Raw genomic sequence first — 136,429 nt, 5'->3', positions numbered from 1 at the left:
GCAACCAGGCAGGTCTGCCCCCTGGGGTACACTGGGAGACTGGACCATTGCAGGGAATACCCATTCACACGCACCACAGCAATTTTGAGTGAGCACCTTTGCTCGCCTGTATTTACCTGTCTTAAGTGGGACTGAACTGGAGCACCCGGCAAAGACCCGTGTCGTCCTGAAGAGAACATGCAAACTCCACACAGAAAACACTCCGGACCGGCGTTCGACCCAGGGCCCTCTGCTGAGAGGTAACAGGGCTAACCACCACACCCCATTCTGCCCTTTATAGCCTTGTACCTATTTAAATAAAGGAAAGAGTTAATAAACCAATTCATCAGACACGGGGGTCTTCCCTGCCAGCATGGGGTGTCCTGTCTTCAGTCCAGTTTACTCCTTAATGTCTGGCTTCATTGCAGCCGTTTAAACGGCTTTGCCTAGTTTTGAAGGTATCGGAATATCAAAAATCAAGGAATATAAAACCACCTGAAGCGCAGCCCTGCAGGGTCAGGACCCTGTTGCATAGGCTTGTTGCAGGATATTTCCAAACGAGCCAGACAGAAGGCAGACTGAAATTCTGCAACTTCGCTTCTACACATTTTGCCCTTGCATTGTAACAGACAAGGGTTTCTTTAGGGAAACAGTGTTGAACTGTGTGTAATGATTCTCTCCTGAATTACCGGGGATCAAACGATTGTGGCTCGGGGTCCCAGTGAGTATTTCTACATGATGAGATCCCACAGGTCCAACCCCCTTCTCCTCCAGATCCTACAGCCCCCACAAGAAGGCTCCAAAGGGCTCTGGGATTAGAGCAGTAGATTCCAAAAGGCTGAACAAGCTCATCAGGAGAGCAAGCTCTGTCACTGGGTCTGACCTGGACTCCTTGGAGGTAGTGGCTGAGAGGAGAATGATGTCCAAACTAGAGGCCATCATGGACAACTTCTCCCATCCCCTCTATGACAGGCTTGCAGGAATGAAGAGCACGTTCAGCAATAGACTGATTCATCCACGGAGCGACAGGGAGCGCTACAGGAGGTCATTCTTGCCGTCTGCCATAAGACTGTACAACCCATCCACCTTGCGTCTGGGCAGAGGCAACATCGACAGTGACCTGTTTCTGGACTAAACGCATCTACACATCTACTGCTACATCTGTTCTCTTTCTTTTTCTTTTTCTTTTTCCCGTTTACAACCACTTTTTGTGCAATATACGCCAGGGACCTGTGCAATACATTTATATTTATATCTATAGTTACATCTATATTTATATTCATATGTGTGATACGATTTTCTGTGTACTGTTCTGTTCTAGTTTGTTCTTGTGTGTCCGGACTGTGAGTAACTCTTGTATTGTATTGTATGTATTGTACCATTATTATATAATTCGTTACACTGTGGCTGTGTTGTGTGTGTTAAGCTGCTGTTGCACTGCAATTTCCCTCACGGGATCAATAAAGTAATCTATCAATCAAAGGTTCTAAATCAAGCAGGCATTTATTCCTTTCCCTTGTACCTGTCAAGTAGCCAGATGTTCCTCTCGTTAATCTGCCCACACGTAGGGCTGCACTGGGCCATGCGCTCGGCATTCAGACGGATCTGTCGTCCCACCTCCTCGGAGCGGGGAGCACCAGACAGCGCTGGAACCCCGGGCTCTGCTAGTCTCAGCGTGGCTCTGCCACCACCCAAGCTCCTCCATAGCAGACACCATGTATATTGCTTTCATGTCAAAGGAACTGCACCTTGGGAGACAATGGGGCAGAAAGCATGGGAAGTCATTCATTATCTCCCTCTCAGGCAGTGCAGCCCGTGACATTATAACAGCCCCAGGGGGCCGCCTTGCATGCCCATGCTGGGACTTCATGAAAGTGTCCTGTAGCAGGCGATTACCATGAAGTGCCCGGCCCCTGCGCCCTGTACTACACTGTTTCCATCAATCACGGCACACAGGGACGGCCCGCCCCTCTCACCCCTCGGCAGGCAGGCCTTTCATATGGATCGGCGCAAGCTGTCGCACCGTGTGACACCCAGGTCATCCATTTGACAGGAACGCCAGCTCCTGCCGCGGGCTGTGAGGCCCAACAAAAGATCCACGGCTCTTGGATCTCAGGAATGACGCTTTCGCATGACAAAGGCCAGCAGGCCTGCTCCTGGAATCGCCCCGCGGCCTGCAGGAGTGGGACGGCACTCCTGCTCCTGCGAGGCCACCAGAGGCTGCTGGGCTCGTCGGTTTGTTTGGGTCGGTGGAGCTGCTGTTTTATAGTATAGGGTATAGACTCCGCCGCCTGATGTCACCCTCGACCGGTTTGAGCTACCGCTCTGCGTTTGACGTGATGTGGGTGCCTTTCCCACCAGAAGGAGAGAACAAAAAGGGCGATAGGACCTCAACTGCGAAACGCAGGAGGAACGAGGCGACGCTGAGCACCAGGAGACGAGAGCAGAGAGACCCTTACAGGAGTCAGACCTGACTTGTCCACCTCAGCTGACAATCCACGTGCCATCGCCAAGATCATCTGAGGACGCCAGACATCGCCACTGGAAACATTTCTCATTCTCAGTATATGTACCCACCAGAGGAGAGCTGGAAAAAGCCAAGTGATTAGCTAGCCGATCCGATCTCAGAGTGAATAGGCAGCCATCTCGATAAAGTTTATAGTTTGCGACAGTATGGGATGAGATGTTAAGCATTTCCACAGCCTGTGTTCAGCATATGTTGTACCATGCATTTCGTTGTTTCGTTTCCCCAGAAAAACTGAAATTTCACAGATACCTTCATCATTTTCATGGTGAAGGATTGTTTCTTACGTATCTTTTATATCGCACAACGATAGTCTCAAAATCATTGCAGTAAATAACACTTAGTAACCTTATGCCTGTATTTTCTGTGTAATCCAGTGGGTACTCCAAGCCCAGATGACCTCACATGTGTAAGATGACGATGAAGATTGTTATTATTATTATTATTATTATTATTATCGTTATTATTACTGGAGAGATTCATTCTTTGTAACAGAATGTTTCTGTATACTGCTGTCTAATAACAACTGTATGATCTGGCAAAGAGATACTTGCAGAATTTGAGATATTGTTTGGAATCGCAGCTATTGCCCTTTTAGAAGTATTTGGTGGTTATTATTGTGAAGGCCGGGGTGCCCCACAGCCAGGCCAGCCCCTGTGCAGACTGCTGCTGGGGCTGCGGGGGGGGGGGGGGTGTTTCCGTCACTGGTTGATGGAGAGGCGCACCCCTGCCGCCAGACACCTCCAAGTGGCGTCCTCCCACCCTGCCCCTGGTCCCGGCCCCCCCGTAGCCAGGCCTGGGGGGCCCGGACAGCAGCCGCGGGGTGCACAGATGAGTGACGGGGCTGCCTGACGGACGAGGGCCCTGTCCCGTCTCCGGGTCCGTGTCACTCCTGGCGGCAGCGAGGGTGAGAAGTCAGTAAATCAGTAAATCAGTCCCCAGGTGGCAGGTTACAGGACAAGGCCTTCAGGGAAGGAGTGTAGTCCAACACCACCAGGCTGAGCTCCGGGATGTTTTCATTTCTGTTTGGGATAGTCCCCTCCTTTGCTCCTGTCCTGGGCGGTGCGGCGGCTCTGTGGCTCAGGATCCGCGCCTGTGGCTGGAAGGTTGCCGGTTTGTATCCTGCAGCCAGCACTAGGAATCCTACTATGTTGGGCCCCTGAGCGAGGCCCTTAACCCCAACTGCTCCAGGGGCGCCATATAAATGGCTGACCCTGCGATCTGTCCCCCAGCTTCTCTCCCTGTCTGTGTGTCTCATGGAGAGCAAGTTGGGGTCTGTGAAAAGACAAATTCCTAATACAAGACATTGTATATGGCCAATAAAGTGATCTTATCTGATTAAGATAAGAATAATAGTCCCAGCTGCCTGATTAGTTATACATTGTTTGGATTCACGTGGCTTCTTGGATACTGTAAAATATGACACTATAAAGGGTTGTGGCAACGGCACAGAGGATTCTAGGATGTGATTTACCACCAATCGGTGAGATTCACACCGTCTGCTGTTGCAATAAAGCCCAATCCATCATACAGGACCCCAGCCATCCTGGACTCCAGCCCAGCTCCGACCCTACTGCAGACTGCAGTGCCTCACACTCAATGCACGTCTGCACTCTGCACTTTTTGCATTGTCTACCATGTTTTTTTGTTATCTACTACTGCATATTTATTGCTCTGGTCGTTATAGTTTATTCTAATTGTGGTGTCGTCTGCTGTACTGTGTAGGCAGATTGGCAGAAATCAGAATTCCAGTGCCCGTGTGCATATGGCAGTAAACTCCTCTACTGTATTGCGGATTTGTAAGCACATCGCTATTACTGAAGTGTAACGAATTGACAAGTTGTATTCATCCTTCGGCAATGTCCTCTTTCTCTGACACTGTATCCTTCCACGGATCGGGTTTTGTAGTCCTACATTTCCCGCACTCAACACCTTCGGCTAGAAATCTTTCCATGCTCTTTACAAGTCACTTCATGTGCAATTTCTGATTTATATCTTTTTTTTTCCCTCCCGGATACCTAGGCGTTGCTCTGGAAATGTCCGTGTTCTCTGCCTTTGAAAAATCTGCCCCTCTTGGAGGCGCCCATGGCCAGCTACGGAGCAGTTGCCGTAATTAATGTGCGGTACAACCGAGGTCGTTCTGCGTTTACATGTTTCACCTGTGCCTGACTAAGTGCAGAAAGACAGTGCAGTAACGGTAAGGAGAAAGGAGCTTCTGCAGTCTTCCTCGACTGATACACGTGTCACACTGATTGGAAATACGGGCAAACTACGCATTTGAATCGCCTATTATTTAGCGATGTTCCTTTGTTGGCAACCAGTCTGCACTGATAAAGAACAGAGCGAGCTGAGCTGAATAAAAACAGCCACAAGAGACGTGGCTTGAGCAGTGAAGCCCATGGTCGGAGTTCTCCTTGACACCCAGACGTGCTTTGAACTTCAATCTGCCCCAGGCGCTGAGATGAACAGCCCTGCTCTTTGCCCTGACAAGCAGTCAGTGACACTGGCCTGACATGTCCTGACCTGTCACCCATAAAAACTCTACCCTCCTGGTGTCTTCCCAACCCACTCCACTGGACGATTCTTCAACGGCAGGCTCCTCGGTTTCTTTAATGACCAATTAACAAGGATTGGGAGCCTCGCTTCCCCAGCTGGGGCGTCAAGTATTAGCAGAACTAACAGCGCCACCTACTGTAAAAAGAGTGCTTCACTATCAGCCTCGAGAAGGACTGTATCACACATATCTGTATATAAATGTGAGTAAATACTAGTTTTAGATATAAATACCTAATTCTGCACTTCACCGAGAAGTTAAAAAAAGTTATTGGTTTTGCCACGTCAACAATAACATCGTTTCTACTAAACTTGATCGCTTTAAACTGATGAGGAAATGTCTGCCGTATAATTAAACTTCAGCCAGCCGAAACTTTGTGTTTTCTCTCTTCTCTTTTCAGCATGGGATAAACGTATTACTTGTTCCGTTACATATATTTCAATTTATCTGGGCTTTTGTCAAATTTTCAATGAATTAACTTTCTGTTTTATGTTCTCGCTCTATTATAGTGAGGTTAGTGTCCCCCAGGAGACAATGTACTTTTTACAACACGGTCCCAGTTTTTGGATCACTTTCAGACATTTCGTGGCAGTGCAGAGATGAAATCCGAGTCAGGCAGATTTCTAAGCATTTCTAACAAATGTTTCAGCCAAAAAAAAATTAAACTTTTAAGCAAAAGATAATGTTTCCGCCCGGTTTCGAACCGGGGACCTTTCGCGTGTGAGGCGAACGTGATAACCACTACACTACGGAAACTTGGTGGCAAAGAGCTCATCAGTTTCGTTTACTAACATTTACTTATCCTTAAACATTCTCGAATCAGTATTAGCGTTTCCGTCCATGAGGGCTTCACTCAAGATACAGACAGTTCTCGGAGCGAAAAATACTTTTAAAACAGGGTTTGTGCCAGAAATATGTAAGGTGTTCATCTTTCCACGAAAAAAAAGAAAGTTTTTGGGGTCCCTGTGACCAAAAATATCGCTAAAATTGGGAGGCCAAATATTTGCGCGTCTTCTCTCTCATTGGAAGAAGTCAGATAAAACTACTTTCCACGAAACGGTGTATAACGAACTTTTCAGAGACCCACTACACCCAAGCGAACCTTTTCTTAATCAAAAGTGACTTTACCGTTAATAGACATGACTGTGTGATCATGAGTGTTGCATAGAAACGAGGGGGGGAATTTAAACACAGTTCATTGATACTTTAAAGATATTAACCAGAAAAAGGCAGCTTCTAAGGGCACTCAAAGTAGCTGAGTTTCCGTAGTGTAGTGGTTATCACGTTCGCCTCACACGCGAAAGGTCCCCGGTTCGAAACCGGGCGGAAACAGCTTTTTTTTTTAAAATTTGAATATGAAGTAACTGTTTACTTTTTAAATAACAAGAGTATTAATCATGTATCTGATGTATGAATTAAATTCGGGATCATAATTTCGGGGGTGGTAAAAAGTTTCGTTGTGTGCGGGTGAAACGTGCCTAAATGACATGAAGACGACTAAGTGTTCCCCCCAGGGTCGCGGTGGTTTCCGTAGTGTAGTGGTTATCACGTTCGCCTAACACGCGAAAGGTCCTCGGTTCGAAACCGGGCGGAAACACGACTTTTTGCTTAAAAGTTCTTGCAGAAAATACCTTTTTAAAATACCTTTTTGAACTGCATGGCGAAATACTGTACCTCTGACCCTGGTGAAAGTGGTCCTTCGTCAAAATATGTGTATATGAAACATAAACATTCCAGTGCACGGCTGTTGTTTTTGAATGACGGGAAAATGTAGTCTGTTTAAAATTATTTATTCCTGTTAATTTTCGCCAAGAATAGAGAACACCGTATCTAAAAAGCTTGTCAGGATAAATTGCAGGGCGCACAGAGGATTCGTTCCATGAAATTAAAACGACGTTCAACGGATACAAGCTGTACATTTCAATGGATGCCTCTATGGATGCCTCAGTGCTTATATAAGACCTAGAGACACACAATACAGCGGGCGAGAAAATGTGTTTCCGCCCGGTTTCGAACCGAGGACCTTTCGCGTGTTAGGCGAACGTGATAACCACTACACTACGGAAACCTGCTTTTCAACACCTTCATTAATTATAAAGTACCATTGGTTTGGTAGTCCTTGCCTTTTGAAAGTTTTAAACCTCTGTGTAATAACGTGACTCGGGCATTGCCAGATGCGTGATCGGTAGTGCCGGATTCTTCACCTGCAGGGAGCCCACAAGACGGGGCGTATCATACGTTTTTTGTTAAGCACCACTTCTAAAACAGTGGCGTATTTGTTATTTTTGAACGCGGTGTTGAAAGGTTACACTTAGGGTCCGCGTGTTGAATGGTATTTATCTGATTAAAAAACAGGGAACTCCGCTTTCGTTATAATTGATTCTGTATCATGATTGATTCTGAATTATGTATCAATGTATTATTCATTTTCCTATCATCAATGTTACTATATTTGCTACTTTTACTGGTATCTACATCTCCGAATGAATTCATGCCTCGTAAATAAAATAGTTTACTTAACATTACGAGTGTATTATCAGTGAATAGTGTTGGTTATTTTAGCGACAGAGTGCTGTTTTGGCAAGTCTCCAGCTTAGTAAAGCCTGTAAAGAAACTTTGGACTTTTCAAAGGAGTGAAGTATTTTTGGACTGATTAATGCGCTACAGAAACTTTGAATAGACTTTTTCTATTAAAAATGTAGTCTATTTAAATTAAGAGTTTTAAAGGTTGAAAGCAAAAAATATTTGGCAATACAAAATACAAAAAAGGAGACAGAATATTGAAACAGATACAGAAATAGACACTTGTAGGTTTAGAAAATTGGACATAGGCCCTTTGTCTGCGTCACGTCGCATAAACCGGCAGTTACCATGTGAGCGCTGGGAGGCTGTCATGTGACCGAGAGGGGCGGCCCGGCTCGGCGGAGAGTCTTCCTAGGTACTGCGCATGACTGTGACGTAGCCGGGAAGAAGTTTGCAGTCCGTGGTAAGTCTCAGATTGACGTCACACGCGGAGAGGTTTGACGGGCAGTGGTAGTGATTGATATTCCAGGAGTTTGTAGAAACAAAAAGTCTCGCAAAAGTGTTGACCATGGCGCTCTACAGCAAGGAAGAGACATTAGCGATGCGCAAGAAGTTGATTGGGTGAGTGCATAAAGAGGCTGTCCATCTATCTGTCTTGCATGCTAGCATTTGCCTGAGCGAAATATTCCCAGACTCCGACGTTAATTCCAAAGGTTGGAAAATGCTCTTCTATAAAAGTTCATATCTGAACGACGGCGATGCACAGCGCGTGCTTTTAAGTAACGCCCTGCCTGAAAAAAAAAACAGGTTAAAAATCCCTCAGAATGTCACACTTGAAGAAGGCTCCACGACCAAAATGTAAGATTTTCTTTCTTCTTTTTTCCAGCATGGAATAAACCTATTACTTGTTCCTCAGATGATGTAGTACTGATCAGGGTGTAGGTTGTGCTCTTGTAATAGTGTTCAGTCTGCGGAGTCTCACTGTCACTTCCTCCCAGCTCGTCCTGCCGGCTGTTCTTCTCCGAGGAGCCGGTGAAGATTGTGAAAGCCCAGGGACAGTACTTGTACGATGAAAAGGGAAGGCGCTACCTGGACTGTATCAGTAATGTCCATCACGGTAAGGCAGCGGTGAAACCACTGTTCAAGTGGACCGTCGAAAGCATCTAGCCGTAACTGCATGGAAACTAGTGCGGAATTCTGCCTTTAAAAATCCTTTCGTTGATGATTAATTCACTTAAAGTGTTGGGAATCTTTGAAACATTTTCAAATGGTGCTTTCATTTACAGAAATGCGTCATGTCACCATTGAGAATGCTAGTTAAAACATTTATTTTCAGTAGCTGAAATGTCCATTAACATAAATGGTTATCCCAGCGAGCGTGCCGATTTATTTAAACTGAGCATCCAGGAGAGTCCAGCGCTGACGTCATTCTGCCTCTGCCGGTAACCCTGGCAGGCCACCTCACAGCTGTTTATACATAAAAACACCCTAAACGTGCACATCCACGCAGGAAAACAATGGATTATGCTGGAAATTGTTAATGTAATATCCTGCCAATCCCATGCCTTTATAAAACAGATATCTAAGCACCGCACAGATGATCGTTTTTCAAATGATTTGCAATCATTTGTGTATGTGCAGAATTTTGCATGATTGCTTGGGTTGCTTAGTTGTCATCCTCTTACAAAAGTCACTAACAGTAGTGCTGACAGTCACACAAACAGCAGCCGTATCAGTCTGCATCTCACAACTGGCAGCCCACTGAACCTAAGCAGGTGTGAGCCTGGCTAGTACCTGGATGGGAGACCTCATGGGGAAAAACTAAGGTTGCTGCTGGAAGAGGTGATACCCCTGCGGTCCATGTGGGTCCAAATGCCCCACTATAGTGATGGGGACACTGCAAACAGGTGCTGTCTTTCAGATGAGATATAAAACTGAGGTCCTGACTCTCTGTGGTCATTGAAAATCCCAGGGTGTTTCTCGAAAAGAGTAGGGGTGTAACCCTGGTGTCCTGGCCAGATTTCCCATTGGCCCCTACTCTATGAAGTGGCTTCATTACTCTGCTCTCCTCCCCACTGATAGCTGATGTTTGGTGAGTGTTCTGGTGCACTATGGCTGCTGTTGCATCATCCAGGTGGGGCTGCACACTGGTGGAGTCCCCCTTACCTGTAAAGCGCTTTGAGTGGAGTGTATATTATATTATTATTATACGCTTGGAGCCAAAGTAATTTTAGTATTGCTATAACGAATTAAGAATTCAATTCAATTTATTTTTATTTAGCCCCTTTCACGACAAGGTTGCTCCAAGGCACTTAACAAATCTGTGTGTGACAATACATGATGTATTTAAGAAGATTAAATAAAAAAGTAATTCAGATTAAGAAGAGGTTTATATATCCTTTCGTTTGTTGGTTTTTTCTTTGTAATAGTTGAGTCTGTTGACAGCTGGGCATTATTTTTTTTTTATCGTAAACGTCTGACCGGCTTCGGCGCCTCAGAAGGGGGGCTCGGGGGGTCCGGGCGGACTCTGACCGCGCTGTCCCTGGCTCTCTCGCAGTGGGGCACTGCCACCCCGCGGTCGCCCAGGCGGCGGCCGCGCAGATGCAGCTGCAGAACACGAACACTCGGTTCCTCCACGATAGCCTGGTCCAGTACGCGGCGAGGCTTTCAGAGACGCTGCCGGAAAAGCTCCAAGTCTTCTACTTTGTCAACTCTGGGTAAGACAGGCGGCGGCAGACCAGAGGGGTGATTGAACTGTGTGAAGGAGGCTCGCTTCGGTGTCTGTTCAGTGTGACTGTGTCGGGGTACCGTCTGTGTAAAAAAAAGGAAACGCACTTTCCTGAAAACAGGGGACTCAAACTCATTTACTTCTGTGTTCTGCCCAGCCTGTCTTCTCAGTTACATGGCTGGTCTGATAATTTCGTGAACCGCGTTAATTCTTTCAGTGTCGTTCAGTGAAGTCAGTGTGTTGAGTAATTGTTAAGGACCATGAGAAAACTACTGCATATGTCTAAGAAAGTGATTGTTGAAATGACCTCTCAGATTGGAACAGAAATCCTAAGACATCAGACCCCCTCCTCTTTGTCGGACAGCCCCGGCTCAGACCCTGTCAGATATACAGAAGCCTGCCCCCTAGTGGGGAATCTGTGCTTGTGACACTCCTCTGACAGTCATGAAGGTGTGCGGAGGACACCTGTGGACACCTCTGGGACTTAGTAGCATCACGGTGTAACACCCGCACATCCTGGATGAAGTCGGAAAGCTTTCTTGCTCCCCTTCCCGGCAGCTCCTACAAGTTCTGGGGATCCAAGCAGTCGCAGCGCAGTCCAGCGGGGGTTTGAGATGAGTTTAGTTGTAACAAAAACGGCTGCTTCCGGAGAACACTGAAGGAGACGCACACGAGGTGTTTTTCCCACAGTGCCACAGTGTTACAGGGGTTTATATAGTCCCAGTCCAGCCATTTTCTTACCATGAACGGGGTTTGAGAGTCCGCATTCTCCTGATGGTCCCAAGGCTGTTCTTGATGATGTTGTCCCGCCTTTCAGCTGTTTCTGTGGTGTCACGTACAACAGCAGATGTCGGTTTTAAAGGTCTCTAAAAAACCCAGGTCAGGAGACCAGGTCAATGACCCACAGCCAGAGCCAGATATCTACAATTCATTTGTTTGTTTTTTTTAAATGATGTTTGCATTCTAAAACCGATCGGGTTTTACCTTAGTGTTTCGTCCCACATGACGTGGGGCAGTCTTCTCAGAAGGCACTGAGAGCTCTTTTAAGTGAACCCGGACGTCTGTGACTGGTTAATGTGCTGTTCCAGGCGCTGTAAAATGTCTTCCTCTCTATCCTCCCGCAGCTCTGAAGCCAATGACCTAGCCCTGCGCCTGGCTCGGCAGTATAGCCAGCATGAGGACGTCCTGGTGCTGGATCAGTAGGTTTCCCGTCTTCTGCTGTTGTCCGCCTCGAGCTCAGTTGCAGCATTCAAGTTCAAGTTCAAGTTTATTGTCCTTATCCTCACACACAGGTGTATGGCATAACGAAATGCTATTTAGCTAGCTCTCAGATGGTAAGCAGTACAAGAAAAACAACAACAATACAATTGTATATGAAAAGAAAGACAGAGACAACGGGCAATGTGGAAAACAACAGCAGGCAATGTGCAGAACAACAACAGGTAACAGGCAATGTGCAGAACAACATCAGTTGTGCAAAATCATACATCAACAGAATGAAATAAAGGATAGAAAATTATGGGAAGGGAGCCATAATAGTACATTCACATGTAGTACCTGGAGTTTATTTCATACAGCTCTTGTTACGCCTGCCGCATTAGCTCCACCAATTACCAATGCGCGTTCCACACATGCTGGAGACTCACTGGGGCCATCCTCTACGAGATCAGGCCGGGCCTATCAGGCCAATCAGGGAACCTCGCACAGTATTTAAGCCCTGAGGAACCATTCCTCAGGGCTCAGACACTGAGTCACTAACCCTGCTTTGAGTTTGTCTCAGTTTCAGGTTCTCAGAAGTATTTCTTAATTTCTTCAGTGTTTCTTAATCCTCAGTTTCCAGTTCCTCAGTCGTCATTGCCACTAGTCATCTCTTCCTCACCTCAGACCTCAGCCTCTGCTCTGCCTGCTTCAGCTGGCAGCTGCTGCCTCAGCTGTTCCCTCAGTCTCAGCTCTGTTTGTCCGCTTCAGCGCTGTCCTCCAATAAATTCTCTCGATTGCTGCATATCTTGGCTCATTGACTCTAATTTTCGCCGAGCCCGTCTCAACACCTCGTCGGGCCCGGCATAACAGCTCTGTGAAGATCTAAAAATCTGTCTTTAAACATTGGGCACACAAGGAATCCCTAAAGCATGCGGTCATTACGATCTTATTTTTTATGTCAAATGGGTGTACAGACATGTTTTTATACCGTTCGGAAATAACTGGTGACCTGCGCTTATACCCCTGTTGTCACATCACGGCACATAGAGTTTTGTTGTGCGGGACTGTGCTCGTGAAACGGAGAGATGAAGTAAGAACTTTGCCCGAGCCCTGCAGGTCTTCTGCGAGCTGTGTCTTCGTTTACAGTGCGGCGGGAGCCACAGCTTTTAGAATTTAGAAAACCGGCAGACCTGACTTGTTTTCTTTATTGCTCTGTCCTGGCCAGAAAAGTGCCAAAATACACATATGTTACAAATGAAATGGGATCGGAACATGCACACTGTGTATTGTTAAGAAAACTTAATGAATGAAATTGCTGTGAGCAATAGGTATCTATAATAGTGGAAAAAATGCTTTATCTCGTCTAAATGTTGATGATTTATGTCTTATAATGTCTCGGTTAAGACATTTGAGCAGGTACTGTAACTTTTAATGCTGTTAATCCATATTGTGTACTTCATGATTTTTCAAAGCGCTTACCACGGACATCTGACTTCTCTGATCGACATCAGTCCCTACAAGTTCCGGAAACTGGGAGGACAGAAGGAGTGGGTTCATGTGGTACGCAGGGAATTGTACTTCTTCTTATATTAATAATATTATTCTATTCTGGAGTACGAGATGTCTTCTTTGCATCTTTCCAGTTAGCTACTGAAATTACCAGGAGATGATAACCTGTGTAAACTACTCTGATCATAGTACACACTGTGTCTAGGTAAGATATGTATTATGTCAATTAATAATAATTCCTTACGCCTATATAGGCCTTTTTTCTGGACACTCCACACACAGCACTTTACTGGTAATGGGAATTCCCCTCCACTGCCACCAGTGTGCGACCCCACCTAGATGATGTTGCAGTAGCCATAGTGCACCAGTGTGGGGAGGAGAGCAGAGTGATGAAGCCAGTTCAGAGATGGGATTTATTAGGAGGGTAAAGGGTAGGGGAAAATTTGGCCAGGACACCAGGGTTACACCCCTACTCTTTTCAAGAAATGCCCTGGGATTTTTAATGATCACAGAGAGTCAGGACCTCAGTTTTACATCTCATTGAAAGGACAGTGCCTTTTTACAATATAGTGTCCCATTTCACTGGGGTATTGGGACCCACACAGACCAGAGAGTGAGCACCCCCTACTGGCACTACCAACACCACTTCCAGCAGCAAGCTTAGCTTTCCCAGGAGTCTCCCATCCAGGTACTGACCAGGCTCACACCTGCTGAGCTTCAGAAGAAGCCTGTTTGAGAAGTGCGTTTTCCTGAAAGTCAGTTCTCCACCTGTCTCCCAGGCCCCGCTGCCCGATACCTACAGAGGGCTGTACAGGAAGGAGCACGAGGACGCGGCACAGGCCTACGCCGACGAGGTGAAGTGTGCGATAGATGAAGCACATAAGAAAGGCCGGAAGGTAAGAGGTGATCGCCACTCAATTGCTCGCTTAACACTGTGTCAACAGCTCCAACAGCTGTGAGGTTGCTTTTGCATTGGTGGCAGTAACGACGCATGGCTCTGTACAGACATTTTCTGGTTTTTATTGTGGTTTTGTTGTCCTATGGATGAGTTGTTAAACTACTACTGTCATGATGTTTATTATTATATTTATTTCTGACTATTCTAACAATTTGAATAGAGGCCAGGCATTCTGTTGCTGATGCTGTTCCTGCCTTGCTTGCAGTCAGTCTCATGCCGACACATGGCAACTTTCAGGTGGTACTTGAAAGTAAGAGCGTTTATTGTCTCTGAACAGCACATGGGTGGTGTTTTCCTCTAGGGATGGAAGGATATATTTTTTTATGGTTAACAGTCCCAGTCCTGCACGTTCTTGTTCCAGACCAGCCCTCAGCTACACAATCAGACCCTTCATGGACTTAATAAGATTCATTTGAACTATTTCCAGCTCTGAATCAAGTTGGAGCTTCAACTGTTGGATTTTGTAAGTGAAATAAAACCCTGAACTTCTGACTACAAACAAAATGCAAGTGTTCAAGCGAAGCGGCTTCTTGGATCAATGAGTTAGTGCAGGTGGGCTGGGATGCAGCCCAGCAGGTGTGGAGCCACAGGACCAGGACCAGGACTGGGAACCACAGCCTTAGATAAAGCTACACAAGGCGACATGTGCTGTATTTCCTCTAGAATTAGATATGGATATTCTGGGTTTTTTTTCTCATGCCTATCGTGACAGAAGTCCTGTCTACTGTATAATCCACGGGTGTCCAGTTGTGATCCTAGAGGGCCTGTGTCTATGTGTCTTTACTCCTGTGAAGCAGGAGTGCCCAGGTCCTCCCCTGAGCCCTTAACTGGCTGAGTGAACCCGTGGTCTGTTGACTTAGACATTTTAAAGCCTCTCCTTGTTCTTAAGAAGCTGGAGATTTAAAGAGGCTAGTGTATAAACCACGCTGGCCAGGAGCCCTGGAAGAGTGGAGTTAAACTCTCCCCTGATTTACTGGGTCATGACTGAAGCTTATCAAGAGCGGAGTTGGAGTGAAAACCTCCGGATAAATCTCTCCTTCGGCTCAGGATCAAGCAAAGCTCCGTGGCTAAAAGAAATTTTAAAAATCTGAATATTTCCATCTAATTCTAGGGCTTGAATGGCATGTCTTGTTTCCTGTGCTAACACTGTCAGGGTTGTGTTTCTGGACTGTAACTGCAGGTCCAAGAGTGAAGCTGAGCTGCAGCCGTTGCTCAAAGTGCGCCCAGTAGAGGCGGTGCAGTTCACTAGAAGAGCCTGCAGGGTCCTTTACTTCTGTGATTGTTTGTTCTCGCGCAGATTGCTGCCTTTTTCGCCGAGTCGCTGCCGAGTGTCGGAGGGCAGATCGTTTTGCCACCTGGCTACTTTCAAAAGGTGGCGGAGTACGTATCGCTTTTGCACTACCGCAGCGCAACTCGATCTCATGTCGCGGTGATTCTTTAATATTTCTCTGGCCATAAAGATGTCTCTGTTACAGCCCAGAGCTGGAGGGAGAGTAAACCTTTCGAGACAAATCGGATATTCCCGTCTCTTGCTGTCTGTTGATTGCGCTCAAGTACTGTTAAGGAATGTACGTAGCTCATCTGTGGAATGATAAATGTAAATTATGTCCAGCAGCATGAGAAAGGTTACATACAATCAGAGGCCATATCACCCATCTGACCTGTTTGGTAGTTAGTAGATCATTGGTCTTGGGATCCTGGCTGATCATTTCTCGAAAAAAGCCAAGGGTATCAGCTCCAGTACCATGTCTGAGTGGCTTGTTCCACGCTCCCGCCACCCTTTGCACAAAGCAGCACATCCTGTTTTCATGTTTAAACGCACTTCCACGCAGCTCCGCTTTTGTTCCAAATTCGTCGACAAATTCCTCACTTGTCTGCTCTTTTCAGGAGCTTCTGTCCTGTTAGCTTGTCTGTGCTGGAAATTACTTTAAGCCATGGAGAGTATCTGCCTGATATTCTCTGGCCAGATCGCAGAGCAGCAATATCTTTATTTTTATATGATGTTATATAAACGTGACTATATGTACTGAGCATTAATAGGATCTTGTCAGCTTTAGACACATAGTTTCGAAGAATACAGTGCATGAATTGTGGTAATCAATTAAATGTTTTGGTGTCTTTTGTTACGTCAGTTGATCCATGACTGATCAGATTTGTGACTGTTGCATAAGCATAGTAAGATGGGTGATTAGAGCATTGAAACTGGTCCATGTCAGACCCAGTGAACATGAAGAAAGGGAAATGCAGAAAGGTGCCAGCGTGCCCTGCCTGTCAGGGGAGCAATGCCTTGGTGCCAGTGCTGTGTCGGAGGCCGGAAGAGGTCAGTGCACTGTCTCTCTCTGTCTGGCGTGCTCACGCTGGCCAGCTGTTACAGCTCAGCGAATCACTGAGGCGCCGTGATCCGGAAGACCACGGGTAGCAACAACTGGCCAAGACTGACGTGCTCGATCTTTGGGATTGCTTTCACGCTGCCAGTTCTAGTGCAGCAGAAACACCAGATCCAGTTAACCAGGTCAGCAGTGAGCAGGACGCAGGGCTCTCCACGGTGATTTGAGCCAACAGGAGCAGGTGCTGTGAGGTAGCAGCGGCGGAGCCAAGTTCCCTCTAGTGATGAATCAAGGCTTTGTGTCGACCTCCTTAATGAATGTGAGCAGGTACAGCGCAGATACGCAGAACGATCCGTTAAGTCCAAGTGTGAAGATCTCTGCAGGAGTGTGCAGTTACACTCCACGTGCAGTGATGGATGTCCACCTGGCCACACAACGCTACACTGATCATTTCTAGGAACTGTCTTGCTGCCCTTCCTGCGCGCTCATCGTGATGAGACGCTACGTGCAACAGCAGCTTTCCTGCAAGAACAGAACGACCACTATGTTGTGCGCTAGCCTGTCACGTAAGGCAGAGACCCCCTGTTAATCAGCTCTGGTGCTGAAAAGTGTCCAGCAGCATAATGGCCTTACCTTTGTCATGTCTGCTCAATAAAATGTCACTTTGCTCTTAACTTTGAGTTAAGCAGTTTACTTATTAACAATGATTTATACAGCTGTAAGCGAGAAGTTAGAGTGACATCACTTTAATGACACAAAGATAAACTTACAAAGATCTTATCCATATTTTTTTAATATTAATGTAGTTAACATTTTATTGAAATTCAATAATTAAGACACCGCTGGAACCCCAGAGGGGCAGGTGCTATTTAAACAATTCTACTGTGGACCACAGAGGAAAGCATAGTGCTACATACAGGGCTTTCTCACACATTAAGGATTAGTACAGGAATCACCAGCCCTAGATCCCTGTGAGTTTTTTATTGATTATATCTTCACACATCTGATAGTATTCACCACATATTGGCATGCTAGTTTGCAGCTCGAGATTTTTCCCACAGTAGTTAAAGTTAAAAACTGAATGATTTGTGTATCTACTCTGTCTTACTGTATTCTTAAATAATTCGTCTCCTCTCCACCAGATTTCCAGTCTTCTGGTCTGCTCTCCCTCTGTCGCATCTTACAACCAATTAAGCAAAGATCGTTTAGAGTTTTGTATCTGTAGCCAGACTCAACCCTGTCAGGGTTCTGAGGAACCCCAGAATCAAATCGCATGACCTTTGACCCTGTTACCTACCGAGAGTGGGCCCACAGACGGTGTTGTGAAGCGCTGGTCTGAGGGGCTGTGGCGACCGTGATGCGTCCTTGTGCTTCCAGGTACGTAAGGGCCGCTGGGGCTGTCTTCGTGGCCGACGAGGTCCAGGTTGGCTTCGGCCGGGTGGGGAGACACTTCTGGGGGTTCCAGCTCCAGGGAGAAGACTTCGTCCCCGATATCGTCACCATGGGCAAGCCCATCGGCAACGGGCACCCTCTGTCCTGCGTGGCGACCACCCAGGAGATCGCAGACGCCTTCACTGCCAACGGGGTGGAGTACTTCAACACCGTGAGTAGGGCACGCCTGGCACCCGTCCCACGCGCCCCAGCTTACCTGGGTGAAGGCACTCCTTAGGGTGCCCAAGGAGGGTCCTGTGCAGGCAGCTTCCTGTTTATCTTCAGATCGTGAAAGCCAGTACGATGGCTTCCATTTCAGCTAGGTGAGATTTTTGGTTTAATTAAGCAAACTACCGAGGGGTTGGGAGGTGGAAATGGTAGGTAGTAGATGTCCCCCCCTCGTTTGCAACCGCTGTTAGGCGAGGCCTCAGGAGCCCGTGTGTTGAGCCTGGTCAGGTGTGTTGATCCCGGAGTGCACCCCCAGATGCCCTGCTTCTCTAGCTTGGGAACACTTCTAAATGACAGGTATATCAAGCAAGTAACTAGGGCATGACGGTCACTGAGAAATGAAGGGTATTCATCAGAATGTTGTTCCAGATGATCTCAAATCAGCTGATTTATTGAGTCTTTTACAACAGATTTAATGGTTACTTACTGTAAAAAACCTGTCTGATCTGGGTTCTCCAGAACATGATCAAAGACCCTCAATTTCCAGAATGCAGATACGTTCATCCCAAAGGGGTGGAATCGATTAGCAGAAACGTCTGTGAGAGGACTCTGTGATGCTGTGTGGTCTGCTTTGTCCAGATGGGCACTACTCCATTCTGAAATGCCCGGCAGGGGTGTAGAACGAACATCACGTTCTGCTGAATAGTCTTCCACACAATCGAGCTGTGGTCGGGAAATTCGGGGTGCCCGTTTCTGAGCTGCTGTTCAGCACGCGCTCCTGTTCCGTTTCCAGTTCGGTGGGAACCCAGTCTCCTGCGCGATCGGCCTGGCGGTCTTGGATGTCATGGAGAAGGAGGACCTGCGTGGGAATGCCACACGGGTGGGAGAATACTTCATGAAACTGATGAACGATCTCAAACGCAAACACCCGATAATCGGAGACGTTCGGTATGTAGGCGTCGCAGTGGGGCTGTATGGCATTCTCGTTAAATCCCCTGAACCGTCGTGTTTTTCCTGTTAAGGAGACGCCCTTTTTGCTCTGCCTTTGAACAGCCCCTTCAGGTGGCATGTTAGTGTTTGTACGGTCTGTTACAGAAACCCACATTGCGATCTTCAATATATCGGTAGTTTTTCAGAACAACATAAAGGCATACAAATGAGAAAAAATGGGACACAATCGAAGTGTGATTTTGTGGGAAATGACAACAATCTGACCATTCTGTCCTTTTTTTCCATGAAATATAATCTGGCCGGACTAATGCCTACTAAAAAGTAGGATTCAAAGCTACCCTGGCCTCCGGAAGTCCTTTCAAAATCATTTTTTGGCTGCTATTAGATGGGCCAACACAAGATATCATGCATGCAGATGGATAGTAACTCAGGAATCATAACTATGCAGAGCAGCTGGGAGCTCAGTGACAGGAGTCCCACCAGTCTCCTCCAAAAGCACATCAGTCACATACAACCGAAAGTCTCCTATTATGGAGCTCAACTCCTTAAACACATACTGTAGGTAAGCAGCAAGTATACCCTGTAAGAATGTATCTGTGACAAAGAGAGCCAGCAGCAATCTTCATCTGGAACCAGCAGTATGGTGTCAAGTATGTTCTGTGTTAAACTGGTCTGCTGCTGGGCTAAAGTTAAAGGAAAGTAAAACTCATACTGGTTATCGTAACCGCAGCTCTTAATCCATTTAAGATTAGTGCTTATCTGGTAAGAGCTGTCGTTTCATTCTCTGCTGCTTAGGGGTTCCCTCGTCTTAAAAACTGAAGGTGAAAGTTTTCAAGACAGCGCAAGTATGCCCTACAGCAATGAGTGATGAGTACCTGCTCTGTTACAGGGGTGTTGGCCTGTTTGTGGGAATTGACCTGGTTAAAGATCGAAACCTGAGGACCCCAGCCAAGGAGGAAGCAGATTTCATACTGAAGAGGTGAGAGGAAGGGAAGGTGTGCAGACTGAAAGCCGAAACCTCTTTATCTCATCCACTTTTACAGACGTCAGAAGTGACCCTTTCCTATGCGTTCGACCAAGTTACCATTCATGATATCCATCGACGCATTTTAGAATTAGAATAATTAAACACCAAACATAGCATACACTTAAAAATACAGTACACATTGTAGAATTACGTCTGAACAAATTGATACTGTAGTGTACAGTTCTTAACCCTACACTCTAATGTTCAGTAATTAACTACAATTTAATGTTAGAACTCCAGTGTGGGTTTTCAGCGAAAAGGCGTGAGATCATGCACAGAGGAGCGCAGGAACTAAGCGAGACCGAGCGTGTGACAGTGCCCTGACGCCTGACTCTCTTTATGCAACACGAGTACTTTATTACAGGACTCGTGCCAGGTGGTGGTACCTGCTAGGCTCGTTTTGCAATGCGTCAGTTTTCCACAAAGAAGGAAAGCCCTCTTCTGTCTGTATTGACTGTCTATGCTTACCAGTTTATACTGAGCGGACTTAGTAGCTTTCTGTTCTCGAGTTGCTCAAGTTCCCAGAATGAGCCAAGTGCAATTCCAGGTTGAAGGGCGAATACATCTTCATGAGCAGCGACGGGCCTGGGGAGAACGTGCTCAAGTTCAAGCCCCCCATGTGCTTCAGCATGGACGACGCCAAGCTGGTGGCGGACAAAATAGACCAGATTCTTTCAGGTAAGGTGGCCCGGCTTCACGGCCGCCCCGAACCAGTACAGGGAAGCTCCCTGGGAGTTCGGTACGACACAGGAAGACCTGTCAGCTGTACCACACAAACAGGATCTGGCCTAAAACATGCCTACCTTTGGAGATGTATATTCTGTACAGAAAATGGAAAGCTAACGTTTTATGTTTTGGTTCGGAAAAGCCTCTGTGAAAGAATGAAGTAACTACCTGACCGGCCGATGTTACAGCACTTGATAAAGATCCCAAAAAGAAATATAAACACAACAAAAAAGACCTGTAAGAGCTGTTAGCAATGTAGCCCCCCCCAGCCAAGACAGCTCTGCATATGAAATCGGTTCCTTTCAACCACCGTGGGCTGTACTCGGGTCCTCCAGCTTGAGATAGCCTGAGACCAGTTACACAAGAAAGGCCATCTCACAAGGCTGGGCCTGAACTGGAAAATTAAGTTGCAGTGGAACAGACAACAGTTCGGTTTTAAAGCTGTTGTTCATGCAATATACTTCACGGATTGCTATTAATTACCATTTTTTTCAGATCTGAAAGAAAATTCCCGTGTTTAAGAATATGGCGACAAGCCCAGACACTTCAGGTTTGTATGTGTTAATGTTAGCGTTTGATCTCATAAGGTTAGTTTACTCTTAGCTGTTCCTCATTAGGTATGTTAGTTGTATTTCTGTACTGGTTACAAATCTGAGTTTGCTACCCCGCTTCAACGCTGGACGGCTCCAGTGCCATGAAATGTACTTACTGTATGCATTCTGTGCATTTTCCATATAAACCGATCAATTTACAGTGCCTAGAAACACGCACCTAGTCAACGTGAAAATTTAGGTAGTTGTGATTGCCTGAAAAACATTTGCCTGTATAGGACCAATATTGCTAAAATAGCTCTAACAAATTTTAAATATGAAAATCTAAAGCCTTTGAATAAAAGTCAGGCTACTTTGACTTTAGTATTATCTTGAATCAAATGAGTTGTGTATGAAGTAATACTAGCTTTTCTTTTTTTTCCCCCAGGTTTTATGCCAGACCCCCACCACAATGCACATTTGAATGGACTTTGAACATGGATTAGCTCAAATGAAACCAAAAGTTGAGTTTCCATTGGTGACTGAAGATCATTTTATTCTTCCCTTAAGCAAAATACTGTTGGCCATAATGAACAGTTTATTGTAATAAACAAGATCCTGATTCTTGGAGCCTGGTGGTCTGAAAGTCGATCATACATGTGAGGTGTGTGTGGTGGGAGTTTCAATGAAAACTGTCTGAAAATATTGCATCCATAATTTTGCAAGGTTCAAGTATGTTTATAATTGTCCCTTAAAAATGAAATCCTTGGACTTAAGAAGTTGAGGTACAATGCAATAACTGTACACTCCATTAATGATCATGTTGGACAAATTCAGTGGTGCATTTGCTTAATTCACTTTATTCCATCAGTTAAAATTAAAACTACAAAGCTTAACATTAGCAGGTTGTCAACAAAGAAACTCAGATAATGGCTACATTGGGAATTAAGAAAATTGCTTAAGACTCCAGTCAAATATAGCCCACATACCAAGTAGTAAGAATGGAAAAAAAAAACTTCATATAAAAACTTTCAAGACATGGTTAAAAATAGTCTTTCAGGGAGAAGGCTAAGGGAAGTCAAGTCAGCTGCAGTTCGAGGCATAGAGGGTTATTAAAGTCCCTGAATTTTAAATAGAAAAATCACAGCACTTCAAGTAGTTGCCCACGGAATAAGATGTGAGAAATGGCAGATCAAGAGAGTTCAGCGAGGCCCCATTCAGGTTGCCTCTCTTTACACTACGCAGACTTCCATGAGAAGGAATACTGAATGTATCAAGTGCCAAGCTAGATTCTACTTCATACACTGTAGGTGGAGAGTTCGTAGAACAGAGGTTTTCAAAACTCCGCTCCTCAAAATGCAGTTCACCCCCCACCCAACCCCAACACAAATAAATCCCACCCCCATTTAACAAGATTTAGATTTCTAACCTTTAGAGAAGTATTTCTGTGCCAGGATCCATGTGGCAGCATACAGCAGTAAATGCATGTTAACTTCCTCTAAAACATGGATTCCACACCCACAGGACTGTACAAATGGAGCACATTTCACTAGGTCTTTTTAAACTAACTACTTCCTGAAGAGGTGCTATAAAGTAAAATGCAAAAGCTGTGGTTTTAATCCATACATTCACCACACATTTGACCAAAAGGAAGGAGGAGGAAGTCCCCCACATATTCAAAGGTTTTCCTACATGTAAGTGCTTTCATGCAGCAAACTTCTCACCAAGGATGTTCAGCCTGCTTAACCAAACCCATACTGCAGTGTTCCAACAGGGAGCAGGAACTTACACTGACCCACAGACCACACTAGGACATTCACTAGCATTACAAATACAACCAAGATAGCAAGTTTTAACAGTAACCACAACAAGCATTAAGCATTAAAAAAAAGGATCCACACAAATAATATAAACCAAAGTTTATTTCTAACAATTTGCCCAAGACACTAGAGGAATGAGTTTCCAGTGGGGGGTAAAGGGAGTACCCTCTTACATAATCAGCAAGCTCCAGGATGAATGGTTGTATAATTTACACTATCAAAGCCACTTAATTGCAGACAACTTGGTAAAACTCCTTAAAAGCCCAAAAGGTTTATAAATGCTGGTTGTCCTTATCTACTAGCCAACTGCTACACATTCACTACACAAGCTTACAATGAAATCGTTCCTTAATCCCTTTTAGAAATCCTACCCACCCCTCCCCCAGGTCAGTAGCCATGCAACTTGCATCAAGACACTCAGCACAATTTAAACAGTAAAAGTAAATTTAGAAACACCAAAATTACTCAAAACTGTTTATTTCAAAAGCTCTGATAGCTTTGATCGCATTGTGGTAAATCCAGTAGACATGTAAAATACAACCATACAATACAATAGATTCAAAAAAGGTACCAAAAAGTACAGTAAAAATAACACTTCCATCTCTGGAAATGTGTATGGACACAAAACAATATAAAATAAAAAGTGGAAAAGTGACATTTGCTTCCCCCAATTCCTCACTTGTTCTGTACAAATGGAGCATGAGTCTTTAAACCAGCCAACTCCAAAGGAAAGTCAGGCCCCATACTTTCTGCAGCAGCACGAAGGGGACTCCGGATCTTGAATTATTTTAGTCCTTAAAAAGGAAAAAGGGAGAGGACACATTGCAAAACTGCCCTCATGCAAAGTACTGGCTCAAGAGAAAGAACAGCAGTTATTTTCTTGCGTTACAATGAGCTAATGATCTAGTGACTATTCAAGGCATAAACCTCAGGCTTCTGAAAACTGAGCTCTCCCACCCCCCCCCCAACAAGCTCTGCCCCACAACCACCTTCTCAACCCTTATTGATCAAGTAGTGTTGATAGAGATGCATCTTTTAATATACCACTGAGCACTCAAGTGTGCTTGGAGACCGTGTGGCACATATCAGCACTCCCCCCTCCCCCCCACCGATAACTGGACTGGTGTTTCGCCAATTTATCTGATTAGCAGCATAATTTTATTTGGGGGGGGGGGGGGGGGGGGGGAAATCCAGTCCGCAAAATCCCCCAACAGATTACATGATCCAGATTGACAGATAACACTCTTATAGAGTGCCAAGCTTGCACATTTACAGCCCATCACTCCATCGTCACACCACCAAACATCGTGCTATAATGCATACCTGCACTACATGTGATCAGTATGGCTTGTAGCTACTCTGGTGGCCTCCACGTCTTGGAGTTTTCCCATAGCTTGTATTGCCCTGGTCTGGAGAACGAAAGAGAAAGGGGCTGAGTGCTGTTGTGCAAAGACAACCTGAAACAACTTGAAATGCAGGGCTCACTGACTAATACTTACTGTAATCATAGCCCCCCTGCCCATAGCCATAGTATCCGGTGTAATCATAGTTGCCATAGCCTCCATAGCCACCATAGCCCTGCTGTCCACCATAACCATAGCCCTGGTTGCCATAGCCCTGATTCCAATAGTTATTGTAGCCCTGGTTCCAGTTCTGGTTTTGACCTAGAAAGGCAAGCCAAAAACCTGTCACAGAGTGCACCATAAGGAATGCCGATCTGAAGTAAGATTTGCCGAAAGTGAATTCTGAAAAGGAGGGCTTGCAGATTTGTACTTACCACCACGGTTCCCCCTGCCTCTCCCTCCATAGCCACCCCCGCGGCCCCCAAACTGTTGCTGCTGGTACACCTCCTTTGGTTGGGCTATTTTGATTTCACACTGTAACCCAAAAAAAAAAAAACAAACAAACAGAAAATAGTTAGTCCACACAATGGATCTCAACTGTTCCACTTTAGACCTGCTTTGACAATTCAAAAAGCATCAAGATTAATCAAGAAAACTAAATCCACATTTTTAAAGCACAGAATCACTTAATAAACCAGAATGCCTGGCACAATTACTCAGATCCTAAGCATGCTTAAACAAGACCAAGCTTTAAAAACAATCCCCAACCCCAGACCCATAAAAGCAAAGAAAAATGAAAATATACATACAAGGTCATCTTTTCCGTTTGTTACCTTGCTTCCGCTGACATTATGGTACTTCTTTTCAAGAACTTTTTTGACGGGGGACTCTTCCTTGAATGTTATGAAGACAAAACCTCTCCTTTTGTTGGTCTTTGGGTCCATTGGAAGCTCAATGGATTCAATCTGCAGCGAAAGACGCAGGGTGTCAGCATGAAACGGCACAAGCCCAGAAGCCATTCAAGGAAAAACTAAAATGCCCCCCCCCCAAAACCAAGACATTACAAACCTCTCCAAAGGTTCCAAAGTATTCCCTGATCTTTTCCTCCGTCGTCTCTGGGTTCAGACCACCAACAAAGATCTTCTTCACAGGCTCCTTCTTCATGGCCATGGCTTTCTTTGGGTCGATCTGTCGCCCGTCTAACCGGTGTTCCTTCTGCTCCAGAACCTGGAGGGAGATCGCACCCACATTCGAAAATTAAACTCCTGCCCATGTTATCCCATGTCCCCATGCTTACAGCGTTAACCAACACGCAGGAGTAAGAAGACTCACTTTTTCCACGCTCGCTGCCTCTTTGAAGAGGATAAACCCAAACCCTCTAGATCTTCCTGTGTTGGGATCCATTTTGATAGTGCAGTCTGTTACTTCGCCGAACTTGGAGAAGTAGTCCTTAAGGTCTTTTTTGCTGGTGTCCCAACTGAGTCCACCTACAAACATTTTCCTAAAAAAAAAATAGCAGGGAGGGAGTGGTTAAAAAAAAGCTTTCAAGATCCAGGGGCATCCACATGCAGCACACAGATCCATGTCAATTCAATCTAGGAACACGCATGTAAAGAGGATGTCGCGAGTTAATAGCATTTCCTATTACCCCCACCGACGCTTGCGTTCAGATGAGCAGGCCACAGCCTGAAAACCGCCTGGCTGTATCCTTTGCGCGTAAAAAAAAATAATAAGCCGGCACCTCATTTTAACATCGAAAAGGCGGCTATCGCGCAAAGAGGCGCAACAGCCCTCGGCATTAATTCCAGCAGCCGGCCCATCCCCCCATCCAGCAGCACATGGCGCCAACAAAGAGCGCAAGAACAAAGGCGCTTTCCCCGGTAACCTTTAGGCACCGCTCCGCGACACGACCCCGTCATTTCAGGTCCCCATTCGAGGGAATTTCAGCAAAATCTCTCACCCTGCGTCCTCCTCGCTCTTGCTGGCGTTGATCTGGCCGCCTTCCGACGCGCCGTTCTGGGAATCGCCCTCCGCCGTGGACTCGGCGGCTGCAGCCGCCTGCTCCGCCGGCTCGGCCCCGTTCAGGTCCTCCTCGCCCTCATGGCCGTTCTCGGAGGTCTCCATGAACTGCTGCTCGGTGTCGGACATGGTGGTGTGGTCCTGGTCGTTATCTAGTGGAGACGAGCAGCACAACGCGGACGGTGAGAGACTGTGTGTGTGTGTTTGCGCGGCTGTGAGCGGCCACTTCCTCCGGAGAGCGCAGCTGGGCGCGCTTCGGAGCCTTACACAACCCGGACAATACCGCCGCGTACCCCCCTCGCATACACCTCAAGCTACTACTCACACGGACCTCGGCGCCCCGCCACCTCGTATAAAACCTACAAAATTACGAAACATTAAGAAATCCCTGACAAGGAAGGCTAAAAATAAACGAAGGCCGACTCCAGATTCAAGCCTTTCTTCGCCCCCCCTCCCGCTTTAACAATGCAACTACTTCCCAGTACCGCTTCTTACATAATAGGCCGCGGTAGCTGTAGCTTTCGTTAATGCGACTTAAAAAATAGGCCCGCCAGCGACTAAAAGAGAAAATATTGATCGATCCGCTGCAAGATTATTTTTAAAGTCCTACGCCAGTTCAACAACGCAAACCGAAACCACCTAAAAAGCAGAAAAACACCCCCCCGCCGCCTCTTACTGCTCAAACAATCGGAGACAGAGATTGTTCTTCAAGATGGACTCTCCCTCACAAAGCCAACTCGTGGCAGGTTTTATAGCACCGGATAAGAGGTCCCTTTCAATAAAGAAGAGCGTGATTGGGCCCCGAGAGCCGTCCATCACAATGATCGCCGCCCTCTATTGGCCAAACCTGTTCTAATGCCCTCCCACCACGTCCTTTCCGCCTACGGCGTGCTACTCTCGGGCTCTTCGTGCGTAGTAGTCTAGAGGTACTCGGCAAACGTTGATTTTATAGGTATATAACGTTAGAATAGTTAGTGAGATCAATAATATCAATCGGCTTTGTCACACGAGAGTAGTAATCTTAAAAAACGTCAAGTTTTACCGTTTTTTTCTTGCAACCTGGAAACTGTAACCATGTAAATAAGCGAGTAGCTCCACACCAGGTTTCAGGCTGGTGCGCTGTCTGTTTGATGTAGTTACCCAGGAGGGTTGCATAATACAGCACCAGAAAACAGGAGGAACGAGGGGTGGAGCCAATAGAACCGCCGTTAGGGAAGTATTTCTAAACATCTGGCACTTTAGTTTAGCTGTGTACTTTGTTAAAAAGATTAAATAAAAGAATTTATCATGTTTTAGACTCCCACCTCTCGCCACTCCCGGCTGCGCACAGGATATTTTGACTAGGACATTTTCTATAGTTGATCTATCCTGGCGACTGCGTAGGACAACAATTCTCCATATTTCTTTAAATAATATGTATAATAAATCTTACATCAAGTTCAAGTGTAATCTTCCAGGGAGAGCCTGTTCCTGAGCTCGTGGCTGTACAAGAAAGTTGCGTTTTCACAGCGGACTGAACTTGTCCCCTCTCCTTTGCTGGGTGAACCGCTTCACATACATTTGCTCCAGCATGCAAGGTCATCCAGTTTCCCGGTCCCGTGTGAAACTGGCAGTCCAGAGGCACCCGCGCCTTTCACCAGCATTGTTTAAAATGCTCATGTACTGAGGTGATGGAAATCGGAGTGTGATTCATATTTACAGCCCCAGAATAAACCACTATCCATTGTTCATTTTTAGTCGCTTCTTGAAATGATCGGTGTACAATTAAAACATCATAACACACTAAAAAACAGAATATTAAAATATTCCGGTATTTCACTAACAAAAGCTTGTACTAACATATTTTGTATGATAAGCCTTTTTTCCTATATAGCATAATTAATAAGTCACCTAGTTACAAAATAGACTTCTATATTTTACAAGGTTTAGGCCAAAAAAAAAACACTTTTCATAGCAGTCAGGAAGGTGCACACAGTCACCTTAAATGAAAGTTAAAGCACAACTATATACCTTTCACAATCCATTCTAGTCATTATTGTTTTCTCATTGTATATTTAACACCACTTAGCATTCCCAACATACCAGGAAAACATACTATCTTGGAAAACACAACATTTACAGAGGCTTTCATATCAACGTATTGTAAAACATCTCATGTACAGGGATAGCACCACTATGAATATTGTACCAATGTAAAACCAAAGAAAAAGTTTCACTCTAAAGAGCCATTCAGAGGAAATGTTTGGAATGAGAAAATCAATTCATAGTCTCCACAGTTAATTTTAATTTGCTTATTATGGTTAATGATTCCATGAAATTAGACATAAGACTGCATATACTTTAAATCCACTCATATGGTCGATATACACTCCAATAACATAATTAGAAACAATATGGAACAGGATCTCCAGATTACAAATAAGAGAATACGTAAGGATTAGTACATTAAATGATAAAAAAAAATCTTGCAGCACTGCAAGGAATGTCCATTTGATGTCCTTTGACACGTACATCAGTAGCACAGTATTACGCGTATCAAGTAAAATTGCAGGTCTTAATCCGTCTTGAGAGCAAGACAACAGCAGACAAATAAAACTTATGCTTATCTCACACCCACAAATGGAAATCTTATCACATTCATTTATTAAATTAATTAATTATACACCATTGCAAAAAATACTAAATATAGCAGGAAGGTTCTTTTCTGTCTTAAGCTTAGAATTTCACCAAGAGAACTGAGTCTTTTAACATATGGTTGGTCTTTTATGGACAGCCGACATCATTTTATTATGCAGCTTTACAAGGTAAGCAAGCATATCGTCACCTTATCAATTCATAACGTGATTCAAGCGTTTTAACAGGCGGACTGCTTCAGTGGGAAGAACCACAAATGCACACACTGTCGCACTTCACTACAGTGATTGCTGATCAGCTTTATTACTCATATACACTACAGTATCTCTCGGTACGGGACAACAAGCATACTTAAGAAGGACATATTCAGATTTAAATCTCATGCCCCCTCAAATCACAAAGTGTTCCTCTTTAAAGGCTTAATTCCAAATAAAGAAAATATGTAAAGATTCTCTCAGATCTGGATAAAAAAGGCCAATTAAGGGAAATAAGTCTCTTGATTATCCTGTTTACAGTTTTTTTTTATTTTTAATACACACAATTTCTGCACATGGAGACACACCCTTGTTATCATGGGTGTAACTTCCTCCTCCCAGAAAGCAGTCGTTGGGCCCCGTTAGAGGGGTGATTGAATTACTATTAGAATTTAAATTCTTACGAGATCAGTCCCTAAAGCTTTTGCCAAATGCATCCATTTTCTGACCCCCTAATCACAATCAGCTGCAGTGCTAAAAGTCCAGACTCATCTTCAATAAACAGTACAACTTTCACGCATTCCTCGCGGCCTTTGTAATCAAAGGCCGTATGCTTTTCCGCCATTTTTACAAGTTCAGAGACGGCAGGCGTTTATCTGAATAATGAATGTCAATTATTTTAAAGATCCCTGCTTAAAAAAAAACAGAAACAATTGTTTCTAATATAAAAGGCATTTTAATAACTACACACAACTGTTTTACGCTGAAAATATTAGCAACAATAGAAACTGTCAGTTTCTAGTTCACATTAATTCTAATACATTTAAGAACCAAATGTACAAAACAGAAATCTACTGACAAATATTTGGCAAGCAATACTTTTTTGAAAAATCATTTATTGTCCCTAGCTTAGCAACAAGGAAAAAAGGTGTTACTGCATTGCACTGACTGCTTTCTATCTTTACTTGCTGGTCTTGTGGTCGGTGGTGAATTACTCCTCCTTTACCTCTTCAGTCATCACTCCGTCTTGAACTTTAGGCGTATTGGGATTATTTTCTATAAGCCAATCAGCAAGCCAGGTCTTTGAAAACATAAATACAAACATAATATAACCAGAAGCACTACCTTAATGACAATCCTACTACAATTAATTTTGCATGTATTTGAATAACGTGGTATTAGTCATGACAGCAGAGCGAGGCTCGGATTAATTAGAACTGTGACCCATCCACTAATCAAACAAAACATCAAGGTTTGTACACTGCGATTGAAATTTCAATTCCACATAGTTTTATTTGATCTCATCTAGTTCCTTTTTAATTTCTTTGATGCTTCTTTAAGACGATAGTTTAAAAGCGCTTTGTAGAACACATTATTTTTGCAAAAACTACAGAATTGTCTATGGCTCCCTTTTGCAGACATTTCTTTTGCTTTTGGCTTTTAGTTTCATTACACTAAATTTGTTACATTTTCTGTGATTTGCTACATGGCAAATGTGAATGCTGTTTGTTGGTAAGAAAAAAAATGCAGTATGAGATGAATTCTCAATTCACTGGTAACTGCAACTGCATAATTACAGGTCCAAACAAATCATTTCTAGTCCCTGCAAGACGTGAGCAATACTGCGCAATATTTCAACTTACAAAGGGATCTGCTGGCTTTCTCTTACAGAGTTCTGTCAGTCCTGAAAGCAGTGTGGGGTTTACAAATCTGCTTAGGTAATCCTTAGCTGCATTTCCCAATGGGATGGGCTCAATAATAGCTAGAAATAAGATAAAACAGTATGGATAGTTTTGTTAGTAATAATGAACAGACCAGCCTGATATTTGATTTGCCTTATTTTGTACACAGTAATCCAGTAGATATTATTTTTTGAAAATTTTGTAAATAAGAACTGTATAATTATATAACTCACGTTCAGGCATTTGGTACTTTGGGTAATATAATTGTTATCAAAAGGAAATGTAAGTCACAGTGAAAATGTTAGTTTGTGAATAACATACATTTTGCTTTCCTTAAACACAAGGGTACACATGATGCTTTTCGGAGTTGAATCCTTGGGAGATGAACTTCAAACGAGACACTTACAGCCGGGGAACATGAACTGTATTTCTCTCTCCGCTGCGGAAAAGCTCTCACTGCCGTGCACTGCGTTCCTCAAGTCGGATGTTCCATAGATGGCCCTTAAACTGGAAAATGTACAAGAGACACACACACAGACACACAGACACACAGACACACAGACACACAGACACACAGACGAGCGATGATCATTTTGGAAGCAAAAGCACGACAATACCACAGGACAGCTGTGTGAGGTCACCAAACTCCACCGTCCCGTTTTCGAAAGATTTCCGCGAAGCCCCGCCTTACCTCTCTGGGTGGGTCTCTTTGGCTTTTGTACTATTCGCAGGTCCCATCAGCTGCTTCAGATGAGCGATGGCCTGGTCCCTGGCTAGCACCATGGCGGTGACGGGCCCAGAGCTCATGAAGGCAGTTAGACTGGGGAAAAACAGTTTGCCGTACTGCTCTGCATAGAAGTCACTGCACTGCTCTGGGCTCAGGTGGACCTTCCTTTTCTGCAAAAGTAAAAACAGGTCCCATGCTAGGAGCAAACGAGCATTCAGCTCCATCAGTGATGTAATCCTTTTCAGTTATTTGTATCTTCAGCATATACAGTATGCATATTCCAGTCACCCATTATATTCATAAAAAAAGAAAAGCAGGTTTCTAAACTCAATGGTCTCTTAAGTAGGGAGATTGGATATATTTACATGTGTAAAATCATAGGAAAACCTCCTTTAACCTACTGTATTGTAATTATAATACTTTGAAAGTGCTGTTCTGGCTTGATTGGGTTAAGATAAACTAGGACCATAATTTGTCTGCCAAAATGTTTACGTTCAGATGCTTCTAGAATACTTTCAGAACTGTAAGTGAATACATTTCCTCAAGCTGAAACAATATTAGCAGCACTAAAGGCTTGTGTATTCTGCTCAGTAGCAGTAATCATAAATATAGACTCTACTGGTCATTTAGCTATGCATTTCCAACATTACACCTTACTTAAAAGTTGCGAAACGTTAACTCATCAATAATTCAACAACGGTCCATCCTAGCAATTTTGAGGAGATGTCTTTTTAGTGTATTTTTACGCAGAACAGGTGGACTCTTGAGAGGAGGCACAGACCTGTAAAATGGCAAAGCCGGACTTCAGAATGATGTTCTCGATTTCATCCGCTCGGTCGGCGACATCGGGTTTGATTAAAGCCAACGTCCTCTCGACGTATATCCGCGGAGCAGGCATGTCCTCCTCCATGGCCACAAGGTCTTACTCTAACGAGGCGCAAGCAGCAACATATCAGATCGGGGATGTTTTGTGGAAACATCATTCTACTTAAAAAAAAATAACAGTTGCGTATGTGTTTAAGAGCACAGAAAGCGCCAGCAGTCCTCAAGGAAACTGCATGTTTGAAATGACCATGATCTGCAATTTAGCCTGTCTACCAGATCTTGAAGATGTGGGGCGGGGATTAGACATCGGAACAAACTAATGTGTATCTAGTCGGAGTCGCAGCTGAGCTGCGCCGTCCTAACTCCTGAAAGAGTTGATCGCTTTCATCTGTTAATGCACGCATTGCTAGTAATTTACTTTGCACATTTCTTTCCCAATAATACACTTAACTTCTCGCGTTGCTACTACCACTACAATTTAAACACTCAAAATAATCCCTGCAAGGTGAAGTTTAGAAAGTTTAACCACTTACCGGTGAGCTAAATCCTTGAATGAATACAACCTAAAAATGGTTACACACCTCTACAACACCTGTCTTTTAATTGATTTGTTAAATGCCATCAACGTTTTGAAGCTCCCTTTACGAGATTGCTGCGTGAAAGCTAATTTCGCTGTGCGTTACCTTGGAGCCGACTTCGGTTGCTGGGAAACAGCAATCTACGGCAACAGCTTCGGGCCAAACTACCTCCAGCGAAGCCCTAACTGGCCGTGCTGGACGGGCTATACATTGCAGATGATATTCGAGCGTTTTTTTTTTCTCTTACGAACTTAATTCTATCATTTATTGGGTGACTTTCTACAGTAGTTATGCAAAGGTAAGAGCTCAGCAAAGTTTATAATGAGCTAGTCATTTATTAAGTTCACAGCTGGAAAAAGGGGTGTTAAACCATCAAGAGAAACTCGTTTGAAGATGGAAAGTCCCAGCCAGTTAGCACGACGTCAACAGCCCATAATGTTAGCTTGCTATTCCCTTATCTGCAGTCCCGAACGGTGCCTGAGACCGAGGTACCAGCTGACGCTTTTGTTTCTGGCGTGTTGTGCTCTTGGTGGTGTGCTGCCTTCTGTTTCCTTGCTTGCCACACAAACCCGACTGCATTTCCATTTCTCTTTTGTTTTACACGTTTGCAGAATCCGAAAAACCCTTCTCCTTGTGTAACAGTGGCTTCTGCCCAGGAGCCACCTCCGTAATGCTTAGTGAGCACGTATGTCCAGTAATGTTCATTCCAAGAGGGGAAACCCTATCCTAAAAAGAGCCGTCGGGACCTCCATTTTAAACGAAAGCCGACTCCGAGGACAAGACAAGAAACGTTTTAACTTTCCACAACCGCTTATTAATAAACACTCGCTGTTAGCATTCCGAGAGCATTGCTGAGCATGTAGGATTTTATACCCTTTGCCAGTAGGACACTGCAATGTTTCCTGCTAGATAATGACTATCTTAGTAACCCCTGCCCCCCTAACCTAAAAAATCAGAAGGCTTCTTGTATTCCTAGTAAGGGTTCCAACAACCGAGGAGTGGAAATACCCCTTAACAGGACTCCAGTCCATTACAGAGGAACACAGCCCTGCCCATGTGCAACTTCTCAAACAACCACAAGGTGTTATCCATCTACTGTACCTGGTGCCACATTGTCAGGTAGCAGCTGTGTATTTTAAACTCTTTCCACACCCTATAGGAGCAACACATGCAGAGCAGGTCAGGGAGAGAAGACGCTGTGCTTCTCCCATTGAAAAAGCTTTGGGTGGGAGCCCATCTTTAACACCCCTGCTCTTACAAACAGGGCTCCAACCCAGCCAGGCGGTCAGGACCTGCAGCTCCACACCCAGCAGCACAGCGTCCTTGCTCCTCCCACTGGGGCACTGGTACTCATGGTGCGCTGTGTGACCAAGGCGTCTCGCTTCTCCAGTGAAGACCAACTGCAAGCAATGCGCCAGATTTGTCACCTGAAGGGTGGGTAGGTTGAAACCAATTTCAACTGGGACCTTCATCACAAAGCGGGTCAGTTCCACAAACTGTATGACATGATTAAAACAGCTGCTTCTGCCTTTAAGGAAATACTCTAGAAAAGGACTGTCCATCCCTTGAAAGCATCTAGTTTCAATGAGGGACACAGCAGGCTACACAATCTTGAGGTGTTCATTAGTCGAGCTGTGAACTGTCTAAACTCTTGGCTTATCTGCCCCTGTTTAACAGCTGTTCTATTAGCAGTAGATACTGGTGATCAAGACCTAGAAAACCTGTTCTGCAGCTGTCCAGAACTGACCCACCTCTGCTTCAAGCAGTTGGGCAAGCTTGTGCACCGAGACTCCTTCGTGTCAAAAACATGCTGTGTCAAGAGAAAACTCAAAAAATGTTTTCTTGGGGGGGTAAAACAGTAGCAGAAAACAAAAAAAAGGTTTTTAAAGCATCTAAGCCATGAAATTAGATCTCAATTCCCATGAAGATCGACATTTTCTGTTTGTCGAAGCCAACATCAAGGTCAGATTAATCCTGTTTCAAGTACATTTTTTCCTGTACGAAAATAAGATGTGTACCCTTTTGATCTATTTTCACTTCTCACTAACTTCAGAGGACAACATTTGCCAATCGAAAAAATAACTTGGGTGCCCTAGGATCTGAATGGATCAAATGCTTGGTGTTGCAAGATACAAAGGGTTCAGAAAAAAATAAAGCAATCCCCCAAAATGTCAACAGATTTTATTAAAGGATGACAGTTCTTTGCAGTTCTCTCCATTTTCTTAGAAAACATTTATCGGGTTCCGATGGTGACCTGCCACACTCTGATCAGGTTGTCAGTGTAGCCAGCAAAGAGAGTCTGCAAAGACAGAAAGAAAACCCTTTAAATATCTTGGACATCCATTTGTACTTTTAGTTCTGCACCGATATGAAATGTATGCCACAGGTTAAGATGGCGCGGCCAGATCTGCAACAGCAGGCTGCAGAGCGTCAGTGAAAAGAGAGCAGTGCCTCATATTTTCACAGCACCGTTTACACTCTCAGCCCCCTCAGATTTGCAGGACTTGTCAGCAATGCAGTTCAGAGCACTACCGTGACTGGTGAAAATCACAGGGGGGTGATCCATGAACAGCAGCAATAACTCTCCTCCCCCCCCAACTCCTGATAAAGGACTCTAGACCTGCTCTAGTAATAAGTTGCATTAAAACACCGGTCAGTTTAGAAACGCACAAGTATCACAGCACCAGATCTGGTGAGTAAGCACCTCCTATTCCCTTTAGGCAGCTCTCTCAACATCGCCAGTTCAGAAACTCTCCTTTTAATGTGTGCGATAAAAACATTTAAAAATAAATTCCGATGAGAAAATCTGCCACTGTGACAAACCAGTCCCAATTCAGGCGAGAGTGCCGAGGTGAAGGGAGGTGGCAGACTCCTCAACAACCGAGTCTGAAATCGAGGTTGAATCTCACAACGAACCTCAATCTTCTCAACCGTCCTGATGCCTAAATCTGGAATCGAAACACTAAAAAAAAGTGTATTTGCAAAGGTGTTGAAACGTAAAGGCAATGTTGGGAAACGCTAGCCTAGGGCAGAGTATATTCCTCCTCTACATCAATTTATGAATGCGTGTACGCTGGAACAGCACAAGAGCACTCCTCTCTCTGCCTGTGCCGAGCTGTGAAAAGCACAAGAGCACAGTACCTGTCCATCAGCAGACCAGGCCAGGGAGGTGCACTGTGGGGGCTCAGCCTTGCTGCTGGTGCTGATCACCTCCTGCCTAAGCTCGTCCACAATGATCTTGCCTTCCAGGTCCTGGAAAAGGAACACAGTCATGTAGGTCAGGTCCCCAGGACACATCCACCCAAAGTGCACAGAGTACAAAGGCATGGGTCCACCTTTTCAACAGAGTGATCCATACGTCCTCACGGCCTCCAATTTTATATTCAAGATGCATTATTCAATGACGCTTAATCAAAGAGATGGGTTCAATTTAAAGGATTACAACCCGTGTCCTTCCCACACACACAATCTTGACAGGCTTTTCATTTTCTTTTATCTGTCCGTGAAATGTAGACTTAAGAAATTTGAAAAATGACTGGGAATGATTCGTTTTATCATCAGACAGCCACTTATTTCAGGTAAAGCTGCAACAATCCAAAGTCTATTCCAATAAATGGGTACAAATAAGTAACCAATTGAACATGTATGTCTCTGCCAACTAAATTCCCATTTGCTTTTAACATGCATGATATTTGGAATAAAAAGTACACAGTTGAGGGAGCCAAACATTGCAGGTCCTGTGCCTGAGACCCATTTTTGCAGACTCCAAACACAAAGAACTCTGCTCAGAAACAGCCTCTTTATCATCAAGGAACTGCAGATGGCATTTACAAGTCTCATCACAGCTTCTGTTCTCTGTGTTTGGCCTGCTGTTCAATATGGCAGCGGACAGAAATCGCTTCACTAAAGCTTTTGTTCACTTCACTGGATTCCCACACAAGCTTTGAAAAGAAAGACTTTTTCCTCCTCTACCGGGACATTTACCAAGCAAATTCCACTTACAACGACAGAGATGAACCTTATCCCACACCGACGAGAAAAGACAAATGAAAGCTCTTAGGCATCGAGACGTTATTAACACACAGCTCTAAACCCTGGTTAAACAAGAACACGTTTCCAGGTTTCTACACACCACTGTAGGCACTGTGTGCAGCATGAATACAGAATCCTTCCAGGATGATTGCAGCGGTCAGCCCAAAGAAAGGCCAGCGATATCCGAGGCTCTTCCCCACTCCAGTGCGTGCTCAAGCCTTACCCAGATCTTGATGCTGGGCCCAGTGGCGGCGCACAGCCAGTATCTGTTGGGGCTGAAGCACAGAGCGTTGATGGTGTCTCCGCCATCCAGGGTGTACAGGTGCTTGCCCTCGTTCAGGTCCCACAGCATCGCCTGCCCGTCCTGCAGTGCCCAGGTGTGAGAGGAAAGGTTAGGACAGGCGGACAGCGCAGGCTGGATCTGCGCAGATCTTTCATCAACCAGCCTGAGGGGCTCAAGTTTAACTTACTAAATCTAAAAAACCCTTAAACCTAAAAAAAAAAATCAATAAAGGATGCATGCTTCTTGGTGTTCTATTTTAAACCATCTGATTAACTCTTCCAAGTGGTTGCATAATAAAAAACTAAAGAATGCAGTCAAATGAAGTAAATGTACCCAAACTCAGAAACGTGCTCAGAAACAGCCTCTTTATCATCACCAAATGAGACAGATGGCAGTGAATGTTTCATCACAGCATGAAGACAAAACAGACTTTCATCTAGGAAACAATCTTTCCCCTGCCACGCTCACAAACGCCCTGCACTTGCCTTACATAAAACACTTGTGCACCAAGTTCTTCGGGTAACATCTGTTAAATGAAGCACAGCCTGGTTTACAGGAGTAAATCACACTGCTTTCAAAGCCTAAGAGGGGCTGAAGCAATACGCTTTTACAAGAAACCACTGCATTAACACCACCAGAACGTGACATGTACTTGCACAGTCTGCAGGGTTGACTTCAGGGTTGTCCAGTTCCAAAAACTAGAGCATGGACATATTTTCACTCCCACCCCCCCCCCCCCCTTCCAGCTGCAGGGGTGTCGTTTTGAGCTGCTGGGATTTCAGTTACCTTTCCCCCAGAGGCGCACAGAGAGCCATCTGGAGAGACAGTGACGGTATTCAGGTAGCCCGTGTGTCCGATGTGGTTGGTCTTCAGCTTGCAGTTAGCCAGGTTCCAAACCTAGAAATACATTTTTTAAACACTCAGATTCCACTCACAGGTATTTCTGCCGTTTCCAGTCTGCAGTGAGCTGAACACTTGACTAAGACTGCTGATGTTCTATAGGCACATCCCATCATAATTGCAGGACTTGTCGTCACAACCTCAGAGTTCGGACGATAGGACCATGAACTGTGTAATCATTGGGATGTACATATAAACAAAGCCTATTGAGCCCCCCCCCAAAATAAATGTGCTGTAATAGTAATTTAAATGATCAGTTTCTGAGTAAAGCTATTCCCCATGTCTTGACCAAGTATAATAGAAATGTGCTCGCCCTGAACAAGATGGCAGAAAATAAAAGACAAACTGCGGTAATAGGTAAAATTATATAATTGAATCCAAAAGACTGTTAAAATTCCAAAAGGAACACCTTTTTAAAGATTAATTATTGCAGAAAGAAGACATTGCTGCTCTGGAATGAGTGCAGGTACTCTGCTGTGCCCAGAGGAACCTTGTACAGTGACAAAGTTGGAATCCTGAGAAGATTAATAGGGGACCCATTTCTCAAAATCAAAAATGTGCAAGTGGAAACTATATTTAAGAGGCACATTTTGCACAGAGGACTATGGGAGTTTGGGACAAGTTCCCCTGAAGAGCCATTAGCCATCCAACAAGGTAGACGTGTCGCCTATAGACTGCAATCACTCCAACAGTCTGCAGTTTACTCAGGTCAGATGTAGGGTCCTAGTCTGGAAGCCCGTTTCCACAGCTGGTCGACGAGTACCTTGACCATCTTGTCCCAGCCACAGGAGACGATGATGGGGTTACTGCTGTTGGGGGAGAAGCGCACGCAGGAGACCCATTCAGTGTGGCTTTCATCCTACAACACAGAGCATCAAAACGCAAGGGGTCAGTCAACCTCAATACCCGCCACTGCTCTTCTGCTGCCCTCCGCCATTTCACTGGAGCAAGTAAAGCTTTATTGCAGGCTGAAAAGAAAAGGGACAACGTTTCCGCCGTGGAGCCCTCTGACCTGGAGAAGGCTCCACAGCCGAAAGGTCAAGTCCCTTTGCTTTCTCAGCCTGGAATAAACCTTTACACGTTCCTGTGCAGCCTACGCATGCGGACACAGCTACCGACTTGAACTTCTCCTTCATGACTGTGAATTCCACTACATCAAGGCTAAAAAACATCAAGGCCTCGCCATTTTATAGGAACAGTCCCCACAAAACAGTGCAAAGCAGCATTCAAGTTGAGAAACACTAAAGCCTGAAGCCCGTTTCCGATTTCCACAACGTCCCGTCATAATTGCAGGACTTGTCGCCACAGCCCCGAGGCTCGGACGATAGGACCGTGAGATGTGTAATCACTGGGACACGTGTGGACACCCCCCTGCACACAGTGACGGGGCAGGGGCGAAGGCGAGCGCGCGCGCGCGCACACTGGCCGAGGTGTGGGAAGGAAGAGCAGCGAGAGCGCCCCAGCGGGTCACGTCAAGCCTCCTGACCTGGATGGTGTACTTGCAGACTCCCAGGGTGTTCCACAGCTTGATGGTCTTGTCGCGCGACCCGGACACGATCTGCCGGTTGTCGGCGGAGAAGGCCACGCTCAGGACGTCCTTGGTGTGCCCCACGAAGCGACGGGTAGTCGTGCCTCTGCAGATACACGCAAATTCTCCGTTTACAGCCGGCTTTCCCGTTTACAGCTGATGTGCAATATATGCTGGGGATCTGTGCAATATATATTTATAATGTGCAATACATTTTCTTGTGTACTGTACCTTCTGGTTTGTTTGGTATCTTCTGTACTGGGTGCAATTCTGTATACTCCCATTTTCAACTGCACTTCTCACTGACTGTACTAACAATAATACAACAATACAGTATCATTTCGTTACACTGTGCTGTGTTGACTGTGCCAGGCTGCTGTTGCACTGCAATTTCCCTCACAGGATTATTAAAGTATCTATCTAAACACACACGAGGTTCCCAGTCCTAGTGAGACAAACACCCACTGGTTTCCATTCCAGCCAGTGACACAATCAAACCCTTTGTTGACTATATAATAATAATAATAATAATAATAATAATAATAATAATAATTTGAACTGTTTATTCCCAGCTCTTAAACATGTTGGGAGCTTTAACTGTTATTTCGGAAGTGAAATAAAACCCCAAACTCGTGATGGAAAAACAAAACGCAAATATTCAAACAAAGCAGCTTCTTAGATCAATTCAGGCTTCAATTATATAGTGTCCTGGCCACACGTCCCATCCTCCTAAAAATCCCCATCTATGAACTGGCTTCACTCTGCTCTCCTTCCCACTGAGAGCTGGTGTGTAGCAAGAGAACTGGCGCTGCATCATTCAGGTACACATTGGTGTTAGCAGGGGGATTCACCATTACCTGTAGAGCACTTTGAGTGTTGTGTCCAGGAAAGCACTGTACAAGTGTAAGGAATGAATTATCGAATGAAGGTGGGATAGGATGGAAACCCACAGGTGTTTGGGTCACGAGGACTAGGGACCACTGGCTTAATGGGGACAAACACGCAGCCAGCCAGTCACTGAGCGTGTGGAGACAATTGCAGGGAAGGGTGTCCGCGCTCACTCACGTTGTCAGGTCCCAGAGGCGCAGGGTGCCGTCCCAGGATCCCGACAGAGCGAACTGGCCGTCGGAGGAGATGACCACGTCGCTGACGAAGTGCGAGTGGCCGCGCAGGGCTCTCTGGGGGATGCCGTAGTTGGTCTCATCGCGGGTGAGCTTCCACATGATGATGGACTTGTCTGGAGGCCCAAGCACAATCAAACAGGTACTCAGGGGAGGGAAGAAAGAAGGCCCGGTTGCCCACTGGGCACTGCACTGGTTTAAAATAAACCTTTTCATCCCTCATCTACTACTGACTACTGCTCAAGCTTCACCTCCCATCATGCGCCTCTGCAGAAGCAGGACATGTGGAACGGATACAGCCCAGCAGTGTACAAACTGCACTGGGTGTTGTCCACACGCTGAACAAACAGCAGTTATTTCTTCAAAATAAACACCAGTGCCTTAACAGAACGTGTTATTTCTAAGGACCGAACCCAACTTTAAGCAACGCATATCCCGGGTCAAATTAGATCCAAGCTTAAATTGTGCCTCCCAACTTCTTTTTCCTCTCCGCACAGCAGAACATCAACAGCCCAGCGATCATCTCGCTGAGGAAGCACGTTACTGTCTACCGAAAACTACACGGCCATCAGCTCCGCTACCGAGCACTCGTCTCACACGTCGAGCCGGACAAAAAGCGCTTCAGCACCACTGGCCAGACCGGGAAACGCGCCCGGCGCCGCAGCGACCTTTCGGTACAGCGCTAAGATCTGCGAGATGCTGCACTACAGCGCAGCCGGCCTACAAGCGCGTAGTGAACCGCTTTCACAACTCTGCCCTTCATCAGCAGAAACAAAAAAACTCCAGCCTGTGCCTCACGACTTTCTGAAACACACGTGTCTGCCCTCTCTGACACTCGTACCTTCTCTCGGGTCCGGGCGTCACGGTTTAATGTTGCATTGCTTTAAAAAAACGATCGTGTATTTACTAAACGGCACACGGAAATAATTTAAGCACTTTCCTAAATCTGCTCTCATGTTCACGCATTATAACACATTTTATGCTGTAAATCACTCTACCACGTAGACCACCGGAACAGCCAAGGGAATGATGGCGGCGGCCGGGTTACCTCTGGAAGCAGACAGAATCATATCGGGAAACTGCGGGGTAGTGGCAATCTGGGTGACCCAACCATTATGACCCTTCAGGGTCCCCCTTACAGTCATCTGCTCGGTCATTTTGGCGAAGATACACGGTGCCTTTCAGGGAGGATGGACTCAGATTGAGATCGGAGGCTACCGCCGCCCTGCTCCTCTCGCTTACAGGCACAGGAAAGAGGAAGACTCGACCCGGAAGCAGAACTAAAAAAGAGCAGGCGAGGGTCCGCGGTGCATTCTGGATACAGAGCTGCCGGGCGGCTGGAGCAGGGCTCGGCGCTGAGACTGTTTGCCTTGCAGTCGTCCTCGCCTGTGGCGAGTTGGAAATAATTTGAGCTGTAAATGTTTTTGTGTCGGTTTCACCCTTCCCGTTTAAAGATCTAGTGATGTTCTGTAGTTCTCTTCAAAACCTAAACAGTCAGTATTAAAGTCAGTGCAGCAGTGGTAGTGGGTTTTATTTTTTTAATTAAAAACATTTCAAACTCCTTAAATTGAACATTACAATGCTAAATTCTAACTAAATGGGAAAACTATTTAAATGGTGTTTGATATTTTTCTCTAAAAAAAAAAATTGTTCCCGCCCGGTTTCGAACCGGGGACCTTTCGCGTGTGAGGCGAACGTGATAACCACTACACTACGGAAACTTAATGCTGTTGTGCTCGATATCAGTAGTAGATCACACTATTAGTACAATTAATATCTTTACGTGATAAGGTTTGATATATATGGAAAGTTTTTTTAATCATTCATTTCCGAAAAAACAATTACAGTATATTTTTAAATCTTTGTCAAAGGCATATTTATGAATTTTCTCAGATTTAACCTTCTCATCCACGGGACACTGAACCATTTTCTTATCATGGCACTTTGAAAAGCGAAAAAAAAAACTATATCTTCTTGGGAATATATAAATTACAGAATTATCCTCAATCTTCCAAGACGTAAAAGTTGTGCAATACAATTCAATGCAATTGCGTGTAAGTGGTATATAACAACATTACACTTCAGCAACGGTACTTAACAATTATGCTTCTGGGGAAACGAGAACATTTTATAACGGCACTATTAAAAAAACATTAAAAACAAAACAGGTTTATATTTGAAATTCATATATTTGACAACGGAGCAACATACTCTACTGAGCACATTTCACTGCTATTCAAGGTACTGGAGTTCGAACTGAACCTCGAAATACGGTTGAAATTCAATTTTAGAAGTGCCTTCCGCAAGGCTTCTCAGCAAAACAAAACAAAAACGTGTTTCCGCCCGGTTTCGAACCGAGGACCTTTCGCGTGTTAGGCGAACGTGATAACCACTACACTACGGAAACCTACACGGCTCCTACTCCAACCCTTTGCGCTACTGCCTTTATAGTTAATTTCTGAGCTGTTCAAATTTCTGTGCGGTTCAAACTTCCATTCAGCCCCGAAAATCTATGCCACAGCGGAAATTATGATGCCGGATTAAATTCATATTTCACACGCACGATTAATGTATTTCTTATTTAATAGGAAAGTTACTTCACATTCAGTAGGGGGGGAAAAATATTTATTATTATTAAAAAATTATTTAAATGGTGTTTGATATTTTTCTCTGAAAAAAAAATAATTGTTCCCGCCCGGTTTCGAACCGGGGACCTTTCGCGTGTGAGGCGAACGTGATAACCACTACACTACGGAAACTCAGCTGTCGCAAGCGCGATGCCCGACAGGCTAAAGCTGTGTCTAGGGTCTGTATTAAATACCCCTTTATCGCCCCTGCCCTCGGTCCGTGGTTTGGACTTCGTTCGGATTATTACATTGAACACGACATTTTTTAAATAAGAAAACTACTGCTGGAGAGTTGCAAATCCGGAACATAACTCCCATTTGTTTTAATAACAAGCTTTTATCTACATAAGCATGCTGCTCGCTTTTGCACATAGACGAATATGTAAAACCCTGTGACGCGTATCCCACTAGGGCGCAGACTAATCCATGCGATGGCTAAAGAATGTGGTATTATAATAATAATAATAATAATAATAATTGCTTACACGTATGTAGCGCTTTTCTGGACACTCCACTCAAAGCGCTTTACAGGTAATAGGGACTCCCCTCCACCACCACCACCAATGTATAGGTACAGTAACACGTACAGAGTACGTTTCTGCTTAATGCATGAATCGTTTTGCAAATATACATGTTAAATTTAATGTGCTTTAATTCTGCGAAATAAATGATTGTTGTCTCATTTTCACATCAGCGTTTCTTGGCCCGATATTTTCATATTAGCTGTAAACTGAGCTAGTTAGTTCCATCCAATTCAGGGTCGCGGGGAACGGTTGCCCATCCCAGCAAGCGACGGACAGAATATGGGGTACACCCTGGCCAGGACGCCAGTCCATCACAGGGCGCACACACACTCGGACCAGGGCTTTTATTACTTCTTTACTAACTAAACCGAAGTCCGAAGTGTCGCTCTAATCCAGGAGCATCAGCGGTACACCATCTGCCTCGATGGAGGTTTTGCCCGCTGAGACAGCTTCCTGCTTCCTGTTTGGCGCTCCACAAACCAACTATCTGCATAGATATGTGGCATCTATATCTCAGTATGTTCATTATCTTTATTCACATCGTAGCTCCTTTTACACTATCTGTAAAGAGTTCTCTTCTTTCTGATTTAATAAGGTTAAATAAGAAACCTTATTTAAACGGTTATTTAATAACCGTTTAGTCTGAAATGTCTTGTATATCCTTAAATAAGCACGTGTAAGATGACTTGTAGCACCGTGTTTACAGCTTAGCATGACCGTGTTTTAGTGCTGGGGCCCTGGGGTCCATTTTTTTCTGCGGAGTTATACACTCTCCATGCATACATTTTAGACTCAAGATTTTGACATTTAAAAAACTCTGTGAAAAGTTACCATATTGGGATCAGACTTTTCTGGGGGGTCCTGTTAATTCTGTTCTCGTCATTACATCCCAGCTGTTTGAAAAGATAGACAAAGTAAGTCACGTCTGAGAGTACTGTTTTCACAGATGGAGTTAAGAAGCTATTATTGACTATTCAAACCACGATCATTTCAGCCTCTTGATTCTAAACCACAATCCTCCAGTGTACAAGAGGAAAATTGAAATAATCAGTTAACACAACAGCACCTTTTCTACCTATCGTCCTGATTTTACCACTCGGTAACCTGCTTGTTCCCATCTCAGCACAAGGCTATAGCATCGACCACAAATGGATCCTATTTGTATGTTATGCAAACCATGACCATCTCTGTACCCTCTAAGGAGCTTTAAACTGCATTTTTACCTTTAGGAGCAGTCACTGGGAGAGGACAGAGATAGTGTGGAGACTCCAGTGCTCCCAGTTCCTGGAGTGTGTTGGACACTGGTGTTGCTGGGTCACTGGGAGAGGATAGAGACAGTGTGGAGACTCCAGTGCTCCCAGTTCCTGCAGTGTGTTGGACACATGTGCTGCTGACATCTAACTTCTTTCACCCATGAAACAGTGCCATCCTATGAGCAGTCACGTTCTGTTTAAAAATAGTGAGTATTTTTTATTTAAACAAAAATGTGTTTCAAACACACGGACAAGGGTGAATCTTCGGCAGGGTTCTGTACAGTATGTGTAACACCAGGAGATCTGATGGCAGTCTCACCAAGGGCAGCGTGGCCAGTCTTGCAGCTACACCTTTCTGACTTCAGCCAAGCTCGGTAAAGAGTGCTGAAACAGGGGGTTCTGGACCCTGGAATATTTAGGTTCTGGGCCTGTGACCAGTCTGGTTCTGGGACTGTGGCCTGTCAGGGTTCTGGACCTGTGGCCTGTCAGGCTGCTGGGACTGTGGCCTGTCAGGTTCACAGATTCGCTGGGGCGGGCGAGAGCAGGAGCTGGAGAGAGGCAGTATTGCTCTCCCAGAAGCTCCTGGTGAGATGATGCTGTTCTTCTACCTCTTGACAGCTCCGGCTCTGCAGGAAGAAATCTGCAGCCTGGCACCTGTGTGTGCAAAGTGTGAACACCGGGTGGCGCTGTTTGTAGCCCCCGCTAGCTGTCAGATTGCTAAATTCTACCTTTACCACTGACTCACACTGGTGTTTTTTTTTTGCACACGGCTTGTGCTGATGTGCTGATTTGTATTTAAGTTGTATGTTATTTAACTTTGTTGTTGCTGCAGCTGTTTTGTGTTTTTGTTTCGGTGTTTTCTATTGCATACAGGCAAATAAGCATTTCATTGCACTTGTGTCCTCCCACATGTGATATGAATTGAACACACGGTCTTTAGCTATTCATAACTCCTTACATTAGCCAGAAATTGTGCTCTCTAAACAATGTGGAACGTGTCTGTGGCAGATGGGAGAAAACCCTCAGGATCACATGTGGAACATGCAAACTCCACACAAAAGGATTGCCAGTCCAGAATCAAACCCAGGGCCTGGGGCTGGGAGGCAGCAGCACTGATCACCACACCAGACCACACATCTGCAAAACTTTATTCTCAGCAAATATAGTACAGAATACAGAGTAAGTGAAACTACACCCACAAAGTACAAATAATAAATTAAGGTATGCCTTAATTTATCCTAATTTATTAAGGTTACTTTATTAAGTTAAGGTAACAGAAAATAAGATTTTTTTTATGTGGTACCTTAGGCCTGAGCAGATTATTTAGTGTGAAACACAGCTCCTGGAGAATCTGGTGTTTTCGTTTTTTTAGTCAAGCTGTTACTCATCTAATTCACACCATCACTGTTAATACATTCAACCAGGTAGGTGCTTTGGGGGTAATTGTACTTTTGTTGAAGTGCATTTTTTCAGCCTGGCAACTTAAGAAAAATCCTTTATATGTCTAATTAGGGAACTGATTGGACAAAAAACCTGAAGTCACCAGGTACCCCAACAACAGAGTGTGACACCCCTGATTTAAAGGTTGTGTGCGTAGCCAGCCAGACAGAAACCTTGACAGACAGAATCGATACTTCAACAACCCAGTGGAAAATCCAGTGTTCAAGCAACTACAATATATTAAATGCCAGTCCAAGAAAACATTTAAACACAAACACATTACCTAGAGTTCTTGAAGTGAGTGTATCAGAGAGGGGAGTGTTTCAGAGTGTGCAGTCCTTGTTTCATTAAAGTAGTAGGGGTCTTTCAGAGTTCTGATCTGATTTGACCTCTGGGCCCTGTGTCTCATGTCTCTGATTCGACCTCTGGGCCTTGTGTCTCACAGCTCTGATTTGACCTCTGGGCCCTGTGTCTCACATCTCTAATTCGACCTCTGGGCCCTGTGTCTCACAGCTCTGATTTGACCTCTGGGTCTGGTGTCTCACAGCTCTGATTCATGTCTCTGATTCGACCTCTGGGCCCTGTGTCTCACATCTCTAATTCGACCTCTAGGCCCTGTGTCTCACAGCTCTGATTCGACCTCTGGGCCCTGTGTCTCACAGCTCTGATTTGACCTCTGGGCCCTGTGTCTCACAGCTCTGATTCATGTCTCTGATTCGACCTCTGGGCCCTGTGTCTCATGTCTCTGATTCGACCTCTGGGCCCTGCGCCTCATGTCCTGAATCCCATCTTTTTCTGTCTCTCTCCGAGGAAATCAGCCACAGCCACACTGTCCTGTGATCGTCTGTCCCCGGCTGGCGTCTCCAGACTCAGCGGAGTTTTCTCCACTGTTCAGACATGCTGGGCCCAGTCCCTGCTGTGAATGGATGTGGCTCTCTCGCAGCCTGGCGCTCGGAGCCTGGCAGGACCACTCCGGGTTCCCCTCCGCACAGCCTGGCGCCTGGACACAGGGGATCAGTCTCAGAGAGTGAACAAACCCAGCCCTGTTGAAGCTGATACTGTTGTGTCTTTCAAGAAACAGATGGTTGAGATTTTTGGATCAATTATCTACTAAAGATCAAACAGGCTGAATGGGCTCAATGCCCTCCTTTCATTTGTGACCTTATGCTCTTATGAAATGAGCTCTTACAGTATATAGAATAAGCACCTACATATAAATGCTACAGTACATGGGCTATTATCGTACACATACAGTACTGGCTCAAGATATAAATATTATTTCCCATGTAGTAATGGTGACTCCTTGAGATGCGCGCAGTGTAAAGGATTGTTCAATTGCTTATTACATTGCATATTACTGCTAAAAGACAATTCGAGAATGGTATATTCCATAGGAGTGACCCATCCTGTCCAAGCAGGAAAGAATGGCCCAGCACATGGTATGGCTTTTAATTCATGAGCGTGGGAAAGTAATAGCAAACTTGATCCTTTCCTTATATTTTTGACTGTAGGAAAGAAGGCTGACTGGTGTATACTTCTTTGCAAGAGGCATGCTTGTTGGTACTGTACATGTGATTCTGGTGCATCACAGGCAGACCTGGTCAATGTGTCAATTCAGACAGCCTCAGGGGTCTACAGGTGGTGGCGGGCAGGTGAGAGTTCAGACTGTGCTGTGGGCTGGGCAGCTGCCACACACCTGTCTGTGAACACCTAGCGAAGCTGATGCTGTAACACACTTGTGTCTCAGCTGCTGTAGATGAACAGGCTTGTTCTTGTGTGTTCTGTGTTGTGAGGAGAGCATGAGGAGTGCACTGTGAAGAGTTAGTGAGGAGTGTGAGAGCAGTGCACTGTGAGGAGTGAGTGGGGAGTGTGAGAGCAGTGCGCTGTGAGGAGTGTGAGAGCAGTGTGCTGTGAGGAGTGAGTGGGGAGTGCGCTGTGAGGAGTGAGTGGGGAGTGTGAGAGCAGTGTGCTGTGAGGAGTGTGAGAGCAGTGCGCTGTGAGGAGTGAGTGGGGAGTGTGAGAGCAGTGTGCTGTGAGGAGTGTGAGAGCAGTGCGCTGTGAGGAGTGAGTGGGGAGTGCGCTGTGAGGAGTGTGAGAGCAGTGCGCTGTGAGGAGTGAGTGGGGAGTGCGCTGTGAGGAGTGAGTGGGGAGTGCGCTGTGAGGAGTGTGAGAGCAGTGCGCTGTGAGGAGTGAGTGGGGAGTGTGAGAGCAGTGCGCTGTGAGGAGTGAGTGGGGAGTGCGCTGTGAGGAGTGAGTGGGGAGTGTGAGAGCAGTGCACTGTGAGGAGTGAGTGGGGAGTGCGCTGTGAGGAGTGTGAGAGCAGTGCGCTGTGAGGAGTGAGTGGGGAGTGCGCTGTGAGGAGTGAGTGGGGGGTGTGAGAGCAGTGCGCTGTGAGGAGTGAGTGGGGAGTGTGAGAGCAGTGCGCTGTGAGGAGTGAGTGGGGAGTGTGAGAGCAGTGCGCTGTGAGGAGTGAGTGGGGAGTGTGAGAGCAGTGCGCTGTGAGGAGTGAGTGGGGAGTGCGCTGTGAGGAGTGAGTGGGGAGTGTGAGAGCAGTGCACTGTGAGGAGTGAGTGGGGAGTGCGCTGTGAGGAGTGTGAGAGCAGTGCGCTGTGAGGAGTGAGTGGGGAGTGTGAGAGCAGTGCGCTGTGAGGAGTGTGAGAGCAGTGCGCTGTGAGGAGTGAGTGGGGAGTGCGCTGTGAGGAGTGAGTGGGGAGTGCGCTGTGAGGAGTGTGAGAGCAGTGCGCTGTGAGGAGTGAGTGGGGAGTGTGAGAGCAGTGCGCTGTGAGGAGTGAGTGGGGAGTGCGCTGTGAGGAGTGTGAGAGCAGTGCGCTGTGAGGAGTGAGTGGGGAGTGCGCTGTGAGGAGTGTGAGAGCAGTGCGCTTTGAGGAGTGAGTGGGGAGTGTGAGAGCAGTGCGCTGTGAGGAGTGAGTGGGGAGTGCGCTGTGAGGAGTGTGAGAGCAGTGCGCTGTGAGGAGTGAGTGGGGAGTGTGAGAGCAGTGCGCTGTGAGGAGTGAGTGGGGAGTGCGCTGTGAGGAGTGTGAGAGCAGTGCGCTGTGAGGAGTGAGTGGGGAGTGTGAGAGCAGTGTGCTGTGAGGAGTGAGTGGGGAGTGCGCTGTGAGGAGTGAGTGGGGAGTGCGCTGTGAGGAGTGTGAGAGCAGTGCGCTGTGAGGAGTGAGTGGGGAGTGTGAGAGCAGTGCGCTGTGAGGAGTGAGTGGGGAGTGCGCTGTGAGGAGTGTGAGAGCAGTGCGCTGTGAGGAGTGAGTGGGGAGTGCGCTGTGAGGAGTGTGAGAGCAGTGCGCTTTGAGGAGTGAGTGGGGAGTGTGAGAGCAGTGCGCTGTGAGGAGTGAGTGGGGAGTGCGCTGTGAGGAGTGTGAGAGCAGTGCGCTGTGAGGAGTGAGTGGGGAGTGTGAGAGCAGTGCGCTGTGAGGAGTGAGTGGGGAGTGCGCTGTGAGGAGTGTGAGAGCAGTGCGCTGTGAGGAGTGAGTGGGGAGTGTGAGAGCAGTGTGCTGTGAGGAGTGTGAGAGCAGTGCGCTGTGAGGAGTGAGTGGGGAGTGTGAGAGCAGTGCGCTGTGAGGAGTGAGTGGGGAGTGCGCTGTGAGGAGTGTGAGAGCAGTGCGCTGTGAGGAGTGTGAGAGCAGTGCGCTGTGAGGAGTGAGTGGGGAGTGCGCTGTGAGGAGTGAGGGGGGAGTGCGCTGTGAGGAGTGCTCACCGCCAGCCCCTGCTGGTTTCCTCCCGCTCCTCCGAGAGCTCCTCGCTCCGCGACGCCAGGAGGGGCCGGAGTGCCGGGCTGCTGGGCGCCGCGCCTCTACGGGAGGGACCCCGAGCTGCAACACACAGAGCAGGGGGAGGGTGTCGCGGAGAGGAGTGCGGAAACACGGGGAAAACGGCGAGGATAAGGACTGGAAAGAAAACAGGGGGCGTGTCCAAGGCAAACTAGTCCAAGGGAGTCCGTGAGAATATCCAGAGTGAAGCCAAAGTCCAAAACCAGGTGATCCATCCCGACAAAGACAAACGGAGTTAAAAGCCGGAGTGGGTTCCGGCGAAGGGTCGGGGTAATTAAAGGGGGGTAACGGGGCCAGTCGCTCCCAGCCCCCGGACTCAGATGGTCAGGACGCCGGGCAAAAGGCCTGCCTTCGGACAACCCGGAAAACAGGTGTTACGATCCCTGCCTCTCGACAACGAAAGAGGCAGAAGAAGGCGTAGCCTTAATTCATCAGTCCACCTATCAGTGTATACTTTCACCACCACACCTCCGTCTCATCTGGTATTTAAGCATTAGTCTTTCCCTACCCCCTCGCTCAGTATTGGTTTCCCTTTCGAGCTACTTAGTTGCGCTACGGCTTCTACCTCCTCATACTGTTCTGGTTCCGACTTTGGTTTATCCCCTTTTACTACGTCTTTTGGATTACGGCTCGGCTTCGGTTGCTTCTTCCTAGTTTGGTTCTCTGGCTTCCCCTGGTCTCTCGGCTCTCTCCTTCGGCTACGGTATTTGGATCACGACTTGTCTCTATTGGCTCCCGCAAGTGGGTTCACTACTTGGTTTCGGTTTCACTGGCCGAATCCTTAACAACAGGCAAGCCTTGTGGTGTCCATCTTCCAATACTGAGCTGCAATGGTGGGAGCGTCTGGCTTTTAAAGAGGAGACTGGTGCAGGAGGCAGGTGCAGGAGGTCAGGTAAAATGCGAAAGAGCCGGAGTCCCCTTGAGGGAGAGGGATTAGGATCGTGAGAGAGGGGTGATCGGCACAGCTCCGCCCTGGACACCCCGACACACACAGGGCGGCGGAGCGCTGCGCAGACATCTCGGGAAATCTGGGCAGCGGCTTGCTCTCACGTGCGCTGGCGCTGCCTGGCAGCACCGTTTCCTGAGCCCCTCCACTCTGACAGCTGCGCTCCTTGGTTTTCTCAAGCCCAGGCGGCAGTGACCCGCGCTTGGAAGTAGCTCATTTTTCAGACACAGCTGTCATCTGCACGTTGTGACTTTCCCCTGAAGCACAGCACCACGTCTAGGGCCTTCTAGAGGTGCCTCAGCCCTTCTGGCGACTCTCACAGAGAGGACTTCTTCTGCTGCTGAAGCCTCCTGATCTGGTAGGGGACAGCTGTGCACACAGAACCCAACCCCACAGCGCAGACGGGCAGGGATGCGATGGTCCTGTCCCGGGCTCACAGAGCAGAGAGCACTGAGCTGCCTCTGTCTGTGTGTAAGGGGCTGGGGCAGCCCTCTCGGGCTGGGTACTGAAAAGAGCATTAAAGCAAAGGTGCAAACTTCTGAGGACTAATCAGGCACCTAAGGGCCACTTCAGTCCTGGATGATGGATTTACTGAGCCCAGTGAGGACTGAGGTCTGGAAGTGGAAGTGTGTAAGAGGGGCGGAGTCTGAGAGGCGGGGTCTGTTGGAGCTGTGTAAGAGGGGCGGAGTCTGAGAGGCGGGGTCTGTTGGAGCTGTGTAAGAGGGGCGGAGTCTGAGAGGCGGGGTCTGTTGGAGCTGTGTAAGAGGGGCGGAGTCTGAGAGGCGGGGTCTGTTGGAGCTGTGTAAGAGGGGCGGAGTCTGAGAGGCAGGGTTTGTTGGAGCTGTGTAAGGGGGCGGAGTCTGAGAGGCAGGGCCTGTTGGAGCTGTGTAAGAGGGGCGGAGTCTGAGAGGCAGGGCCTGTTGAAGCTGTGTAAGAGGGGCGGAGTCTGAGAGGCAGGGCCTGTTGGAGCTGTGTAAGAGGGGCGGAGTCTGAGAGGCAGGGTTTGTTGGAGCTGTGTAAGAGGGGCGGAGTCTGAGAGGCGGGGTCTGTTGGAGCTGTGTAAGAGGGGCGGAGTCTGAGAGGCAGGGCCTGTTGGAGCTGTGTAAGAGGGGCGGAGTCTGAGAGGCAGGGTCTATTGGCGTATAAGGGGCGGGGCCTGAGGGGCGGAGGTGTGAGGGGTGTGGCATGATTTGGTGTTGCTCCAGGGACGGGGTCCTTACCTGTCCCTGCTGGCGAAGGCGTTGCCGTTCCTCTCCTGGAGCGTGAGGCCACTCTCCTCCGTCAGGCCCTCCTTGCAGCCTGGACTGTGACTTTGCAAGTTGCCCCACAGCGGGTCTGCCTGGCCATGTGGCGGTTGGGACACAGCGGGGGCCGGAGCCACCCGCCGGCAGCGCAGCAGGCGGCCATAGGCGTTGCGGAAGTCGCGGTTCAAGGCGGCGTACAGGATGGGGTTGATGGCGGAGTTGACATAGCCCAGCCAGAGCACAATGGTGTAGGCGGTCTTGGGCACGCCGCCCTCCCGCAGCCCCATGATGGTGAACAAGGTGAAGTAGGGGAACCAGCAGATGATGAAGGCCCCCAGGACGGCCGCCAGCGTGACGGTGGCCTTGTGCTCGCGGATGGCGGGCGGGGGGCCGTGCGCCGCGAGGGGGGAGGAGGCGGCGGCAGCGGCGGCGCAGCAGGAAGTGGCGTTGTTGATGCGCTTGGCCTGCTCCCGCGCGATCTTGAAGATGCGGTAGTAGGTGGCGCACATGACCGCCAGGGGCAGGTAGAAGGTGCCGAAAGCGTCCACCAGCACGTAGCCGCGGTTCAGCTCGAAGCGGCATTCGTCCTGCGGGTCGCCCAGGCCCTTGTTCTGCACGCTGAAGTCGGGCGTGTTCCAGCCCAGGTGGATGGGCAGGAAGGACACCATGAGCGACACGGCCCAGATCAGGGCGATGACGGCAGCCACGCGGCCCGGCGTGACCAGGGCAGAGTAGCGCAGCGGCGCGGTGACGGCGAAGTAGCGGTCCAGGCTGATGATGAAGAGGTTGAGGATGGAGGCGGTGCACAGCATGACGTCCAGGCTGATGTAGATGTTGCAGAAGGTGGCGCCGAAGGGCCAGTCGCCGTTCAGCTCCTGCACGGCGGAGAAGGGCTGCACCAGCAGCCCCAGCAGCAGGTCGGTCACGGCCAGCGACACGATGAAGCAGTTGGTGACGCTGCGCAGCTTGCGGCTCACGCCCACCGCCAGGAACACCACCACGTTGCCACAGACGGTCAGGCCGATGATCGCCGCCAGCACCACGGACAGCAGCAGCGTGGAGAGCATGGAGTGGCCAGGAGGGGGCGCCCCAGAGCAGCTGCTGTTGTGGCTACAGTCCATACTCCCCCGACCGCGCCGCTGGCACAGACATGGGGCTGCTGGCGCTCCTGGACCCGGAACGGCCTGAGAAGACCAGCAGGCCTCCACAAGGCCTGAAAACTCACCAGGACTTGCAGGTGTGGAGGAAGTTGGAGGTTCGGGGAGGGGGGGGGCAGAGCGTTTGTCAGGTTGCTGCAGAGGCGACAGACCTGCTCCTGGGAGACAGGGGGCGCTCTTGTCAGCCTCCCAGCTCCTGCAGACTCCCACACGGCTGCCGGACCTGTTGATAATAAAAGAGGCATACAGTAGGTGTCGTGCTGGGCTGACAGGATGGGAGAGGAACGTGGAAGCAAAGAAGGAAGAAGGACACAGGGCATGCTGTGATGTTAATATGGTGTGTTACTATTATTGTCACTATCCAGCCATCTGCCAATACAGGGTCACGGGGGAGCCAGAGTCTATCCCAGAAGGCAACAGGCACAAGGCAGGGTGCTCCTGGACTGGGGGAAGAAGCTGGAGCACCTGGAGGAAACCCACACAAACAGTAGGATAACATACACACTCCACACAGACAGAACTCCAGGAACCCAGAGCCACAGTGCTGCAAGACAGCAATGCCAACCACTGCGCCACCGTGCTGCCTATATTACTCTTATTATTACAAACTTTTAAAAAAAAATATTTTAATAATTAACTTTTCCATTTTGAAATTTTAATAATTAAAATAAATTCAAAATGACTTTTGGACAGAAATGGAAAGTACTGGACATGCAACTGAGTATAAAGGCACAAGACACACTTCTTTACACAAAGGGGGGTGGGAGCATGGGTTAGGGTTAGGGAGCGCCCAACAAGCAGCCCACCAATGTTATTGCACCCGATACCCTGGCTTTTTTCAGGAAAACAGAGCAAACAGCAAGCCTCCTCTTGCCTGTGACCAGTATTGTGTGCTGAACACAGCCTCCTCCCCCTCCTCCGCTGAAAGTCACTTCCGGTGGGCAAGCAGTCAGGCTCCCACCCTCTCTCAGCTCCTTACAGCACCTGCAGACCTGCCTGCTTGGGGGGTCAGACTGTTTGTTCTGGCAAAAGTCAACACATTTAAAACCCCCTGGAGCTGTTTTCACCAGCCTGTTCCTGTCCTGCAAGGAGACTGTCACAGTGCAAACAGATCTTGGCTGAAGCAGAAGGAAAAAGTAATCCTCTGATTTATTTGCTCAGTTAATCAGCCGAAACAAGTCCCACATTAATGGAAACTTTGGCATCACCTCAGCGACACCGATTACTAATAATATGACTTTCAAATCATTTTTTTAAATCCAATCGTTCCTTCTTCAGTGACAAGGGTTTCAAGTCTTTAAAAACCTTAAAACCTGGTTGTTGAAAGGTGACCCCAAAAGCGTGCAGGAGTAGGGCGAGATAGAGAGAGGGTGAGCCAAGAGCTGAGCCCAACAAAGAGCCCTCTGAGCCAGCTGGTCCTGGGGCTCACTGGCCCGAGCCACACCAACACCAGCCAGCCTCAGGACAGCACTGCTGGAGCATCACAACTCAACCACATCACAGCACAGATCAAACAATATCTCACACACTGGGACACACACACACAGTCTCAGCATAAACTGGAATGCTACAGAATCCTAAACAGAAAATACACACTAGCCAAATATCTAACTAAGATAAATAACAGCAAACAGAAACAGAACCTGACGAAGTACAGGCTCAGTGACCACAGCCTGGACATAGAAACTGGACGACACACACAGACCTGGCTGCCCAGAGAGGACAGGCTGTGCTCCCACTGCCAGCGGGGAGAAATAGAGACAGAGGTGCACCTCCTACTGAACTGCGACAAATATTCTGATTTTAGGGAAATTTTACACAGCTAATCCTGGAATCCCAAAATCCCACACCTGCCAGAATCACAACAGGTCCCAGTCCTACTGGGAGAGGAAGGAGGGAACTCAGCCCAGTATGTGATCTCCTGTCACAGCCTGAGGAACAGTGAGTCTGTCTCCCAATAATGCTCCATATGTCTATATATAAATATTTAATGATTGTGTCTTTATTGTAATTGTCTGTAAATGTAGACTTGTTTTTGTTTCATTTTATTTGTATTTGTGTTGCAACACTGATTTTACTCATCGGTCATGCCAATAAAGCACCTTGAATTGAATCGAATTGAGAAGACCGATCTGTCACCCATGCATGGCTGTGTGGAACTAATCTCTCCCCGTCCGCGTGCAGCATGCTGAACGGTAAGAGGAGCGGGCTGCTTTTGCTTTGGTCTGAATTAGAAAGGCAAACAGAAAGAAGCTTGTTCAATTCTTCCAGGAGATCAAGAGCAGATAAGATAGCAGAAGTAACGCCCCTGTAACACTTTCCACAGCAGTACTCACAAGAGGACACATTCTTACCAAGGTCAGGAAACAGCAGCACAGCAAGCTGGAGACTGTTCACCCTAGCTGTATTCCCATCAACTATATCTCCTTCACCTGTAATCACTGCACCTGTAATCACTGCACCCATATGCCTTCACCTGTAATAACTGCACCCATCTCCTCACCTGTAATCACTGCACCTGTATCCCCTTCACCTTTAATCACTGCACCTGTATCTCCTCACCTGTAATCACTGCACCTGTATCTCCTTCACCTGTAATCACTGCACCTGTATCCCCTTCACCTGTAATCACCGCACCTGTATCCCCTTCACCTGTAATCACTGCACCTGTATCTCCTTCACCTGTAATCACTGCACCTGTATCCCTTCACCTGTAACTACTGCACCTGTATCTCCTTCACCTGTAATCACTGCACCTGTATCTCCTCACCTGTAATCACTGCACCTGTATCCCCTTCACCTGTAATCACTGCACCTGTATCCCTTCACCTGTAACTACTGCACCTGTATCTCCTCACCTGTAATCACTGCACCTGTATCCCCTTCACCTGTAATCACTGCACCTGTATCTCCTCACCTGTAATCACTGCACCTGTATCCCTTCACCTGTAATCACTGCACCTGTATCTCCTCACCTGTAATCACTGCACCTATATCCCCTTCACTTGTAATCACTGCACCTGTATCCCTTCACCTGTAACTACTGCACCTGTATCTCCTTCACCTGTAATCACTGCACCTGTATCCCTTCACCTGTAATCACTGCACCTGTATCTCCTCACCTGTAATCACTGCACCTGTATCCCTTCACCTGTAATCACTGCACCTGTATCTCCTTCACCTGTAATCACTGCACCTGTATCCCTTCACCTGTAACTACTGCACCTGTATCCCCTTCACCTTTAATCACTGCACCTGTATCCCCTTCACCTGTAATCACTGCACCTGTATCTCCTCACCTGTAATCACTGCACCTATATTTCCTTCACCTTTAATCACTGCACCTGTATCCTCTTCACCTGTAATCACTGCACCTGTATCCCCTCATCTGTAATCACTGCACCTGTATCCCTTCACCTGTAACTACTGCACCTGTATCTCCTCACCTGTAATCAACGCACCTGTATCCCCTTCACCTGTAATCACTGCACCTGTATCTCCTCACCTGTAATCACTGCACCTGTATCCCTTCACCTGTAATCACTGCACCTGTATCCTCTTCACCTGTAACTACTGCATCTGTATCTCCTCAACTGTAATCACTGCACCTGTATCCCCTTCACCTGTAAGGATGAGTGAGGATGACAGTGTGAAGGGGTGACAGGGGCTCTCTGTGAAGGGGTGGGGATGACAGAGACAGTGTGAAGGGGTGACAGGGGCTGTGTGAAGGGGTGAGGATGACAGTGTGAAAAGTGATGCACTGTGCCATGCAGACTACATTAATTTTCTGCCTCTGTTGTTGGCCCATAATGCTTCAGAAATCCTTGTTGCCCATTAATGAGGACCTTTGGTGCAGTAAATTGCTTTCTCTAAGGAAGCAATGAGCAGAAATTACAGAAGCAGAGAATAAGGGAAATAACAGTTTCCCTGGTTTATGTTCCACAATGTGACCTCTTCTGACTGACCTAGACTGAGCTATTTCAGGGCTTAGAGGAAGAGAACAAATAATAGTGATTCTACAAAAAGGAGTAATTGCAATAGTCTCACCAGTGTGCTGACCAGTGTTCTCACCAGTATGCTCACCAGTGTGCTGACCAGTGTTCTCACCAGTAAGCTTACCAGTGTGCTGACCAGTATTCTCACCAGTAAGCTCACCAGTGTGCCGACCTGTGTGTTCACTACCGCTCATCTGTGTGCTGACCAATATGCTCACCAGTGTTCAGAGAGTTCTCAACTATGTTCACCTGCCATCTTTCCTGTCTGTCCCAGGAGTGTGAATGCAGTGTGGTCACTTTGTATTCCTCAAGCTATGTTTGGGCTGGTCAGTGGGGCTGTGTTCAGGGCGATCTGTAGGACTGTGAGTACAGTCAGTAGGGCTGTGTTCAGGATGATCAGTAGGGCTGTAAGTACAGTCAGTAGGGTGTGTATAGGTGTGTGTTGATGTATATCAGTATACGTGTCAGTGTGTGTGTTGGTGTGTGTCAGTGTCAGTGTGTGTTGGAGTGTGTTGGTGTGAGTCAGTGGGTATTGGTGTGTGTCAATGTGTGTTGGTATGTGAGTGTGTGTTTTTGTGTGTCAGTGTATGTTGTATGTATCAGTGTGTGCATCAGTGTGCGTCAGTGTGTATCAGTGTGTGCTGGTAAGTAGCTGGTAAGTAGCAGTGTATGCATCAGTGTGTGTTGGTGTGTGTTGTTATGCAGCAGTGTGTGCATTAGTGTATGCTGGTATATATCAGTGTGTGCATTAGTGTATGTTGGTATATACCAGTGTGTGCTGGTGTGTATGTGTGCTGGTGTGTATCAGTGTGTGTATCAGCGTGTGTTGCTATTTATCAGTGTGTGCTGGTGTGTGTCAGTGTGTGTTGGTGTGTGTTGTTGTGCATCAGTGTGTGTATTAGTGTATGCTGGTATATATCAGTGTGTGCTGGTGTGTATCAGTGTGTGCGTCAGTGTCTGTTGTTGTGTATCGGTGTGTGTATCAGTGTCTGTTGGTATTTATCATCGTTGGTGTGTGCTGGTATGTATCAGTGTGTGTTGGTGTGTCAGTATGTTTGTGTGTTGTATGTATCAGTGTGTGTGAGAGTGTTGGTATGTATCAGTGTGTATGTCAGTTTGTGTTGGTGTGTGTCAGTGTATGTTTGTGTGTGTCAGTATGTGTTGGTATATATCAGTGTGTGCTGGAGTGTGTCAGTGTGTGTTGGTTTGTATCAGTGTGTGTGTCAAAGTGTGTTAGTATATATCAGCGTGTGCTGGTCTTTGTCAGTGTGTGTTGGTGTGCACGTCTGTGTACATGTGTCTGTGTGCTTCTCTTACAGAGGGCTCCAGTGTCTTTTGAGACTGTGCATACTTACTGATTGTGCGTTTGAGCGGGTTTCTTTGTGGACTGTGTGAGTCTGCGAGAGGAGGACAAAAGCGAAGTTGGAATGAGCCGCCCCCACACACAGACCCATTCAGCAGTTTCCCTTGTTGCTGTGACTCGTTACTCACAGCTCTGCCTCACTCCATGACAGACAGAAACTTCTGCTTTCAGGAAAAACATGCTCGTGTCTGAAAGCAGAATGTGCCCTCTGAAGAACAAACTGAAAAACGCTCCCTTTTTTCAGTCTCCGCTCCCTGGACTCTCTCTCCTTCTGCCTCCTACCCCTCCTTTCCACATCCCTGGTCACCACACAGCATATTCACTCAGCACAAACTCACCGACAATCTGCCCCTCCTGTGTCCAGCAGTGTGGCTGTCCTGTGTCCTCCCAGTAGCCAGTGATTTCTCACTCCTGTGTCTAGCAGACTGTCCCTCCTGTAACCAGTGGTTTCCTGTATCCAGGGGTTTCTCACTCCTGTGTCCTATAGCTTGTACCTCCTGTGTCTAGAAGACTGTCCCACCTGTGTTCAGCAGTGTGTTTCCCTCTGTATCCAGTGGCGTGTCCCTCCTGTGTTCAGTGGTGTCTCTCTCCTGTGTTCAGCAGTGTGCCCCTCCTGCGTCTAGTGGTGTCTCACTCCTGTGTCTAGTGGTGTCTCACTCCTGTGTCCAGCAGAGTCTCACTCCTGTTCCCAGTGGTGTATCCCTCTCCTGTGTCCAGTGGAGTCTCCCCCCATGTGTCTTGTGGAGTCTCACTCCTGTGTCCAGCGGGGTGTCCCTCCTGTGTCCAGTGGAGTCTCAATGTTGTGTCCAGTGGGGTGTCCCTCCTGTGTCCAGTGGAGTCTCAATGCTGTGTGTAGCAGGGTGTCCCTCCTGTGTCCAGCGGAGTCTCAATGCTGTGTCCAGCAGCTTGTCCCTCCCTCCAGCAGCATGTGAGGCTCGAGCAGTCCTGGCCTGCTGGCTGTCCTCAGAGCTGCCTGCCCCTCATGGACCCCGGTCCGGCAGGTCCACGGCGCTCTCCCCTCGTCAAGAGCACACTGGCACAGCGCTGGCTGAAGGACACTTTCCTCGCAGTGGCTGAAATGCGTGGAGCTCGGAGAGAAAGTGTGTGTGAGAGTGTGTGTCTCGCAGGCCCAGCCCTCCCCCTCCGCTCAGTCCCTCCCTTCAGCCCGAGTCGCGATCACTTCTTGATCAGAGCGTCTGCAGGGAAACCCACTGGGAGGAAGAGCAGGAAGAGGAAAGGAGCCAGAGAGGACAGGCTCAGTGACCACAGCCTGGCCATAGAAACTGGACACAGACAGACCTGACTGTCCAGAGTGGACAGGCTCAGTGACCACAGCCTGGCCATAGAAACTGGACACAGACAGACCTGGCTGCCCAGAGAGGACAGGCTCAGTGACCTCAGCCTGGCCATAGAAACTGGACACAGACAGACCTGACTGTCCAGAGAGGACAGGCTCAGTGACCACAGCCTGGCCATAGAAACTGGACACAGACAGACCTGACTGTCCAGAGAGGACAGGCTCAGTGACCACAGCCTGGCCATAGAAACTGGACACAGACAGACCTGACTGTCCAGAGAGGACAGGCTCAGTGACCACAGCCTGGACGTAGAAACTGGACACAGACAGACCTGACTGTCCAGAGAGGACAGGCTGTGCTCCCACTGCCAGCAGGGAGAAACAGAGACAGAGGTGCACTTCCTACTGCACTGTGAGAAATATTCAGGGATTAAACAAACATTATTTCCTAAAATAACATATCTAATCCCAGAAATTCCTCTCCTGACAGAATCAGAACAGCTTCCGATCCTACTGGGAGAGGAAACTCAAGAGAGCTGCAGCCCAGCGTGTGATCTCCTGGCACAGCCCAGGGAACACACAGAAATGTTGTATGTGAAGTATCTAAAATGTTCAATAACATTTTTATGGTGTGGAAATCTTGAGTACTGTAAATGTCTGAAAATGATCTGCTGATTGTTTATGCTTTTGCACTGCTAATTTATCAGCAGTGGCAATAAAGCTCGTTGCATTTGAATTAACCTCGCATAAAAACAGGTGGTTTGTTGCTTTTCTTGTAAAAGTCTGTAAATGGTTACTAATTGTCTCTGCTATGGCAACACTGTAATTCATCGGTCGTGCCAGTAAAGCTCTTTGGATCTGAATTGGCCCACGATGGAGGACGGAGGGAGGAGGGGTGGGCGAGAGAGCTGCAGAACAGCCCCAGAGAGGCGCTTCGCCGCAGGAAGGGGTTAAAGATTTCCGCGCTGTCTGTTCCCTGCGAGCGACGTGAAGGAGTTTCATTTATTGCGTTTTCCAAGCGCTAATTGCAGAATGCATTACCCTGTCTCTGTACGCTTCCCATGCAATTATTCCTAATTTACTTCTCACCCGGATCATCTCAACAGAGCTCTGCAAATCCACTCGAGGAGCCCTGCAATTAAAATGGATATGCATTCCATTCAGCTGGTACTGAAGCCACGCACAGAATATGTTACAAGTGTCCTGAAAGGGTTGGCGGCGTGCGTGCGTGCGACATCGTGTTTTCCCGGTGCTTGAGCGTCGCTAGGCGCCGCTGAGTGCCTGCGCTTTCTCTGCGGGTCCGGAGGCGAGGCGCTCACTGGCGGACTGGTTCTCTGTCCGGTCCTGCACATGTTCCCAGAGCCAGCAGCTTAACGGACCGGCCCTGAACCATGCACCTCAGAGACTCCCAGCACAACAACTGCTACAGTACAGAACAGCACCCAGGTACAGCCCAGTACCTCACAACACCCCAACACTACCCAGCCCAGTACAGTACAGGACCCCAACACTGCCCAGTCCAGTACAACACCCCAACACTGCCCAGCACAGTACAGTACAGCACCCAGGTATAGCCCAGTACCTCCAACACCCCAACACTACCCAGCCCAGTACAGTACAGGACCCCAACACTGCCCAGTCCAGTACAACACCCCAACACTGCCCAGCCCAGTACAGTACAGCACCCAGGTACAGCCCAGTACCTCCAACACCCCAACACTACCCAGTCCAGTACAGTACAGCACCCCAACACTGCCCAGCCCAGTACAGTACAGCACCCAGGTACAGCCCAGTACCTCCCAACACTGCCCAGTCCAGTACAGCACAGAATCCCAACGCTGCCCAGCCCAGTACAGTACAGCACCCAGGTACAGCCCAGTACCTCCCAACACTGCCCAGTCCAGTACAATACAGAACCCCAACATTGCCCAATCCAGTACAGTACAGCACCCCAACACTGCCCAGCCCAGTACAGTACAGAACCCCAACATTGCCCAGCCCAGTACAGTACAGCACCCCAACACTGCCCAGCCCAGTACAACACCCCAACACTGCCAAGCCCAGAACAGTACAGCACCCAGGTACAGCCCAGTACCTCCCAACACCCCAACACTGCCCAGTCCAGTACAGTACAGAACCCCTACGTTGCCCAGCCCAGTACAGTACAGCACTCCAACAGAGCTCACTCACACACAGAGCTCAAAGAGACACTAGAGCTCACACACGTACACACATAGAGCTCAGAGGAGAGGACAGTGTACCCCCTTACTGGAGTCACCTGAGCACAGTTCGCTGTACCCCAACTCCTGGCGTTACCAGACCCCTGTCAATTGGAAGGAAATGGCTTCCTGGCATGTTATCTTGTCACAGGGTATCAGATTGATAAGGAGTTATCTCCGCTTTGTCACAGAAGCTCTCAGCCACAGAAAACCACACCTTCCCAGCATCCTCTGCTATGCCCCATCGGTGGAACAGATACCTGCGGTCAAATGAGTCTTCTGAGTATGCATGGCCCTGCGCTGTGTTGTATTACATACTAATGTAGAGCAGCAGGCACATATGCTTTTGTATTGCAGAATATTAAATTAGTTTCTAGATACTGAGAGTGCACTAGCTATGTAATTTAATTTGCTAAATGTATAAACCTTGAATTTTGCTGTGAAATTGTGGTACACTTAGTGATACTCTAGTATATTACAGCCCTGTAAAGTTCTATTATACTGCCCTGAATTCAGATGAGCTCTATTGTACTGCCCTGAGTTCAGCTGAGCACTATTATACTGCCCTGAATTCAGCTGAGCTCTGTTGTACTGTTCTGAATTCAGCTGAGCTCTTTTGTACTGCCCTGAATTCAGCTGAGCTCTATTCTACTGCCCAAAATTGGGCAGAACTGTATTTGTCACAGCAAGGTATTTGTTACAACTCCGAATCAGGCTGGGATGTCTTGAGCTCTTGGGTCCTGTACCATTTCTGTTGGAATCCCTGTAGATGCTCCCAGCTGCTCCGTCTTGCTCACAGTCTTGAGTGAGGAGAGTTTTCTTCCCCAGACCTCTGGCTGTAAATATTTACATTTCCTGGGCTTCGGTCCCAAACAGTGTTGGCCTTGTCCCTCAGTCAGCAGGCATTCCTGCTGCAGCTCTGCAGGCCTGGGAGGACCAGGCTGGGCAGGGCTTAGTGAGAGGACAGAGCAAGAGATCCGGCTCAGAAACTGGTGCTGACTGTGTTGTCGTGTGCTTTTCTGAGCATGTATTTCTGAGCACATGTGCATTTCTATAAGTATGTGAGCTCTGGTGTGTGAATCAGCACAGTGTCCTCTCCTCTGAGCTCAGTGTGTGTAAGTGTGTGAGCTCTAGTGGCTCTCTGAGCTCTGTGTGTGTAGGTGTGTGAACTCTAGTGTGTGAATCAGCACAGTGTCCTCTCCTCTGAGCTCAGTGTGTGTGTGAGCTCTAAAGTTTCTCTGAGCTCTGTGTGTGTAGGTGTGTGAGCTCTAGTGTGTGAATCAGCACAGTGACCTCTCCTCTGAGCTCAGTGTGTGTGTGAGCTCTAGTGTCTCTCTGAGCTCTGTGTGTGTAAGTGTGTGAGCTCTAGTGTGAATCAGCACAGTGTCCTCTCCTCTGAGCTCAGTGTGTGAGATGTGAGAAGCCCACTTTAGTCCACAGCCTACACATCAGGTGACCATAAGGGTTCAGAAGAACTGGACACCCTGAACCACGATGAGATTTTGAAGTAGTTGTGAGACCTAAAGTAATTAACAATGAAAATAAGTGCCGAACAGTCTTTTTTGGTAATGAATGCATCATCATGATATTATCAGTTTCATGAAAACCGGACACTGTGACCTAAGTTCTAGCATCGATTCATATCTGGCTTGTAATACAAGCAGTTCACCCAAATGTCAGCTATCTGAAATGCATTGTGCTGTCTGATGATGAAATCACTTGTGAAGACAACTTGCATGTTTTATAAGTTGTCGCAATCACTGATATAATATCAACACCATTCCTGAGTTGGGTGGGACTTAAGTGCAGCAGTTGCAGTGCATCTTGGATACGGATACTAATTAGGTCTGTGACCAATCACAATGGTCCAGGAAATGGAATGGTCATATGACTTCTCCTTCCTGATTTTTGCCCTCAAGGTCAAAGATCACAGCCACAGACACCTGTTTTGTCCATTTTTGAATTTCACAGGAGGTCAGGATATCCCTGCTGCTTTCTTAATCTAAGATGCTGTGTTTGCCTTTCTGCGGTTTCACAGAGACATGTGACTGCTGTATTCTCAGGTGAGGGGGATTTTCAGCAGCTGGCCTGGCCGAGGAATGAGCAAAACTGGCCAGCAGTGTTATTCAACCCTGGACAGAGCACATATACCGAGCGGTACACTGTACCTGGATCAAGCTCAGAGGAAAATGATCCCAGCTGCTTGTGGAGTAGGTGCGCTCACATGTAAGATGACAGGCGGGGGGGGCTATTCGAACTGTCCAGCTGGTTTGGTTGTCTGTAGTTATTCGATCTGAGCTGGGAAGGAGCCGGGATATCAGCTTCAACAACGTGGCTGGGCGGCTTGTTCCACGCTCTCACCATCTTTCATTTCAAGAAGCCCCTCCTGTCCTGACTGGAGGATCTTATCCAGCTGTTTCTTGAAAGAGCTCCAGGGTATCGGCTACAGCAACATGGCTGGGAGGCTCGTTCCACACTCCCGTTCTCAGTTCCAAATGCACTTTTCTGTGGTGTCGCCTGCTCTGGTTTGTGACCTCTTCTTATGTTATCGTGCCTCTCTGTAGCCTCTTGCCAGATGAGATGTTGCTGGCCATGAACACGCCAGACAACGTGCCTGCGTGCTTCGTCCCAAAGGGCGGAAAGTGTTTCCCTGTGGTTAAGTGAGGTACAAGCTTCCTTCCTGGGTGTTTCTCTCCTGACCAGGCCTGGCGCTCGACAGGGGAAGTCGCCTCAGCACCTGGGTGCAGTCAGCTCTCTCACAAATGAGGTGGCCTAGGGCTCCTGTCCCTTGAGTAGGCCAAAGATTGCTCAATCAATCAAAATGACGCCAGTCACACTGAATCACTTTCCAAAATCTGGCAAGTTTTCTTTTCCCCAAACCATTCTTGCATAAACCTGCAGGGCGGCGCTGTTGAGAGGCCCAGTCGGTGCAGACGTACAGCTCGGACTGCTCCCACATGTGTGCCAAAGTCCCACCCTTCAGTGGAAAAGTACCCTGGACACAGATATCTGAAACCCCAGAGGTGTGGCAGGTGTGGTGTGTCCACTGCAGGAGCCCAGGGCTCTGCTGCCTCTACAGCCTGCCTCTCGTGTACCAGGCCTGTCAGTGGGCTTTACGAACAGATGCATGAGTGTCTGTGCCAGTCCTCCCAGCTCAATCCTGCTCCTCCCAGTGGGCAGATAGAGTCCCCATGGAGCCAGGACTCAGAGGATCCGGTGGGAGACTCGGAGATGGTGCAGGAGTGGTGTGTGATCTCTCAGTGCCTGGCTGCTGTCTGTCTGTAGCTCTCGTCCCTTCTCAATGCAGAGGGGAAGACATTGGTCACAGGCAAGTCCAGGGCCTGGGTTTCAGAGGGTCAGGGCAGGTTTCTCACAGCCTGTGAGGGCAGGCCTCGATACTCTTATCCCGACCGTGAAAGAGGCCCCAGCGTGCTGTCAGTGGGTCTGTGGGCACTGGTGTTTGGCATCACCTCTTCTGTGTTAAGAGATCTATGTTAGAGTGCGCACATTGCTCAGTCAGAGTGACAGAGCACCCTCTGGTGGTGAACCCTTGCCACTGCGCCCTCCCCAGCCCTGTGTGCTGTGATGCAAGGAGCTGCTATGCTGTGTCTGGTCACTTCACACCCATTTTACACCTTCTGCTTGTAGCGGAGCTGGCTGCAGCGCAGTGATGTCACCGCCCTACCTGCGCATAACAGCGGACTCAGCCACCTGGGCTGAGGGAGGTCTCCTTTAGCTCAGCCGGCTGGTTCTCTGTTGCGTGATGCCGGAGACCCGGGTTCGTGCCCAGGTAGTGAGGGATGAACCGGCAGGGCGGAGTGGTGAGGGCATGAGCCTGTGCAGAACCGCGACGGTCACATGCTAACTCAGTGAGGCAGGGGTCCTGGCTCCCCCCTCTTACACTGCCAAGCCAGGGGATTAAACTTCATTGTGAGTAAAAACCATGAGCCTATGACCTCTCTCTCGTCACCTTGGCTCATTGCTGGGTCCTCAGCGATCCAAGCAAGGGCTCAGTTCACCTATCAGTCTTCAAAATAACATATCTGGCACCTGCTTTTATCCAGAGACTGAAGTTTTGCTCGCATTCTGATGGCTGGGCCCTGGACTGGAGAGATGTGAGTGAAGTGCCCCACTCGGGGGGAAGACAGCTGTGCCACATTTGGGATTCGAACCCACCGCCCCTGCATGTATAAATCCAGGGCCCTGACCACACCAAAGCAGATTCACTGGGAAACGAAAGCAATTCCTCAATGCAGTCTCAAAAACCATACAGGTGAGAAAAACAGTGCTGGGGTGGGGGGGGGCTCTCTGTTCTGAGGATCGGGGTGAATCGATCCGCTGTGAAGGCCCTACGGAGGGTGCAGGGAGAGAGACGCAGTGTGTGAGTGTGTGAGGTGGTGGTGGTGGGGGGGGGCAGGGCAGCGATGCAGAGAGACAGACAGAAAGGGAAGGAAGGAGAGGGGGAGGGACCGCGCTTGCAGAAAACACAGAAGTGAGGCTGTGAGAGGCGGAACGGAAACTTGTCAGAGAGAGGGAGCGAGAGAACGAGAGAGGAGAGAGAGGAGGGAGAGGGAGCTCACCAGCATGGCGCCGTGGAGCACCGACACCAGGCAGAGGCTCGGCGTAGGTAAGGCGATCTGGACCGCCGGGGCCAGGTGGGCTTGGCGCCCCCTCGCTCTGACCTCGCGGGTCCGGATCGGATCACAAGACGGGTCCAGGAAGTCCGGCGGCGCTGCCAGACTTCCTTCTCAACAGGATGTGGGCAGGTGTGGGCCAACGGCCCCCGAGGCAGGCTGAGATCGCCCGAGCAGAGAGCCGCCAGCACAGAGCGAGCAGGGGGGCTGCGGGGCAGGAGGGCTGGGGCAGGTTGCGAGGCCTCAGGGCAGATAAGACAAGCTGGAGAAGGGGGGCAGTAATGGCTGTGTCCAGGGCAGAAGGGCTGGGATCAGTCAATCCATCAATCAGTCAATGAGTTCTTTCTGATCACTTTTGGACTGTGAAACTTGAAGAGTGCAGAAGCAGTTGTTTTTGTCAGGTTCCATTTTTGATATGTGTGCCTTTTTGCAAGCATCCAGTGGTCGTCTTCCCTGGAGAAGCAGTCTTGAATGTCTTAAAGCTTGCAGGTGTGTTGCGTTCGCATCAGGAGTGATGCACACAGAGACACACAGAGACCCAGAGACACAGTGCTGCACAGAGACAAAAAGACACAGACATAGAAACACTCAGACAAACAGCGCCGCATAGACACAGTGACACAGAGACACACAAAAAACACTGCGCTGCACAGACAGACACAGAGCTGCACAGAGACACGGAGACACACAGACAGTGCTGCACAGAGACACAGAGACACAGCGCAGCACAGAGACACAACGCTACACAGAGACACAGCGCTACACAGAGACATAGCACTGCACAGAGACACACAGAGACACAGCGCTACACAGAGATACACAGAGACACTGCGCTACACAGAGACACAGCTCTGCACGGATGATACAGCTGGTAATCAGGGGTGCAAATGAGGAGAAAGAGTGGGATTGTTGTGGGAGAAGAGAACAGTTCCAGGGGAATCGAGGTGGGAGAGAGGAGTCTCCAGTATCGGAGTGGTATTAGGGGCACAGAAGGGAACAGTTCCAGGGAAATCCGGGCAGGAGAGTAGTTTTATCAGTCTAGAAGATGCTCCAGACCAGACTACAGCTGGCAGACGGAAGCTGTTTCCTGAAGATAGGGCAGTCTGCATCGCAGTCTGTCACTGTTCCAGTACAGCGCTCAGAGGCTCTGGCCCCAGACGGCACTGACTCCAGCACTCACTGTGGACCAGCAGGCCCGGGACCAGCAGCCTTAGCATCTGTAAACAGTTTCATCGGGAATCCAGCCGGGTCACAAGGGATCTGCTTTAGCATGGCTGGCACGGTGTTTAGTGTGGTTCTGTAATAACTGTGCTTTTACCATGGTCTCACTGAGCTTTACTGCACTGTACTGTTCTTTTACCATGATCTCACTGAGCTTTACTGCACTGCACCGTGCTTTTACCCTGATCTCACTGGGCTTACTGCACTGTACTGTTCTTTTACAATGATCTCACTGAGCTTTACTGCATTGTACTGTTCTTTTACCATGTTCTTACTGAGCTTTACTGCACTGTGCTGTTCTTTTACCATGTTCTCGCTGAGCTTTGATGCACTGTACTAAGCTTTTAACCTGATCTAACTGAACTTTACTGCACTATATTGTGTTTTTACTGTGTTTTCACTGGGTTTTGCTGCACTATACTGTGTTTTTACCATGATCTCACAGGGTTTTACTGCACTGTACTGTGCTGTACCATGATCTCACTGCTTTACTATTTACTATTGCTTTGCTATTGTACTGTACATTCATGGTATACTGCAGTGAAGTTTTACTAGGGTACTGTTCTGCATGTGAATAGGTACACAGCACACACCCTCACAAACTGCAGGTCTGCTGAGCACAGGAAGTGACACCGGAAGTCAGGCAGTGAAGGAGAAAAACAACACACAGCACACAGACTATACTGTATAAAAACAGCACACTGACACTGATCTGACACACACTGCACACTGTCTATATACAGTATACCCAATACACAGACTGTACTGTATAAAGACAGCACACTGACACTGATCTGACACACATTGCACACTGTCTATATACAGTATACCCAATACACAGACTGTACTGTATAAAGACAGAACACTGACACACACTGCACAGTCTCTGTACAGTACAATCAGCACAGACTGTATATAGACAGCACACTGACACTGATCTGACACACACTGCACACTGTCTCTATACAGTATACCCAGCACACAGACTGTACTGTATAAAGACAGCACACTGACACACACTGCACACTGTCTCTATACAGTATACCCAGCACACAGACTGTACTGTATAAAGACAGCACACTGACACACACTGCACACTGTCTCTATACAGTATACCCAGCACACAGACTACTGTATAAAGACAGCACACTGACACACACTGCACACTGTCTCTATACAGTATACCCAGCACACAGACTGTACTGTATAAAGACAGCACACTGACACACACTGCACACTGTCTCTATACAGTATACCCAGCATACAGACTGTACTGTATAAAGACAGCACACTGACACACACTGCACACTGTCTCTATACAGTATACCCAGCACACAGACTACTGTATAAAGACAGCACACTGACACACACTGCACACTGTCTCTATACAGTATACCCAGCACACAGACTGTACTGTATAAAGACAGCACACTGACACACACTGCACACTGTCTCTATACAGTATACCCAGCACACAGACTACTGTATAAAGACAGCACACTGACACACACTGCACACTGTCTCTATACAGTATACCCAGCACACAGACTGTACTGTATAAAGACAGCACACTGACACACACTGCACACTGTCTCTATACAGTATACCCAGCATACAGACTGTACTGTATAAAGACAGCACACTGACACACACTGCACACTGTCTCTATACAGTATACCCAGCACACAGACTACTGTATAAAGACAGCACACTGACACACACTGCACACTGTCTCTATACAGTATACCCAGCACACAGACTACTGTATAAAGACAGCACACTGACACCCTGTGTCCATTGTTTCAGCCACGTATAACTTCACTGGACGAGGGGAGAAGCAGCTGTCTCTGCAGATCGGGGACACTGTGCACATCCAGCAGTCATGCGAGGGTGAGTGTGCCCAGGGTGTGAGAGTGTGTGAGACGGTGAGTGTGCCCAGGGGGTGAGGGTGTGTGTGAGAGGGTGAGTGTGCTCAGCGGCTGGTGGGATGTGTGTGAGAGGGTGAGAGTGTGTGAGAGGGTGAGTGTGCTCAGCGGCTGGTGGGATGTGTGTGAGAGGGTGAGAGTGTGTGAGAGGGTGAGTGCGCTTAGCGGCTGGTGGGATGTGTGTGAGAGGGTGAGAGTGTGTGAGAGGGTGAGTGTGCTCAGCGGTGGGTGGGATGTGTGTGAGAAGGTGAGAGTGTGTGAGAGGGTGAGTGCGCTTAGCAGCTGGTGGGATGTGTGTGAGAGGGTGAGAGTGTGTGAGAGGGTGACTGTGCCTAGCGACCGGTGGGATGTGTGTGAGAGGGTGAGAGTGTGTGAGAGGGTGAGTGTGCCCAGCGACCGGTGGGATGTGTTTTCTTCTCCCACCCTGCAGCCTGACTGATTCTGCCCTCTGTGTTGTCCCAGGCTGGTTCATGGGCTACCTGACCCGGGACAGATCCCAGCAGGTAAGACTCCTCACACTCCCAGCTGAGATTGCCCAGTGTGTGTGCATTGTTATTAACTAATTAATGTGCAGCATGTTGTGAGTTCTAGTTTAGACTATGTAGAGTAACCAAAATCATTTCATGCATTGGTTTTTAGATGAAGTAGAACTAAAAGTCTTCTGGAAAGAGGTCCGGATCAGAGCATGTTTGGTTGTTTATTTTAAAATACACACCTGTCTGGTTTCAGCTAGTCTCCTCCAACACCTTTTGCACCACCTCACAGCACTCTCAACATGTGATGTGTGATGTGTCTGTAGCAAAGTATCACATCTCAGCTGTATTTCATCATCTGTAGGGCTGCACAGAACCTCACAGAGAGATGGTGGTCAGCACTGTTCTCTCACAGCTCTGAGACCCAGCATGGCTGGTTGGGGATCCTTCTGTGTGGAGTTTGCATGCTCTTTCCGTGTCTGTGAAGCTGTTTTCAAGCTGTTCTGGTTTCCTCACAACATGCTGGCTGGTGTAACTGGTATCTCCTAAGTATTTTCTGGGTATTGAAACTCAGTAGCTGGAAGGCCAAGTAGCTGGATTTTGGTTCAGTTTGAGTAGTCAATTAACAATTAACCGAAATATATCCTTAATGTGACATATAAAAGATTTCTCTTTTACAGTTACTTATACAGTAGATCACCTTCAGGTCTGGTTAGAAGTATTGACGACTGGGCAGTTAGTTAGATAATCAGACAGCTGTGTAACTCAGTTGTTAGCTCAGGCTGACCTCCAGGAAGTGAGCTACGCTGCCCTGCTCTGCTGTCTGCACCCTGCGATGGACCCTATCCCATCCCACACCTGTGCTTCCGGACTAGGTTCCAGGTTGCTGAGACCCTCCCTGAGGACACTGCTCCAGGTTTGGTCAGAGTCTAATCCAGGTGTGCAACAGCTGGGCTCACTTCAGTCATCAGTGAGAGGAGGGGGACAGCCTGTACTTTTCAGGGGAGCCAGCAGGGGGCAGCCCATGCCCATTACGGCTGGTGTGAATACCGAGAGAGAGCAGTCACGCTGGGTGGAAGACGTGTGCCCATGTCATCCCTCGGGCAAACTCCCTATTAAACCCCTGGCAGACGCTTCCTGAGCGCCGCCCTGCAGGTGGTACAGCTGCATCTTCTCAGAAGCCTGTAGCAGGTTAACAGGTCGGGGTCCAGATTAAACGAAAAGTTGGACGCACTCGTTTCCGGCCCCCCTGAGACAAGCCCCCGAGAGAGGTTGGAGACGTCTCAGCTTGCAGAGAGGGGAACCGATTAGCCATCCCAGCATGCACCTGGCTCTCCCGGGTCTGACCGGGTTTTGGGGACAGAGGGGAGGCAGGGGGGAAGCTCTTGTTCGTTCGGGGAGAAACGGCCTGGGCGCCAGAGAGGCGACGCCTTCGGAGCCGGCGTGGCTGGACTCTGAAACGGAAGTGTGCTGCGCCGCACCGCACTGGGCAGGGGTGTGTCTCTGCACGTGGTGGAGGCACCAGCTATTTTCAGTCGGGCCCCAGCTTGCCATGTTCCTTATTTCCGCTCATCTCGTCGGCCGGCTCGCCAGTGTCGCAGACGCAGCGGATATGAGCCGAGTCAAAGTGAAAATAAAAGGGGCTCTCTGTTTCGTGGCCTCAGGACTTTCTGTTTCCTATAGCGCTCAGCGCCCTGTCTGCCCAGAGTGGGAGACAGGAGAGGGCTCTGCTGGGGCTCTGCTGGGTCAGGGTGGGCAGAGCAGTGCCTCAGAGCCAGCCTCCAGCCCAGGGGAGAGTGGGCAGCCAGCAGTGTGGCTGAGGGGGGGAGGTCTCTATTCACTGCTTACCTGTATGATCTAGGATAGATTTGAAAGTTCTTTTATGTGTTTTTAAAGCTCTAAACGGCCTAGCACCTGTGTACTTTGCTGAATGACTGTCTTGATATGTTCCTATATGTGACCTGAGATCTGCAAATTCTGGCCTTCTGCAACTACCACGTGTGAAAAACAGAAATAGTGCAGAGGCAGCTTTTTGTGTTTGTGCTTCTAAATGACAGAACACACAACCACGGTTTATTAGGCAGTCGAGCTCGGTACATGGTTTTAAAAAACATTTGAAAACATATCTTTTTCATTGAGCTGTTAGTTAAATTAGTTCTTTGTTTTTTGTGTTTGTCTTTCTATTTTATTGATTTTTCTTTTATTGTTCTTATTTTATTACAACTTTCTTAATTTTCTTTTTCTTCTTCAAGCATAAATCAACATTTTATTGCTTTACTGTATTACTGTGTTTTCCTTTAAGACTGAAGGTATCTTAATTTTAAGATTTTATATTTATACTTGGTTTGTAAAGCACTTTGAGCTGCTATTTGTATGAAAGGTGCTCTATAAATAAAGTTTATTATTATTTATTATTGTTATCTGCTGCAGTGTGCAATTTCCCCTGATCCTCTAGGGTGAGACTCCCCAGGAGTTAGAGGTCAGTGGCAGGCAGCAGGGAGGCTGGGAGACTCAGCTCCCAGACTGCTGGTCTGTGACAACACTGTCCCACAGAGTGAGTCTCCAGCTGGAGGTCAGGGGTCAAGGGGCAGCAAGTCTGAGCAGTGCAGATCTCAGACTGCTGGGGTGTGACAGCACTGTCCTGTCCCACATAGTGAGCCTCCAGCCCAGGGGTCAGGTGAGGGACTCTGAGGTTGGTGTCCAGGACGCTGGGTAACCCTGTCCTCTCTCTCCACAGGGTGTGTTCCCTGCCAGCTACATCCATCTGAAGGAGGTGATCATTGAGAAGCGGGGGTGAGCATCATCGAGAAACACAGCCTGGGGCTGCACGGGTCATGACTTAATCATGTGTCCAGAGTGACAGGATGGCTATTACATACTTTTCAGTGTATAGTAACTGATAACCTGCCAGTAAATAAGCCCCCTGCACCCCCTGACACATCCTAACTAAAAACACAACTAAAATCCAGCCTGGACTCTGCCCTTTATCCTGTAACCTTTACCCTTTAACCCCTCACCCTTATCCCTGTTGTTTGGCTTGGTGGGCAATGCTGTTGCTTTACCCTAAAGCTCTTCTCCGCCTGTAGGGGGCAGGAGGTTGTAACCTCTGCAGAGATGCCCCTGGTCCAGGAGGTGACCACCACCCTGCGCGAATGGGGCAGCATCTGGAAACAGCTGTATGTGGTAAGGGTTTCTCTCCTCGTCTGGACATCTCAGTAGTGGCCTGCATCATCGCCAAGTGATAAAGCAGCTTCTGCTTGCAATGAGAGAGCACTGTCTACGCGGATTCTCATCAGGGACTTCATCAAGTTCCTGGGACCTCAGCTGTGATGGTGACAGACAGGAAGTGACAGCGGTATGGACCCATGTCTGACCTCTAACCCCTGACCCTTGACCCCTGTCTCCATGCCTCCCCAGGCCAATAAGAAGGAGAAGGTGAAGCAGGTGCGGCGGTTGCTATGGGAACTGGTGGAGTGGCGCTCCCAGCTGCTGTCCGGCACGCTGCCCAAGGACGAGTTCAAGGAGCTCAAGCAGAAGGTCACCTCCAAGATCGACTACGGCAACAAGTACGCCCCGCTCCTGTCTCACCCCCACACTCCTGTCTCACCCCCACTCTACTGTCTCACCCCAAAACTCCTGTTTCACCCCCACTCTACTGTCTCACTCCCTCACTCCTGTCTCACCCCACTCTACTGTCTCACCCCAAAACTCCTGTCTCCCTCCTGTTCCCCTGTTTCTCTGTTCCTCTCTGCCTCTTCCTCTGTCTCAGCAGTGCAGCAGGTGAGGTGTTTCCTGTTGTTCCCGACTCTCTCTGTCCACCAGGATCCTGGACCTGGACCTGGTCGTGCGAGATGAGGACGGGAACATCCTGGACCCAGATCGCACGAGTGTCATCAGCCTGTTCCGCGCCCACGAGGAGGCCACAGCCAAGATCAATGAACGCATCAAGGAGGAGATGGTACCAGAGCGCCACCTACAGGCCACAGGGCCCACTGCACTGAGACTCTGATTCTGAGGCTCACTGAGGCACACTGACACACTGACACACACTGACACACTGAAGCACTGAGGCTCACTGACACACTGAAGCACCTAATACAGGAACAAAACACAAAAACTAGTTTCACTTTTCATGGAGACCTTATTTCTGTCTTTCTCTCTCCCTCTCTCTCTTTCTCACTCCCAGTCCAACATTCAGGCAGATCACTCAGGAATCTCCGCACGGATCCAGTCCTCTCCCACACACAGCCTGTACGTCTTCGTCCGGAACTTTGTGTGCCGGATTGGGGAGGACTCGGAGCTCTTCATGTCCCTGTATGACCCCCAGAAACTGGCCATCATCAGGTCAGCACGCTGTCCTGTCTGTCTGTGTGACTGTCTGTCTGTCAGTGGGGCCTGTGTGTGCGTGTGTGTGGCCTGTGTGTGTGTGTCTGTGTGTTGGTGTGTCTGTGTGCCAGTGTCAGGGATCTGTCTGTCTGTCAGTGTGGCCTGTGTGTGTGTGTCTGTGTGTTGGTGTGTCTGTGTGCCAGTATCAGGGATCTGTCTGTCTGTCAGGGGGCTTGTCTCCCTACACGTGTCTGTTTCTCGGTGTCTCTCTCACCACGACCCTCTGTCTCCTCCACACCTCTCGGCAGTGAGAACTACCTGGTGCGCTGGGGCAGCCGCGGCTTCCCCAAAGAGATCGACATGCTGAACAACCTGAAGGTCGTCTTTACTGTGAGTCAACACCAGGGGGCGACACACACACATGCACCCCACAGACCCCTCCTCACACACACTCCCCAGCGAGAGTGAGAGAGTGAGACAGGTGTGGCGCTGTCTCTGTCAGGACCTGGGGAACAAGGACCTGAACCGAGAGAAGATCTACCTCATCTGCCAGATCGTCAGGGTGGGCCGCATGGAGCTGAAGGACAGCAACACCAAGAAGTGCACCCAGGGGCTGAGGAGACCCTTCGGGGTGGCAGGTGAGAGGGGCAGTGGGCAGCAGGGCAGGGGGGTGACTAACCTGGGGGTGTTGACTGTGGGGTAAGAAGATGGGGTTGTTGACTGTGGGATAATAACCTGGGGTTGTTGATGACTGTGGGATAATAGCTTGGGGTTGATGACTGTGGGGTAATAAGATGGGGTTGTTGTTGACTGTGGGGTAATAAGACGGGGTTGTTGATGACTGTGGGATAATAACCTGGGGTTGTTGTTGACTGTGGGGTAATAAGATGGGGGTGTTGACTGGGGGGTAATAAGATGGGGTTGTTGTTGACTGTGGGGTAATACCCTGGGGGTGTTGATAATGGCTCCCCCCTGTGTCTGTCTCCCTGGCAGTGATGGACATCAGTGACATCATCAAGGGGAAGGCAGAGAGTGACGAGGAGAAGCAGTACTTCATCCCCTTCCACCCGTAGGTCCCCCTCCTCCCCGCTGGCACGCAGACAGTCCACGCTCCCGCCCTCCGACTGACGCACACTCGTGTCTCCCTGTCACCCCGTCTCTCTCCCTGCAGGGTTGTGGCTGAGAGTGACTTCCTCCACACTCTGCTGAACAAGGTCACAGCATCGCGAGGGGACAGTGGAGGACAAGGTACAGGACTGACCCCCATCAGCTCCCTTTATCGTCTCTCTCCCTGTCCTCACCCCTTTCTCTCTCCCTGTCCTCGCCCCTTTCTCTCCCTGTTCTCACCCCTCTCTCTCTGTCCTCACCCTCCTCTCTCTCTCTGTCCTCACCCTCTCTCCCTGTCCCACTCTGCAGGCCTGTGGGTGACGATGAAAGCTCTGGTGGGCGATATTGTCCAGATCCGGAAGGATTATCCTCATCTGGTGGACCGGACCACAGTGGTGGCTCGGAAGCTGGGCTTCCCGGAGATCATCATGCCAGGAGACGTGCGGAACGACATCTACATCACGCTGCAGGGCGGCGACTTCGACAAGTACAACAAGACCACGCAGAAGAACGTGGAGGTCATCATGTGGGTGTGTGACGAGGAAGGCAAGGTCGTTCCGGTGAGCGCCGTCCGACTTGTCAACACACCCAGGATCAGTGATCAGTGAGGAAGGCATTGTGTCATCGAGGCAGTAGGAGTATCACTGTGGCAGAGTGCGGTGAGCTTGTGAGAGACAGCATCAGCGAGTGTGTGAGGCAGTTAGTGAGTGTGTGAGGAGGTCAGCGAGTTTGTTGAGCAGTCAGTGAGTGTGTGAGGCAGTCAGTGAGTGTGTGAGGAGGTCAGTGAGTTTGTTGAGCAGTCAGTGAGTGTGTGAGGCAGTCAGTGAGTGTGTGAGGAGGTCAGTGAGTTTGTTGAGCAGTCAGTGAGTGTGTGAGGAGGTCAGTGAGTTTGTTGAGCAGTCAGTGAGTGTGTGAGGCAGTCAGTGAGTGTGTGAGGAGGTCAGTGAGTTTGTTGAGCAGTCAGTGAGTGTGTGAGGAGGACAGTAAGTGTGCGAGGTGGTCAGTGAGTGTGTGAGGAGGTCAGTGAGTGTGTAAGGAGGACTGTAAGTGTGCAAGGTGGTCAGTCAGCACAACAGTCATTCCTTCAGGGTCTCTCACGGTGCTCCTCTCTGTGTCACTGCAGAATGCGATCTGTCTGGGAGCAGGAGACCGGCCTGTGAACGAGTACAGGTCTGTCATTTACTACCAGGTCAAACAGCCTCGCTGGATGGAAATCTTCAAGGTGGGAGAGAAATTCTTGTTCTTCTCCAGACCTCGGTGTGCACTGCAGACTGGGACTGACCCTGTGATTCTCTCCTCCACCCACCAGGTGGCGATACCCTTGGAGGAGATGCAGAGGATCCACCTGCGTTTCATGTTCCGTCACCGATCCTCCCAGGAGTGTGAGTTCTGAGCTCTGCATTACTCTCCCTCTTCCCTCTTCCTCTCTTGGTCCCTCTGCTCTCTCCATCTCAGTGTCACTCACCCAAATTCCCATACTAAATCACCTCATCTCTCTCTCCTGGTGAAGGGTCAGGTGCGGAGTGAGACGTCACTCTCATGAGCTCTCCATCTCCCTCCTGGTGAAGGGTCAGGTGTGGAGTGAGACGTCACTCTCATGAGCTCTCCATCTCCCTCCTGGTGAAGGGTCAGGTGCAGAGTGAGACGTCACTCTCGTGAGCTCTCCATTTCTCTCTCCTGGTGAAGGGTCAGGTGCAGAGTGAGACGTCACTCTCGTGAGCTCTCCATCTCTCTCTCCTGGTGAAGGGTCAGGTGTGGAGTGAGACGTCACTCTCGTGAGCTCTCCATCTCTCTCTCCTGGAGAAGGGTCAGGTGTGGAGTGAGACGTCACTCTCGTGAGCTCTCCATCTCTCTCTCCTGGTGAAGGGTCAGGTGCAGAGTGAGACGTCACTCTCGTGAGCTCTCCATCTCTCTCTCCTGGTGAAGGGTCAGGTGTGGAGTGAGACGTCACTCTCATGAGCTCCCCATCTCTCTCCTAGCGAAGGACAAGAGTGAGAAGAACTTCGCCATGGCGTTTGTCCGGCTCATGAAGGAAGATGGCACCGTGCTGCAGGACGGCCTGCACGACCTCGTGGTCTTCAAGGTCAGCGGAGGTCACGACCCCTGACTCCGAAGCGAGCGGGACTCGAGTGAAGAAACCGCCTGACCCTCTGTCTCCCCACAGGGCGACAGTAAGCGAATGGAGGACGTCGGCTGCTATCTCCAGATGCCTTCCACACGCCACCAGACTGAGCACAAGGGGGCAGGGCTGAGCCGCAGCTCCAGCAGTGCAGGGGGGCTGTCCATAAGTTCACGGGACACCTTCACCATCTCCACACTGGTGTGCTCTACAAAGCTGACACAGAACGGTCAGTCCCTCTCAGTGCAGTGGACTGTAGTGTCCAGTCAGTGTGTCTGTATGAACCCCTCTCTCTCAGTGCAGTGTTAATGGACTGGAGTGTCCAGTCAGTGTGTCTATATTAACCTGTCTCTCTCAGTGCAGTGTTAATGTACTGGAGTGTCCAGTCAGTCAGTGTGTCTGTATTAACCCCTCTCTCGCAGTGCAGTGTTAATGTACTGTAGTGTCCAGTCAGTGTGTCTGTATTAACCCCTCTCTCTCAGTGCAGTGTTAATGTACTGTAGTGTCCAGTCAGTGTGTCTGTATTAACCCCTCTCTCTCAGTGCAGTGTTAATGTACTGTAGTGTCAGTTCAGTTAAGTCTGTATTATCCCCTTCTCTCGCAGTGCAGTGTTAATGTACTGTAGTGTACCAGTCAAGTTCTGTATTTAACCCCTCTCTCTCAGTGCAGTGTTAATGTACTGTAGTGTCTCAGTCAGTGTGTCTGTATTAACCCCTCTCTCTCAGTGCAGTGTTAATGTACTGTAGTGTCCAGTCAGTCAGTGTGTCTGTATTAACCTCTCTTTCTCTCAGTGCAGTGTTAATGGACTGTAGTGTCCAGTCAGTCAGTGTGTCTGTATTAACCTCTCTTTCTCTCAGTGCAGTGTTAATGTACTGTAGTGTCCAGTCAGTCAGTGTGTCTGTATTAACCTCTCTTTCTCTCAGTGCAGTGTTAATGGACTGTAGTGTCCAGTCAGTCAGTGTGTCTGTATTAACCTCTCTTTCTCTCAGTGCAGTGTTAATGGACTGTAGTGTCCAGTCAGTCAGTGTGTCTGTATTAACCTCTCTTTCTCTCAGTGCAGTGTTAATGTACTGTAGTGTCCAGTCAGTCAGTGTGTCTGTATTAACCTCTCTTTCTCTCAGTGCAGTGTTAATGTACTGTAGTGTCCAGTCAGTCAGTGTGTCTGTATTAACCTCTCTTTCTCCAGTGCAGTGTTAATGTACTGTAGTGTCCAGTCAGTCAGTGTGTCTGTATTAACCCCTCTCTCTCAGTGCAGTGTTAATGGACTGTAGTGTCCAGTCAGTCAGTGTGTCTGTATTAACCTCTCTTTCTCTCAGTGCAGTGTTAATGACTGTAGTGTCCAGTCAGTCAGTGTGTCTGTATTAACCCTCTCTTTCTCTCAGTGCAGTGTTAATGGACTGTAGTGTCCAGTCAGTCAGTGTGTCTGTATTAACCTCTCTTTCTCTCAGTGCAGTGTTAATGTACTGTAGTGTCCAGTCAGTCAGTGTGTCTGTATTAACCTCTCTTTCTCTCAGTGCAGTGTTAATGGACTGTAGTGTCCAGTCAGTCAGTGTGTCTGTATTAACCTTCTCTTTCTCCTCAGTGCAGTGTTAATGGACTGTAGTGTCCAGTCAGTCAGTGTGTCTGTATTAACCTCTCTTTCTCTCAGTGCAGTGTTAATGTACTGTAGTGTCCAGTCAGTCAGTGTGTCTGTATTAACCTCTCTTTCTCTCAGTGCAGTGTTAATGGACTGTAGTGTCCAGTCAGTCAGTGTGTCTGTATTAACCTCTCTTTCTCTCAGTGCAGTGTTAATGGACTGTAGTGTCCAGTCAGTCAGTGTGTCTGTATTAACCTCTCTTTCTCTCAGTGCAGTGTTAATGGACTGTAGTGTCCAGTCAGTCAGTGTGTCTGTATTAACCTCTCTTTCTCTCAGTGCAGTGTTAATGGACTGTAGTGTCCAGTCAGTCAGTGTGTCTGTATTAACCTCTCTTTCTCTCAGTGCAGTGTTAATGTACTGTAGTGTCCAGTCAGTCAGTGTGTCTGTATTAACCCTCTCTTTCTCTCAGTGCAGTGTTAATGGACTGTAGTGTCCAGTCAGTCAGTGTGTCTGTATTAACCTCTCTTTCTCTCAGTGCAGTGTTAATGGACTGTAGTGTCCAGTCAGTCAGTGTGTCTGTATTACCTCTCTTTCTCTCAGTGCAGTGTTAATGGACTGTAGTGTCCAGTCAGTCAGTGTGTCTGTATTAACCTCTCTTTCTCTCAGTGCAGTGTTAATGGACTGTAGTGTCCAGTCAGTCAGTGTGTCTGTATTAACCTCTCTTTCTCTCAGTGCAGTGTTAATGACTGTAGTGTCCAGTCAGTCAGTGTGTCTGTATTAACCCTCTCTTTCTCTCAGTGCAGTGTTAATGGACTGTAGTGTCCAGTCAGTCAGTGTGTCTGTATTAACCTCTCTTTCTCTCAGTGCAGTGTTAATGTACTGTAGTGTCCAGTCAGTCAGTGTGTCTGTATTAACCCTCTTTCTCTCAGTGCAGTGTTAATGGACTGTAGTGTCCAGTCAGTCAGTGTGTCTGTATTAACCTCTCTTTCTCTCAGTGCAGTGTTAATGGACTGTAGTGTCCAGTCAGTCAGTGTGTCTGTATTAACCTCTCTTTCCTCAGTGCAGTGTTAATGGACTGTAGTGTCCAGTCAGTCAGTGTGTCTGTATTAACCTCTCTTTCTCTCAGTGCAGTGTTAATGGACTGTAGTGTCCAGTCAGTCAGTGTGTCTGTATTAACCTCTCTTTCTCTCAGTGCAGTGTTAATGGACTGTAGTGTCCAGTCAGTCAGTGTGTCTGTATTAACCTCTCTTTCTCTCAGTGCAGTGTTAATGGACTGTAGTGTCCAGTCAGTCAGTGTGTCTGTATTAACCTCTCTTTCTCTCAGTGCAGTGTTAATGTACTGTAGTGTCCAGTCAGTCAGTGTGTCTGTATTAACCTCTCTTTCTCTCAGTGCAGTGTTAATGGACTGTAGTGTCCAGTCAGTCAGTGTGTCTGTATTAACCTCTCTTTCTCTCAGTGCAGTGTTAATGTACTGTAGTGTCCAGTCAGTCAGTGTGTCTGTATTAACCTCTTTTTCTCAGTGCAGTGTTAATGGACTGTAGTGTCCAGTCAGTCAGTGTGTCTGTATTAACCTCTCTTTCTCTCAGTGCAGTGTTAATGGACTGTAGTGTCCAGTCAGTCAGTGTGTCTGTATTAACCTCTCTTTCTCTCAGTGCAGTGTTAATGACTGTAGTGTCCAGTCAGTCAGTGTGTCTGTATTAACCTCTCTTTCTCTCAGTGCAGTGTTAATGTACTGTAGTGTCCAGTCAGTCAGTGTGTCTGTATTAACCTCTCTTTCTCTCAGTGCAGTGTTAATGGACTGTAGTGTCCAGTCAGTCAGTGTGTCTGTATTAACCTCTCTTTCTCTCAGTGCAGTGTTAATGACTGTAGTGTCCAGTCAGTCAGTGTGTCTGTATTAACCTCTCTTTCTCTCAGTGCAGTGTTAATGGACTGTAGTGTCCAGTCAGTCAGTGTGTCTGTATTAACCTCTCTTTCTCTCAGTGCAGTGTTAATGGACTGTAGTGTCCAGTCAGTCAGTGTGTCTGTATTAACCTCTCTTTCTCTCAGTGCAGTGTTAATGGACTGTAGTGTCCAGTCAGTCAGTGTGTCTGTATTAACCTCTCTTTCTCTCAGTGCAGTGTTAATGGACTGTAGTGTCCAGTCAGTCAGTGTGTCTGTATTAACCTCTCTTTCTCTCAGTGCAGTGTTAATGTACTGTAGTGTCCAGTCAGTCAGTGTGTCTGTATTAACCTCTCTTTCTCTCAGTGCAGTGTTAATGGACTGTAGTGTCCAGTCAGTCAGTGTGTCTGTATTAACCTCTCTTTCTCTCAGTGCAGTGTTATGGACTGTAGTGTCCAGTCAGTCAGTGTGTCTGTATTAACCTCTCTTTCTCTCAGTGCAGTGTTAATGGACTGTAGTGTCCAGTCAGTCAGTGTGTCTGTATTAACCTCTCTTTCTCTCAGTGCAGTGTTAATGTACTGTAGTGTCCAGTCAGTCAGTGTGTCTGTATTAACCTCTCTTTCTCTCAGTGCAGTGTTAATGGACTGTAGTGTCCAGTCAGTCAGTGTGTCTGTATTAACCTCTCTTTCTCTCAGTGCAGTGTTAATGGACTGTAGTGTCCAGTCAGTCAGTGTGTCTGTATTAAACCTCTCTTTCTCTCAGTGCAGTGTTAATGGACTGTAGTGTCCAGTCAGTGTGTCTGTATTAACCTCTCTTTCTCTCAGTGCAGTGTTAATGGACTGTAGTGTCCAGTCAGTCAGTGTGTCTGTATTAACCTCTCTTTCTCTCAGTGCAGTGTTAATGGACTGTAGTGTCCAGTCAGTCAGTGTGTCTGTATTAACCTCTCTTTCTCTCAGTGCAGTGTTAATGGACTGTAGTGTCCAGTCAGTGTGTCTGTATTAACCTCTCTTTCTCTCAGTGCAGTGTTAATGGACTGTAGTGTCCAGTCAGTCAGTGTGTCTGTATTAACCTCTCTTTCTCTCAGTGCAGTGTTAATGGACTGTAGTGTCCAGTCAGTCAGTGTGTCTGTATTAACCCCTCTCTCTCAGTGCAGTGTTAATGTACTGTAGTGTCCAGTCAGTCAGTGTGTCTGTATTAACCCCTCTCTCTCAGTGCAGTGTTAATGGACTGTAGTGTCCAGTCAGTCAGTGTGTCTGTATTAACCTCTCTTTCTCTCAGTGCAGTGTTAATGGACTGTAGTGTCCAGTCAGTCAGTGTGTCTGTATTAACCTCTCTTTCTCTCAGTGCAGTGTTAATGTACTGTAGTGTCCAGTCAGTCAGTGTGTCTGTATTAACCCCTCTCTCTCAGTGCAGTGTTAATGGACTGTAGTGTCCAGTCAGTCAGTGTGTCTGTATTAACCTCTCTTTCTCTCAGTGCAGTGTTAATGGACTGTAGTGTCCAGTCAGTGTGTCTGTATTAACCTCTCTTTCTCTCAGTGCAGTGTTAATGGACTGTAGTGTCCAGTCAGTCAGTGTGTCTGTATTAACCTCTCTTTCTCTCAGTGCAGTGTTAATGGACTGTAGTGTCCAGTCAGTCAGTGTGTCTGTATTAACCTCTCTTTCTCTCAGTGCAGTGTTAATGTACTGTAGTGTCCAGTCAGTCAGTGTGTCTGTATTAACCTCTCTTTCTCTCAGTGCAGTGTTAATGGACTGTAGTGTCCAGTCAGTCAGTGTGTCTGTATTAACCCCTCTCTCTCAGTGCAGTGTTAATGTACTGTAGTGTCCAGTCAGTCAGTGTGTCTGTATTAACCCCTCTCTCTCAGTGCAGTGTTAATGGACTGTAGTGTCCAGTCAGTCAGTGTGTCTGTATTAACCTCTCTTTCTCTCAGTGCAGTGTTAATGTACTGTAGTGTCCAGTCAGTCAGTGTGTCTGTATTAACCTCTCTTTCTCTCAGTGCAGTGTTAATGGACTGGAGTGTCCAGTCAGTCAGTGTGTCTGTATTAACCTCTCTTTCTCTCAGTGCAGTGTTAATGGACTGTAGTGTCCAGTCAGTCAGTGTGTCTGTATTAACCCCTCTTTCTCTCAGTGCAGTGTTAATGGACTGTAGTGTCCAGTCAGTCAGTGTGTCTGTATTAACCTCTCTTTCTCTCAGTGCAGTGTTAATGGACTGTAGTGTCCAGTCAGTCAGTGTGTCTGTATTAACCTCTCTTTCTCTCAGTGCAGTGTTAATGGACTGTAGTGTCCAGTCAGTCAGTGTGTCTGTATTAACCTCTCTTTCTCTCAGTGCAGTGTTAATGGACTGTAGTGTCCAGTCAGTCAGTGTGTCTGTATTAACCTCTCTTTCTCTCAGTGCAGTGTTAATGGACTGTAGTGTCCAGTCAGTCAGTGTGTCTGTATTAACCTCTCTTTCTCTCAGTGCAGTGTTAATGGACTGTAGTGTCCAGTCAGTCAGTGTGTCTGTATTAACCTCTCTTTCTCTCAGTGCAGTGTTAATGGACTGTAGTGTCCAGTCAGTCAGTGTGTCTGTATTAACCTCTCTTTCTCTCAGTGCAGTGTTAATGGACTGTAGTGTCCAGTCAGTGTGTCTGTATTAACCTCTCTTTCTCTCAGTGCAGTGTTAATGGACTGTAGTGTCCAGTCAGTCAGTGTGTCTGTATTAACCTCTCTTTCTCTCAGTGCAGTGTTAATGGACTGTAGTGTCCAGTCAGTCAGTGTGTCTGTATTAACCTCTCTTTCTCTCAGTGCAGTGTTAATGGACTGTAGTGTCCAGTCAGTCAGTGTGTCTGTATTAACCTCTCTTTCTCTCAGTGCAGTGTTAATGGACTGTAGTGTCCAGTCAGTGTGTCTGTATTAACCTCTCTTTCTCTCAGTGCAGTGTTAATGGACTGTAGTGTCCAGTCAGTCAGTGTGTCTGTATTAACCTCTCTTTCTCTCAGTGCAGTGTTAATGGACTGTAGTGTCCAGTCAGTCAGTGTGTCTGTATTAACCCCTCTCTCTCAGTGCAGTGTTAATGTACTGTAGTGTCCAGTCAGTCAGTGTGTCTGTATTAACCCCTCTCTCTCAGTGCAGTGTTAATGGACTGTAGTGTCCAGTCAGTCAGTGTGTCTGTATTAACCTCTCTTTCTCTCAGTGCAGTGTTAATGGACTGTAGTGTCCAGTCAGTCAGTGTGTCTGTATTAACCTCTCTTTCTCTCAGTGCAGTGTTAATGTACTGTAGTGTCCAGTCAGTCAGTGTGTCTGTATTAACCCCTCTCTCTCAGTGCAGTGTTAATGGACTGTAGTGTCCAGTCAGTCAGTGTGTCTGTATTAACCTCTCTTTCTCTCAGTGCAGTGTTAATGGACTGTAGTGTCCAGTCAGTGTGTCTGTATTAACCTCTCTTTCTCTCAGTGCAGTGTTAATGGACTGTAGTGTCCAGTCAGTCAGTGTGTCTGTATTAACCTCTCTTTCTCTCAGTGCAGTGTTAATGGACTGTAGTGTCCAGTCAGTCAGTGTGTCTGTATTAACCTCTCTTTCTCTCAGTGCAGTGTTAATGTACTGTAGTGTCCAGTCAGTCAGTGTGTCTGTATTAACCTCTCTTTCTCTCAGTGCAGTGTTAATGGACTGTAGTGTCCAGTCAGTCAGTGTGTCTGTATTAACCCCTCTCTCTCAGTGCAGTGTTAATGTACTGTAGTGTCCAGTCAGTCAGTGTGTCTGTATTAACCCCTCTCTCTCAGTGCAGTGTTAATGGACTGTAGTGTCCAGTCAGTCAGTGTGTCTGTATTAACCTCTCTTTCTCTCAGTGCAGTGTTAATGTACTGTAGTGTCCAGTCAGTCAGTGTGTCTGTATTAACCTCTCTTTCTCTCAGTGCAGTGTTAATGGACTGGAGTGTCCAGTCAGTCAGTGTGTCTGTATTAACCTCTCTTTCTCTCAGTGCAGTGTTAATGGACTGTAGTGTCCAGTCAGTCAGTGTGTCTGTATTAACCCCTCTTTCTCTCAGTGCAGTGTTAATGGACTGTAGTGTCCAGTCAGTCAGTGTGTCTGTATTAACCTCTCTTTCTCTCAGTGCAGTGTTAATGGACTGTAGTGTCCAGTCAGTCAGTGTGTCTGTATTAACCTCTCTTTCTCTCAGTGCAGTGTTAATGGACTGTAGTGTCCAGTCAGTCAGTGTGTCTGTATTAACCTCTCTTTCTCTCAGTGCAGTGTTAATGGACTGTAGTGTCCAGTCAGTCAGTGTGTCTGTATTAACCTCTCTTTCTCTCAGTGCAGTGTTAATGGACTGTAGTGTCCAGTCAGTCAGTGTGTCTGTATTAACCTCTCTTTCTCTCAGTGCAGTGTTAATGGACTGGAGTGTCCAGTCAGTCAGTGTGTCTGTATTAACCCCTCTCTCTCAGTGCAGTGTTAATGGACTGTAGTGTCCAGTCAGTCAGTGTGTCTGTATTAACCTCTCTTTCTCTCAGTGCAGTGTTAATGGACTGTAGTGTCCAGTCAGTCAGTGTGTCTGTATTAACCTCTCTTTCTCTCAGTGCAGTGTTAATGTACTGTAGTGTCCAGTCAGTCAGTGTGTCTGTATTAACCTCTCTTTCTCTCAGTGCAGTGTTAATGGACTGTAGTGTCCAGTCAGTCAGTGTGTCTGTATTAACCTCTCTTTCTCTCAGTGCAGTGTTAATGGACTGTAGTGTCCAGTCAGTCAGTGTGTCTGTATTAACCTCTCTTTCTCTCAGTGCAGTGTTAATGGACTGGAGTGTCCAGTCAGTCAGTGTGTCTGTATTAACCCCTCTCTCTCAGTGCAGTGTTAATGGACTGTAGTGTCCAGTCAGTCAGTGTGTCTGTATTAACCTCTCTTTCTCTCAGTGCAGTGTTAATGGACTGTAGTGTCCAGTCAGTCAGTGTGTCTGTATTAACCTCTCTTTCTCTCAGTGCAGTGTTAATGGACTGTAGTGTCCAGTCAGTCAGTGTGTCTGTATTAACCTCTCTTTCTCTCAGTGCAGTGTTAATGGACTGTAGTGTCCAGTCAGTCAGTGTGTCTGTATTAACCTCTCTTTCTCTCAGTGCAGTGTTAATGGACTGTAGTGTCCAGTCAGTCAGTGTGTCTGTATTAACCTCTCTTTCTCTCAGTGCAGTGTTAATGTACTGTAGTGTCCAGTCAGTCAGTGTGTCTGTATTAACCTCTCTTTCTCTCAGTGCAGTGTTAATGGACTGTAGTGTCCAGTCAGTCAGTGTGTCTGTATTAACCTCTCTTTCTCTCAGTGCAGTGTTAATGGACTGTAGTGTCCAGTCAGTCAGTGTGTCTGTATTAACCTCTCTTTCTCTCAGTGCAGTGTTAATGGACTGGAGTGTCCAGTCAGTCAGTGTGTCTGTATTAACCCCTCTCTCTCAGTGCAGTGTTAATGGACTGTAGTGTCCAGTCAGTCAGTGTGTCTGTATTAACCTCTCTTTCTCTCAGTGCAGTGTTAATGGACTGTAGTGTCCAGTCAGTCAGTGTGTCTGTATTAACCTCTCTTTCTCTCAGTGCAGTGTTAATGGACTGTAGTGTCCAGTCAGTCAGTGTGTCTGTATTAACCTCTCTTTCTCTCAGTGCAGTGTTAATGGACTGTAGTGTCCAGTCAGTCAGTGTGTCTGTATTAACCTCTCTTTCTCTCAGTGCAGTGTTAATGGACTGTAGTGTCCAGTCAGTCAGTGTGTCTGTATTAACCTCTCTTTCTCTCAGTGCAGTGTTAATGGACTGTAGTGTCCAGTCAGTCAGTGTGTCTGTATTAACCCCTCTCTCTCAGTGCAGTGTTAATGGACTGTAGTGTCCAGTCAGTCAGTGTGTCTGTATTAACCTCTCTTTCTCTCAGTGCAGTGTTAATGGACTGTAGTGTCCAGTCAGTCAGTGTGTCTGTATTAACCTCTCTTTCTCTCAGTGCAGTGTTAATGGACTGTAGTGTCCAGTCAGTCAGTGTGTCTGTATTAACCTCTCTTTCTCTCAGTGCAGTGTTAATGGACTGTAGTGTCCAGTCAGTCAGTGTGTCTGTATTAACCTCTCTTTCTCTCAGTGCAGTGTTAATGGACTGTAGTGTCCAGTCAGTCAGTGTGTCTGTATTAACCCCTCTCTCTCAGTGCAGTGTTAATGGACTGTAGTGTCCAGTCAGTGTGTCTGTATTAACCTCTCTTTCTCTCAGTGCAGTGTTAATGGACTGTAGTGTCCAGTCAGTCAGTGTGTCTGTATTAACCTCTCTTTCTCTCAGTGCAGTGTTAATGGACTGTAGTGTCCAGTCAGTCAGTGTGTCTGTATTAACCTCTCTTTCTCTCAGTGCAGTGTTAATGGACTGTAGTGTCCAGTCAGTCAGTGTGTCAGTATTAACCTCTCTTTCTCTCAGTGCAGTGTTAATGGACTGTAGTGTCCAGTCAGTCAGTGTGTCTGTATTAACCTCTCTTTCTCTCAGTGCAGTGTTAATGTACTGTAGTGTCCAGTCAGTCAGTGTGTCTGTATTAACCTCTCTTTCTCTCAGTGCAGTGTTAATGGACTGTAGTGTCCAGTCAGTCAGTGTGTCTGTATTAACCTCTCTTTCTCTCAGTGCAGTGTTAATGTACTGTAGTGTCCAGTCAGTGTGTCTGTATTAACCTCTCTTTCTCTCAGTGCAGTGTTAATGGACTGTAGTGTCCAGTCAGTCAGTGTGTCTGTATTAACCTCTCTTTCTCTCAGTGCAGTGTTAATGTACTGTAGTGTCCAGTCAGTCAGTGTGTCTGTATTAACCTCTCTTTCTCTCAGTGCAGTGTTAATGGACTGTAGTGTCCAGTCAGTCAGTGTGTCTGTATTAACCTCTCTTTCTCTCAGTGCAGTGTTAATGTACTGTAGTGTCCAGTCAGTGTGTCTGTATTAACCTCTCTTTCTCTCAGTGCAGTGTTAATGTACTGTAGTGTCCAGTCAGTCAGTGTGTCTGTATTAACCTCTCTTTCTCTCAGTGCAGTGTTAATGGACTGTAGTGTCCAGTCAGTCAGTGTGTCTGTATTAACCTCTCTTTCTCTCAGTGCAGTGTTAATGGACTGGAGTGTCCAGTCAGTCAGTGTGTCTGTATTAACCCCTCTTTCTCTCAGTGGGTCTGTTGGGGTTGTTGAAATGGAGGACCAGACCAGAGCTGCTGAAAGAGAACCTGGAGAAACTGAAGATCATTGATGGGGAGGAAGTGGTCAAGGTGGGAGACCGTCTGTCTCTGTGTGTGATCACATCCCTTCACCTGTCCCTGTCTGTCTGTGTGCTCAAGCTCCTGTTTCTCTATCATAATAATAATAATTATAATAATAACAACAAGAAGATGATGGCAGTGCTCATCACACCCCTGTGCTCCTCTGTCTCTGTGCAGTTCCTGCAGGACACGCTGGACGCCCTGTTCAATATCATGATGGAGCACTCGCAGACCGACGATTACGACATTCTGGTTTTTGACGCCCTGGTGAGTCTGTGTTCCTTTCTCGCTGCAGCACAGTGGTCTGTGAATCACAGGTCCTTTCTGTTCCTGCCAGTGTGGCTGCCCATGGTGATTGACGTCACAGAGCTACTTGCCAGTGATGTCATTGCTGTGATGTCATTGCTCTGTCCCAATATGTCAGCTGACTGACGGTGTACTCCTTTCAGATCTACATCATTGGGCTCATTGCAGACAGGAAGTTCCAGCACTTCAACACTGTCCTGGAGGCCTACATCAAACAGCACTTCAGCGCAACACTGGCCTACAAGTCAGTCTGTGTGTCTTTTCACAAGTCAAAACACAGAGCATTGCAAGCCAGCCTGTCTGTGTGTCTTTTACATGTCAAACAGTTCAAAGAGCTTTTTTTGCCCGGACCGATGAATTAGAGTGCTGCCAAAGCAGATACAATAAGCACAACATTTAAAGACATTTAAATATGGAGCATTATTGAGGGACAGGATCACTGTTTGCTCCTCAGGCTGTGACAGGAGATCACACGCTGGGCTGCAGCTCTATTGAGTTTCTTCTCCCAGTAGGATCAGAAGCTGTTCTGATTCTGGCAGGTGTGGGAATTCTGGGAATAGATTTGTTAGACACTAAACTTTCCCCTGCTCCTCTCCTCTGTTTCTGTCTCTGTCGGTCACACTCCCAGTTAATGCTGTCTGGCTGAGGCTGTAATTCCCCTGACAGACACCAGAGGGCAGTGTAGGAGAGCAGATTGCCCCTGCAGGCCACTGTGCTGGGTCAGGTGCAATAGAGCTGTTTAACAAGTTAATGGACATAATTGAGGAGATAAAGTCTCACTAATTAATTCATGAAAACCAAGCGGCAGGCAGTTCCCAGTTGACTGTCTGGAGTATTTTAATGTTTCACTACTTCTCCTCTCTCCCTTTATATCCTTCCTGATCTCCTCTCTCTGTGCGTATCTCTTCCAAATTCCCTCACGGCCTCCTTTCTCCCAGGAAGCTGATGTCAGTGCTGAAGACCTACCTGGACACCTCGAGCCGCGGGGAGCAGTGCGAGCCCATCCTGCGCACGCTCAAGGCGCTGGAGTACGTCTTCAAGTTCATCGTGCGCTCCCGCATGCTGTACTCACAGTGAGTGTGCCATCTGCACTACCGCTCAACACAAAGCAACACATAGCGACACGGCACGCTAAAGAGTGTAGTACAGAGCACAGCGCAATCCAGTACAGTTAGTATAGAGCACAGCGCAATACATGGTACAGTTAGAATAGAGTACTGCGCAATCCAGTACAGTTAGTATAGAGCACAGCGCAATCCAGTACAGTTAGTGTAGAATACAGCACAATACACAGTACAGTTAGTATAGAGTACAGCACAATACACGCTTCAGTTAGTATAGAGTACTGGACAATTCAGTACAGTTAGTATATAGAGTACAGTGCAATATATGGTACAGTTAATATAGTGTACAGTGCAATACAGTACAGTTAGTATAGTGTACAGCACAATCCAGTACACTTAGTATAGAGTACAGCACAATGCACTACACAGTTAGTACAGAGTACAGGACAATATAGTACAGTTAGTATAGAGTACAGTGCAATACACAGTACAGTTAGTATAGAGTACTGTATTGTCTTTCACATCCTGTAGCGTCCCAGTGGGTGATGTAGTGTTGTGTGTTCCAGTGGGTGACATAGTGTTGTGTGTGTTGTGTGTCCCAGGGGGTAAGGTAGTGTTGTTTGGCTTGTCTTATGCTTTGATTGACTTTGATCCATGATGTTCTAGCTGTGCTGTCCTGAGGTTGGTTGGTGTCAGTGAGCTTCAGGACCAGCTGTCTGAGGGGGCTCTTCTCTGGGCTCAGCAGGGTCTTGTGGTGGTAGGAGCTCTGGTCAGTGTGTTTCAGGTGTAACTGATATTGTATTGCTCTGTCCTGTATATTGATCAGCAGTGGGTATTGGCTTAATTCAGACCTGTACTCATTGTTAGGAGTTTTTCCTGCACATGGAGGATGTTTCTACAGATCTCCATGTGCAGAGTTTCTGTGGGATGTTTGTCCCATTGAGTGTACTCCTGGTCTGTGAGGGGACCCCACACTTCACTGCCTTATAGGGCCGTGGGTTGGATCACACTCTCGAATACTGGTAGCCTCTCTTTCTCTGACTCGCAGACGCCTGACATTCCGCCACACGCAGGCGCACAACCCCCCCGCGTCAGGCCCCCAGTGAGTGAGCCCGTCTCCGAGCTCCGCGTGACGGCAGGGTGTTAGTCACGCTGGAGCGAGTGGCTCTGCGCTGCAGCACCTCGTGGATATTTATGGCACGGCGGATGAGCGGAGATATAAAAAGACATCCGTGCCTGAGCTCTGCGAAGGTCTGCTAGACACAGCGTCCTGCATGGCCCACATTGACTTTGAGCCAATCATCTCCTCCCCCAGTCTGTGCGTAGTGCTGTCTGACCCAGGCAGGTCCCCAGGGTCCAACCAGGCCAGAACTGGGCCTTTCCTGGCTGGAGACTTAGAGGAAAATCACGCCATTGGCGATCTGCCCTCTGGGCTGGAGATTCAAGAATACTACCCCCGCTGGTGACTGCGGGTACTGCAGCTGTAGGTCACAGCGAGCGCAATGCAGGAGTAGAAATAAAGAATGATGTGATAAAACGAAGGGAACCCAGCCTTTTGATCCCAGCTCTTCTCCCACTGACCCCCTCCCTGTTGTGTGGCGAGAAAAGCAATATTTGAGCCCCCTGTTGGCAAGCCCAGAGCCAGAAGTGTCACCTGACCTCCCACAGCTCCAGGCTCACAGAAAGGCTCATGGGAATGGCTACTGGCAGGAGGACAACATCCAGCCTATTGGTCATTACCGGCTGAATGATCCGAGGATCTTCCAGCCGTTTCTTGAAAGAAGCCGCCAGGATGTCAGCTTCAACATCACTAGCTTAGCTTGTTCCACACTCCCACCGCCCTGTGTGTAAAAGAGCTGTTCCCGTCCCGATGGGAGGATCTCATCCAGCTGTCTCTTGAAAAGAAGCCCGGGCGCAGGTTTTAACAATGTGGCTGGGCAGCTTGTTCCACACTCCCACCACCCCTTGTGTAAAGAAGTGCCTCCTCTTTCACAGTTTCAAATGCTCTTCCCTGTAGTTTCCGCTGGTGTCCCCTCAGTATCATGTTCAGAACCTGTTGGTTCTTAAGAAACCCGCTTGGCTGACTGCCGGTGCCTTTGAAGATTGTGAACGCTTGTATCAGGTCACCTTGCAATCATCTTTGTTCGAGATGGAAAATTGAGGCTCCTTTCACCCTGTACACCCCTGGGGTGCAACTATAGTCACATTTCTATTGAGTCACTGCCTGTCATTTCAACACAGTTCAGAAGCTCGTCTTCCAGGAGCTGGCTGCACTGTGTCTGGATGTGTCCCACGGCCTCTTACTGCTCTGTACAGGTTTTACTGCCCCATGAGCCTGAGTGTGAGCAGGTAGTGTGAACGTAAGAGAGTGTGAGCGCCCGTACGTGTGGGTGTAAGTGTCAGTGTGAGCGTGAGAGTGTCAACGTGTTTGTGTTAGTGTCAGTGTCTCCCACCCCCCGGGCCTCAGCTATCTGCAGCTCCAGGCTGGGACACTGTGTCCCTGACACTCGCTGGGCGGCGCTGTGCTCTGATACTCAGTGGGGTACAGTTACAGAGGCCTTGGGGTCTCTACCCCCTGTTACCTTTCCCCACTGTGTGTTGGGGGAAAAAAAGAGAAGAGGTGATCAGAGTTGATTAAGCACAGCTGTTGCTAATGGGCCTCCTGTGCGTGGGCAGTACAAGGGTGTGGCAGGCAGGAGTGAGCTGTCTGTGTGAGACCAGGTGTGTGTAGGGGGTCTAGGCGGTTTCTCAAACTAAAAGAGAGAAGGAGAGAAGCAGTTGGGTTTTTTTGGTTGTGGAAGGGAATATCATTGGGGAGAACAAAGATAGTTTGTTTTCTTTCTTCTTTGTCTAAGTTGAGGTCAAGTCTCCAAGCGCAGGAGTCGTGCGTTTTGGGGGTACAAGGAGGCCGGAGGGCCTGCAGTTGATGTCGTGGTGCTCGAGAACCAGCCAGGAAAAGCCCATCTGTAGTGACCCGCAAAACCCCAGGGTGTCACACAGGAGATCAGAGGACATTGAGGAGACGGTCTGTGCTCCGGACACCCCCAGATCCTCTGCTGCTCCCCCTCAGCCCCCAGAACCCCATGCTGAGAGAGGGGGGCTGTTAGACTGAGGACCAGCCTGCTGAAGGAGAACAAGATTGTCTCTGTGTGTATGAGCTCACTGATGCTCTCCCTGTCCCTATGTCCCGGTGTCCGTGAGTCAGGCTCTACGAGGGGAGGGAGCAGACGGAGTTCGAGGAGTCTCTGAGGCGGCTCTTTGAGTCCATCAACAACCTGATGAAGAGCGAGTACACCACCACACTGCTGCAGCAGGTCAGCGCTGTCCCTGTTACTTACCCCAGTCTCATCACGCCACTTAATTACCCCAGCTCACTGCCCCAGTCTCATCACGCCTCTTAATTACCCCAGCTCACTGCCCCAGTCTCATCACGCCTCTTAATTACCCCAGCTCACTGCCCCAGTCTCATCACGCCTCTTAATTACCCCAGCTCACTGCCCCAGTCTCAACACGCCTCTTAATTACCCCAGCTCACTGCCCCAGTCACATCACGCCTCTTAATTACCCCAGCTCACTGCCCCAGTCTCATCACGCCTCTTAATTACCCCAGCTCACCGCCCCAGTCTCATCATGCCTCTTAATTACCCCAGCTCACCACCCCAGTCTCATCACGCCTCTTAATTACCCCAGCTCACCCTGTGTTAATGACTCTCTGTGTCCAGGTTGCTGCTCTGAAGTACTTGCCTACGGTTCTGCATGACGTGGAAACTGTGTTCGATGGCAAACTACTGAGGTACAAACCATCTCACCATCTCACTACCTCACTGTACTGTTTCATCTCACAGCGCTGGACACAGAAACTGGACACAGACAGACCTGACTGTCCAGAGAGGACAGGCTCAGTGACCACAGCCTGGCCATAGAAACTGGACACAGACAGACCTGGCTGCCCAGAGAGGACAGGCTCAGTGACCACAGCCTGGCCATAGAAACTGGACACAGACAGACCTGACTGTCCAGAGAGGACAGGCTCAGTGACCACAGCCTGGCCATAGAAACTGGACACAGACAGACCTGACTGTCCAGAGAGGACAGGCTCAGTGACCACAGCCTGGCCATAGAAACTGGACACAGACAGACCTGACTGTCCGGAGAGGACAGGCTCAGTGACCACAGCCTGGCCATAGAAACTGAACACAGACAGACCTGACTGTCCAGAGAGGACAGGCTCAGTGACCACAGCCTGGCCATAGAAACTGAACACAGACAGACCTGACTGTCCAGAGAGGACAGGCTCAGTGACCACAGCCTGGCCATAGAAACTGGACACAGACATACCTGACTGTCCGGAGATGACAGGCTCAGTGACCACAGCCTGGTTATAGAAACTGGACACAGACAGACCTGACTGTCCAGAGAGGACAGGCTCAGTGACCACAGCCTGGTTATAGAAACTGGACACAGGCAGGCCCAGCTGCTCTCCCACATCCAGCAGGGAGAAGCAGAGAGACAGATAGAGGGGGAGAGATGAGAGAGGATGGAGAGGGAGAGATCTGCTCCTGTCACGCTGTGTCTCTCTCTTCCTCTTTGTGTCAGAGCAGTTCGTGTCACAAGCTTCCTTTCAGGCCAACTACAACAAGTGAGCTCGGCACATGCCATCACACACACACACAAACCTGTGATGACAGCCCTGACCCCCTCCTCTCCCTGCCCCCAGCCAGCTGCTGTTCGAGTTCTACACCTGCATCCCCCCCGACAAGCTGCAGAGACAGAAGGTTCAGTCCATGACTGAGATCGTGGGCAGTCGGCTCTTTAAGAAACAAGGTGAGGCTCTGAGCAGGGCAGTCAAACCCTGAGTCCTACACACCTCCCTCTGTACTGTCTCTCTGGCCCTGTCTCCATTCGAACCCTGAGTCCTACACACCTCCCTCTGTACTGTCTCTGGCCCTGTCTCCATTCGAACCCTGAGTCCTACACACCTCCCTCGGTACTGTCTCTCTGGCCCTGTCTCCATTCGAACCCTGAGTCCTACACACCTCCCTCTGTACTGTCTCTGGCCCTGTCTCCATTCGAACCCTGAGTCCTACACACCTCCCTCTGTACTGTCTCTCTGGCCCTGTCTCCATTCGAACCCTGAGTCCTACACACCTCCCTCTGTACTGTCTCTCTGGCCCTGTCTCCATTCGAACCCTGAGTCCTACACAGCTCCCTCAGTACTGTCTCTCTGGCCCTGTCTCCATTCGAACCCTGAGTCCTACACACCTCCCTCTGTACTGTCTCTCTGGCCCTGTCTCCATTCGAACCCTGAGTCCTACACAGCTCCCTCTGTACTGTCTCTCTGGCCCTGTCTCCATTCGAACCCTGAGTCCTACACACCTCCCTCGGTACTGTCTCTCTGGCCCTGTCTCCATTCGAACCCTGAGTCCTACACTGTCTCTCTGGCCCTGTCTCCATTCGAACCCTGAGTCCTACACAGCTCCCTCTGTACTGTCTCTCTGGCCCTGTCTCCATTCGAACCCTGAGTCCTACACACCTCCCTCGGTACTGTCTCTCTGGCCCTGTCTCCATTCGAACCCTGAGTCCTACACACCTCCCTCTGTACTGTCTCTCTGGCCCTGTCTCCATTCGAACCCTGAGTCCTACACAGCTCCCTCTGTACTGTCTCTGGCCCTGTCTCCATTCGAACCCTGATCCAGATTAAAAGGATGGTCTGCTGAGGAAGGTGAGGGACAGTCTGTATCTGTGGCTCTTCTCCCAGAAGCCCTGACACTGCTGGCGTCTCATCTTGGAGCAGAAAACGTTCTGAGCGCTGAGCCTGTCAGACCGTGGATGTGCAATCGGACTCGCGGTGTCAGTCGTCCTAATCGGTTCTGACAGTGCAAGAAGCTAGAACGAATTTTCCTGGCTCTGAGTCAAGCTGGCGTTCAGGGGTCTGAGTGCCCACTCGACTGCCAAGGAGCAGCTCTGTTCCAGGGGCCTGAGTACGTTGCCCTCCCTCCTCTCAACTACCCCTCCTCCAGCCCTGCCCCTCACCCCGCCCCCCAACCTCCAGTCCTGCCCCTCACCTCGCCTCCCTACCTCCAGCCCTGCCCCTCACCCCACCCCCACCCTCCAGCCCTGTCCCTCACCACCTCCCACCCTCCAGCCCTGTCCCTCACCACCTCCCATCCTCCAGTCCTGCCCCTCACCCCGCCCCCCAACCTCCAGCTCTGCCCCTCACCCCACCCCCACCCTCCAGCCCTGTCCCTCACCACCTCCCATCCTCCAGCCCTGCCCCTCACCACCTCCCATCCTCCAGTCCTGCCTCTCACCCCACCCCCAACCTCCAGCTCTGCCCCTCACCCCACCCCCACCCTCCAGCCCTGTCCCTCACCACCTCCCATCCTCCAGCCCTGCCCCTCACCACCTCCCATCCTCCAGTCCTGCCTCTCACCCCACCCCCAACCTCCAGTCCTGCCCCTCACCACCTCCCAACCTCCAGTCCTGCCCCTCACCCCACCCCCAACCTCCAGTCCTGCCCCTCACCCCACCTCCCATCCTCCAGTCCTGCCCCTCACCCCGCCCCCCAACCTCCAGTCCTGCCTCTCACCCCACCCCCAACCTCCAGTCCTGCCCCTCACCCCACCCCCAACCTCCAGTCCTGCCCCTCACCCCACCCCCCAACCTCCAGTCCTGCCCCTCACCCCGCCCCCCAACCTCCAGTCCTGCCCCTCACCTCGCCTCCCTACCTCCAATCCTGCCCCTCACCCCACCCCCAACCTCCAGTCCTGCCCCTCACCCCGCCCCCCAACCTCCAGTCCTGCCCCTCACCTCGCCTCCCAACCTCCAGTCCTGCCCCTCACCCCACCCCCACCCTCCAGTCCTGCCCCTCACCCCACCCCCAACCTCCAGCCCTGCCCCTCCCTGCCTCCTATCCTCCAGCCCTGTCCCTCACCGCCTCCTATCCTCCAGCCCTGCCCCTCACCCCACCCCCAACCTCCAGCCCTGCCCCTCACCCCGCCTCCCATCCTCCAGCCCTGTCCCTCCCACATCCCAGCCTCAGGAATAGAGGAGAAACCTTACTGCTGATGTCAATGTTATACTGAAAGTCTCGTGCAGCATGCAGGGCCAGACGCAGATGCACAGACATGGGGGTGGAAGTGGGAGACTGCTGTCATGTTGTCCTGGCTCATGGCTATGTGGGCTTTAATTCCTTATTAGGCACAGTTCAGATGCCCCAGACTTGTGTACAGATCCGAGTCCAGACAATCACGCGCCAGGGCCCCTCTCTCCGGCACTGTGACCTTTCCGAGGAGCGGGAGCTCAGAGAGGGAGGCAGGGCGCCCGGGGTCACAGCGGGGGCAGAGCAGGGCAGCAGGCCGGAACGTGGAAAGGTCACGCGGTGGGGGGGGGCACTGGTGAAGATCGGGAACAAGCTGCACTGGGGCGCAGCGATCACAGGCAGAGTGTGGGAGGAATAATCCGGGAAGGTGGGGGGGACAGTGGAGTGTGTCAGCGCTGCGTCGCTGAGGGATTAACTGGCAAAGCACAGCCTCAGCAGGCCTGGGTCACCACTGTCACAGGGGGGAGAGGGGGAGGCAGAGAGAGAGGGCGATCAGAGCTGAGAGGGAGAGAGGGAGGCAGAGAGAGAGGGCGATCAGAACTGAGAGACAGAGGGAGGCAGTGAAGAGGGTGTGTGTATCTGCCCTATGTCTGTCTTCACTGGGGGGGATGTATCTGCCCTGTGTCTGTCTTCACTGGGGGGGGGGGGTGTTTCAGCTCTGTGTCTGTGTTCATTGGGGGTTATGTGTATCTGCCCTGTGTTTGTCTTCACTGGGGAGGTGTGTGTATCTGCCCTGTGTCTGTCTTCACTGGGGGGGATGTATCTGCCCTGTGTCTGTCTTCACTGGGGGTGTGTCTCTGTGCAGAGTGCCGTGACATCCTCTTACCCATGATGCTGCGGGAGCTGTCCGTCCTGCTGTCTCGTCAGGATGACAGCTCCCATGATGGAGCGCGGGGCCTGGAGGACGGACGCAACTGCGTGGAGCTTCTGAACAACATCCTGGAGGTCCTGAGCACAGAGCAGGCGGTGAGACACCCCGAAATGTGTTCACTGTGGTGCTCCAGGGCTAACACTGTGCCCCTGCCGTAAAATAGGGAAATCAAGTATCTCCCCATCACACTGTCTCTGTCTCTCCCCCCCTCTCTCACCCCGTCTCTCTCTCCCCTCTCTCACCCTGTCTGTCTCTCTCCTTGTCACACTGTCTCTGTCTCTCTCCCCATCACGCTGTCTCCCTCTCTCACACTGTCTGTCTCTCTCTCTTTTCCTCTCTCACCCTGTCTGTCTCTCCCCTCTCTCACCCTGTCTGTCTCTCTCTCTTTTCCTCTCTCACCCTGTCTCTCTCTCTCCTCGTCACACTGTCTCTCTCTCCCCATCACACTGTCTCCCTCTCTCACCCTGTCTCTCTCTGTCTCCCTGACTGTGTTATGGTGGCTCAGTGTTGCTGATGTTTGCCCTGTTTGTCTTTGCAGGGCCAGACCTTCCATCATATCCAGGAGATTGTGCTGCAGCTCCTGCGCATCGTCAACCGCAAAGTCATCACCCTGGGCCGGGAACACGCCCTCATCGTGAGTCCCCACCCCTGCCGCCGCCCAGTCCTGCCGCTGCTATGGCAACGTGCACTCTCCTCAGTCTAGGACACACCCACATGGGCCCACAGAGACTGACCAGCCCCTCCTGTAGGGTCTGGTGAATCTGCTGTGTTAGAGACACATAGGGGAGATTCTTGAGCCTTTTCCAGGAGTGAGGCTCTTCACTACTGCAAAAGGCTCCAATCCTCAGTTTCAGGGTACCAGTGCCAGCATGATCCCACCTCCCCACAACAGAGGTGCAGAGCTGATATGACATGGACTGTGTGCCATTTCTCATTTAACACTGGCAGTGTTCAGGTCTGGGCTGTCCCGCAGATCTCAGGGTCAAATCGTCAGTGTTCAGGTCTGGGCTGTCCCACAGAGCTCAGGGTCAAACCAGCAGTGTTCAGGTCTGGGCTATCCTGCAGAGCTGAGGTCAAACCGGTGGTGTTCAGGTCAAGCCAGCTGTGCTCAGGTCTGGGATGCCCTGCAGAGCTGTAGTGAAGGGGCGCTCAGAAACAGGGCTGTCTTCCCAGTGGTTACGGGAGACAGAGAGGCGCATGTAATTGAGCAGTTTATCACCAAGAGAGTGACTCTGGCCAGGGGCAGGGGGAGGGGAGCTTCACAGCTCTGTTGTGTTCAGGAGATTTGCTTAACGTGCTTTCGTCTAGCAGAATGGAGAAGCCGTTCTTCCTGCGGTGCTGAGGCCAGAGGCTCAGATCTTGTCATAGTGATGAAAGGCTGCAGCAATCAGCTTCAGGGTCAGTTTCACCCAGCAGGGCTGGGACACAGACACACACATCCTGCAATACTAGAACACACAGACACACACATCCTGCACACTGCAGGACTGGGACACACAGACACACACATCCTGCAATACTAGAACACACAGACACACACATCCTGCACACTGCAGGACTGGGACACACAGACACACACATCCTGCACACTGCAAGGCTGGGACACACAGACACACACATCCTGCACACTGCAGGGCTGGGACACAGACACACACATCCTGCACACTGCAGGGCTGGGACACAGACACACACATCCTGCAAACTGCAGGGCTGGGACACACAGACACACACATCCTGCACACTGCAGGACTGGGATAAACAGACACACACATCCTGCACACTGCAGGGCTGGGACACACAGACACACACATCCTGCACACTGCAGGGCTGGGACACACAGACACACACATCCTGCACACTGCAGGACTGGGACACACAGACACACACATCCTGCAATACTGGAACACACAGACACACACATCCTGCACACTGCAGGACTGGAACACACAGACACACACACCCTGCAATACTGGAACACACAGACACACACACCCTGCAATACTGGAACACACAGACACACACATCCTGCACACTGCAAGACCGGGACACACAGACACAAACACCCTGCAATACTGGAACACACAGACACACACATCCTGCACACTGCAGGACCGGGACACACAGACACACACATCCTGCAATACTGGAACACACAGACACACACATCCTGCACACAGCAGGACTGGGACACACAGACACACACACCCTGCAATACTGGAACACACAGACACACACATCCTGCACACTGCAGGACCGGGACACACAGACACACACATCCTGCAATACCGGAACACACAGACACACACATCCTGCACACTGCAGGACTGGGACACACAGACACACACATCCTGCACACTGCAGGACTGGGACACACAGACACACACATCCTGCACACTGCAGGACTGGGACACACAGACACACACAGACACAGAGAGGATGGGAGACAGTTAGTCTCTCTATAGATCACTCAGCTCCCTTCTCCTCTCCCCTGACACAGTCTGGCTTTCTTGGCAGGTCTCGGACACAGTGAACGAAACTGCTGCACACAAATCTACTTTAAAATACACACTTTAATTGGACGCGTTGCTTCAGTTACAAACAGCTGCAAAAGACGATCCTAGGTACAAAGAGAATCACGCAATGAAATTGGCTATAAAAATACACTGACCTGTTACAGGTACGTAGAAAAGTCAGCCAGTACAGGAGCCGTTACTCATCCTAAAGACATTGTGAGGACGTTTGGACTTTCTGCCCTGGCTGTGTCTGATCACTGGATTGTCACTGTGTCCTGTGGGGCCCTGTCGTGTTCTGTGTGCTGTGGGGTGTGATCACTGTGTCCTGTTCCCTGTGGAGCCGCAGTTACTGTGTCCTGTCCCCTGTAATGTCTGGTCACTGTGTCCTGTACGCCAGATCAAGAGTAGTTTTCCGAAGAGTCTCCGTTGTGCCGGTGTTCTGATGGACCCGTTTTCGCTGTCCCTGTAATTAAACTGCACTCCTGCACTCCAAAGCTGTAGAGTACTGTAGCCAGGCCTGGCAGTCCGTCCCTGTGCTTGGTCGAGATTGCGCCATCCGGGGAGCGCTGAAGGAAGTTCTCATGCACAGGAGATTGTCTTGGTGCGTTCTCACTGGTGTTCAGCACAAGAGGGTCAGTGGAGGGCTGAAAATGCCGGCAGTCAGCGATCCTGTTCTGGACCCGGATTGAAAAGGGGGCGCAGAGTTGTGCTGCACCCAGCCGGCCAGCAGGTGGCGCTGTGCTCCCGTCCCTGTTGCAGAGCTTTAAGAGAGACCCCGGCTGTGGTCTCCTGTACTGTCTCCCCCTAATCAATCTGACCCGCCGGGCAGGCGGGAGCAGGGGCGGTTGTCCTCTGTTCCCCCCTCCAGGACTCGGGCTGGGTGGGGTTCTGTGGGGGTCTGCTGGTCGTCCCCCCGCTGGCGGGTGTGCTACAGCCTACAGCCACCAGAAGCACTTCCTGCTCAGTCTCCAGGCCTTGCTCTTGGCCGTGCGGGGGGGCGGCGGCGAGGGGGGGGGAGCAGGTTTCGGGGTGCTCCCGGCCTCCCCCTGCAGACACTGCAGGAACCCCTGAAAGCGGCCCTCCTGCTGCCGGAAGTCGTGCTCCACGCTGCAGGGAAGAGGGAGGAGCAGCTTGGTGAGTCTGCAGGGAAGACAGGGATAGCACAGGGAAGACAGGGATCGCACAGGGAAGACAGGGATCTCACAGGGAAGACAGGGATCGCACAGGGAAGATGGATAGCACAGGGAAAACAGGGACTAGCAGGGAAGACAGGGATAGCACATGGAAAACAGGGATAGCACAGGGAAGACAGGGAGTGCACAGGGAAGACAGGGATCGCACAGGGAAGACAGGGATAGCACAGGGAAGACAGGGATCGCACAGGGAAGATGGATAGCACAGGGAAAACAGGGACTAGCAGGGAAGACAGGGATAGCACGGCGAAGACAGGGATAGCACAGGGAAAACAGGGATAGCACAGGGAAGACAGGGACTAGCAGGGAAGACAGGGATAGCACAGGGAAGAAAGGGATAGCACAGGGAAGACAGGGACTAGCAGGGAAGACAGGGATAGCACAGGGAAGACAGGAGTAGCACAGGGAAGACAGGGATAGCACAGGGAAGAAAGGACTCACAGGGAAAACAGGGATAGCACAGGGAAAACAGAGATAGCACAGGGTAGACAGGAATAGCACAGAAAAGACAGGGACTCTCAGGGAAAACAGGGATAGCTTGGGAAAGGCACAAAAGCCTCAGAAATCCCTTTTTTTGGGATATTTCACCATGGCACAGATTAGGAAATGAAATTTCTATAGATCATAGAGAATGTTAATTAAAGACTGTATTTCCATGCTTGTTACTAAATAACATACTGTAGAAGACAGGCTGTGATCAGTCACTGGGTTGTCTGTGAGCTGACTGACTGAATCCTGTCCCCTGTCTCTCTGTCTCAGACAGCGGGACGCTCGGTCCAGGTGTGAGTCCCTCACGCTGTGCCCCCTGTCTCTGTGTCTCAGACAGTGGGACACTCGGTCCAGGTGTGAGTCCCACATGCTGTGCCCCCTGTCTCTGTGTCTCAGACAGCGGGACACTCGGTCCAGGTGTGAGTCCCTCACGCTATGTCCCCCGTGTCTCTGTCTCAGAAAGTGGGACACTCAGTCCAGGTGTGAGTCCATTACGCTGTGCCCCCTGTCTCTGTGTCTCAGACAGCGGGACACTCGGTCCAGGTGTGAGTCCCACACGCTGTGCCCCCTGTCTCTCTGTCTCAGACAGCGGGACACTCGGTCCAGGTGTGAGTCCCTCACGCTATGTCCCCCGTGTCTCTGTCTCAGACAGCAGGACACTCGGTCCAGGTGTGAGTCCCTCACGCTGTGCCCCCTGCCTCTATTCCTCTCAGATGCAGGCTGATTCACAGAGAATCTCCTTCACGCAGATTAATTCAAATTGACAAGTGAAAACATCCCCAGGCAGTCAACATCAAACTCAAATTCCTGATGCTAAAAATAATTTGAAAGTGAAAGTGTCCTGGTTTGGATTCAGGGCGTTAGAGGCTGTTATGACTGTAGCAGTAGCGGTGTACCCTGCTGTCAGGCTGTGCTGCTCTGCGGCTGCAGTCCACCTACAGACCCGACGTCCCCAAAATGAGCTGTCTCTTTCACTGCCATAATAGCTGAGCAGCTTCTGTAACCTGTGTGGAATCTCAAACGCCACTTTAATCCTCTTAATCTCCAGAGTCAGGAAATAATAACTTTGTCTGATTCTGTGTGTGTAAGTCATGCTGGATGAGAGCATGCTGGGTGATCACATTTACGTGAAGCAGGACGAGAAAATGAGAAAAGACAGGCAGGACAACCACAGAGAGAGAAAGGAGGGAGGGAGAGAGACAAGGAGGGCAGGGAGAGAGAGGGGATCACAGGGCAGGGAGAGATGGCCAATAATGTTTTTACTGAAAATGTCATGTTAATTGTTCCTGCTTTGGCAACACTAATTCATCAAACACGCCAGTAAAGCTCATTGAATTTTAATCCGAGAAAAGAGAAAGGGACAGAGGGAGGGGGGACAGAGGACAAAAAGGGAGAGAGAGGGGGTAAAGGAAGGGGCAGAGAGGGACAGGAAAGGACAGAGAGACAGGAAGGGACAGAGAGAGAGGGGGGACAGAAAGGGACAGATGGAGAGGAGAGACAGAGAGAGACACAAACAGCTGTCCAGCAGGTCCTAAGCTGTGCTGCTGTGATCTGTGTGGGGGAGGACAGACAGCAGGAGGCTCTGGAGGCTCTGTTCACACTCCTCCTCTCTCTGTGCTGCAGCCCTGTCCCACCTCACTCTGACAGGGCCCGGGGGGTCTAGGTACAGTGGTCCGAGGGGGTCCCGAGTGTCGGGGATGAGTCTACATACTCATGAGCCGCGCTCTGCTACTGCTCGGTCTGAAACCAGCCGGGCCGAGACAGGAGAGGCAGAGCAAGCATCCCCACAGCAGATCAACCAGAAAACAGTCCTGAGCCCTCGAGCCCCGCTCCTCCAGTGTAGATACAGTGTAGCACGCTGGTCAGTCACCGGTGCGTCGCTCAGTCGCTCAGTGCGTCGCTCAGTCACTCAGTGTGTCGGTCAGTCACTGAGTGTGTCCAGGAGTGACTCAGTCACTTGGTATGTTGGTCAGTCACCGGTGCGTCGCTCCGTCGCCCAGTGTGTCGGTCAGTCACTCAGTGCGTCGCTCCGTCACTCAGTGTGTCGCTCAGTCACTCAGTGCATCGCTAAGTCGCTCAGTGTGTCGGTCAGTCACTGAGTGTGTCCAGGAGTGACTCAGTCACTTGGTATGTTGGTCAGTCACGGGTGCGTCGCTCCGTCACTCAGTGTGTCGCTCAGTCACTCAGTGCGTCGCTCCGTCACCCAGTGTGTCGGTCAGTCACTCAGGGCTCCGGTCAGTCACTGAGTGTGTCTGTAAATGACTCAGTCTCTCAGTGCATCAGTCAGTGTTTTCAGTCTGTCGATGAGCCAGAGCATCAGTCTCACCTGTAAATGATACAGGCTGTTTTCTGGCAGGTGGGGCAGTTATTGAGATCCTGGCCAGTCCGGTATGAACAGCGTCTGGAAAAAAAAAGCTAAATTTAAACTACACACTCATTGACACAAACACACACGCCCACACACACAGGTTGACAATAAGACGAACAGACAGAGGGCACACTCTCAGTCACACATAGATCAGCACAAATTGAAATGAAAACATTAATTACACTTCCGATATTGTAATCTGTCGGGAGATTAGTTCCACCTGTCAGAGCAGTGAATGAGAGGGAAGGAGGATTAGTGGTCTGAACTAAGAGACTGGGAGAGGGAGGCAGGGAGCTGAAAGGGCACACTCACTGTCACTCAGAGTTACACACTCACTCTCACTCACACTCACACTCACTCAGAGTCACACTCACTCACACTCACTCTCACTAACTCTCACTCAGAGTCACACTCACTCACACTCACTCTCACTCTCACTCAGAGTCACACTCACTCTCACACTCACTCTCACTAACTCTCACTCAGTCACACTCTCACACTCACACTCACTAACTCTCACTCAGAGTCACACTCACTCACACTCTCACTAACTCTCTCACTCTCACTCAGAGTCACACTCTCACACTCACACTCTCACTCTTACTAACTCTCACTCAGAGTCACACTCTCACACTCACACTCTCACTCTTACTAACTCTCACTCAGAGTCACACTCACTCACACTCTCACTCTCACTAACTCTCACTCAGATTCACACTCTCACACTCTCACTCTCACTCTTACTAACTCTCACTCAGAGTCACACTCTCACTCTCACACTCACTCTCACTCACCCCTCGCTCAGGGCCTTGCTCCTCTCCAGGTCCTGGATGACGTTGAGCAGCACTCTGATCTTCTCCTGGTTGGACAGCAGGCTCTCCTCCACTCGCAGCAGGCGCCCCGACAGGCCCGCAGGGGCCCCGTTCCGCAGAGGCGAGGGGGGCTGGGGAGGCCCAGCGTGGGTAGGGTGGGCATCTGGGGCTGGGGACCCTGTGCTTGTGGGCTTTGGGGGAGCAGAGCTGGCTCGGAGTGGGTCGCCCTGGGAACCTTTGGCACTGTGGATCCTGTGGCTGGAGCCGGAGTGTAGGGGATGGGGGGCTGGCGGTGGGGGGACAGGATGTGTTTGGGGGGAGGTCCCCGATTCCCTGGAGGGGGTGTCTTTAGGGGGACAGTCTGCGTTGCATGTAGGGGCTGAAGGGGCACTCTGATTCCCCCTGCCACGCCTCCTTCGGCAGTGTGTGGCCAGGCAGGGGGGAGCCACAGACTTTCGCCTGCCACACTGTGCGCAGCAGCGGGGGGGTACAGCGGGGGGGCGTCTGAGGGGGCAGTCTGCAGGGTGAGTGGAGGGTTCTTTCTTGGGGAGCTCTGGCTCTTTGCTCCTCGAGACTGTGACGCTGTGATGTCCACTTTTATTGCACCCTGTTCTCAGCTTCCCCGTCTGGTTCTCTTTGCTGGAATCGGCCACACCCACTTTATCTACAGCCTCGTCACTGCCATCTCTACAGACCCCTCCCACTGTCTCTGGGGCAACCACACTCCCATTGGCATACCTGGAGCACCGCCTCCCTTTCTCCCGCGAGGCCACGCCCACTTCCCTGGAAGCCCCTCTCTCTGGTTGCTGAGAAACTCCGGGAGTATTGCTATTTCTGTGGGCTCCTCCCACCGTCTCCATGTAGTCTGAGTGCTCAATGATGTCATTCAAAGCCCCGCCCCCACCATTGCGGGAAACCCCTCTGCCTTTGACATCATAATCAGTGCCTCTTCCTGAGTCACTCAAGGTCACTCCTCCCTCTCTGGCCCTGGTAGCTCCCCCTTTTCTCCTTTGAGCACTGTGACTGGCTGGCTGGGATGCACTTCCTGTGTTGGGGCATCTCGCCCTCTTGGAGGTGGGCAGCTGCCCCCGGAGGCCGGGCGACGTCTGCACGGCCACGCTGCACAGCCCCGGGAACGTCAGGGAGCCCCATCGCCGTGGAGACAGCGCGAGGCTCTGCTGCCGCTCCTCTGCACACACCTGGCCTGTCTGACCTTTCACCTCACTCCCAGCATTCCAGCCCCTCCCAGGTGCCAATGGGAGGCCCAGCACTGGCACAGGATGGGTGGGCTCGGCTGCTCGCCGCCCCATCGCGCCTCAGACTAGCTGTCAGCGCTCAGCCCCCCGGGGAGATGGGGGAGGGTGGGGGGGGTGCGCATGGTGACATCACCCAGGTGGGAGGGCCAGCGGGACGACAGCAGGGGGGGGCAGACAGGGGACACAGCCTCAGGCTCAGCAGATAGAGGGGCGCATTCTGAGTGAGCAGCTGCAGGAAGGGGGTCCCACTGTTGAATCGAGGCTGGGGGGCTCACGTCGCCCGGGTCTGTGACGGGAAACTGGAACTGGAACAGATGGAGTGGGAGAGACAGGAGGTCAGCCAAGTCGCATTCACACCTCGGATCACTCAAGCGGATTGGGAAGAGGAGTGGGGTGCTGCCGGCCCTCCCAGCAGCACCCTAAAGTCTGCGTGGCAGCTGGACTCGGGGTCTGCCCCCCAGGCGCCTGACCGCCCACTCCAGCAGCGTCCCACCGGGATCCTGGACGGCGGGGGACGGTGCTGGCGTTAATTCATCCAGCCCCTCTAGGGCCTCCTTCATCAGTTCCTGATGAGTCAGAGCTCCTGCTCGGGCGAGGAGGCTGTGAGATCAGAGGTTTGGGCTGGTCGTTCTCCACGTTGCCCGTGTCAAAGCGAGAAGACACAGCCGGGGCGCCTACATAGGCCCAGTGACCGATCTCCTCCTTCACTGGAGAGTCACAGCGATCCCTCTCTCCATCTCCTCTCTCTCCTCCGTCGCTCTAAACTGTAATTCAAGAGCTCCATTGGCATGACTGATTAATTACAGTGCTGCCAAAGCAGTAACAATTAACCCGACATGATGTAAAAACATCATTACTAGATATTTACAATATAAAACATTGTGTGACTGGCTCACTGTCTGCTCCTCAGGCTGTGACAGGAGATCACAGACTAGGGAGCTGCTCTGTTGAGTTTCCTCTCCCAGTAGGATCTGATTCTGGCAGGTGTGGGAACTCTGGGATTAGATTTTAGGGAAGAATGTTTGTCTGATCCCAGAGTATTTCTCACAGTGCAGCAGAAAGTGCATCTCTGTCTCTGCTTCGCCCTCCTGGCAGTGGGAGTACAGCCTGTCTTCTCTGTGTAGTCAGGTCTGTCTGTGTCCAGTTTCTATGGCCAGGCTGTGGTCACTGAGCCTGTCCTCTCTGGACAGTCAGGTCTGTCTGTGTCCAGTTTCTATGGCCAGCCTGTGGTCACTGAGCCTGTCCTCCCTGGACAGTCAGGTATGTCTGTGTCCAGTTTCTATGGCCAGCCTGTGGTCACTGAGCCTGTCCTCTCTGGACAGTCAGGTCTGTCTGTGTCCAGTTTCTATGGCCAGGCTGTGGTCACTGAGCCTGTCCTCTCTGGACAGTCAGGTCTGTCTGTGTCCAGGTTCTATGGCCAGGCTGTGGTCACTGAGCCTGTCCTCTCTGGACGGTCAGGTCTGTCTTTGTTCAGTTTCTATGGCCAGCCTGTGGTCACTGAGCCTGTCCTCTCTGGACAGTCAGGTCTGTCTGGGTCCAGTTTCTCTGTCCAGGCTGTGGTCACTGAACCTGTCCTCTCTGGACAGTCAGGTCTGTCTGTGTCCAGTTTCTCTGTCCAGGCTGTGGTCACCGAGCCTGTCCTCTCTGGGCAGTCAGGTCTGTCTGTGTCCAGTTTCTATGTCCAGGCTGTGGTCACTGAGCCTGTACTTCATCAGGGTCTGTTTCTCTTTGCTGTTTCGTACCCTGGTCAGATTCTTGGCTAGTGTGTATGGTCTCTTTGGGGTTGCATTCCAGTTTGTGTTGTAAGGTAACTTTTATTTTAGATGTGCTATCCTGAGGCTGGTTGATGTGTCAGCGTAGGTTTTGGTTGTCTTTGGTTGTTAATAGCCAATTGTCAGGATGCTGTAACACAGGTAACTGTAACAGGTACCAGTATCAGTAGCTCATGGCTCAGCTGTTTCATGAATGAGACGACGAGAGCCTCTACAGACGCCATCCTGTCTGTTCCAAAACTCCCTGATTGGATTTGTTCTCAGCTGTAATTTATTAACTGAAATCAGTGATGATTTCAACAACAGCTTTGACTCCAGACGGAGGGATTCAAGAGAGATGGATTGTTGTTATTAAGGAGGGGTAGTTAATGAACAGGAAATCGTTCAGATGATTAGGGGGGCGCTCGTTAACTCATTAGCTGTGAGAGCTGCCAGACGGCAGTCCCAGCTGCAGACTGAAGCGATACACAGCATGGTGAGTGCACACATGCACAGATCCATCAGCTCTGGTGTCTGAGTGTGTCAGTGGGTTTGAGCTTCTGTGGTCTTACTGGGCCAGTGTGTGTGTGTGTCTGGTGCACTGCAGTGTGGGACACTCTCTGACACACCCCTGCGCACACTCGAAGCCTGTATCCAGCCAGTCTGGAGTTCTTCAGTGTGAGATACTGTGACACACCCCTGTTCACACTCACAGCCTGTATCTCCAGCCAGTCTGGTGCTCTTCAGTGTGGGACACTCTCTGACACATCAGTGCTCCAACCCACAATCCCCCTCCCCCCTTTCCCCTGTCCTGGAGGGTTAAACCGGAATTATGGAGCGCTGGAGCTCTGTGAGGTCAGTCTGTCTCTTGCTCTATATATAGTTCCTTTCTACCTGTCCCTGTCCCTCCTCCCTCCCTCTCTCGCTGCCCCAGATGTCATCACTGTCTCATAACCCTCTCCGCTGTAATAACCCCCCCCCCGCTGACAGACCCGCCGTTCACATAGAAACAACAAACAGCCGGCAGTAAGAGCAGCGTGTGAGCGCTGGCCGACTGTCCCGCTAATGAAGAACAGCGGTCCGCCCGCCGCGCTCCTGAAAGAGCCGCTGCTCTCCACAGCGCACAATCAATCACACAGGCACCGGCGGCAGGCTTGCTCGTGAGACTGGCCTGGGGTTGTGACGGCATGTTGTTGTGTGTCGTGCAGGACACAGTGGAACAGCACAAGGTGTGCTCACACCAGTACAGATCACTACACAGCAGTACAGATCAGTACATAGCATTGCAGACCACTACACACCAGTACAGACCAGTACACTCCAGTACAGATCAGTACATAGCATTGCAGACCATTACACACCAGTACAGTTAGAAAACACCAGTAAAGGACCATTGTACACCAGTATAAACCAGTATACATCAGCCTGTTAGTACACACCAATACACACCAGTACATACTTGTAAAGACCAGGTATTGTACAGACCATGACACACTAATACAAACCAGAACACACCAATACTAGTACAGACCATTAGACACCAGTACATACACCAGTGCAGACCAGTACACACAACAGTACAAACCACTCCAGACACCAGTACAGACCATTACTTATCAGTACTGAATAGCACATCTCAATATGGTCCTGTGCAGACCAGTACATATCAGTACAGACTAGTATATCTCAGTGCAGTCCAGTACAGATCACTATATACTGTATCAGTACAAACAGTACATCTCAGTGCTGTCCAGTACAGACCAGTATATTTCAGTGCTGTCCAGTACGGACGAGTATGGTCTTGTACAGACCAGTACATCTCAGTGCTGTCCAGTACAGACCAATAGAGGAGCTTCCCCCAATGGCAGCATACTCCACACTCACCTCAGTGGCAGAGCACTCCCCCCAGTGGCAGCACACTCCCCCCAATTACAGAGCACGCCCCTCAGTGGCAGCACACTCCCCCCAATGACAGAGCATGCCCCCCAATGGCAGAGCACTCACCCAAGTGGCAGCACACTCCAGCACATGCCCCCCAATGACAGAGCACTCACCCCAGTGGCAGAGCCCTCCACACTCACCCCAAGGGCCCAGGTGTCAGGTGTCCTGCCTTCCTCAGTCTTCTTCAGTCTCCCTCTGCCTCCTTGGCTGCACTCGCCGTCTCCCCCAGCAGCCCCCCTCCCCGTCTGTAATCACCCCTCCGGACAGGCTGGGTCTGGAGCCCCAGGTCAGCGGCTGGACCCGGGTGCGAGAGGCTGGCCGTCAGTCCCTGGATCTCCCTCTCTCTGGCACACGCACACGTCCCTTGTGCCCTGCGCAGGGTCTCCTGCCCCTCTCCCAGTCCCTCTCCTCTCTGCGGGAGACAGTCCGACCCACTCCCGGATCAGCTGGAGAGGAGACTGAGAGAGAGCAAGGCAGGGATCGGGAGGGAGAGTGAAGAGAGAGAGGAGCGCAAACAGAAAGAGAGAGGGAGGGAGAGTGACAGAGGGAGGAGGAGGTGACTCGGACTTAATTGAAGGGAGCGTCTCGAAAGTGCCAGGAGCGATCAGAGCTGCTGACAGGAGGTGCACGGCCAGTAGAGATTAGCGATCTGACTGTTAAGATGCGATGAGTGATATGTCTCCACGGTCCCTTAGCTGGGTCAAACCCAGAGCAGCTGAGAAGAGAGAGAGGGAGGCGAGACCTGGGCAGACAGATGCCCAAGTTAATGGACTCCTGTTTGTTCAGGGATGTACCAGCCCCATGTCTGAGTGCAAGTGTGTGCGTTGCCTGAGTGGGTGTGCGCGCGTGTGGCAGGAGGGATGCACGGTGTTGACGTCAGGCCCCCTCGGGGCGCTCTCGTTAATAATCCCCTCGTTATTCAGCCCCAGTTCTTCAGCGCTCCATTCCTCCTTATTAAATGTCAAGCGAGCGAGACGATCAAAGACTAATTATTCCTCTTGACAACCAGCCTGGGGGGTCAGGGGCTGTTCTCATTATCTTAACTGCAGCTCATCAGTGTGCCATTGTGCCAGTCAGTCAGGGTGAGAGTCAGACGTCATATTACTGTGCCAGTATGCTAAGTATGAGAGTCAGTCAACTTGGCAGTCAGTGGTCTGTGTGCCAGTATGCCAGTCGGTTAGTGTGAGAGTGAGTCAGTGTGCCAGTCGGTCAGTGTGCTAGTGTGAGAATCATTGTGCCAGTGTGTCAGTTGGTCAGTGTGAGAGACAGTGTGTCAGTGTGCCATTCGGTGAGTGTGCCAGTCAGTCAATGTGAGAGTTAGATGGCTTAGCTATGATTCTCTATGAAAGTGTTGTATCTCTGTGTCACTGCTGTGTCAGTATGGTGTCACTATGGTGTCACTGATGTGTCAGTATGGTGTCACTATGGTGTCACTGATGTGTCAGTATGGTGTCTCTGATGTGTCAGTATGGTGTCAGTATGGTGGTTTACTGTGGTGTCACTGACGCAACATTGCTGTGTCACAGATGTGTCAATATAGTGCCACTGCAGTGCCAGTGCTGTTTGTTTTTCCTAAATTAATCAGAACTCAAGGACAACAGCTTTAGTTCATCTCAGGTTAAAGCCCTCGATCCCCAGTTACATTCTGCTGGTGCACATTTATACAGCTGGGCTGACCAGAACAATCAAGGCTCAGGCCATTCGAACCCGAGCGCAGTGCAGAGACCCAGATAGCAGTCTCTGAGGTTTGTTCCAGACTGTGCCGGCTGATGGGTAATCATTGCTCTTGTCTGCAACTGTTAATAAGAGAGTTGACCACTTCCCAGTGAGCTTTCAGCACCGTCTCCCCGTTCTCCACTCGGAGCAGGAGTGGGTGTAAGGGTCACGGGTGCGGAGCCGCAGGAAAACAAGAGTCATTTTCTAGCGCCCCCAGGGGGCAGGAACTGGCACTTGTTAAAAAGGAAGACTCTGCTTGTGTTGGATCAGAAAGGTCTCAGGCAAGAGGAGGCCTTCAACCCATCTAGTCTGTTTGGTTGTTAGTGGTTAATTGATCTGAAGATCATCCAGTTACGCCTTCAACACCATGACTGGACAGCACGTCCTACACTCCCACCTGCCTTAGTTTGAAGAAGTGACTCTTGTCCTGGGTGGAGCATCTCATCCAGCTGTTTGTTGTAAAAAGCCAGTTTCCTGGTTTGAACTAGATGGCTTGGCAGCTTGTTCCACACACCCACCACCCTTTGTGTAAAGACGTGCCTCCTGTTCTCAGTGTTAAAAGCTCTTCCCTGTAGTTCCAGCTGTGTCCTCTGGTTCATGTTTCACTGTTGGCTCTGAAGAAGGCTCTGTGAGGATTTTGAATACTACTGCCAGCTCCCCTCATAGTCCTCCCTGTTCTCAGTGACTAAAGAGGTTGAATTCCTTCAGCCAGTCAGCGTTGAACTTTCCTTTGAGCCGCAGAATGTATTTAGTTGCTTTTCTCTGGACAGAATCTTTTCAATAACGTGGTGAAGAATCTTTTCAATAACGTGGTGTCCAAAATTGTACACAGTATTCTCAATTAGGCTTTGCTGGTCTGTTATACGATATGATGTCAAGGAATTTTCGGGACATTTCAGTGAGAGAAGAGACTGAGAGGTCGATCTGTCTGCGACTCTCTCTCTCAGACACTCGCAGTCTGATGGAGATGGACGGAGCTGTGAGCAGGAAGCAGATCAATACTAATTGGGACTTCATTAGTGGGGAAGCTCATTGGTGTATTGGCTGGGTGAAAATTGCACTCTCAGGTGTATTAATGGATTACAAGAACGGCAAACATTTTTCCCTAAGATAACAAAACTCATCCCAGTGTGTGATTTCCTCTCACAGACTGAGGAGCAGACAGTGAGCCTGTCTCTCGTGATGTTCTGTATTTACACGTCTGTAAATGTTATGTTAGTTCTTTCTGCTACAACACTGTAATTCATCAGTCATGCCAATAAAGGAGACAGAGAGCAGGACTTTCTACACCATTAGAAGGAGGCTCTACAACATCAACCTCCCATAAAAATATGCCTGAAAATATTTGAGTGTGATCCAACCCATTGCCCTATATGGCAGTGAAGTGTGGGGTCCCCCCACAGACCAGGAGTACACTCAATGGGACAAACATCCCACAGAAGTCCTGCACACTGCGTTCTGTAAAAACATCCTCCAAAACCCATAAGAATGTGTATAGAGCCGAATTAGATCAATACCCACTGTTAATCAACTTTCATAAGAGAGCAATCAAATATTGGTTACACCTGAAACACACTGACCAGAGCTCCAACCACTACAAGGCCCTGCTGAGCCCAGAGAAGAGCCCCCTCAGACAGCTGGTCCTGAAGCTCACTGACACCAACCAACCTCAGGACAGCACAGCTAGAACATCATGGATCAAAGTCAATCAAAGCATAAGACAAGCCAAACAACACTGGCTACCCAGACAGGACAGGCTGTACTCCCACTGCCAGCAGGGAGAAACAGAGACAGAGATATATTTTCTGCTGCACTGTGAGAAATACTCTGGGATCAGACAGTCATTCTTCTCTAAAATAGCCAATCCCAGAATTCCCACACCTGTTAGAATCAGAACACCTTCCGATTCCTACTGGGAGAGGAAACTCAATAGAGCTGCAGCCCAGTGTGTGATCTCCTGGCACAGCCTGAGGAGCAGTGAGCCTGTCTCACAATAATGCTTCATATTCTTTTGTGTGTAAATGTGTAATTGTGTGTAAATGTGTATATGTTTGTACTGTAAATGTCTGTGAATTATATGTTTATTGTATCTGCTTTGGCAACACTGTAATTCAGAGTGTATTTGAATTGGATTTTGAGAGGAGTGAGGGAGAGGGCAGACAGAGAGAAATTACTGATGGAGAGGGGGAGAGAGGGGACTGAGGAAGGAGAGGAGATAGAGAGAGGAGTGAGGGAAAGGGGGTGGGACAGAGACAGAGAAAGGAGGGAGAAGGGGGACACAGGCAGAAGGAGCAGGAGGGACAGGAGACTGAACCTGTGTGTTCTGGACGGTGGCGTCGGAGAGGACGTGTGGGGTCGCACGGAGAGACAGGGCGTACTGGTCTCAACCCCCGGACGGGTCGAGGAGGGGACGCGTCAGTGTCGATCAGCTGATCTCGCGTTCCAGAACCATACAGCCCACACGGGCCTGGACGCTGACAGACGCGCAGGGAGAGGGCGTTTGTATCTGCGTGTGCCGAGGGAGGGGGGAGAATTAACAAGATTACCATCTGCCAAGGATCGGGAATCACTATTAATCTGTTCCAGGAGGTCCGACTTTAATGGCTGAGGATTCAGCGGTAATTCCTTAATTCCGGAGAAAACCAATTAGAGGAAAGTAGGGCAATGAAGGGCTCCACACACACGCAGAGCTGAGACTCCCTCAGTCTTTCAGTGGTGGACCAGAGCAAAAAGCACCAATAGCACCGATCAATGCTGTTGATCAATAACGCTGTCCATCAGCACTATTAACACCAGTAAGGAGTGCTGTGGACCTGAATTGGGGTCACAATGTCTGAGTCAGCCTGTATGTCCCTCAAAGACGGGCCATCTCCCCTCACTCTCCTGTTCTCCTCCTTTCTCTCTCCCCCTCACTCTCCATCTCTCCTCCTCTCTCTCTCCCCCTCGCTCTCCATCTCTCCTCCTCTCTCTCTCCCCCTCACTCTCCATCTCTCCTCCTCTCTCTCTCCCCCTCACTCTCCATCTCTCCTCCTCTCTCTCCCCCTCGCTCTCCATCTCTCCTCCTCTCTCTCTCCCCCGCTCTGTGTGAAAACCTGTCTGCACTCATCTGCTACTCATCTATCACTCCCCTCCGTACCCTGACTCTCATCCATCAGCCCTGTGTCAGGCAGTGTCATCCAGCTCCTGCATGACTGGCACACTGGGGGAGGAGGAATGAGGGAGAGGGGCAATACTGCAGTACAGTAAACAGCAGGAGAGGGGCAATACTGCAGAACAGTAAACAGGGGAGAGGGGCAATACTGCAGTACAGTAAACAGCAGGAGAGGGGCAATACTGCAGTACAGTAAACAGCAGGAGAGGGGCAATACTGCAGTACAGTAAACAGGGGAGAGGGGTTATACTGCAGTATAGTAAACAGGAGTGATATGCATACAGTGCACTATAGTGTGGTATAGTACTGTGTAGAGCAATGACAAAAACTCACTTCTCTTTCTCAAGCATGAATACTTGATCAGCAGTCTTGTGTGTGTTCCTCAACCCCAGTCAGTGTGTCCAACCCTCTTTCTCCCTCAGAGTCGAGTGGTGGCCTGTATGACAGCAATTCTTAGTCAGATGGATGACCGGCACTACTCCTGCTACATTGAGACCTTCTCCAGCATGACGGACCTGGTGGTGAGGGACACATACGAGTTAGAACACTGTTCCAGCATTGACCACCATATTGAGAAATATACTGACCACTGCATTGATCCATACACCGATGACACTGAAGTCACTAAAGACCAGAATGTATCGAGTAGATACTAATACCTTGTTCCTGAAGACCCCCTCCCCTCGGTCTAGAGTCACCCCGTTCCCGAGGACCCCCTCCCCTCAGAGTCTAGAGTCCCCCCGTTCCTGAGGACCCCCTCCCCTCAGAGTCTAGAGTCCCCCCGTTCCCGAGGATCCCTCCCTTCAGAGTCTAGAGTCCCCCCGTTCACGAGGACCCCTCCCTCAGAGTCTAGAGTCACCCCGTTCACGAGGACCCCTCCCCTCAGAGTCTAGAGTCCCCCCGTTCACGAGGCTCCCTCCCTCAGAGTCTAGAGTCACCCCGTTCACGAGGACCCCTCCCCTCAGAGTCTAGAGTCCCCCCGTTCACGAGGACCCCTCCCCTCAGAGTCTAGAGTCACCCCGTTCACGAGGACCCCTCCCCTCAGAGTCCCCCCGTTCACGAGGACCCCTCCCCTCAGAGTCTAGAGTCACCCCGTTCCCGAGGACCCCTCCCCTCAGAGTCTAGAGTCACCCCGTTCACGAGGACCCCTCCCCTCAGAGTCCCCCCGTTCACGAGGACCCCTCCCCTCGGTCTAGAGTCCCTCCGTTCACGAGGCCCCCTCCCCTCGGTCTAGAGCCCCCCTGTGCTGACTTCAGGAGGCGTAGTGAACAGGTGTGAGGATCTTCACTGTGCACTCCGGGGACAGTGAAGGGAAGTCCCAGAGAGATACGAGCTCCCGGACAGACAAAGAGACACAATGAGGTCCTCTGACTCTTCCAGGACTTCCTGATGGAGACCTTCATGGTGTTCAAGGACCTGATTGGCAAACACGTCTACCCCTCTGACTGGGTGGGCATGATCATGGTGCAGAACAGGTGAGAGAGCAAGAGGGAGGGAGAGGGAGGAGGAGAGGGAGAGGAGAGAGAGGTAGGGGGAGACGAAGGACAGGAGGAGATGAAGGAGAAGACAGAGGTGGGGGAGAGGAGGAGAGGATGGAGAGAGGGGAAGGAGAGAAAAGAAGGACAGGAGAGAAGGAAGAGAGGAGAGGAGATAGAGGGGGCAGGAGTGGAGGGAGAGGGAGGAGGGGAGAGGAGAGAGCAGGGGGAGAGAGAGGGAGACAGACAGGGTGGTGACTCTCTCCTCTTCTCTGTCTCTGCAGAGTTTTCCTCAGAGCTATCAACACCTTCGCCGACACCATGAACCGCAAATTCCTGGACAACAATAATTTCGAGGTGCAGGTGAGACTGTGCAGTCTGAACAACAGCTCGATCTGTCAGGCTCTCTTCTCTGCCTCTCTCTCTCTCTCTGTCACTCTCTCCCTCTCTCCTCCCTGTCTCTCTGCAGTGTCTCATGCTGTCTCTGCCCCTCTCCTCTCTCTCTCAGCTCTGGAATAATTACTTCCACCTGGCAGTGGCCTTCATTACCCAGGAGTCCTTGCAGCTAGAGCACTTCTCCCCCACGAAGAGGAGCAAGATCCTGAGCAAGTGAGGCCCCCGTCGCTGGTCGCTGTCGCTGGTCCCCATGGACGCTGGCTGTGTGCTTCTGGTGCGAGGAGGATGGAGGGAGTCAGCAGTGCTGATGTGCTCCTGGTGCGAGGAGGATGGAGGTTATCAGCACTGCTGATGTGCTCCTGGTTCGAGGAGGATGGAAGTTATCAGCAGTGCTGATGTGCTCTTGGTGCAAGGAGGATGGAGGTTATCAGCAGTGCTGATGTGCTCCTGGTGCGAGGAGGATGGAGGTTATCAGCACTGCTGATGTGCTCCTGGTTCGAGGAGGATGGAGGTTATCAGCAGTGCTGATGTGCTCCTGGTGCGAGGAGGATGGAGGTTATCAGCACTGCTGATGTGCTCCTGGTGCGAGGAGGATGGAGGTTATCAGCAGTGCTGATGTGCTCTTGGTGCGAGGAGGATGGAGGTTATCAGCAGTGCTAATGTGCTCCTGGTGCGAGGAGGATGGAGTTATCAGCAGTGCTGATGTGCTCCTGGTGCGAGGAGGATGGAGGTTATCAGCAGTGCTGATGTGCTCCTGGTGCGAGGAGGATGGAGGTTATCAGCAGTGCTGATGTGCTCCTGGTGCGAGGAGGATGGAGGTTATCAGCAGTGCTGATGTGCTCCTGGTGCGAGGAGGATGGAGGTTATCAGCAGTGCTGATGTGCTCCTCAGATCTTTTCTGTGTTTCTCCTTTGTTCTGCCCAGGTTCAGCGACATGAGGAGGCTGATAGGCTTCGCTATCCGGGACATGTGGTACAAACTGGGTGAGTCTGTCGGGGTCTCAGTTTTATCAGCAGTGCTGATGTGCTCCTGGTGCGAGCAGAAAGTCCATGTCTGTCTCTGCTTCTCCCTGCTGGCATTGAGTACAGCCTGTCCTCTCTGAGTAGTCAGGTCTGTCTGTGTCCAGTTTCTATGGCCAGGCTGTGGTCACTGAGCCTGTCCTCTCTGGACAGTCAGGTCTGTCTGTGTCCAGTTTCTATAGCTGGGCGTTGGTCACTAACCCTGTCTTCTCTGGATGGTCAGGTTTACCTGTGACCTTCTCCATGGCCAGACTGTGGTCACTGAGCCTGACTCAATGAGACTCTGTGTGTTGCAGGAGCCAATAAGATCTGTTTTATCCCTGGAATGGTGGGTCCCATCCTGGAGATGACCTTGATTCCAGAGGAGGAGCTGCGCCGGGCCACCATTCCCATCTTCTTCGACATGATGCTGTGTGAGCACACCAACACAGGCCACTTCCGCAAGGCGAGTCACTGCCACTGCCCACTGTGTCCCACTGTCAGTGTGTCTGAGTGTGAGACACTGCTGAATCAGTGTTTCTGAGTGTGACACTGCGGAATCAGTGTGTCTGAGTGTGATACTGTGGAATCAGTGTGTCTGAGTGTGAGACACTGCGGAATCAGTGTCTGAGTGTGACACTGGGGAATCAGTGTGTCTGAGTGTGAGACACTGCAGAATCGGTGTCTGAGTGTGACACTGCGGAATCAGTGTGTCTGAGTGTGATACTGTGGAATCAGTGTGTCTGAGTGTGAGACACTGCGGAATCAGTGTCTGAGTGTGACACTGCGGAATCAGTGTGTCTGAGTGTGACACTGCGGAATCAGTGTCTGAGTGTGACACTGCAGAATCAGTGTCTGAGTGTGACACTGCTGATTCTGTATGTCTGAGTGAGTGTGACACTGCTGAATAGTATCGTATGGTATACAATAGAATTGTATTTCATTTCAGTTTGAGAATGAGATCATCCTGAAACTGGACCATGAGGTAGAGGGTGGTGGTGGGGATGACCAGTACATGAGACTACTGGAGACCATGTGAGTGTGTTTGGACCTGTGTGTTAGTGTGTGTCAGTGTGTTAATTTCAGTGTGAGTGTCAGTCTCTTGTCCTCTCTCCTCAGTGAGCAGGAGTGTCAGTGTGTCAGTCTCTTGTCCTCTCTCCTCAGTGAGCAGGAGTGTCAGTGTGTCAGTCTCTTGTCCTGTCTCCTCAGTGTGCAGGAGTGTCAGTGTTTCAGTCTCTTGTCCTGTCTCCTCAGTCTGCAGGATTGTGCTTCACAGCACTCCCAGATGGCCAAGCTGGTAGACAAGTTTGTGGAGCTGGTGAAGAACCTGCTGGCACGACTCCTGGACTACAGGGCAGTGATGGGCGACGAGAGTAGAAACAACCGCATGAGCTGCACTGTCAACCTGTTGGTATGAAATCTGTACAGTTCACTGTGCACATAGTACTGTACACTGACATTGTGCACACACACTGAGCACAGACACACATCACTCACACAGTACTGTACACTGTCACTGAGCACAGACACACATCACTCACACAGTACTGTACACTGTCACTGTACACACACACTGAGCACAGACACACATCACTCACACTGTACTGTACACTGTCACTGTACACACACACTGAGCACTGGCACACATCACTCACACAGTACTGTACACTGTCACTGTACACACACACTGAGCATAGAGAGAATTAGACCACAATTTCATTCTCTGATTAATTTTTTCAGAATTTTTACAAAGACAACAACCGGGAAGGCATGTACATCAGGTATTATTATTATTTTTATTATTATTATTATTATTATTATTATTATTATTGTAGTATAATTATTACAATAATAGTATTACAGTAGTAGTGCCAGTAGTAGTAGGAGTGGCAGGAGTAGTATTATCTTTAGTAGTAGTGCCAGTAGTAGTAGTAGTAATGGTAGGAGTAGTATTATCTTTAGTAGTAGTGCCAGTAGCAGGAGTAGTATTATCTTTAGTAGTAGTGCCAGTAGTAGTAGTAGTAATGGTAGGAGTAGTATTATCTTTAGTAGTAGTGCCAGTAGCAGGAGTAGTATTATCTTTAGTAGTAGTGCCAGTAGCAGGAGTAGTATTATCTTTAGTAATAGTGCCAGTAGTAGTAGGAGTGGCAGTAGCAGTATTATCTTTAGTAGTAGTGCCAGTAGTAGTTGTAGTGGCAGGAGTAGTATTATGTTTAGTAGTAGTGCCAGTAGTAGTATGAGTGGCAGGAGTAGCTGCTGTAGTAGCAGCAGGATTGCTGTTTCTGTCATTTGCCCCTGTAGCTTGGCTCTGGCACACACAGTGTGTGGTTACGTGTTTAATATCGCTGGGGATTGTGTCTCATCAGGGATTAAGCCTTAAAGCCGAGGATCAGTCGGTACGTTGAAATAAAGATGTGCCCAGATTTCAGAAGGAGAGGGGGGACAGAGAACCAGGTGGAGAGAGAAGGAGAGGGAGGAAGAGGCTTCTCTTACAGCAGGGTGCCACCTGCTGGCTGGCCCTGCACACTGTGGCTCTGCAGAGACTGGCACCCCGGCCCTGCGCCGGTGGTGTAGCCCTCTCACTGACCACTAGTCTGTCTGCCTGCCAGGTACCTGTACAAGCTGAGGGACCTACACCTGGACTGCGAGAACTACACTGAGGCAGCCTACACCCTGCTCCTGCACACCCGCCTGCTGAAGGTACCAGACAGTGGCTCCCGGGCCAATGCGCTGGCAGAAGCACTGACCTTCGCTCCAGCTGTGAAACTGAAGGGAAAGAGAGACAGAAAGATGATTGCAAAGGAGGAAGGGAGAGGGAGAGTGTAAATCTTGTGTCCCCACATGGTCTGTCTCCCTCCCTCACTCGCTCTGGGTCTGTCTGATTCTGTCTCTGGGTTCCAGCATCTTGTCTCTGGATCTCTTTCTGTGTCTCTGCGTTTGTCTTTCTGAGTCTGTCTCTGTCTCCCTGTGTCTCTCTGTGTTCCTGTGTCTGTCTCTCTGAGTCTGTTTCTGTGTCCTTGTCTTCATCTCTGTGTCTCTTTAGCTCTCTGATTCTGTGTCCCTGTGTTTGTCTCTTGGTCTTTCTCTCTTTGTCCCTGTGCCTGTCTCACTTTCTCTTTCTCTCCGGTCCCTGTGTGTCTCTGTGTCTGTCCCCCTCTGTGTTTACTCTGTGTGTCTCACGGTGTGTCTCTGTGTCTGTACCCCTCTGTGTTTGCTCTGTGTTTCTGACGGTGTGTCTCTGTGTCTGTCCCCCTCTGTGTTTGCTCTGTGTGTCTGACGGTGTGTCTCTGTGTCTGTACCCCTCTGTGTTTGCTCTGTGTTTCTGACGGTGTGTCTCTGTGTCTGTCCCCCTCTGTGTTTGCTCTGTGTGTCTGACGGTGTGTCTCTGTGTCTGTCCCCCTCTGTGTTTACTCTGTGTGTCTCACGGTGTGTCTCTGTGTCTGTCCCCCTCTGTGTTTACTCTGTGTGTCTCACGGTGTGTCTCTGTGTCTGTCCCCCTCTGTGTTTGCTCTGTGTTTCTGACGGTGTGTCTCTGTGTCTGTCCCCCTCTGTGTTTGCTCTGTGTGTCTGACGGTGTGTCTCTGTGTCTGTACCCCTCTGTGTTTGCTCTGTGTGTCTGACGGTGTGTCTCTGTGTCTGTCCCCCTCTGTGTTTGCTCTGTGTGTCTGACGGTGTGTCTCTGTGTCTGTCCCCCTCTGTGTTTGCTCTGTGTGTCTGATGGTGTGTCTCTGTGTCTGTCCCCCTCTGTGTTTGCTCTGTGTGTCTGACGGTGTGTCTCTGTGTCTGTCCCCCTCTGTGTTTGCTCTGTGTGTCTGACGGTGTGTCTCTGTGTCTGTCCCCCTCTGTGTTTGCTCTGTGTGTCTGACGGTGTGTCTCTGTGTCTGTCTGCAGTGGTCAGAGGAGCAGTGCAGCCCCCAGCTCATGGTCAGTGACTACCACAGCTCCCAGACCCAGCGGCAGCTCAAGGAGAGTCTGTATGCCACCATCATTGACTACTTCGACAAGGGCAAGGTCAGCACAGCGCACCCACAGGCTGGGAGGAGCAGCACACTCTCCCTCTGCTCTCCCCCAGTGCATACAGACACAGCGGTCTTCGTCAGAACCAGTACATGGAGTAGTCAATGCCTGCACTGGCCCAGTATCTGAGACGACAACACACAGGCAGTAGGGCACTACAGGCCCTCATGGCATACTCAGCCCTGCAGGCTCAGAGCACGGACCCAGACAGCAGGAACGGTACCAACCTACGCCTGTGAGCACAAGGTCCCAAACGGGAGGAGGCCATTATCCAGCTGTTTCTCAAAAGAAACCAGGGCATAGGCTTCAGCAACACAGCTGGACAGCTCGTTCCACGCTCCCACAGCTCTTGCTGTAAAGCAGTGTCTCTCGTCCTCAGTTTTATAAGCTCTTCCTTATAGTTTCCCCAGGTGTCCCATCAGTCTCATGTTCACAACCTGTTGGTTCTGAAGAAATCCTCTGGGCTGACTCTATCAGTAAATTTGGGGATTTTGAATACTCGTATCAGGTCCCCTCATAGTCTTCTCGGTCATTTCCTTTTACCAGGGAATCACAGAGATTCATAAAACAAGTAGTAGTATATTTATCAGACTTATTTGTCTTTTCCATTTTCTGACCACTTTATCTAATATGGGGTCCCAGGGGAGCAGGAGCCTATCCCAGCAAGCAATGGGCACAAGGCAGGACACACCCTGACCTGGACATCAGTCCATCACAGGAGAGACACACAGACTCACACCCGGGTCCATTTTCCCAGAAGCCGATTAACCTACAAGAATGTCTTTAGACTGTGGGAAGGAACCGGAGCACCGGGAGAAAATCCATGCAAACTCCACACAGACAGCACCTGTGCGCCAAAATTGAACCCAGGGCCCCAGCTCTACCAGGTGGCAAAACAAACCCCAGCACCAGTGTGCCTCCCCCAGTTTGAACACTACTGTAAATGATGTCTTATTAGTGCATAATACAGATTTTAATATAAGATCCCCTGATTTCAAGTCCACACTTTTAACTATATATCCTAAAAGTTTGCATTTTACACTGCTACGCCACATTGTCAGACTCCAGAAGATGTAAATGTGTCAATATAAACACCAAGTCATTTTCATAAGTCACCTCTTCTGGCACGGCATTTCCCAGTTCTTATTTATATTTGAGGTTTTTACTTTAAACTATGCAAATCTCTACTTTTGTCTACTTCACCAAATCTAAAGTCTTGTGTCCTGTGCTTCTTGCAATCCAGCATGAGTTCAGATGGTGATCAAGAATTCACACAACTGGAGTCTGTTGGTTGCTACGTTCACTAGTTTGTTAATTTAACCAGAGTCACGATCATTAACTAACGTAGAGAGAGCATTGGTCCTAGTACAGATACCTGTGGTACTCCACTGATCACATCACTCCAGTAAGCGGAATATAATGACTTACCCTTCTCTCCACACCCTTAATCCCCTTCCTCTCTCCCTCTCCCTGCTCCTCTCTCTCCTCAGATGTGGGAAGAGGCCATCTCTCTGTGCAAGGAACTGGCAGAACAATATGAGCTGGAAGTCTTTGACTATGAACTGTTGAGTCAGAGCCTGGTAATAAAATCACCCCTAAACACACTGTGCCCCCAACCGTGCTGTAACCCCAAATCACTGTACCCCAATCATAGCCCCCAATCCTGCTGTAACCCAAAATTACTGCACCCCAGTAACAGCCCCTAACCCTGTTGTAACCCTGAATTACTGCACCCCAATCACTGCTGTAACCCTAAATGACTGCACCCCAATCACAACTCCCAGCCCAGCTATACCCCTACAGTACATGACTGCACCCCAATCACAGCCCCCAACCCTGCTGTAACCCTACATGGCTGCACCCCAATCACAGCCCTCAGCCCTGCTGTACCCCTACATGACTGCACCCCAATCAACACCCCCAACCCTGTTGTACCCCTACATGACTGCACCCCAATCAACACCCCCAACCCTGTTGTACCCCTAAATGACTGCACCCCAATCAACACCACCAACCGTGCTGTACCCCTACATGACTGCACCCCAATCACAGCCCCCAGCCCTGCTGTAACCCTACATGACTGCACCCCAATCAACACCCCCAACCCTGCTGTACCCCTATATGACTGCACCCCAATCACAGCCCCCAGCCCTGCTGTACCCCTACATGACTGCACCCCAATCACCACCACCAACCCTGCTGTACCCCTACATGACTGCACCCCAATCACAGTCCCCAGCCCTGCTGTACCCCTACATGACTGAACCCCAATCACAGTCCCCAGCCCTGCTGTACCCCTACATGACTGCACCCCAATCACAGCCCTGCTGTACCCCTACATGACTGCACCATGAACACATTGTCCTCTCACTGCTGTCTCTCCACAGCGCCAGCAGGCGAAGTTTTACGAGAACATCATGCAGATCCTGCGCCCGAAGCCAGACTATTTTGCTGTTGGCTATTATGGGCAGGGGTACCCCACCTTTCTCAGGGTAAGAGTCACCGTGCACCCCAACACTCTGTCACTCACTGACACCCTGACAATCACTGACGCACTGAGACACTGACACTCTCTGATACCCCGACATTCAATGACACAGTGAGACACTGACACACTGACGCTCTGAGACACTGACACACTGAGACAATGACACACTGACACACGGAGACGCTGACAGTGAAATGACATGAGACTGCTCCATCACCCTGCTGTCTTTAGCCCTCCCTCCCCTGCTCTTCCAGAACAAGGTGTTCATCCACCGCGGGAAGGAGTACGAGCGCAGAGAGGACTTCCAGAGCCAGCTGATGAGCCAGTTCCCCAGCGCCAGGAGACTGAACACCACCACCCTGCCTGGGGACGACATCAAGAACTCCCCCCTGCAGTGTATCCTGGGACACAGAGCGGCAGGCAGAGGGGAGAGAGGAACAGGGCAGAGGGGGAAGAGAGGAACAGGGCAGAGGGGAGAGAGAGGAACAGGGCAGAGGGGAGAGAGAGAGGAACAGGGCAGAGGGGGAAGAGAGGAATAGGGCAGAGGGGAGAGAGAGAGGAACAAGGCAGAGGGGGAAGAGAGGAATAGGGCAGGGGGGAGAGAGAGGAACAGGGCAGAGGGGAGAGAGAGGGATGGGACAGAGGGGGGAGAGGGATGGGACAGAGGGAAGAGAGGAGGGAAAGAATATGAGAGAGAGTGGAGAGAAGGAAGAGGAAACAGCGTGAGAGAGGGGGAGGGGAGTCGTGTGTCTGACTTGACTCAGTTCACTCAGATATCCAGTGCTTCACAGTCCAGCCTGTCCTGGAGATCCCACCCCGTCTGAAGAACAAGCCAGTTCCAGACCAGATCATCAAGTACGCAGAGCCACTCACACTGACCACACACTGACCAGACCAGATCATCAAGGGCACAGAATCACTCACACTGACCACACTGACCAGACCAGATCATCAAGGGCACAGAATCACTCACACTGACCACACTGACCAGACCAGATCATCAAATACGCAGAGCCACTCACACTGACCACACACTGACCAGACCAGATCATCAAGGGCACAGAATCACTCACACTGACCACACTGACCAGACCAGATCATCAAGGGCACAGAATCACTCACACTGACCATACTGACCAGACCAGATCATCAAGTACGCAGAGCCACTCACACTGACCACACACTGACCACACTGACCAGACCAGATCATCAAGGGCACAGAATCACTCACACTGATCACACTTACCAGACCAAATCATCAAGGGCACAGAATCACTCACACTGACCACACACTGACCAGACCAGATCATCAAGGGCACAGAATCACTCACACTGACCATATTGACCAAACTGACCCAAGCAGATCATCAAGGGCACAGAATCACTCACACTGATCACACTGACCAGACCAGATCAAGGGCACAGAATCACTCACACTGACCACACACTGACCAGACCAGATCATCAAGGGCACAGAATCACTCACACTGACCATACTGACCAAACTGACCAGACCAGATCATCAAGTACGCAGAGCCACTCACACTGACCACACACTGACCACACTGACCAGACCAGATCATCAAGTACGCAGAGCCACTCACACTGACCACACACTGACCACACTGACCAGACCAGATCATCAAGGGCACAGAATCACTCACACTAACCATATTGACCAAACTGACCCAAGCAGATCATCAAGGGCATAGAATCACTCACACTGACCACACTGACCAGACCAGATCATCCAGGGCACAGAATCACTCACACTGACCACACTGACCAGACCAGATCATCAAGGGCACAGAATCACTCACACTGACCATACTGACCAGACCAGATCATCCAGGGCACAGAATCACTCACACTGACCACACACTGACCACACTGACCCAAGCAGATCATCAAGGGCACAGAACCACTCACACTAACCATATTGACCAAACTGACCCAAGCAGATCATCAAGGGCACAGAATCACTCACACTGATCACACTGACCAGACCAGATCAAGGGCACAGAATCACTCACACTGACCACACACTGAACAGACCAGATCATCCAGGGCACAGAATCACTCACACTGACCATACTGACCAAACTGACCAGACCAGATCATCAAGTACGCAGAGCCACTCACACTGACCACACACTGACCACACTGACCAGACCAGATCATCAAGGGCACAGAATCACTCACACTGACCATACTGACCACACTGACCCAAGCAGATCATCAAGGGCACAGAACCACACACTGAGCACATTATTACAGTAGAGGTGTACTCTCGTGTGCTCAGTACTCAAGTGTACTCAGACCCTGCGTACAGAAGTGAGCGAAGGCATGGAGCTCGGCACCAGCCCCACCAGTCACAGCGGTGTGCACACTCTCTGTCCACTCTTCTCACTCCCTGTCTCTCTCACTCCTGCAGCTTCTACAAGTCCAGCTACGTGCAGCGATTCCATTACTCCCGCCCGGTGCGCAAGGGCTCTGTGGACCCCAACAACGAGTTCGCAGTGAGTAGACGCTGGGCAGCATCTGAGCACATGTGTGTCTGAGCATCTGTGCCTCAGTGTCTGAGCATCTCTCAGTGTGCGTGTCTGGACAGTGTCTCAGTGTGTGCGTGTCTGGACAGTGTCTCTCAGTGTGTGTGTCTGGACAGTCTGAGCATGTGTGTGTGTCTGGACATTTCTCAGCGTGTGTGTCCAGACAGTGTCTCAGTGTGTGTGTCTGGAAAGTGACTCTCAGTGTGTGTGTCTGGACAATTTCTCAGTGTGTGTGTCTGGACAGTCTGAGCATGTGTGTGTGTCTGGACATTTCTCAGCGTGTGTGTCCAGACAGTGTCTCAGTGTGTGTGTCTGGAAAGTGACTCTCAGTGTGTGTGTCTGGACAATTTCTCAGTGTGTGTGTCTGGACAGTCTGAGCATGTGTGTGTGTCTGGACATTTCTCAGTGTGTGTGTCCAGGCAGTGTCTCAGTGTGAGTGATTCTCAGTGTGTGTGTCTGGACAGTCTGAGTATGTGTGTGTGTCTGGACAATTTCTCAGTGTGTGTGTGTCTGGACAGTGTCTGAGTATGTATGTGTCTGGACATGTCTCAGTGTGTGTGTGTGTCTGGACAGTGTCTGAGTATGTGTGTGTCTGGACAGTGTCTTAGTGTGTGTGTCTGGACAGTGTCTGAGTATGTGTGTGTCTGGATAGTGTCTTAGTGTGTGTGTCTGGACAGTGTCTGAGTATGTGTGTGTCTGGACAGTGTCTTAGTGTGTGTGTCTGGACAGTGTCTGAGTATGTGTGTGTCTGGACAGTGTCTTAGTGTGTGTGTCTGGACAGTGTCTGAGTATGTGTGTGTCTGGACAGTGTCTTAGTGTGTGTGTGTCTGGACAGTGTCTGAGTATGTGTGTGTCTGGATAGTGTCTGAGTATGTGTGTCTGGACATGTCTCAATGTGTGTGTCCAGAAAGTGTCTCAGTGTGCGTGTCTGGACAGTGTATGAGCACATGTGTGTACAGACACACACTGACACTTGCTCTCTTCCTGTCTCTCTCCCTCTCTCTCAGTCCATGTGGATTGAGCGAACCACCTTCTTCACGAGCTACAAGCTCCCTGGCATCCTGCGGTGGTTCGACGTTAAAGAAATGACCCACGTGAGTACCTGTGTCGCAGCCTGTCCCTGCCTGTATGATCTGGTGTCTCGCTGTCTGCCTCTTGGAGTGATTTAGTCATTATTAACTCATTGATCCCAGGATCTCATCCAGCTGCTTCCTGAAGGAATCAAGGGTATCTGCTTCAACATCATGGCTGGGAAGCTTGTTCCACACTCCCACCACCCTTTGTGTAAAGAAGTGCCTCCTGTTCTGGGTGTTAAATGCTTTTCCATGTAGTTACTTCTTGTGTTCTTTGTTGGTTCTGAACAAGTCTTTGTTCTCCACAACTATTCCCACTTGGCCATTCCTTCTTTACAACATAAAGCTTATGTAATTAAATCCTTTTCTCCCTGTGTACTCACACAAGTAAGGGGGCACAGACTGAGCCCCGCTGTCCAAAATAAACAGTGCCGATGGAGAGACAAATAATTACATTTTATGTATGTTTGAGAAAAAGACTAACCTTTCAGCATAGTAAATTCAGTAAAAAGCTAGTACAGTACAGTTTGCACTGGGAGATGTTGTATACATTTGGATTTGGACTGGGCCTGCTCCATACTGCACCAGTAGACCACTGAGAAATACCAGGGCCCTGCTGTAAGTGGTGCTGGTGGACCAGTAGGTGGCGCTTTTCCAGTATGAGGACACCACTGGAAGAGGTGTCATCCTCTGTATTGGATGTTAAACAGGTCCCGCCTGGTTCTTTATTACAGATCCCAGGGCTGATTGTAAGAGTAGGGGTGTCACCCTGGTGTCCAGGCTGAACCCCACTCTGGTCTTTTACAGTTTCTCTCTCCTCCCCTGATCTGTGTGTCGTGGGGCTGCAGGTACAGAATAGAGTCACCCAGGTGAGGCTGTACTTCAGTGAGGGTCCCCTCCAGTGTGAAGTACTTTGGGCTTTTAGGGGCTGAAAGGCACCATATTAACTCAATTGAGTGGGAATGTCCAGCTGGCAGAGAGGGTCCTAGTGGTCAGTATGCATGACTCTCTCGCTGTGTGCTCTTCTGTCTGTGTGAGCAGACCACAATCAGCCCACTGGAGAATGCCATCGAGACGATGGAGACCACCAATGAGAAGATCCTCACCATGATCAACCAGTACCAGGGTGACGACAGCCTTCCCATCAACCCCCTCTCCATGCTGCTCAATGGCATCGTGGACCCTGCTGTCATGGGCGGATTCGCCAAGTACGAGAAGGTGGGCGTGGTCCTGGATCTCTCTCTGTGTTTCTCTTTCTGCCTGTCCATAAGTCTCTCTCACAATCCCTCTGTCTCTCATTGCTCCCGCTGCTGCCTCAATCTCCCACAATCCCCGGTCCCTCCCTCTGTCTCTCATTACTGCCGCTGCTGCCTCAATCTCCCACAATCCCCCGTCCCTCCCTCTGTCTCTCATTACTGCCACTGCTGCCTCAATCTCCCACAATCCCCCGTCCCTCCCTCTGTCTCTCATTACTGCCGCTGCTATTTCAATCTCCCACAATCCCCCGTCCCTCCCTCTGTCTCTCATTACTGCCGCTGCTACCTCAATCTCCCACAATCCCCCGTCCCTCCCTCTGTCTCTCATTACTGCCGCTGCTACCTCAATCTCCCACAATCCCCCATCCCTCCCTCTGTCTCTCATTACTCCTGCTGCTGCCTCAATCTCCCACAATCCCCCTGTCCCTAACTCATAACCTCTCCCTTGCTGCTCCCCAGGCATTTTTTACGGATGAATATGTCCAGCAGCACCCTGAGGACAGAGACAAGCTGAGCCGCCTGAAGGACCTCATCGCCTGGCAGGTACAGTGGCCAAACCATCACACTGAGCCCTGATTGGCCAGGGGGTATTTCTGGATTCCTGCTCTGATTGGACGGTGACTCGACTCTCCCACCTTCTCTGCCCTAGACTCCCCTCCTGCGGGCGGGAATCCGTCTCCATGGGAAACGGGTGACGGATGACCTCCGACCTTTCCATGACCGTATGGAGGACTGCTTCAAGCAGCTGAAGAAGAAAGTGGAGAAGGAATACGGAGCGCGAGAGCTGGTGAGAGACGGAGGAGCAGGGAAAGATGAAGACAGACGGGCATCCGTCGTGCCCTCCTCTCCGCCGTCTGTGGTTGGGGCTGCCCTGTGCTGCCACCTGCTGTCTGTGGCTGGTATGGCCGCGGTCACTGACCAGGACCTGTTCCTCTCTGCAGCCAGAGATGGATGACCGGCGCTCCAGCCGGCCGCGCTCCATGCTGCGCTCCTATCGCCAGTCGCTGATCTCCATCTCCTCCCTGGGCTCCGAGTGCGGTACTCCCACCAAGCTGCACCCCGAGAGGTACTCACTGCGCCTCTGCCCTGTCTCCGCTGGGAGTGTGAGTGTGTGTGCCTAGTGTACCTGCTGAGACAGCTGCACACTGCTCCGAGTGTGAGTGTGTGTGTGAGTGTGAGAGTGTGAGAGTGTGAGTGTGTGTGAGAGTGTGTAAGTGTAGTGTAGTGTGTGTAGTGTAAGTGTAGTGTAGTGTGTGTGTGTGTGTGTGTGTGAGTGTGTGAGTGTGTGTGTGAGAGTGTGTGAATGTGTGTGCCTAGTGTACCTGCAGGGACAGCTGCACACTGCTGGGAGTGTGAGTGTGTGAGAGTGTGTGTGCCTAGTGTACCTGCTGAGTGTGTGAGTGTGTGTAAGTGTAGTGTGTGTAGTGTAAGTGTAGTTTAGTGTGTGTGTAGTGTGTGTAAGTGCAGTGTGGGTGTGTGTAGTGTAGTGTGTGAGTGTGAGTGTGTGCAGTGTGTGTGTGTGTGTGAGTGTGTGCAGTGTGTGTGAGTGTGTAGTGTGTGCAGTGTGTGTGAGTGTGAGTGTGTGCAGTGTGTGTGAGTGTGTAGTGTGTGAGTGTGTGTGTGAGAGTGTGTGAATGTGTGTGCCTAGTGTACCTGCAGGGACAGCTGCACACTGCTGGGAGTGTGAGTGTGTGAGAGTGTGTGTGCCTAGTGTACCTGCTGAGTGTGTGAGTGTGTGTAAGTGTAGTGTGTGTAGTGTAAGTGTAGTTTAGTGTGTGTGTAGTGTGTGTAAGTGCAGTGTGGGTGTGTGTAGTGTAGTGTGTGAGTGTGAGTGTGAGTGTGTGCAGTGTGTGTGTGTGTGAGTGTGTGTGAGTGTGTGCAGTGTGTGTGAGTGTGTAGTGTGTGCAGTGTGTGTGAGTGTGAGTGTGTGCAGTGTGTGTGAGTGTGTAGAGTGTGTGTGAGTGTGTACAGTGTGTGAGTGTGTGTTAGTGTGTGGAGTGTGTGTGAATGTGTCCAGTGTGTGTGAGTGTGTACAGTGTGTGGAGTGTGTGTGAGTGTGTAGAGTGTGTGTGAGTGTGTACAGTGTGTGAGTGTGTGTTAGTGTGTGGAGTGTGTGTGAATGTGTCCAGTGTGTGTGAGTATGTACAGTGTGTGGAGTGTGTGTGAGTGTGTCCAGTGTGTGTGAGTGTGTGTTAGTGTGTGGAGTGTGTGTGAGTGTGTCCAGTGTGTGTGAGTGTGTGTTAGTGTGTGCAGTGTGTGCAGTGTGTGTGAGTGTGTGTGAGTGTGTCCAGTGTGTGTGAGTGTGTGTTAGTGTGTGGAGTGTGTGTGAGTGTGTGCAGTGTGTGGAGTGTGTGTGAGTGTGTCCAGTGTGTGTGCAGTGTGTGCAGTGTGTGGAGTGTGTGTGAGTGTGTCCAGTGTGTGTGAGTGTGTGTTAGTGTGTGGAGTGTGTGTGAGTGTGTCCAGTGTGTGTGCGTGTGTGTTAGTGTGTGCAGTGTGTGCAGTGTGTGTGAGTGTGTGCAGTGTGTGTGCGTGTGTGCAGTACTCCTGGGACAGCCTGTCTCAGTCCTCAGCAGGACAGATGTCTTCTGACAGGATGCAGGAACTCTGTGTTTGCGCTGAACTGGAAACAGTGACACTAGAGAATGTCTCTCGCTCTTCTAACCCCTGTCAGTTTTGGGGTCCCTGAGTCCCCATCTTCCCGTGCCCCGCCCCGGCCAGAGGATGGGGGGATGGTGGCAGAGGAACCAGTGGAGGGGGAGGTGAGGCTCCGAAAGTCCAAGAAGAAGAGGAAGAGGAGCAGCATGATCTTCATCAGTGAAGAGAGAGAGAGACAGAGCACTCTGGACACCAGAAGAGTAAGAGAGAGAGTGGGGGAGAAAGAGAGAGAGAAGGGGGGAGTGAGGAAGGGAGAGAGAGAAAGAGAGAGTGAGGGAGTGAGAGAGAGAAGGGGGGAATGAGGGTTTGAGGGAGAGAGAGAGAAGGAAGGAGTGGGGGTTTGAGGGAGAGAGAGAGAAGGAAGGAGTGGGGGTTTGAGGGAGAGAGAGAAGGAGGGAGTGGGGGTTTGAGGGAGAGAGAGAGAAGGAAGGAGTGGGGGTTTGAGGGAGAGAGAGAGAAGGAGGGAGTGGGGGTTTGAGGGAGAGAGAGAGAAGGAAGGAGTGGGGGTTTGAGGGAGAGAGAGAAGGAAGGAGTGGGGGTTTGAGGGAGAGAGAGAGAAGGAGGGAGTGGGGGTTTGAGGGAGAGAGAGAAGGAGGGAGTAGGAAGGGAGAGAGAGAAAGAGAGAGTGAGGGAGAGAGAGAGAAGGAAGGAGTGGGGGTTTGAGGGAGAGAGAGAGAAGGAGGGAGTGGGGGTTTGAGGGAGAGAGAGAGAAGGAAGGAGTGGGGGTTTGAAGGAGAGAGAGAGAAGGAGGGAGTGGGGGTTTGAGGGAGAGAGAGAGAAGGAGGGAGTGGGGGTTTGAGGGAGAGAGAGAGAAGGAAGGAGTGGGGGTTTGAGGGAGAGAGAGAGAAGGAGGGAGTGGGGGTTTGAGGGAGAGAGAGAGAAGGAGGGAGTGGGGGTTTGAGGGAGAGAGAGAGAAGGAGGGAGTGGGGGTTTGAGGGAGAGAGAGAGAAGGAGGGAGTGGGGGTTTGAGGGAGAGAGAGAGAAGGAGGGAGTGGGGGTTTGAGGGAGAGAGAGAGAAGGAAGGAGTGGGGGTTTGAGGGAGAGAGAGAGAAGGAGGGAGTGGGGGTTTGAGGGAGAGAGAGAGAAGGAGGGAGTGGGGGTTTGAAGGAGAGAGAGAGAAGGAGGGAGTGGGGGTTTGAGGGAGAGAGAGAGAAGGAGGGAGTGGGGGTTTGAGGGAGAGAGAGAAGGAGGGAGTGGGGGTTTGAGGGAGAGAGAGAAGGAGGGAGTAGGAAGGGAGAGAGAGAAGGAGGGAGTAGGAAGGGAGAGAGAGAGAAGGAAGGAGTGGGGGTTTGAGGGAGAGAGAGAAGGAGGGAGTAGGAAGGGAGAGAGAGAGAAGGAGGGAGTAGGAAGGGAGAGAGAGAGAAGGAGGGAGTGGGGGTTTGAGGGAGAGAGAGAAGGAGGGAGTAGGAAGGGAGAGAGAGAGAAGGAGGGAGTAGGGGTTTGAGGGAGAGAGAGAAGGAGGGAGTAGGAAGGGAGAGAGAGAGAAGGAGGGAGTAGGAAGGGAGAGAGAGAGAAGGAAGGAGTAGGAAGGGAGAGAGAGAGAAGGAAGGAGTGGGGGTTTGAGGGAGAGAGAGAAGGAGGGAGTAGGAAGGGAGAGAGAGAGAAGGAGGGAGTAGGAAGGGAGAGAGAGAGAAGGAAGGAGTAGGAAGGGAGAGAGAGAGAAGGAAGGAGTGGGGGTTTGAGGGAGAGAGAGAAGGAGGGAGTAGGAAGGGAGAGAGAGAGAAGGAGAGGCAGGCACCCACAGTTTTTCCCACTTGTAGGCTCTCAGAAGAAAGAAGAGAGCTCTCTGTGCTTTAGGTAATGAAGTCTATCAGTTACTTTGCAAGCTGAGGCCCGGGGGTGGGAGGGAGGGTAATGGAGAGGGGACACACGTTGCACAGGGGGCTAACAGTGTGGCTGTGCTCGGTGTCGCCCTCTAGCTGTCAAAGAAGCAGGAGTTTCGCAGTGACACCAACTTATCAGAGCACAGCAAGACGAGCAGTGGCCTGTACAGCATCAACTCACGCTCCCTGCCCACCATCACAGGTAGTGCTCATACTTCACTCACAGTGTGCTCTTACGTTACTCACAGTGTGCTCTCTCTGTGCTCATACTCTACTCACAGTGTGCTCTCTGTGCTCATACTCTACTCACAGTGTGCTCATGCATTACTCACAGTGTGCTCATACTTTACTTGCAAAGTACTCACACTACAATAACCTTCTCCTCTACCCCTCTTACTCCCTCTATACCCCTCTCCCTCCGCCCCCCAGGCCTCCCCCTGTCCGTGGCCAACGGGGCGGAGCAGGAGGGCGAGGTGTCCCAGCGTTCCCGGCGGGACGGCAAGTCTCTCTCGGTGTGTCTGTCTGACCGCACTGCTGACCGCAGGTCGAAAGGCGTCATCAACCTGCTGTTCAAGACCAAGGTGAGACACAGTGTGTGTCGTTCTCTTTCTCTCTCTGCCTCAGCACCCTCGCTCGCTGAGTAAACTCCTCTCTGGCCCTGTCTGTGTGTCTGTTCACCCACAGCTGAGTGGCAAGTCCTCAGAGGAGGGGAAGCCAGCGCCTGACCAGACCAGTAGTGGCTCGTCTACTCACTTCTAATCCCTCCATCATTCCAGCCCTCCAGTCCCAAGTCTCAGACAACACAGCACACCACAGAGCTTATACAACGCAGAGCTGTAACAACACAGCACACCACAGAGCTGTAACAACACAGCACGCCACAGAGCTAATACAACACAGAGCTGTAACAACACAGCACACCACAGGGCTGTGACAACACAGCACACCACAGAGCTAATACAGCACAGAGCTGTAACAACACAGCACACCACAGGGCTGTGACAACACAGCACACCACAGAGCTAATACAACACAGAGCTGTAACAACACAGCACACCACAGGGCTGTGACAACCCAGAGCTGTCACAACACAGCACACCACAGGACTGCGACAACACCGAGCTGTCACAATACAGCACACCACAGGGCTGTGACAACACAGGGCTGTTACAACACAGCACACCACAGGACTGCGACAACACCGAGCTGTGACAACACAGCACACCACAGGACTGCGACAACACCGAGCTGTGACAACACAGCACACCACAGGGCTGTGACAACACAGAGCTGTTACAACACAGCACACCACAGGACTGCGACAACACAGGGCTGTAACAACACAGCACACCACAGGGCTATGACAGTACAGAGCTGGTGATACAGAGTAATGACAATACAGGGTAATGACCACACAGCACAATTCAAGGCAGTGACAACACAGCACAATTCAAGGCAGTGACAACACAGCACAATTCAAGGCAGTGACAACACAGCACAATACATGGCAGTGACCACACAGCACATTTAGAACTTTGCAAGGAGGCTGGAGGGCCGTGCAGTGAGCTGTGGAATGTGCTGCGGACCACTGGAACTTGAGGAGGCACTGAAGAGGCCAGAGAGAGGCTTTCTTCCTGTACGGTTATATTGTTTCTCATGTGCTGTTTTATATCTACTTCTCCCGTCTCTGACGTCATCTGTTCGGTGACCTGACGTCGTTTCCATCGGTCTGCGGTTGGCGAAGCCGACGCTTGCTCAAATAAAGAGATGGCTTTGCTGCACAGCCTGGTCTGACGAGCGGGTCACTCGCGCGTTCGCGCGCCAGCCTCTGGGGGCGCGCAGCAGACCCTCACGGGGAGTCCAGTACAGCCCTGGTGGTGTCACTGCCCTTCTGGAGGGCTGTCGTGCCCACACCGGTTCACCAGGACGATCCCAGGCGATCACCATCCCCCGTCAGCTCCTCTGCTGCTTCCTGGGGACCCTGGACACCCCGGACACCCCAATACCAGCACTCCCACATCCACACTCACAGGGACACAGGCGGGAGGAAAC

At 49.7% G+C, this 136,429-nt stretch overlaps 7 protein-coding genes and 7 non-coding genes across 23 annotated transcripts; 4 read left to right on the top strand and 10 right to left on the bottom strand.

The window, feature by feature from the left end:
- Positions 1-5,740: 5,740 nt before the first annotated feature.
- trnav-cac (transfer RNA valine (anticodon CAC)) lies at positions 5,741-5,813 on the bottom strand. The gene has a single exon. It is a non-coding gene; the product is annotated as a tRNA-Val (tRNA).
- Positions 5,814-6,316: 503 nt separating this feature from the next.
- On the top strand, positions 6,317-6,389 carry trnav-cac (transfer RNA valine (anticodon CAC)). The gene has a single exon. It is a non-coding gene; the product is annotated as a tRNA-Val (tRNA).
- A 192-nt stretch (positions 6,390-6,581) lies between these two features.
- Positions 6,582-6,654, top strand: trnav-aac (transfer RNA valine (anticodon AAC)). The gene has a single exon. It is a non-coding gene; the product is annotated as a tRNA-Val (tRNA).
- A 398-nt stretch (positions 6,655-7,052) lies between these two features.
- Positions 7,053-7,125, bottom strand: trnav-aac (transfer RNA valine (anticodon AAC)). Its single transcript has one exon. It is a non-coding gene; the product is annotated as a tRNA-Val (tRNA).
- A 907-nt stretch (positions 7,126-8,032) lies between these two features.
- On the top strand, positions 8,033-21,765 carry phykpl (5-phosphohydroxy-L-lysine phospho-lyase). Of its 3 annotated transcripts, none has more exons than XR_016094117.1 (13): positions 8,033-8,201; positions 8,579-8,697; positions 10,138-10,297; positions 11,433-11,507; positions 12,981-13,068; positions 13,797-13,913; positions 15,273-15,355; positions 17,680-17,905; positions 18,695-18,781; positions 19,742-19,831; positions 20,427-20,557; positions 21,101-21,155; positions 21,584-21,765. XR_016094117.1 is itself a non-coding variant. In XM_088932542.1 (13 exons), the coding sequence occupies exons 1-12, from the start codon at positions 8,149-8,151 to the stop codon at positions 21,124-21,126; spliced, it is 1,323 nt and encodes a 440-aa protein (XP_088788668.1). In that variant the 5' UTR covers positions 8,033-8,148; the 3' UTR covers positions 21,127-21,155; positions 21,584-21,765. The 3 variants fall into 3 exon arrangements, 2 of the variants coding, with proteins under 2 accessions (XP_088788668.1, XP_088788669.1); XM_088932542.1 differs by having other exon boundaries at positions 18,695-18,849; XM_088932543.1 differs by lacking the exon at positions 8,033-8,201 and having other exon boundaries at positions 10,010-10,297; positions 18,695-18,849.
- Positions 21,766-23,039: 1,274 nt separating this feature from the next.
- Positions 23,040-27,472, bottom strand: LOC148821114 (heterogeneous nuclear ribonucleoprotein A/B-like). Of its 5 annotated transcripts, none has more exons than XM_088932544.1 (9): positions 27,360-27,472; positions 26,259-26,469; positions 25,631-25,799; positions 25,367-25,525; positions 25,108-25,263; positions 24,733-24,832; positions 24,455-24,619; positions 24,279-24,364; positions 23,040-23,749 (listed from the first exon to the last, which is right to left on the bottom strand). In XM_088932544.1, the coding sequence occupies exons 1-8, from the start codon at positions 27,391-27,393 to the stop codon at positions 24,294-24,296; spliced, it is 1,065 nt and encodes a 354-aa protein (XP_088788670.1). In that variant the 5' UTR covers positions 27,394-27,472; the 3' UTR covers positions 23,040-23,749; positions 24,279-24,293. The 5 variants fall into 5 exon arrangements, with proteins under 5 accessions (XP_088788670.1, XP_088788671.1, XP_088788672.1 ...); XM_088932545.1 differs by having other exon boundaries at positions 25,132-25,263; positions 27,360-27,461; XM_088932546.1 differs by lacking the exon at positions 27,360-27,472 and adding an exon at positions 26,994-27,077.
- Positions 27,473-29,861: 2,389 nt separating this feature from the next.
- nme5 (NME/NM23 family member 5) lies at positions 29,862-33,055 on the bottom strand. 4 transcript variants are annotated; one of them, XM_088932537.1, is made up of 6 exons: positions 32,913-33,055; positions 32,336-32,481; positions 31,519-31,724; positions 31,234-31,334; positions 30,789-30,907; positions 29,862-30,226 (listed from the first exon to the last, which is right to left on the bottom strand). In XM_088932537.1, exons 2-6 carry the CDS (start codon positions 32,462-32,464, stop codon positions 30,137-30,139), a joined length of 645 nt encoding a protein of 214 aa, XP_088788663.1. In that variant the 5' UTR covers positions 32,465-32,481; positions 32,913-33,055; the 3' UTR covers positions 29,862-30,136. The 4 variants fall into 4 exon arrangements, with proteins under 4 accessions (XP_088788663.1, XP_088788665.1, XP_088788666.1 ...); XM_088932539.1 differs by lacking the exon at positions 32,913-33,055 and having other exon boundaries at positions 32,336-32,545; XM_088932540.1 differs by lacking the exons at positions 30,789-30,907; positions 32,913-33,055 and having other exon boundaries at positions 32,336-32,545.
- Positions 33,056-35,123: 2,068 nt separating this feature from the next.
- rack1 (receptor for activated C kinase 1) lies at positions 35,124-42,101 on the bottom strand. The gene is made up of 8 exons (XM_088932536.1): positions 41,870-42,101; positions 40,766-40,937; positions 39,659-39,806; positions 38,936-39,031; positions 38,059-38,169; positions 37,213-37,353; positions 36,099-36,209; positions 35,124-35,256 (listed from the first exon to the last, which is right to left on the bottom strand). Exons 1-8 carry the CDS (start codon positions 41,976-41,978, stop codon positions 35,191-35,193), a joined length of 954 nt encoding a protein of 317 aa, XP_088788662.1. The 5' UTR covers positions 41,979-42,101; the 3' UTR covers positions 35,124-35,190.
- Positions 42,102-42,469: 368 nt separating this feature from the next.
- trnav-cac (transfer RNA valine (anticodon CAC)) lies at positions 42,470-42,542 on the bottom strand. The gene has a single exon. It is a non-coding gene; the product is annotated as a tRNA-Val (tRNA).
- A 613-nt stretch (positions 42,543-43,155) lies between these two features.
- trnav-aac (transfer RNA valine (anticodon AAC)) lies at positions 43,156-43,228 on the bottom strand. The gene has a single exon. It is a non-coding gene; the product is annotated as a tRNA-Val (tRNA).
- A 279-nt stretch (positions 43,229-43,507) lies between these two features.
- Positions 43,508-43,580, bottom strand: trnav-cac (transfer RNA valine (anticodon CAC)). The gene has a single exon. It is a non-coding gene; the product is annotated as a tRNA-Val (tRNA).
- Positions 43,581-46,357: 2,777 nt separating this feature from the next.
- Positions 46,358-54,011, bottom strand: LOC148821108 (histamine H2 receptor-like). Its single transcript, XM_088932535.1, has 3 exons — positions 52,614-54,011; positions 50,375-50,489; positions 46,358-47,665 (listed from the first exon to the last, which is right to left on the bottom strand). The coding sequence occupies exons 1-2, from the start codon at positions 53,756-53,758 to the stop codon at positions 50,471-50,473; spliced, it is 1,164 nt and encodes a 387-aa protein (XP_088788661.1). The 5' UTR covers positions 53,759-54,011; the 3' UTR covers positions 46,358-47,665; positions 50,375-50,470.
- Positions 54,012-67,213: 13,202 nt separating this feature from the next.
- Positions 67,214-136,160, top strand: dock2 (dedicator of cytokinesis 2). The gene is made up of 51 exons (XM_088932534.1): positions 67,214-67,295; positions 70,330-70,413; positions 70,911-70,951; positions 73,659-73,714; positions 74,008-74,104; positions 74,339-74,487; positions 74,744-74,879; positions 75,108-75,265; positions 75,556-75,637; positions 75,750-75,885; positions 76,241-76,316; positions 76,419-76,495; positions 76,664-76,914; positions 77,478-77,576; positions 77,664-77,736; positions 78,334-78,437; positions 78,519-78,702; positions 89,026-89,123; positions 89,292-89,381; positions 89,564-89,664; positions 90,359-90,493; positions 93,690-93,798; positions 94,207-94,277; positions 95,202-95,308; positions 98,392-98,552; positions 98,996-99,091; positions 116,070-116,168; positions 117,028-117,122; positions 117,407-117,485; positions 117,631-117,731; positions 118,443-118,501; positions 118,834-118,982; positions 119,466-119,551; positions 119,771-119,927; positions 120,257-120,297; positions 121,126-121,216; positions 122,408-122,527; positions 124,024-124,113; positions 124,921-125,025; positions 125,276-125,417; positions 125,795-125,876; positions 127,456-127,540; positions 128,578-128,664; positions 129,685-129,861; positions 130,359-130,442; positions 130,549-130,686; positions 130,841-130,965; positions 132,571-132,754; positions 134,474-134,579; positions 134,807-134,958; positions 135,062-136,160. The coding sequence occupies exons 1-51, from the start codon at positions 67,253-67,255 to the stop codon at positions 135,134-135,136; spliced, it is 5,523 nt and encodes a 1,840-aa protein (XP_088788660.1). The 5' UTR covers positions 67,214-67,252; the 3' UTR covers positions 135,137-136,160.
- Positions 101,906-107,142, bottom strand: LOC148821107 (uncharacterized). Its single transcript, XM_088932332.1, has 4 exons — positions 106,428-107,142; positions 105,815-106,370; positions 104,979-105,053; positions 101,906-102,077 (listed from the first exon to the last, which is right to left on the bottom strand). The coding sequence occupies exons 1-4, from the start codon at positions 107,140-107,142 to the stop codon at positions 101,906-101,908; spliced, it is 1,518 nt and encodes a 505-aa protein (XP_088788458.1).
- Positions 136,161-136,429: the final 269 nt, after the last annotated feature.

The sequence above is a fragment of the Atractosteus spatula genome, chromosome 14 (assembly GCF_055471065.1).
Source record: "Atractosteus spatula isolate fAtrSpa1 chromosome 14, fAtrSpa1.hap1, whole genome shotgun sequence".
Taxonomy (NCBI): Eukaryota; Metazoa; Chordata; class Actinopteri; order Semionotiformes; family Lepisosteidae; genus Atractosteus; species Atractosteus spatula.
This window is presented reverse-complemented; position numbering and strand designations above follow the sequence as displayed.

What these genes read in the sequence shown, in the direction of transcription:
- phykpl (XM_088932542.1), top strand. Translation starts at nt 8,149, where the DNA reads ATGGCGCTCTACAGCAAGGAAGAGACATTAGCGATGCGCAAGAAGTTG. An exon ending in TTCTACTTTGTCAACTCTGG is followed by an intron (nt 10,298 to 11,432) that starts GTAAGACAGGCG and finishes ATCCTCCCGCAG; the next exon opens with CTCTGAAGCCAATGACCTAG. An exon ending in CCGATAATCGGAGACGTTCG is followed by an intron (nt 18,850 to 19,741) that starts GTATGTAGGCGT and finishes GCTCTGTTACAG; the next exon opens with GGGTGTTGGCCTGTTTGTGG.
- LOC148821114 (XM_088932544.1), bottom strand. Translation starts at nt 27,393, where the DNA reads ATGGTTACAGTTTCCAGGTTGCAAGAAAAAAACG. An exon ending in AAGAGCGAGGAGGACGCAGG is followed by an intron (nt 25,800 to 26,258) that starts GTGAGAGATTTT and finishes TTTTTTTTTTAG; the next exon opens with GAAAATGTTTGTAGGTGGAC. An exon ending in AGGCAGCGAGCGTGGAAAAA is followed by an intron (nt 25,526 to 25,630) that starts GTGAGTCTTCTT and finishes ATCTCCCTCCAG; the next exon opens with GTTCTGGAGCAGAAGGAACA.
- nme5 (XM_088932537.1), bottom strand. Translation starts at nt 32,464, where the DNA reads ATGGAGGAGGACATGCCTGCTCCGCGGATATACGTCGAGAGGACGTTG. An exon ending in AAAGAGACCCACCCAGAGAG is followed by an intron (nt 31,335 to 31,518) that starts GTAAGGCGGGGC and finishes TACATTTTCCAG; the next exon opens with TTTAAGGGCCATCTATGGAA. An exon ending in GAAAGCCAGCAGATCCCTTT is followed by an intron (nt 30,227 to 30,788) that starts GTAAGTTGAAAT and finishes ATGTTTTCAAAG; the next exon opens with ACCTGGCTTGCTGATTGGCT.
- rack1 (XM_088932536.1), bottom strand. Translation starts at nt 41,978, where the DNA reads ATGACCGAGCAGATGACTGTAAGGGGGACCCTGAAGGGTCATAATGGT. An exon ending in TCTGCAAGTACACCATCCAG is followed by an intron (nt 39,032 to 39,658) that starts GTCAGGAGGCTT and finishes TCTGTGTTGTAG; the next exon opens with GATGAAAGCCACACTGAATG. An exon ending in CCTGGTCTGCTGATGGACAG is followed by an intron (nt 35,257 to 36,098) that starts GTACTGTGCTCT and finishes CTGTCTTTGCAG; the next exon opens with ACTCTCTTTGCTGGCTACAC.
- LOC148821108 (XM_088932535.1), bottom strand. Translation starts at nt 53,758, where the DNA reads ATGGACTGTAGCCACAACAGCAGCTGCTCTGGGGCGCCCCCTCCTGGC.
- dock2 (XM_088932534.1), top strand. Translation starts at nt 67,253, where the DNA reads ATGGCGCCGTGGAGCACCGACACCAGGCAGAGGCTCGGCGTAG. An exon ending in TGCACACCCGCCTGCTGAAG is followed by an intron (nt 121,217 to 122,407) that starts GTACCAGACAGT and finishes GTCTGTCTGCAG; the next exon opens with TGGTCAGAGGAGCAGTGCAG. An exon ending in ACGTTAAAGAAATGACCCAC is followed by an intron (nt 128,665 to 129,684) that starts GTGAGTACCTGT and finishes CTGTGTGAGCAG; the next exon opens with ACCACAATCAGCCCACTGGA.
- LOC148821107 (XM_088932332.1), bottom strand. Translation starts at nt 107,142, where the DNA reads ATGGGGCGGCGAGCAGCCGAGCCCACCCATCCTGTGCCAGTGCTGGGC. An exon ending in GAGAACAGGGTGCAATAAAA is followed by an intron (nt 106,371 to 106,427) that starts GTGGACATCACA and finishes TCCCCAAGAAAG; the next exon opens with AACCCTCCACTCACCCTGCA. An exon ending in ACAGCCTGTATCATTTACAG is followed by an intron (nt 102,078 to 104,978) that starts GTGAGACTGATG and finishes TCTTCCCTGCAG; the next exon opens with CGTGGAGCACGACTTCCGGC.